The sequence below is a fragment of the Podarcis bocagei genome (genome assembly GCF_964188305.1).
Source record: "Podarcis bocagei genome assembly, chromosome: 1".
Classification (NCBI taxonomy): Eukaryota; Metazoa; Chordata; class Lepidosauria; order Squamata; family Lacertidae; genus Podarcis; species Podarcis bocagei.
In genome coordinates this window covers 110589645-110701612 of record NC_138125.1, presented here as the reverse complement: position 1 = coordinate 110701612, position 111968 = coordinate 110589645, and the positions used below count along the sequence as shown (strand labels likewise).

Here is a 111968-nt window from a genome sequence, read left to right as displayed (position 1 = left end):
GCACATGGCTCTTCCCTCTCCAGATAATCCTGGGAACTGTAGTTTCTTAAGCTCTGTGAGGAGTTTTATTTATTTATTTATTTATTTAATCAATTATTCATTCATTCAGTGCTTTTTTTCTGGGGGGATGCATACCCCTAAACATTTTGCGAATCTTTGTACTTCTGTCCATTTACTTTATTTTTCCCGATTTGAACTATAAAATGCTGATTTTTCTTGAGTCAAAATGAGAGTACCCCTAAACATTTTTTTTAGGAAAAAAGCACTGCATTCATTCATTCATTCATTTAATTTGCATACTGCTCTATACCAGCAGGTCACAGGGCGGTTTACAAGATAAAATCATAATATAAAAACACAAAATATATACCATAAAAACAACCCAATAATGCCCCCCAACACATTTTAAAAGGGCATTGGATGTCTGTCAATCAAAGGCTTCATTAAAGAGGAACATTTTTGCGTGGGACCTAAAGGAAACTACAGTTCCCAGGATTCCTTGGGGGAAAGCAATGTGCTTCAATTGTCAGACCATCAGTATTGTCAACATCAACTGGCAGCAGTTTTCCAGGGATGTCTCCCAGTTCTTCCATTAGATTGAACCTGGGATCTTCTGCATACAAGTATAAGCTTCACCGCTGGTCTATGGCCCCTCTCACCACCACACCCAATTTTATTGTCATGGCAGTGTCTTAGGCTGAGAGAGAGCGAATGGGCCTGGGCAGAACGGGTCGTCCTCTTATATACCTGCTGGGATTGACAAGGCATATGACCCTCACCTGAATCTCATAGCTCTCCTGTAGCTGTCTGTGATTAGTTATCATTAACTCTTGGGGGAAATAATTAACATCACACGTCATGTGTATGGAAGTTGCCGAACCAATTAACCAACTAGAAGGATTACTGTTAATAGCATCAGTTTTCCTATAACTTGATTTTGCTGGATAGCTTTGATGAACTGCAAAAGCATTTATAGTTTGCTTTCTGTTGCTGCCCTGGAACATTTCTTTATTAGTGCCACTTTGTTTTGTACAATTCCTTGCAAATGAAGGAAAACAACTTTTCTGCTTGTATATGTTGATAATATAATTTTGGTTACTGAAGACAAACAAGATTGTACAAAAGCAAGACTGGAGGCAGGCCTGGCCAGGACATAGGCATCCTGACTGTGACAAAGGTGACCTGTGTGCTTGCTTGCTTAACAGCTGTTGGGAACTTCAAGGTCCCTGTTCTCCCTTCTTATAGTCTTTGTACTGGACCTGGAGACTCCAATAGAGAGCATTCCATGTCAAGAAGGAGGACAAGTGGGCACTCTATCAAATGACAGAGTAGGAGTTACACGGAGCAGTATGCCTCACTCTCCCCAGACCTGCTCTCTTTTGGCCTGTATTTTGGAGCTTTATAATTTAGGAAGACTTTGGAAGAACTGGTTGACAAGTCTTATCAGTCGCTGATTTATGAGCAGATTTTATTTCCTGCTATTCTGTGCTTCTGCTTCACCAAGGTTTACACCGGCGTAATAGAGTTGGCCAGGATGCCAGAAGGGATACAATTTATGAGCTTTCCCCATTATCTGCACAGCAGGGGCTGTTCAGTCAACAGTGCAAAGGCTGAGCTCCTAAGGGGGCCCCTGCACCAGGGTAATCTAGATGGATTTTATTTATATCTATAAGATTTTGCAGACTTTGGCTGTGATCTGGGGCCCTACCAAACAAAAAACAAAAAAAAACAAGTTGCGCCCCACTGCTTCAAATTGGGCCCCACTAGCTAGCTCTGAGTCTCATAGTTGCTGGGCCTGTTGCCCTGCCCTTGCATGGGTTTGCAATTTGGGGAGAGGGGAGACTGCGGCACTGGGGAGAGGGTGGGCTGGTGAGGCCCCCTAGATTTAGAGGCCTTAGGCTTCAGCCTACTTAGCCTATACATACCATAAATCCGGCACTGGCTGGGTGTTGCTCATGCATGCAAGTTTTGTGCCATCACCGAAAAGCTGGGCCATATTCCCCATTTCAACAAAAAATCAGATATGCTTTTTCTTTAATAGGTTGAAGGGAGGGGATATATACCAGCATTTTGATGAGAGCATTGTGTGGACCCTGCACAAATCGGAGCAGTATCAAGTCCACAATAAGCTTCCCAAGTCTGATATGCTTAACTACTACTGCACAGTTTTGATCTCTTTACAGTAGGGATGGCAAACTTCTAGCTCTCCCATCACACCTGATCTGACCATACTGGCTGGGACTGTTGGAAGTTGGAGTCCAACATCTGGAGGGCCGCAGGTTCCCCATCCCTGCCCTGCAGGTTATGGATGGTATCCTAAAAACAATTTATCCAGGAGCAAATCCTGCTGAAATCACACATACAGACAGGTTGCATATGTTTACAATAGCAAACTCCACCAAGGACAGCAGAAACACAATTGTCTCTTAAGGATACAGCATTACTCAGGTCATTTCATGTGACCTTTTATTCCACATAATAAATTTTGTAGGGTTAAAAAAAAAGTGAAGCCTGTCTAAACATCAAAGCAACTTGCATTTTCCAGGCATATGCATCTGCAACTCATATGCATTGGTCACATGTAGTGATTTAGACCTGGATTTAATGCATTTCCTACCGAGAAATGCGGCACTTGTAAGGAAAGTGTTACTGTAGGTAAATCAACATACTGTCAGTGAAGATGTCTTTGGATGGAGGTTTCTTGCTTCACAAGGAACACATTTTGGTGAATGTGATCATTCAAGAACTTAATTTAGGAAATATAAAAGCAGCTGTGATGCAAACAAGAAAGTCTTAGTGTTGGAAAAAGCAAGTTTGTACCCAAGTTTTGCTAGTGTCATAAAGACTTTTCAGACTTCATGAAATGGAATGCCTACCATCATAGTATTAATGATATACCGTACTTTTCACTCTATAAGACGCACCAGACCATAAGACGCACCTAGTTTTTGGAGAAGGAAAACAAGAAAAAAATATTGTGAATCCCAGAAGCCAGAACAGCAAGAGGGATCGCTGCGCAGCGAAAGCAGCGATCCCTCTTGCTGTTCTGGCTTCAGGGATAGCTGCACAGCCTGCATTCGCTTCATAAGACGCACACACATTTCCCCTTACTTTTTAGGAGGGGAAAAGTGAGTCTTATAGAGCAAAAAATACGGTAAATATTTTTGCCTATCAACAAGTAGAACTTTCCTTTTTCCTCTTTCCAGAGCTGATCCCCCAAGCCTTTTATAGCATTTTTCTTTTCTTATGTAACTGCAAAATGTGCAGAAAGTTTATTAAGAATGTGGCGGACGGGAGGAACAGAATTAAATAATCTTGAATGTGTGACCTCAGTTTATGCCATTCATAACAAGGTGGATTGAGTTGCTTGCCTTTCATTACAAAATAGCCTGCTTTGTGTCCATTATATATGGATTGGATTGACTGGGAACCGAGCCAATATTTCCCTTTATTGAAGAGACAATTTGTAACTCACGCAATGCTATTACAGGATTCCAGCGTTTCACGAGGTAATCATTTTGATGCAACAGTTCCTTGCAGGTGCAAGAATCTGGACTCAAACAAGAGATTTCTTATTCAATTCAACTGCCAAAGCAGTTCCAAGCACATAAACGAGTGTGTGTGCTTCCCTGGACATGAATATTCAGGCCATCTTTCCCTCTTCTTTGCTTGCACCATCAAGAACACATTTCTCACAACATGAAGTAAAACAAGCTTTTAGGAAAATACTGCATCCCTTCCCCCTTCAGGCAACCAAATCTACAGAGCAATCCTGTATGTGTAGAATGGGACTAAGTCTCAGGTAAGACTAGGGCAATAGAATGATTTCATCCTGGCAAAAGTTCATACTTAACATTGGAGTGTTCAAATAACTATATTAACAACTATCACAGCAAAATGAAATGGAGGGAAAGTGAAATAAACAAATTCCAAGATAATGTGGAAGGTGAATCCCAGGTCTAAACTAGGTTCAAACTAATCCTTTAAGCTTTAATGTGAGCTGATAATATTTATCAGGACATACTAGGACAGAGACCCTGTTGAGGTCCCCATTTATGTGTTGGTTTTATGAAAACATACAATTTATATGCAGCTTAATATTATACAATCTCTAAGCAGTTTACACGAGATATACTAAATACAAAATAGGAATAAATACCAGGGGAGAAAATCAACATCTGTAAGGGGTGAACTACAATTTCCAGAATTTTGGGGGGAGGGAGCCATGTGTTTTAAATATGCTGTGGATGTGCCCAGATGAAAAAAGCATTTGAGAAATTAAGAGACAAAGCAGCGCTCTAAGGCTGGAAATGGCTGTCTTTGCGTAGGGATGGTAAGGTAGTGGGGGCTATTTCAATGAAGGGAGGACAGAAAATCCTCTGAAAAACACAAAACAAACTAACATATTACCATGTACTGCTTTTTTTTCCATACTTGATTTTACTTCCTTTTGCCAGCAGGGAAAAGGGATGGACTGGTGAAACTTCAGCAATCCTTGAATGCTTTGCATGACTAGTGTACCTCATGTATCTGGCTTTCAGACCTGCAGGTTTTGCAGGTGGTAGAGATGTCACCACACTACACCGCAGCCTCTAGGTGGTGACAGCACTGTCCAAAATCAGGATTAGTGTACTATAAACTGGACTGGACTTTAAAGGGCTTAGAGTTGGGTCTGATAAGCATCTATGGATGCCCAACAGTCAAAATAAAACCAATGTCCTTGGACTTTGCAAAATTCTATTCTACTTCCACACCTCATTTTGTGCTTGTTTCATACTACAGTATTTTTTCTTCTTCCTCGTGACAAATAATTTCTGAGTAAATAAAATAATTCCACATTTTAAGTTTGCATTTCGGCTGTCCCATCTTTAATTCTTAAACCTACTGCCCTTTTAATGCAACTGTATCATAACCAGCCCTTTTGACATATATTTTTTAGATTTGTAACCCAGTATGACATAATATTAAAAACCTTTTTATCAACCATTATTTAAAATGCCTTTAGAAATTTACCTTATTTTAATCTTAAATCTATTTTTATAGAGAACTCAGTATACAGTACTATCTGAATATTTTTTCCATGGTGCTTACTTTACAATATCGCTTCAGGGATTTTATGTAGTCATGAGGCATCTTCCTCCCCACCACCATCTTCAGAGCTGAGCCCAAAATATAGAATTTGTTTATGCGATCCATTTTCCCAAGTTATCAACACCTTAACTAGCTTCCATCTCTAATTTGTTTACATGTTCACAGATTTAATCAGAGGCCAAAGTGAGCTGGAAGTGAGGGGGAAGCCCTAGATAATTAGGTCTTCTCAACTCATCTCCATTTCATTTCAGTGTAAGTATCCATATAAACAATAACACAGTTGTGATTTCAATTGGAACAGTGGAAGTGGAATTAAGAATCCTCTGTAGTATGCAGTATCCCCCAAATCACCTGAAAACAGCAAATCTGCTTGGGATTTACTCATCACACAAACAGGGTTTGCTTCTCCCAGATAAAAAAGAATGAATTAAGGACCTCTGGTATTTCATATTGTTTCTATGTACACTATTCAGGGCAGCTTACAAACACTTTACAATCAAAACAAAAAATTCAATTAAAAATGTGATTCCTCTCTTGTATTTTTTTGTCTTTTTATTGAGTGCCTTGTTTTATACGATACTATGATTTTAAAATGTTGTGAGCCACCCTTAGTAGTGTGCAGATGCTTAGAAAGGTAGTATATATCACTCAGTTCTTTTTACATGAACAGGTTAATAAAATAAAGATAATCACATTGTGAAAACAGTGGCAGGAATTAAGATAAAAACGCATAATATGACGGGGTTCTGACCAGAATTTTGCACGTCCAAGATGCTTGGTTTCTGTTTTCTAGGGCTTTTCAGAGGTATAAGAATCCAACACAAAGAGAAGTTGCACAGGTTAATCCAAACTAAAAGAAGCTGTGTGGATAAATCAAATATGTATTCAGGGTGTTTTTCAGCCTCTGTTGTGGCATTCGGTCTTTTCTGATGTCAATTTGCTCTCATAAACAAAGAGTTAACAGCAGGTATGCGCATGGCAGAGGTACCTTTGAGTCTCAAATGAGTATTACATTCCTGAAGAAATAACCATTAAAATGCACTGTCTCTGCCCTGCAGGATTTTACAGAACTTGCATGAAATTTTAACACATATTAACAGACTCCACTGTATCTCATAACGTGTACATTCTGGAGATATATTTAACTGTGGCACCCAGACTTTAACTGAACGGCATAGTGAATGCACTGTGATTCGGTGATCACTCATCTCTATAAAACAGGATTGCTGCATGCTTGCCACGAGAGGGAGGAGAACATTAGAAATTTTGGCATAACCTAAATCAGATTTAACTATGACTTACAAAGCCATGTGTGCTGTGACCTGCAACATGCTTGAAAGCCTCAGTTTTTGCTGTCACAGGTAGACAGAAAACAAGAGCATTATGCCAAATAAATGTTTATCATCTTCAACCCTATATTACAGCAAGCACCTTACCCTCTGAAATAGCCTTTTGGAGTCACAGGCAGCTGCAGTCCATGAGCACACGTCTACTGCTGGTTTTATGAGTCATCAAACCCGACATGGGCCTCTCCAAAATCTCTTTCTAGTGGGCATTCATTACAGTTTGTGTTCGGTGTGTTCAGTGGTGTAGCATGGGTTGTCAGTGCCCGGGGCTGCACAGAGGGAGCTGGTGGGAGGGAGGGAAACAAATTGTAGGCATGCACAATCAATGGCCTAATGGCATCCATGTGACCCAGAACATTGCAGCCACAGAGATAAGAAAAGAAAAGTTGCTCCACTGTCTGGAGAGTTCACTTCCAGGTTCACGTGGAGAAACCATTTTCAACACAGCCCAGTGACGGAAGCACACACCTGTATTGAGGCAGCACCAGGTGTTGAAATTTTGCACCCCTACCAATTTTGTCTGCAGGGTGCAACCACCTGTGTGGCTCCTCTCCCATGCTATGTCATTGATTATGGTGCCAGGGCAATGATTCATAATTCAACTTTCAATACCGTTTGTTCCTGCAGAAGTTTCAGGATTGACAGCCCCTGCTTCATTTCCAGTTAGTATATGCTCTGTAACCTCTTGCTGAAATTCTGTTACTTTTTATGCCACAAATGTTTTGGGGAGGGTGGGTATATTGTCACGCTTTTCCTGTGCTGTGGTGCACAAGCCATAGCTGTCAACTTTCAGATTTGAAAATAAGGGATCAGTAGCCTCGAAAATAAGGGATCAGCAGCCTCACCTGTCCCAGGGACAGTCTACGGGATATCTAACAATCTGGGATAGCAGCGGGAAGCAGCGGGAAACGGCACTGGAATAAGGGAATTTCTCGCAAAAAAAAGGAAAGGTTGACAACTGTGGCACAAGCGCCTCTCCAAATGACAATATTGGGATTACATTGGGAGAGCTTCACTGAATAAGTAGTAAAGGGGAATGGTGTGTGGATGGTTCCGTCTAAACCACCACTCATACACAAGTGCCACATCAGTGACATGTTGCAGAATACACCTCAGAAAAATGCACAGTGGTGGGGTCCTTGGAAGCAAAAATGCTACATCTCCCCTGATGCTGATTTGAATTTAGCTTTGCTAAACCTGTAGATCCAGTACTGGCATTTTAGAATATAAAGTGACAACAGACTTTCACTGTTATTCTTAATGATATATCAAGTCATCGTATTGTTTTCTCATGAACGATACGAATATCGTAATATCATAATATAAATATCTATTCAGAACAAGAAAAGAGGGGAAACAAGAGAAATATTTACATTAGGAAGTACAGTGAATTAATTGCATATGTAAAACCAATATCCAAGTTGTTACTTCTGACAGATGGTATTTTATATTTTGATGTTAAATATATATATTCTTAATCATATATGTCAAGGAAAAGAGACCATATGTTGTTAAACACTTCCAAATCATCATTTATTACGAGGGGCCTCATTCTACTATGGTCGCATCCGGCATGACATATATTTGACATGCTGGATGAGACCATGGGGAGGTGAGGTTCTTGATTGCTCCTCATAATAAGTGGCAATCTGGAAGTGTCTAAAATACATCTACCCCATTTCTGCAATTATTGGTTAGTTTTCATTGTAAAGGTGCCACATAATTATTTTTCGTGTCTGACTTACGTCTCTAAAAACAGAAAGACCCATGAAGTGTTAATGGGGGAAGGACCAAGGGAAGTTTCACTGATGAGGCTAAGCATGTCTTCTAGGCTGAAGTCTCATGGTAGTTGTTGGTTTCTCAATATTAACGGTGAACGCGATAAAAGCAAATGCAGCTTGCGCAATTATAGCTGACTGGGAAGTGTTGCGCAACAAAACCTCTGGACTTTTTGCAGTCAGGAAGGTGAATGATGAAATGCACTGGGAAGTGTGGGGGAACCCTTGCTTTGGTGCAACGTCATCAAACAAATCAGAGTAAATGCTCATTAAATAGCCAATGCCATCTAATCCCCTGTAAGGAAATCAGGATCAATACTCAATAAACAGGTCATCTGGAAATGTGCTAAGTCTTGTGGCTAAAAACACCCTTTGTGACTCTTGTCAAAAACAAAATGTCATTTCAAAAAAAGGGGGGGTTGAATAGCTTCTCAGCCTTGTCATGCGATTATAGGCGGCAACCATTTCGCATGGGGTTTTTGTCCCTGGCCCCCATGTGCATTGGCAGAGTGCGCATAAGCTCACTCCACCTGCTCCGCCCCATTACCCCTCACCCCCATTACTCCCTGTTCTGCCCTCTTCTGGGTTCAAAAGGACCTGCGTGTCAGCATCAACTGGAAGCACCCAAAATTGCCACCTGTATAATAAATCTTCACAAATCGAACACAGGGATGGTAGTAACATCCATAAACATAGACATCCATGTATTCAGATGGTTATAAAAATTATCCCAACACGATTCTGTCGTTATAATATATGTGCACTCCAATATAGTGAAGTAGACTACAGTGGTACCTTGGGTTACATACGCTTCAGGTTACAGACTCCGCTAACCCAGAAATAGTGCTTCAGGTTAAGAACTTCGCTTCAGGATGAGAACAGAAATCGTGCTCCGGTGGCGCGGCAGCAGCAGGAGGCCCCATTAGTTAAAGTGGTGCTTCAGGTTAAGAACAGTTTCAGGTCAAGAACGGACCTCTGGAATGAATTAAGTACTTAACCCGAGGTACCACTGTAATTACAATAGGCTTTCACAACCTAGGACTATATATGTGTATAGACTACACAAGCAGGAACCCAAATCCACTGTGATTCCCATTGAACTGGAGAGTCTATACGCATACTAAGCCATATGTACATGGCCATCGCTTTCTGACATAGCACAGAATGCATGGAGGTTGGGAGTGGGATCAATGGTGTGCCACATCAGAGATGAGGGCAGCCTTGCTTCCCCATCCATGCTTTTGGGAGGGAGTGTATGAACATCCCTTTGTCACTCACCAAGTCAAAGGTAGGTCATATGTGGCAAACTCCTGCAGGGGCTTGAAAAATCTCCTGTTTTCCCCCTGCCTGATTGGATTTCTACAAACAAGAGTTTGTTAAGGTGGGAGGGGGGAACTATGTGGCTTGAGCACTATCCACGTGCTTGGTTCATCACGCAAGTAGACTGGTTACAAAACATTGAGGTGTCAACACTTTAATGACTACATCATGTTGACCCAGCAGTAGTATGGGAGAAACATCGTATGCCAGAAGGTCTGAAAGTTCCAGAGGATTTTTCAGGCTGTTCTCAGGGTTGTGTGGATGGTGTTTCAAAAACGAGGAATCAGGAAGCAGACCGTTGGAGGATAGGAGAATCAGTGGCTTCTAACCATCATGGCTATGTTCTACCTCCACTGCTGGATACAATATACTTCTGAATGGACCACTGGGCTGATCCAACAGGGATCTCCTTTTGCTTTTATGTTCCCATTGTGTGCCCCTGAAAGAAGTACAGTGGTACCTCGGGTTACAGACACTTCAGGTTACAGACGCTTCAGGTTACAGACTACGCTAACCCAGAAATAGTACCTCAGGTTAAGAACTTTGCTTCAAGATGAGAACAGAAATCGCACAGCAGCGGCATGGCAGCGGCGGGAGGCTCCATTAGCTAAAGTGGTGCTTCAGGTTAAGAATAGTTTCAGATTAAGAACGGACCTCCAGAACGAATTAAGTTCTTAACCCAAGGTACTACTGTATTTCACCTTAATTGTGTGTGCGTGGGGAAAGTCTTCAGTTTGTTCAGTAGTAAGGGAGGTGATCCGTACATGCACAGAAGTACTTTCATTTTTAAGAAAATTGAGAAGGGGCAAGGCATGTTTTGGGGTGGGGTTGCTTCTAAATGACCATGACTAAAGGAAGAGATATGGCCTACAAGACCAACAATACCTCTCTGCAGTTGATTTCCCCTCTCTCTTCCCCATTGGTGACAGGAAATGAAAACCAGGACAATATTCATGTGTATCACATTTTATATGATGTGAGAAGTGAATCAAGCTCCGTAAAGATGAATCAAATCAAGCCTTCTGCATCTATCTGACTGAAGGCGAAGTTTGTAGAACACTGGAGAAAATGGAATTGGAATTGGGAAGGTTGAAATCCTTCACACTGTCATATGCAAGGATGCTTCCATTTATTGTTTGTTATCTACTAATATAGAACTGAGAATGACTGGGAAGATATGCTCAAATGTTCTAAGAACAATTTGGTCCATGCAAGGGCGTCACTGGTGCGTGTTTCCAAAACACACTTCTGAAACACAAGAAATGTTGCAGCTACAAAATAAAGCTTGGTGACGTGAGTCTGAATTGTGAGAAGGCAGATAGACTAATTAGATGGAAGTTATAAATGACAATCAAATCAAAGCGATTCTTGCATATGGCACTGGAAGGAAGAGAGTAACAGTGAGCAACAACAGGCTTACTAATGCCTCATTTGGAAAACCAATGTACTATTCAGACTTCTTGTATCATGCTCTCCCCACAAGACTGGTGAAAACTAAACTCAATTGTTGATTCTTCATACTTACACTTCACACTGGCAGTATACCTTTGAATCCTTCCCAGCCTCTTATTAGGGTACATATGGACTAACATAGCAAGAATAGGGTAGGAAGCCAGTTGCAGCTCTTTGAGTTGGAATATACTGGGGACTGAAGTAGAAATGTGCTCTTCAGTTATCTTGAGGGGAATGGGCTATGCTCTGTAGTTTTCAATCCTGAGGTTTATTTTTCAAAAACAATTGGGATTTTCAAAGTGTCACAGGCTGAATCACGTTTACTCCCCCAAAATCTGTTTTTTTTGGGGGTGTGTGTGAATTTTTGGGATCAAATATTTTCCAGATGTGGCCCAAATGCATTTGTAATATTCTCCAAATGTTTGCACCCTATATTTGAAACCCAATGATGCATTACTTCAGTATTTGATTGTTGAACATTGCCTTGAAAAGCTGGCTAGTATGTTTCTACCTGCTTCCCACACTAATTTGTCTGTTGGGATCCCCTGTGCACCAGCCATGTGCTTATGCAATGTGCATGGCAGAGCATGTTCTGAGGTCTGCACCAAGTTCATGTGGGGCACTGTAAAACCTCAACACCACACCTTTTTTTGGGTGGCCACCACTTCCCCACAGAATGCCGAAATGGGGGTAAATATGGGGTGAGCTTTTGATGCCAATGGCATTGTGTGGATCCTGCCAGAAATGGCACACTTGAGTAGTACCCATCCCACAATAAATCCAATACTCATCTTAAAACACGTCTTGTCTCTATTAAGAACAGCAGACAACTTTCTCTGGGAATAATTTTTCTATTGTTTACAACCACGATATGCAGATGATCACACCAAAAGTTTATATCCTGGTGTTACATGCCATCTGCCATTCTCAAGGGTGAGGAAATGGCACTTTGAACTTTTGCAAAGTTTTCCAGATGGTACAGAGAAGATGTGCGCTACTACTATAATTCAAAATGCTGGTGATTACTTTTAAAGTCCTAAACAGTTTGGCTGGGTATGCGGAATGTATATAATTTGATCTCATCCTAGAAGTTATCATTCCAAAACAATACAAACTGTGTTCATCCATAAATAAGCATGTGTTTCATTTGAAACTAGCTCCATATTTGTATATAATATATGTGTTTATATATTAGGGTGTCCTAAATTCTATGAACCAGGCAGAGGGCCTTCTCAGTAGTCGCGCCCGCCCTGTGGAATGCCCTCCCATCAGATGTCAAGGAAATAAAGAACTATCTGACTTTCGGAAGACACCTGAAGGCAGCCCTGTTTATGGAAATTTTAAATGTTTGATGCTTTATTGTGTTTTTAATATTCTGTTGGGAGTTGCCCAGAGTGGCTGGGGAAACCCAGCCAGATGGGCGGGATATAATTTATTATTATTATTATTATTATTAACCTTATGTGAGAGGAAAAAGGCTTCCCCCTATAATAAACTATAGTAAGCTATAAATAGTAAATTACTTACCATATTCAAATTAATCTCTTCAACTGCTCTATGCAAATTATTTAATAAGATCTTCAGAGGGTCTTCAGGGATCTTATACCATGTGATCTTCTCAATGTAATAGAAGACAGTTTTGACATGCTAGCTACCACTTATTATACTCAAGAATGCTGCATTCTTGTACATGTTTGCTAATTATTGAATGACTTATTAGTTATTTTTCAGAGTCAGCTCACATAGGCATTATTTGATTTGTCATCAGTTGATTATTTGGTACTTGGTGACTCTTGCCTGAGCATGTGGATGTCACCATTGGAAAGTACGGAGATTTTGAGTTAAAGTTCTGTTTGTGTTTCACACATACAAGTCATCTCTTGATGCTGTTGTCTAGTGATGAACATTAGGAATGTGAACCCCATTGGCAAGTTCATTGCACACATGCTAGCTTGACGTTACTGCTTCATGCAATAACAGCTATTCCTAATGATACCATTCCCCATTTTTTACAAGGCTTTGTTGCTTATTTTTGACATAGCAGAACCATTCTTATGGGTCTTTTTGCCTGCCTGGAAAGAATAGCATTTCAAATTTGTCATGTGTCACTTAGACAAAGCTTAGGAATTTCATTGCAGCAAACCTATTATGTCACAGCATAAAAACCCAATAGGAAGCCTTTTGGAAATTTAACACTTATTGCAGCTTAAGTATTTTTCTTATGCCACAATAAATTTGTTAGACTTTAAAGACACCGGAAGAGGCAAATGGGGCTACCTCTCTGAGGTAGGTTAGAAGAGTTACTGTTACTCCAAAACTAGATAAAATTAAAGGGTAATTATAAAAGGTCCTATGATCAGCTTCAGATGCTGATTTTGCAGTCATTGATAGAATATTTTTTTCCATTGGTTGGAGCATAAAATAAGTAACAGTATGCAAATGATTGTTAAGCAGACCATCTGTGTCATTTACAAGACCATTAATTGCATGAAAACTAATGCTTCGTGCAGTACTAAGCTTTAAGATGAAGCTTCCCTCAGAAAGCAGCCTGTGAATAAATATCACAGCTAGAGCCTTCAAAATAATCCCAGACAATTTGGTGCTGTTGATAAACTGGAAGGGAACTGGTCACAAGGCAAGTCAGTGAAAGATATAGGAGCAGAAGACAGGTGGAAATATGGGACACTTGGGAAAGGGTCTATTAGGGTGATAGTAGCTGAGCAGGTTTGAATGGGAGAAAGTGGCCCTTCAGTTACTCAGGCCTCAAGGCAGGTAGAGCTTTAGAGGTTAAAACCAGCACCTTGAATTATGGCAGAAACATGTTCCTTGAAGTACATATGGATGCTCAAGATGCTGGTCTTAAAAGTTGTTTAGTAAATTGCTATTGGCAGACCTCTCAAACTGTGAGCTTGGCAGAAGACTCTAAGATAGTTTATATGCTGTGCCACCAGGCCAGGTGAGAGAGTTACCAGTACATCTATCACCCCATAATCTTGATGATGCCCAGTTCCATCTCTTTTTTCCATCTCATCCCAATGAAGCGGTAGATGCTCCCAATAGGGAGATGGACAGAGTAGGCACGAGCATTCAACTGCCTAACAGTGTCTACAGCACCCAGGATATCATAGCCACAGAGATAAGAAATGAAGAGTTGCACCATTGTCACTTCCCAGTTCTCATGGAGAAGCCATTTTCAATGGAGCCCAGTGACTCAAGCCAGCAGCTGTATTGAGACAGCACCAGGTGTTGAAATTTTGTGCCCCTAACAATTTTGTGGCAAGGGGCTACCACCCTCGTGGCCCTCCTCCCACTCTACTCCACTGGCCATGAAACTGGGGGGGGGGGTGTAGAAAAGAGTGATTGAAATGATCCTGAAGTTGGAGCAACTTTCCCATGGAGAAAGATTATGTCTTCATATTAGAAAAAAGGCGAACATGAGTTGGAGGGGGATGCATAGTATGGAGAAAGTATTTAAAAAGAGGTTTTTCTAGAGTCTGAGGCTGTCCAACATACCTGAACATTAGAACATGCAGGACAGACAAAAAGAATGGTTTCATCACAGTACATAGTGCATAGCTGAACTATGAATTTTGCTCTATATAGACAGCAGTGATGGTCATCCCCTGGGCGTTTGGTTGGCCACTATGGGAACAGAATTCCAGATGAAATGGCGCTTTGTTCTAATCCAACCAAGTTGTTCAAATGTTCTTATGATTCAAAGATGCCATATGTACTTTTGCTGCCTTTCCCCATTGCTGCCATACTTACCTAAACCGATTCACACATCCAGCCACCCATAGGGGTGGCCACCTAAAAAACACACATGCACAACGAGCCTGCTCTGTTTTGTGTGAAGTGGCTCCCTACATGTTCACGACACTTTCCACAACGCCCTGATTTATGGTGGTGCGATGAAACTGCATTGAAACTGCACGGGGAGCCACTGCGCACAAATGGCGTCCCATGGGCCGCAACTTCCTCCTGGGGGCCACCCAGGTGGGTGGTGGTAGCATCTGTGAATTAGGCCTCCCCATATTGAGGTCTGGGAAAGAAGCCGGTGGGAGGATGAGAAAGTGAGAAGGAAGGGTGCTTCTCTCTCAGATAGCCACATTCCTTTCATTATTGTGGAAAACTTGGGTACCGTTTGCTGGCAATATTTGCCTAGACTTTTTGCCTAGGCACCGTGCAAAACAATGTTTAGACCTTTCCATTTGAATTTATCACTTATTTCAACTCTGCCCCACGATTTCCTTTTTCCCTATGAATATTTTGTTTATTTTGCTTCACACTTTCTTTGTTCCACTCAGGAGTATGCCTACCGTGAATATTTCCACCGCCACTTTCAAATTAGATAAGCTGCTCATATCTGAGTGACCCAAGTGATATTACTTTTGCAAACGGAATAGGGCTCGCCACTTGTTTTGTTTTGCTGGAATAATAGCAATTGTACGCTTTTGTTCTTCTAAGGGGATGTGTTTCCATAGGAGAGGGACAAGAGCACATGTCTGGCATTCAGAAGGCTCCCTCAGACTCAGTCTTTGCCAGTTCTCAAGTTAAAAGGGTCAGATGGGAGAGAAAGTCCCTATTCTACCCAAGACCCTGAACATCAGTCAGATTTATTACCCCTCTTCACCAGTAGGTCTCAGGGCAGCTTGCAACAACTTTAAATGCAGAATTGAAAACATATTTCTTTCGCAAGAATAAATTGGATCCTGAAAACTCGCATCTCAGGTGCTAAAGGTCAGGGAACCACCAAGAGGGCACCCTCTGCTGATCTTAACACTTGGGAGGGTCTGTTGGGAAGGAGGTGGTCTCTCAGATATTTGGGCCTAAGTAGCTCAGGGCTGCAAATACCAACATGACTACCTTGAATTGGGTACAGAAATGAACTGTCAGCTACATCATGGGTAGGCAAACTAAGGCCCGGGGACCGGATCTGGCCCAATTGCCTTCTAAATCCGGCCCACAGACGGCCCGGGAATCAGCATGTTTTTACATGAGTAGAATGTGTCCTTTTATTTAAAATGCATCTCTGGGTTATTTGTGGGGCATAGGAATTTGTTCATTTCCCCCAAAAAATATAATCTGGCCCCCCACAAGGTCTGAGGGACAGTGGACCAGCCCCCTGCTGAAAAGGTTTGCTGACCCCTGAGCTAGATGAACAAATAGTCAGACCTTGTGTAAGGTTACACATACCAAAGAAAAACCTTCCAGTAGCACCTTAAAGACCAACTAAGTTAGTTCTTGGTATGAGCTTTCGTGTGCATGCACACTTCTTCAGATACCTCATGTGCATGCACACGAAAGCTCATACCAAGAACTAACTTAGTTGGTCTTTAAGGTGCTACTGGAAGGAATTTTTTTATTTTGACTATGGCAGACCAACATGGCTACCTATCTGTAACTGGAACCAAAGAAAAACCCAGCTGGATCAGGACAAATACCCATCTCGTCCAATTTTACATCCCTATAGGGGCCAACCAGATGCCTATGAGAAAACATGAGCACAACAGCACACTCCACACTTGTGTTCTCCAGAATCTGTTATTCAGAGGCGTACAGATTACATAGCTGTCGTGACTGTTAGGTGCTGGCCACTGACAGCCTTCTCCCCCGTGAATTTATCTGCTCCTATATGTGTTCCACCAAGCTGAAAATAGGTCACCAGAGACATGGGGTGGCCCACCAGGGGCTTGATATAGTTCTCCTCATTTTCCCTGCCTACAAACATGTGTTTGGCAAGCACCGTACCTTGCCAGGCTGGACTGAGTTCAGATTTGTGGGTCACAAGTTGTTCAGTGCTTCACCAGAGTTTCTTTTGTCAGGTGGCACTGTTGATACCAACTCACAGATGACAGATTTATCAAGAGTAACAGTTTTGCTGCTGCTGCAGACCAGAGAGGCCAGAATTAACCCGCTTGCTCTGCTGTGAAGCTTGCTGACTGACCTTGGGCTGAGAGCCTCTAACCTTCCGCACAGGGTTGTTGCAAGGACAAAATGATGATGGGGCATGAAGGCTGCCCTGAGGAAGCATTCTGTGGAGGAAAGCTGGGATAAAAAGTAGCAGCTAAATAAATATTAGCCAAGACAAAGGATTAAGTTAATTTATCGCTGAATATTATTGCAATGTTGGAGACAAATGGAATGGTTGTGGCTTTGACACTTTTTTTGTGAGGCGTTTTGCTCATTGCTCTTGAAAGGAAGACAAAAACATTCTAAATCTGATCCAGCAAGGCAATCTTTATGCAATTTACCACTCTCTCTTATTTTATTTTATTTTAAATGTTTTATTAAAGTTTTCTTGGTTTACAAAGGTATGTGCAGTGTCTCTTTTTTGAAGTTACATTTTCCATAGGTCAGTTTCATTTGTTGAGACATTAGGGTTACATTAGGAAGAAAACAGGTGGGGAAGAGGTGGAGGGGGCCATGGTGGGTGGGGGAGGCAATATTTCTATTTTCTTAATGTATGTGTGGGTTTTTGTGTCAGCATCATTTGTGCAGGTTCTCTTTGCTATTCGCTTGTGTTCCATTGGTGGTGAGAGAAATTGTGGTTGGCCTAGGGTGCGGTTGCTTGTTTGTGATTGGCTATGTTGAACTTTGTTTTCGTGTGTGAGTGGGGTGGGTGGGTGTTTTCGAATCAGGTTAGCCATATTGATTCATATGCTGTTGGTGGATTCTTGTCGTTGTCTTGTTGGGCTGCATATGTGATGAAGAGGAGCCATACCGCACTCTCTCTTATTTTCTAACTTATTTTAATCAGGGTCAAGTGCGGTTCTCTCACTTTAGTTACGGGCCTCTAAACAAACAAACAGGGTACTTGGAGTCCTGGGACTCGGCAAGCTATTTGGCCCTCTATGAGTGGATTAGGAATGTCCCGCTTTTCCTTAGGATGTCCCTATTTTCATTGGAGAAATGTGAGCTGCCTGAAGGCAATCCTGTATAGGGAAGGTTGTTTTTTAAAAAATGTTTAATGTGTTTTTTGTTGTTGTTGCAATTTTTTTATTGATTTTCTGAATTGTTACAAATTAAACCAAATTATTATAATTTAATACCTTTTTTAAAAAAACACCAGGTTTCCCGCTTCCGTTACAAACATATGTCTATTTCCTCCTGTTGTCCCCATTTCGTTTTTTCTTAAAATCCACTTAAAATCTTTGCTAGATGTAAACCATTCTTTTAGCCACCCAGTATGTCTTCTTTACAAACAGCACCATTTTTATAATGTTGGATGTTTTTATATATGTTGGAAGCTGCCCAGAGTGCTGGAGCAACTCAATAAGATGTGTGGGGTATAAATACAGTAGTAAAATTATCACTATGGAATGGGACGTCCCTATTTTCATCGGAGAAATGTTGGAGGATTGGCCCTCTCCAGGACCCGTCTCCTTGCTCCCTTGCCCACTGACCTCCTCCTCCTGTCTCCTGGGGCTCTGACAACACCTGCTCAAACCCTCTAGGAGTCGTCTGGTTCTAGCTCTTTGAGCTTTTCCCATCCCTCCTTCTGATCTTCCCACTCCTTCCAAGGCACTTCCACAGTAGTCACAGCAGCACATCCCACAGGCAATAATTTACCATATCACCTTCAAAACTGTTGCCTGTATCGGCTTACATAATAGTTCTGTCCAGTGCTTTTTAAATAGAAAAATAGGTACTGGTACCCTTGTTACAGTAAGTGCCACACTTTTCTCTTTTTTTAAAGGAGGTGTTGGTTCTGCATACCCTTGAGTACCCCCTGAGGAAGAAGAAGAAAAGCACTTGTTCTGTCCCTTGTGGCTTGGGAGAGCAATGGGGACACAACTGGAAACTAGCTAAGCTATCAACCTGCTCCTAGTATTATCAATTATCCCTGACATTAATGAGTACGCCAAATGTAGAAAAGAATCTGCAGGGAATGCAAGCCTGTATCAACCAGTGTCGATACTACAGAATTGTTTAAGGACCATAACAATATGGATTTCAGTATATTTAGGCTGAGCCATTCACGTGTGATGGAAAACAAGTGATTGCCTACAAAGGTTCACCCTAAGCTTGTTAGTCGTTCAAGTCGTTCAAAGCCCTCTTGATTGCTTTGCTGCTTCATGCTAACATGCTTCTGTTGCATTTATTATATGCACCTTGAAATTCATCTGGATTAAAAGCATCTGAAAAAGCTGTTGCTATTCAATGTTTGTACGAAGCTGCACGCATATCTATATATTCTCAGAACGTTAGTGGAAGATAAAACCATGCATATTCCTGTAGCAGAGCTGTTCATTGTATAATTTAGTTTTCCGGCTGAGTGTGAACTTACCGCAGGTGAAAATAAGATGATCCAGAACTGTCAGCACTGCTATACATGTAGGTGGTTCCATTATTATAATTTGTGAAACGCTCACAAGCTGTCTTTGTAAGGGTTTGTACATAGAATAATGTATTACGAAGAGGCAGTATGTTCTACCTTATAACGGCAGTTACACTTGTGCAGTCTGTAGAAACCATTGAACATGTCATAAATAATAATAATAAGTTATGCTGCAAAGAGGGTGGGAGGGGAGGCAATGAAAACAGGAAAGTTACACACAATCTGAGTGTTGAGAGGGCAAGATCTTGAAAGCACTCGCCTGTAAGTAATCCAGCGCAAATGATTTAGAAATACGGCCTTGTATTGAGGATGCAGTATTCAATTTTCAAGCTGCCTGCAGACAGCTTTGCATATATCAACATCCTCTATATCACATAATTATCGGATCATAGAGTTCCTGTAATTCAGACTAAGCCCATGTTTTTAGCCTTTTTGGAGCAATAGGGCAACAACAACAAAAAAGCCCACTGTGGAAATGGTTCATGGTCTTTATGTTCAGTGTGCCCCTAAAGGGCTTAATGGCTTCATTCAAGATGTGTCCCTTTATCAGGAAGCTCTTGAGCATTTCATGCTGCATTCTAGTGTGCCAGTAGCTTTGTGGTACATTGACGAGAAGCAAGTGATCACTAGGGATGTTGATGAGTCTGGTATTTCTGGGCTCTATAAAGGGAAGAAACACTCCAAGATCTACCGTTGGGAAGTACCTTTATTGGGAGTAATAACAATGTCACAAAAACATTGGAGTTCACCAGAACTCTTCAACAGCTAAGATGTTAAACAGAAAAGGGGGCAAGGAAACAAGGGGTTGGTTCCCCCCCCCAAGGCACATTAATTAGGAAGTCGTATGATGGAGTCAGCTTGTGGACTCAGTTCCAAAATGGTGATTGCAGGCTGAAAAAGGAAACAACCCCCTCCCCAGGCACTACCAATATCAGGTTACACACCTAGGATTATGCTATGGCCATTTCTCGTTTTTGAGAAATTAAAGTTTGGCTAGGATCCCAGGTTTTGGGACAGATAACCTGCATGTGACCAGATACTGTAGCACCTGCAGTACCTTTTCTAGTACTTTCGTAGCTTTGGTATGCCAGCTGCAGCCTTATCCGGAGAGAATAGACCTTGCTACAGTCATTTACTAACTAGTGACCTCCATGCTGTGCTACTGTAATGTCCTCTGCTTGGGGCTGGTGCAACTGGCTGCCAAGCTATTGGCTGGATCCGGGTAGTCAGAACATATTGCAGCAATATTGTACCATTTGCACTGGTTGTCAGTGCATTCCTGGGCCCAGTCAGAAGTGTTGGCTATTACTTTTAAGTCCTAAATGATTTTAGATCTGTTTACCTCTAGAACTGCCCTGACTCAGAACAATCTGCCTGTACCTAAAGATCTAATTGAGATGTTCCCCCTATTAAAAAGATTATTATGGTGGACATATAAAATAGAGCCTTTTCAGCAAGGTCTCTCCGGTTATGGAATCCAATTCCAAGTGAGATCAGATGAACTCCGTCCCCTGCTAACTCATAATTTCATCATGGCTTTTAATTTCATAATTTCATCATGGCTTTTGGAGGCTAATCTAGTTCATCGGATGCTAAACATGTTATTTTGATGGCATGCTGGCTTGTCTATTCCTGGGACAGAATGGGGTATTTTTAACTGCATTTACTGTTGGATTTTATATTTCTGTGTAGTTCTAAACTGCTTTGAGAGGAAACTTTGCCTAAAAAGTAATCTAAAACCCACCCACCTGGCCACCCACACACTTAATGCATAAGTAAGACAAAATATTATGGGAAGTTGCCCATCATCTAGTTTTTAGAGTTCCAAATGAGCTTCCCCTCCCCCTCCATCTTGCTCTGAGGGAAGGGGAGATCAGTCTTACAAAAGTGGTTTTGCCCCCCCCCTCCATAACTTGTTTTTTTCTTTTTCGTTTAAAGCTGACACCACCACCCCGCCCGCCCGCCCGCCCGCCCGTCCAAAAAATAACTTTCTGGCCATTTTTTGTACATTTCTCCTCCTGCTGCTATAAGCTATTCATGAGCAGCTGGAGAATTTCATTTTTCCCTTCGGAATATTCAGTGAAATGGCCTTCCCAGGTTTTCAAAACCTTCCATTAATTGTGGCCAAAGCTGTGGATCCAGCTTTAGCATTCTTTCATATTATTTTAATATTTATTATCAATGGGGTTGAGCTCTGCTTCTTCCCATCTTCCCCTCTTAGCTCATTGCATCCATCATTGACCAATACAAGCAACCAATAGAGTTTCAGTTAACATAAAGCGTGTCAGAATTTTCCTCAGAAGAGTGTTTTCTTAAAGGGGGAAAAACTGGTTGAGGAGTTTCACTTCTCCCATCCAAGAATATTGATCAGAATATCACCCCCCCCCCATGCTAGAACACACAAAGAAAGTAGAGAATTTTGGGAGGCCATTTTACTTTAGTCCTGATTTTATTATATCATTTTTAATACTTATTGTTTAAAGCTTATTGCTACTGAGGGGTGCCTGGGCCCATTCCTTTGAGGTTTTAAGTGAGTAATTAAGACACATCTTTTTTGGTGGGTGTTTCAAGGAGGAGGGATCTGACTGCAGCTGCTGCTGGTAATTGTAATTTTTGACGTATTTTTATCTGTTTGCCTTGTTGTAAACCTCCTTGTGGCTTATAGAAACTGAGGGTATATAAATCATCAAATAAAATAGATGAACAAAATATTAACATATATACTGCTTTGAGATGTTCACATAAAAAGTGATATGTAAATACCTTCAATCAATCAATCAATCAATCAATCAATCAATCAATGGTGTCAAGAATGGTGCACAATGGATTTTTTAAAATGAGTTTTCACTCATTTAAGTCCAAAGTTGCAATGTGAAGCAGGAGAGCCCAGACCTCAGTGATAATTAGGCCTAATCATCCTTGTTTATCCTTTACATTTTAACTGATTGTTTTATTTGTTGCCTCTTATTAAGCAATAGTAGTTAATATGGAAAGTGTTGCTGGTTGTATTAGTATTGTTGTTCTTATTGTTATTGTTATTATTAAAATAAGTAATAGTTTTGATCTGCTTATGATAGATGGGTAACATTATGGAGTGCCTATCATTCCAGCTGTAGATGCATTGTAAAGTATTGCAGACCAGCAGCAGTAAGGAATGTGTAATGATAGCATGACTGTTTGAACTGGAAATAAGGCTAAAACTAGGACTAACCAGTAGCTTCTAGATCAAAGAGCATGTAAACTGGATACCAGATCAAACCATTGGTTCATCGCACACAGTATTGTCTACGTTGTCTGGCAGCAAATCTCCAGGACTTCAGACCAGAGCAGTTGTGCATATTAAGTCCTGTCTGTTGTGGGGGCCCATAGTACCTTGAGGAAGACTCAAAGGAGGACAAGGTACAGGTTGCACTAGCCAGGGGACAACCCTTGGTATCTTATCCTATGCCCTCACTACTGGGGGTGGGGGGCGGCTAACCATATCATTGACCTCAGACAAGTGCCTAACAGCACCTCCATTTCCCTGACCCCAAAGAATTCAACAGATGCAGAATCAGGCAAGGGTGCTTTAAAAACCAGAGCCGGATCCTCCATGGTGGTGGAGCCTGCTACTAAAAAGCCATTATCAGTCAATGTAAGGTTTCTTGAGCTACTGCTGAGACAACATCTCTCTATAGCTCAGCAAGTAGGAACTATCCATGGTCCTGATATCTGCCTTTATTGTGGTGTGACTTGCTCTTGCCTTGCCTTGACCTGGCTTTGCTGGATACAACCTTCCCCAAAAGACTCTGTCTTACTGCTTCCAAGCCACATTGGAACAGAATACTGCCTCTCTAAAGCAGCCACATTCAGTTTATGTTGCATGTTCTCATAAACTGCATAGGATTAAAACACAGCATGCATATATTTATTACATTTATACCTGACTTTTCTTCTAAGGTGCTGAAGTTTCCTTTCTTCATTTTATCTTTCCAGCAATCTAGTGAGGTAGATTAGATGGAGAGAAAGTGACTGCTCTGAGCTCACTTCATGACTGAGTGAGGATTTAAATATCAGCTTCTCCAATTCTAGAAGGATATTTTAACTGCAATATCACACTCTAGACTAGATTACTTTAAAAGTTGACTGGATGGTATGAACTTAAAAGTTTTTGTCATAAGTAGAATTGTTCAGCTGAGTGCCCAGTGATCTACACAACATAATAAAACACTAGATCTTTGCTCTACATGGTAAGCCATGTTGGAACTTGTAGCAGGTGGGTATAAAAATCAGTTTGCTATTATGCTTGGCCAAGATGGACGGGGCTACCAAGCTTACGGGAAGGAGACATTGGCAGCTGATGATATTGGTAAAGAAACATCACCTTGGAGCACAGTATCAAGGAAACATGTTCTCCCTGTTCTTCATCCATGGAAATCTTCATGTTGGTGGCTACTTCCTGAGATGGTCCAAAGAAGGGATCTCACACATTCCCATGACCCTTGATGTCTCATAGCTCCTCCTCTGATGCAGAAGTGTCCAAGTCTAGGTTCCGAGCCATGGTAGTTACAAATAACAAGACTTCTCCTTGGCTTCCAATTGTTGGAATACTTTACCAGCACCAACTACCATTGTTATTTCACAAGGGCCTATGCTGATGAAGTGCGCATAGTGGTCTAATGTTGCTGCCAGATCCATGTCATGTTCAGAAACGAGTTCTACGAGATGGTGGCGACGATCTCGCTCCATGCTTGCAACTTGCGAACTTCAGACTAGTAAGATGGCTGGGAAAATGCAAAACTGAAAGCCAAGTGTTAGGAAGAGCACTCTGTGTTTCATAAGAAGATGGTGCTATCAATGCAACTGACAATAGGGAGCGTGGAGGCACATTTGAGTCGTCTCTCTCTTTCTCTCCTCACCCCCCCCCCATCCTCCAGTTCCAGACTTGAATTGTGAAGGAATGTCAGGAGCTTTCCAAGTTTCCGCTGCGTAGCAGCACAGCTTTTCGCCTCCTTTTGTTCTGCCCACTGTGCCCATTTTTAAATATTCAAACAAAGCTCCATAAACCGCTAGTTACACCATAATACCAGCTTGTGTTTACGTTTTCAGCTCTCCAGATCACGATCCCATTGAGTGCACATAGAGCGAGTGCTCGTGAGTATGCGCCCATTTACCATCAGGAGAAATCAGACTGTAAACACAAGCTGGTATTTTGGTGGGAGCGCACTAATATGGCGGCTGGGAGGGTCAGGAGTGAAAGGTCAATGATAGGTTCAGAAATTCCTTGCTTTTTTCAGGCTGAGTGATGCTGCTTGTGTAGTAGCTGTTATTTTTCACTCTCATCCAAATAGGAGACACTCAGCTGTTATAAAGCAACAAGGCCTAGTTAGCATGGTTTCTTTTAAGGCAACAGGAGAAGAATCTCCTAAGGCAACTGATAGGAACGTTATTGAAAATATGTCAAGCAAGACTGGATCTGAGATGAGGATTTAAAAAAAATAAGCAACACATTATGGGTTGGACTAGGCGGCCTTAAAAGTCTTGTTCACAAGTCAGAGAATGGCTGAACAAACTGATTATGAAGACTTACAAAAGAAAGAAAAAAGACCACATACCCTTTCACCACATGGGAAACCATTTTTGAAATCGGGTGAGTACAAAAGGCAGCTTCCAATGTGTGTGTCAAATGTCCCATCAGGTGGGAATAGGACCTCTAAAGGCGCTCTCTCGATTGCAGGCCATCTTCTTCCCCCTACTTCCTGTGAAAGACTTTCTTTTTATACTATTCCATTGGAGATATCTGAGCACAGCTTAAAAATAAGTCATTTGGAGAAAAAAGAAGCTACCAAATTAACTCTGTGGAAGCTATTTAAATCTTGAAGATTTGCGTTGAGCTCCTGTAAATCTAAATAAAACAATATAAAACATTTGATCTTGAAAAATGGAGAGCTAAGCTAACTGAGCTATGACGGCCCTGGTTAGATGTCTGTGAGAAGTTCCCAAAATAGCTTTCTTCATTTAGATAATCTTTTAATAGAATTACATCATTTCAGTCACAAAATGATCAAGAACAGTCTACTGTAGCCCACTAGCAGAAAACATCATTAAGGAACAAAGAAGTAATGAGCAAGTTGTATCTCATGAGCTAAATATATCTCACTGAGATAATGTTATCCCTTCCATGTATTTATATAAACAAGTCATATATGGGCAAAGATCACAAAGATCTTTGGGAAATATTTTGACACTGACGACTTGCAATATGTATTCCTTAAGTGTTGATGCTCTTGAAGCTGTAAGTAGGGTCTTCCTTGCCTTGATAATAAAGTTGATGTATCTCCAAGGAGAGAGACACAGGTACAAATTATCCATGTGATTGACTTCAATATACCAGGTGGGTTGAATAATTCTCCTTGACACTTAACAGTGTTTGCAACAATGATCATTTTCAGTGTGATTTAATAGCTTACTTCTTACCTGAAAAGATAATATTCCTGAGGACACCACGTTGTTTCTACATAAATGGCTTATGCTATTATAAATAAGGAGATGTAATGCAATTGCTACAAATTATATGACTGTTAACACTTATAATGAAACCAAAAAGGGTGGAAATTACTCAACTATCAAGTTATGTAATACCAAACTCAGGGTTTCTGTATGAATATTGTTTTAGGGCACCTATTGCAATTGCCTAGATAAGTATGATGTGTCAAATTGAAGACTACATTGAACAAATCAGTGGGAAATTTGTAGCTTGGCTAACTGGCAAAAAAAATAATTCACAGGCAGTAAGAAAAAGGGCAAAATCTGAGTTAAACATAGATTAAATGTCAGCTGTTGCTCTGTGAGTCCTTCCAATTGACTGAGCCCCTATGATGTCATAAAAGCCCGAAAGGTGGATATGAAGCTAGAAGTTTGTGGGGTGTCTGGCTAGAAATTAGTCTTGTTGGGTTCAGCAGGGCTTCCTCCCAGATAAATGGATTTAGGACTGCAGCTTTAGAGAATGAGGTGGTGGTACACCAGAGAATTATGGATCTGAGGACAAGAAACACAGGCAAAAGTGGGAAGCACGGTAGGTAGCCCAAAGAAGGTGTGGTGGAAAGGAAAGAATGGGTAGAGGAGATGGTAAGGATACAGATGTGTGTTTATTGGGAAGAAGTGTAAAGAAATGAGGAGGCCTGAATTTCCAGTATGATCCAATGTTCCATGAGTCTTCACATCAACCCCTGCTGGTTAGTGACATTTGTGGGGCAACTGGACATGGCTCTGTTCAGATGCATGCCTCAAAACATGTGCATGTGCTGTTGGTGAAAAGGGTGTAATAAAGTAATGATGGCATTATTTAGAATAAACTAATTAGAATGAAATGTGTCCATAAATGACATTAGGCTCCCACTTGTACCTTCTATTATGAAACATGCTCCTGAGAAACAGCCCCCTCCATGCTTTTTCTGTCCAAATTACAGCATTGCCTATACTGGATCTGGGATGGAACCCTTAGGCTTCCAGATGAGCTATTTACTGTGGAATCACCATGCCCCAATCACACACACACACACACCAGGATGTGGCAAATAATGCCATGATTCATATGTAATCCTCCTGCATCTCTTCATTACAGGACAGTTTTGTTCCTTGCTGACTGCTGATTTGTCCCTATCTATACATATACATGTACATATTCGCTGATTCTCTGTGCCTGAAGCAGTTTAGTCATGCTGGCCGCATAACCCAGAAAGCTGTCTGTGGACAAACGCCGGCTCCCTCAACCTGAAGCGAGATAAGGGCCGCACCCCACAGTCCAGTTTGACTAGACTTAACCATCCAGGGGTCCTTTACCTTATCCAAAAAATCAAGGCCATGCGGTTTCAAATCCACAATAAACTCCCATGTGAATGAGCCTATAATCACCCCAGATTCCTCCCAAACCAGAACACAAATGGTTGAAAGTATAAAAATCTATTTCTTTAAGGAATGTAACATTCAGGGCAAGTTGTCTTAATATTCAGAACTCTTTAGTGGTGGCTTCCTTATCTAAAGTAACTTTCTTAAGTTTCAGAACAGCTAGGCTCTTTCAAAGGTTCTAACTGTTCTCCCTGATCTCACTCTCCCTTGTCCCTTCCTGTCCCTGTGGCAGGCACAATTGCCACTCACTGTCCTTTTCCAACAGAGACTCTACCAGCCGTTCTCCCCAACTTTCCATTCCACTCCCCTAACGACAATGATTCTTCCACTAGCTCTTCTGTCACGCTCCCCTGATCCATATTTCAGAAGCATTCCGCCTATTACCACTTACAAAGATTTAAAAATCAAAGGAGGGCTTTCCAAAAGTGCACGCAGGTGACACTGCAGAACTAAGAAGAGCATCCCCATTGCGAAAGGGTTACGAACTCAGTGACAGAGCACGTGCAGGTTCAACCCTATGTGGGGGAGGGGCTCCCTGCCTGAAACCCTGGGAAACCACTGCCTTTCACTGCTAACAATATTCCTAGATTCAAAACCAGAGCTGAGAAGCTATAGGGCTTTTCAGAGTCACAGATGCAATGTGACTACACTAAATTTATTTCTTTGGTGACGTGAGAGACTCCAGCACATGCTGATCATTCATGTAATCAGATGTTCAAGTAAATGTGAATGTTATTCGCATGAGGTCATGAGATTTACATGGTGGGCACACAACAAGCTTGGCTAACACGTTCCATATGCCAGAGCAGCAAAACAGACAAAATGTGCAGGGACTTCTTATCCCTTACACATAAGATCATACCCTGATCTTATGTAGAATTAATTAAGAATGTTTATTTCCCCTTTTCATCTTGGTGGTGTCAGTGCACAGTCAGGCATGAATCTATTATCCCAAACCTCTTTTCCTACAGAATGTTAAACACTGCTTTGGATTTCCCAAATCTAATCCAGAAAATTATTGGCTTGTGTGCATCAGATTTAACAGGAATAACGGCTCATGGATTCCTCTAAGTTTTATTTCAGGATACTTGGAACAATTCCTGTAGCTAATCTTAAAAGAAGCACCATGTGAATGATCTTGAGTTTCCAGACATGCTTTATTTCCCTAGCTTCTTCTTCTTGTTGTTGTTGTTGTTGTTGCTGCTGCTATTGCTGTTTCTCAGTTATTTTCAGTTCTATGCAATGCTATTTTTCTAGAAAAAGAGGTGCTGGAGCTCAACATGAACTTCTCCCTTGTTCTCTTAGAATGGCAGTGGTGCCCACCTGGCTTACCTGAGATGTGCCAGAGCTAAGATCTGGTGGGCTCCAATTGGAAAAAAGAAAAGAAAAAAGCCCTGGGTCTATGTAACAGGTATTGAATTTTTTAAAAAAATAGATGTTGTGCTTCTGTATACTTTGGGACCCTCACCTTAAACCTCCCTCATGTGCTTGGATGGTATAGTTGTTGCTACCTAAGAAGGCATACTTGAATTTTTATACTTGTTTGCCTTCAGCTAAGTCCTACTCAGTGTAGAGTCATTGAAATGAATGAGCCTAAGTCAGTCATGTCCATTCATGGCAATGTCTGTAGTCTGAGTAGGATAAGTGTGGAATACCACCCACTGGATATTGCTATTATAATGCTGCCGCCAGCATAACAAGATGCTTTTCGTACTCCCTAACCACTTGAAGTAGCCGGAAGCACAGCCAGCGCTTCCTGCTATATATTGCTGAAAGCCGTGAAAGGTTATATTTTCTCAGTTGCACGTTATTCAAAACAACAGCCTCCGTGGCACTAGAAGGGAAGGGAAGCATGGGGATGTTTTTATGAATAAAATAAATAAAAATAAGGTGATCTTAAAAGCCATATGTTGGCGTGGTTATATTTTAGAATGTGTCCACTAACCAGGCATCTAGAGAGTGCATTATAATGCACATCGTGAATAATTGTAGAATTCATCAAGCTTCTCTCAATTGTAATTAAAGCATCTTTCCCCCCCTTCACCAGCGCTTTTTTCAGGGGGTACTGAAGGGTATGCAGTTACCAGCACCTCTTTTTTCGTTGTTAAAAAGTGTGGCACTTACTGTAACAACTTCATTTTGAGTACCGGCACCTATTTTTCTAGCAAAAAAAAGCACTGACTGTCACCATGCAAGGAAAGCTCACTGCAAGGAATCAAGTGAGCTGGAGAAAGATGCTAGAAAACTATTGCAGTAACAACAGTCAGGGCCACTTCTACCGTTGGGCAGAGTGGGATAACTGTCTCAGGCGTCAGATGCTGTTGACATTACCCATTTTATTAGTATTATTTTTTTAATATTCTGTTCATTTTGTAATTAGGATCCTCATTTGTTTTGCTAGTTATTCACTCAATTAGCATTCGTTTCATTATTCATTTCTTGCCTTTTTTATTACTCAAATTACTTTTCTTTCCTTTAGCAGTTTTTTCTCTCTCAGAGGCAGCAGCAAGACTAGCTTCTGTAGCTGTTCCTTGTGACTGTCAATCCTTCTCCCAGATTGCTCTAGAATGGTATTTTGGGTTTGTTTTTTTAAAGGGTGGCCACTGGAAATGGCCACAGATGAGACAGGTAAGCTTCCCAGACCCACCCAGCCTTGAATGATACAAATAAGGTATGTCACATTTGTTCTACTCTGCTTTTGTTTCAGAATGAGTGAAAATGGAAATGAAATGAGCCTGATTTGGTTCGATTTTAACTTCATTCCAAAATGAATGAATGAATGAATGACTGGGTGGACAATAGAGTGTAAGCGATATATGGAGTGCCTAGATTTAAGTGAATGATTGTGGGTTTGCACTAAGCGAATAGATGGGTTTGTTTACTGGCAATCTTTTCAGGTGAGTACACCAGCAAACATGGACAAGCTTCTCCCACAGTTAAAGATACCATGGCTCCAAAACCAGTTATGACCTCAACTCAAACATAAGAAGAAAATTCAGTTTGAGCTCTGGGCCAGTTTGAGTTCTCAGCCCTATAGGGACTGTTATAATAGAAATAAAGATAGGAAGATAGAAAAGATAAGAAAGAAAGAAAGAAAGAAAGAAAGAAAGAAGTTTGTTTGCTTGTTTCCTTACTCTGTATGTTACCACTCGATTGTGTCAATCTGCAGATGTGACACTGTTACTTGTGCCACATAGTACACGTTCTGCATTGGCCTTTTAGTGTGGCATCACCTACACGTTAGAACTCCTGGTCTGTTGCCATCAGGCAGGCATCTTTGCCATACTTTTCAAGTGCTTCCTTAAAACATTTTTGTTAAGGAAAGCCTATCCAGACATGCAGATGTTGACGTGTTTTAATCTTCTTTTTTTAGTCTATTGTTAACGTTAATTATATTTTAAATGTGTTTAACTGACTGTTTTATTGCTCATTTAAATAGTTCTTGTAAACTGCCTGGAGGGTTTAATAATAATAATAATAATAATAATAATAATAATAATAATAATAATAATTTGATAAATAAATTAATTATCGGCCCAGTATTGTGGAACACTTTCCCACTTTTTGCAGCAGTCTTCTTTAATAGTAATATTTAAATGTTTGCTGAAAACTTTTCTATGCTGCTAGGCTTATGCAGGAGATTATAGAAAAAAATATCTAACAGTTTGCAGGTGATCTGTGATATTTGTGTGTGTGTGTGTGTGTGTGTGTGTGTGTGTGTGTATCCAAATGATGACCCACTGGAATGGCCACAAATTATTTTGTGTTTTTATATTGGGATTTAATGTTGTGAAGCGCTTTGAGACCTGTGGGTATAGGACGGGTATAAGGCGGTATAATAATAATAATAATAATAATAATAATAATAATAATAATAATAATAATAATAATAATAATAATTTGATAAATAAATTAATTATCGGCCCAGTATTGTGGAACACTTTCCCACTTTTTGCAGCAGTCTTCTTTAATAGTAATATTTAAATGTTTGCTGAAAACTTTTCTATGCTGCTAGGCTTATGCAGGAGATTATAGAAAAAAATATCTAACAGTTTGCAGGTGATCTGTGATATTTGTGTGTGTGTGTGTGTGTGTGTGTGTGTGTATCCAAATGATGACCCACTGGAATGGCCACAAATTATTTTGTGTTTTTATATTGGGATTTAATGTTGTGAAGCGCTTTGAGACCTGTGGGTATAGGACGGGTATAAGGCGGTATAATAATAATAATAATAATAATAATAATAATAATAATAATAATAATAATAATAATAATAATACCAGGCTGCTGAAACCATTATCTGCCACTGGATGAGCATGCTGAGAAGATAATGGAGTTAACCCCTTACTTATTTTTGATAAGACGCTGCTCCTCCTTCCTGAAATCTGCTACTATTGCCGTTGCTTTGGAGTGGGGTGCATTCCTACTTCAAATTCCACTGCCCCTTCTCATGATCTGTGCTTCTGCTGAAAATCCAAAGTGTCATTCACTAGCATCAGGCTCTGGTTCCACATGGGGTAGATGACCAAAGGACAAAGGGGATGACTAGTGTGTAGGATGCATGCCAGTGGACTCAGCACTTGTTCTCACTGTCTAATGGGTGAATAGGATGCTGTCATTAGAACTCACAGTACCTCTTCCTCTATTTTTCAGCAGCCAGTCAGGGGCTATATGATAATTCGGTAGCACAGAGAGAAATTGTATATCATTCTAATTTCATGTAGGAAGCAAAAGCATTCAATACATCTTGTGTATGTACATTCTAGGAAAATGCATAAACAGAGAAGAAATTGGCTGGCTTAATTCTGAACAGGGGAGCCAAACTCTATAGACTTTTCACAGTGGTTCCATGTACCGAAATGAGCGTTTCAAGAAACAGAGCCAAATTGGAGTTTTCGTTCCCTGCGACTCTAGTTTAGAGAATAGAATCCCTCAATATGCTGTGCAATTTCAAATTCACAAATGTTTTCTTGTTACAATTTCACAGAACAATTTATTTGGATGCGGCTTAGCGGAAAGTGAGTGGGTGCAAATCAGGATGCAACCGTTGTTGTTTCCCTCCCCCCCCCTTTCACACTCGTACATGAATAAATGACTACAAAACAAAATGATTTTGTAGAAGCAACATCCTCAGTCTTTAATGGTTTCGTCTGCATTAAGCTAATCTGTCTAATCGTTGAGCCACAATTCAGCAGAGAAGTGAGCACATTTTAAAAACCCTGCATTTTGTCCCTGTGATCTACATTCTTTGATCAGCTTCTCTGCATTTCAAATATCTGTGAACACACCATCTCTCGAATCTAAAACTTGGGATGTAGCCTTATTTCATAGATCTGGGAAGCTGTGAGCCCACTCTTGCAGTACTGTGCAGATTGCTTTGGTGCTCTGTCTAGAGCTTATTACACTTCTAGCAAGAATGAGAAGCCCAGGCAGCGGTAGAAACTGTTCAAGGTCACATCCTCACCCCATACATTTGAGGCAATGGCTTCCTCCAATGAATCTGGGGAACTGTAGTTTGTTAAGTGTGCTGGGAATCGTAGTCCGTGGAGGTAAACTACAATTTTGGGGGGGGGAACTATGTGCTTTAAATTTATGATGTGACAAATGGAAAACAGCAGAATGTGTGATAAAAGGTAAAGGTAGAGGACCCCTGGATGGTTAAGTCCAGTCAAAGGCGACTATGGGGGCGTGGTGCTCATCTAGTTTTCAGACCGAGGGAGCCGGCGTTTGTCCACAGACAGCTTTCTAGATCATGTGGCCAGCATGACTAAACCACGTCTGGTGCAACAGAACACCGTGACAGAATCCAGAGTGCACGGAAATGCCGTTTACCTATTTATCTACTTGCACTGGCGTGCTTTCAAATTGCTAGGTGATAATGGAGAGCAAAGCATTGGGGGGGGAACCCCTCTTGTCCTGTGATGGCAGGTGTAGTATTTAAGAAACCAGTTTGATACAATAGCTCACCATTGAACAACCACCTACATTTAAACTGTATTTTCACAGAAGTGCCTTTGCTTGTGTGCATAGATAATAATGCTAGCAGGGGATGGCATCTTGTTTTCCTCTTATGTTCACTGAGGGGAAAGGCAGGCAGCAAGGCTCATGCATTGCAAGTGCCCTCCATGCATGATAAATTTATAAAACAGAAATTTTCAACCTTTTTGAGCCCACTAATCACTTGACCAACTATATTCTTTCTGCGGCTTGCCTGTGGGGGAATGCACTCCGAGCCTCAGAGGCCCAGTTATGTCACCCCTTGCTTGCAGAGCCGGCAGCCCCTCACCCCTTTTTGAACACCTTCCCTTGTGAAATGTTCCCTTAGCCTCCTCTCCCCTCTCCTTGGGGGGCCTCCGGGCAGCCCCAGAACCACCATTCGCTTGAGGAGCTTGTAGCCAAGGCCGTTACAAAAAAAAGCCAAGCTTTTGGGAGGCAGAGATGTGAAAGGGCATCAGAGGAGGGAGGGAGGGAGGGAGGGAGGGAGGGAGGGAGGGAGGGAAGGAAGGAAGGAAGGAAGGAAGGAAGGAAGGAAGGAAGGAAGGAAGGAAGGAAGGAAAGAGAGAGAGAGAGAGAGGGACATAGGCCAGTGTTGTCTGCACAACCCCTGACCATCATTCAAGGCACCCCAGAGTGCCACACCACACTGGTTGAAAGCCTCTGGTATAAATGTATTTTAATCTCACTTTTATCCCATCTATTCAAAATATTATTGGTTTTTATCTTGAGGCTGCCGTCCTGGATACGCTTCTTTGAGAGCAGATGCTACTGAACACTTCAGAGTAAACATGCATAGGACTGCAGTGTGAAATGCAACAACAAAATTACATAAAAGCAAGGTGTCATTAATGTGGGAGAAGAGGTAAAGATTTATGTGGGGAATATTCAGAGAGGGAAGAGTTGAATATCTTTAAATGTTATTTTCAGATCCCATTTTTAAAAATTTCTTGTGTGCTTTTGTTTTATTCAAGATGTGGTGGTTGTGTGCATTTGCACCATAAAATGGAAGGAAAAGGCGATTTAAAGAGAAAACATCTAGCTCCTCTCTGCTGCCTCATATTCTAAAATGGAGCTGGTGTGTTTGTCAAGCATCACTGGGGCTCAGTAACAAAATATGTATGCGATAAGGAGGACAGAATAAACTGCATTGTTAAAGAGCAATGGGTAAGGTCTCTGCAAACCAATATTAAACATTAGATGTTAGATATCCTAGGTGGACACCCTTTCCACATCAACTTCCCCCTGCTAAGGATATATGGAATATGCGCATCAATATGCCCCAAATGTTAGAGCACATCCTGTTCTCTACATTGTACCTATTTTGGATGCTAAATTGCCAGATTGATTTCTTTGGTACCAGTCTTATCACTGCGCTAAGAGTTTTAACATTTTGTAAGTTCTGGAAATGATAGCATTTGGGAACTAAATATGCATGACACCCTGAAAATAAATACTTCCGTTAAATATAAAATTGTGTTTTCTACGCTGCAAGAAAATGTCCATTAGGGAGGCAAGATTTTTTTTTTCCACAGTGGCAGCAATCCATAGAAGTGCTTTGCTCAGGCGCCATAACCCAGTGTAATATGCGTTATATGTCTCAATATACCTCCCCCTGTTGCACATATGTCATTTCAGGCAGGTCAAAGCTGAGCTACCAGCCAGCTTCATCACCCAGAATTGGCATCGGGATGTATCAAGCCTTTAGCCACCACCAGTTCCTATGGTGCAGGGCTATTAGCTCTCAGGTACAGTTTCCAGGTATGTTTAAATCCCACTCAGCCCTCTCTTTCCCCCCAGAAATTAACCATTATCTCGGGCTCCACGTCCCTTATTATCTTGCCTCCCTGAAAAGTTTTTCCTGAATGTAAATTACAGAGGGGTGAAATGTGTGAATGGGCAAATCATGTCTTCTCAAAAAAAGAAAAAGAAAAAAAATGAGGTGCAAGCTTTTTATCTCCTTGCAAAAATATAATGGCCAGGTCAGGTCAAGCCCCCTCCCAACCGGTGCCCCAGCCGGTGCCCTTTCACATTTAGCAGAAACTTCATATGTAGAAATGTAATGGACGAAGGCCTGCCTGGCATAGGTGCCAACTGCTTGGGGCCCTGGGTGCCTGAGCACCCACAAAGTTCCCCATGAAGGGGCCAGGCACCCACAAATTTCAGCACCAGGGCCATGCGTGTTGCATGGCACCCACAGTTGAGGGGTCAAGTTGGCACTCCTGCAGCCTGGCATAGGAAGTAAAGGGGGGGGACAGTTATCCTGCTTAATTTCTGCATGTGGAGCAGACTCTCTCTCTCTCTCTCTCTCTCTCTCTCTCTCTCTCTCTCTCTGTGTGTGTGTGTGTAAGTGGGCAGCTCCGGTGGGGAAGGGCTTGGCAAGTCCAGGCATGCCCCGTATCCTTTTTTGCCTCCTATGGTTATCCAGATGTGGCTGGACTCCAGCTCCCATCCTCCCAGACCATTGGCCATGCTGGCTAGGGGAGCCTATCAACATCTGGAGGATGTTGATCTAACATCTGCTGCTCTATTATGTGACCAGAGCAAGGAAAGGGGATGGGGTGGCAACGGCCAGTCAAGACGAGGAGCTTACTGGAAGCGCTCTTTGGGTCGTCAGGCAGCTATTGATGCTGCTGCTACAGCAGCGCCACGCAAAACTGACAAGCCCTTTCGCCTGTTCCTGGATGCGCGCAAAACGCGAGGAATAATCACAGTTAATCGTGTCTGCTCCGCTCCTTTGCTTGGGGGTCATCGGTGAGACAGTGGGTGGGTGATCGGGATGTGTTATTGGGCCGGGGGTCCTTGATGACATCTATATGAATGGATCTTCTTCCCCTCTCTCACATATACATTCCCTCCCCCGTTGTTTTCTTTTGCACAAAGACAAAGCGATGCTAAACTAAAGTAGAAGCTTCTCTTTTCTGGGAAAAACCCAAAGTGGCTGGGACTATTTCTACCCGGGCAAACTCGGCAGGACAACAAAGATCTCTCTCTCTCTCTCTCTCTCTCTCTCTCTCTCTCTCTCTCTCTCTCTCTCTCTCTCTCTCTCTCTTCGTGTGTGTGTGTGTGTGTGTGTGTGAGAGAGAGAGAGAGAGAGAGAGAGAGAGAGAGAGAGGGTGCTGGAGAAGAAAAATTCTCTCCAGTGGCTCATTAATTCTGCACCATTCTGATCAGAGCTTCGCTGGCACTGTTAAGGTTATTCATGTTCAGGTAGCTCCTTCCCCCCTCCCTTCTCCCTTCCCCTCCTCCCTTTGAAAAAAAAATAAATCTCTCTCTATCTTTCCTCTTCTCCCCCCCCCCCAAGCACCCCAGAATGTTATATTATTAATTGCCAATTTGCATATGTGTGCAGCTGCTGTTTTGGCATCCGATTAGCTTGCTGGAGGTATAGCGGAGCATTTGGCAGCTTTCCTCTTTGGAGGGGGGGAAAGGTGGGGGGAGGAAAGAGAGAGAGAGAGAAAGAAAACGAAGGAGACGGCCTCCCCTAACTACAGAACAGCTGATAGTCTATCAGCCATAGACCCTGACGGCGTGAATTACAATTACAGTACTTTTCACACTAAATCTGGGTGATAGCTACTTGGAAAGAAGTTTCATCTTTTTTTAAATAAAAAAACCCCCACAAACTGGAGAGGGGGAGAGAAAAAGAAATTACATGGTCATGCTGTGCTTTTAAAGGCGGTTTAGGTCACTTTTGTCTATTTAACACCTAATTCCGAGGAGTCCATAGGCATCTGGGAGATGTGAACGGCGCCTAACTATGATTTAGCTGTTTAGATGGGGGAGATCTGCCCCCACCCTCGCCCCTCCCGTTTATAAATCTACCTCAAATTACATTTATTAACAAGGCGACCAGGAAGTGTTAAAGTTGTTAGACGCTTCATTGATTAAACAATTTGTTTGGGGGGATTTTCAGTTGTCATCTCCAGAGTCATGGGAGTGGTTGTGGCTTGTTTTGTTTTATTATTAATAGCATTTAAAAAATGCAGTACTGGGGCCACTGTGAACAAATTCGCCATCGGATCCGGACATCTGAATGCAAGCGGGAGGCTTGAAATGGGGAGCATCCTGATTGGTGGTTTGGTCTCTTGGGTGGCCCAATCCTGTCCAAGTTCGTCTCCCACCGTGCACCGCTTGCCACAAACAATTGCGCTCAAGGCGGCTCACAATACCCAAAACATTCATACACGGTGTTAAGAAGTCCTTGGGAGCTGTGATTCAATCCAAAACATGCATATTTATTCATCCATATTTCTACTGTACTGGGTTCAATGGGTTTTGCTCCCATCGCAGCCTAAAAATGGGCCATGGCACTATTTATGAAGTCTCTCTGATTTCAATTGCTTGACTCTCCCACTGAAATCCCTCTACTCCGATTGGTGGGCTCATAGCCATTTAGGTTCAGTTCCCCCGCACAGCTACACAGACCAATGGGCAGTCTTGACTAACTCCCCTTATCTTGGGTTAATCTACCTCATGAGGGCGTTGTGAGCGTACGATAGGATGACCCCCCCACCACGTGTGTTAACATTTTCACCGAGAGCCTTGGAGAAAGGGCAGGATGCAATGTGGGTGGGTGGGGGAGATAAATCTACCCAATGTGGCAGCCAGGGAGCCAGGGAGAAATACACTGGTCTCATCAGCTCATGGTGGGCTGAAGCTAAGCGAGCTTGGGTTTGTGCCTGGATGGGCGACTGCCTGGAAACCTCATTTCCACGATGCAAGAATGGTCGGCCATAAGTTGTGGGGAGACACTGTACCTAAGCACATAAATGTATCATTCAGTAACCATGGTTAGGATCACGATGCGCGGTTTTGATTTAACGTACCGCATGAGACTCTTAATCTCAGGGCTGTGTTTTCGAGCCCCACTTTGGGCCAAAAGATTCCTGCGTTGGGCAAAAAGACTCCTTCATGGTCTCACTAGATGACCCTCCTGGTCCTTTCCAACTCTATGATTCTAGGTGTCTTGCCTACCTGCAGCTTGTTTCCTGTACTTGAAACTTTAAAAAGTACATTTAAAAAAGTAAGAGGGACAGTCCTATCCATGCACATTGAGCTCGGAGCGCCGTCTGCGTCCGTTTTTCTTCCAGGCTCCCATCCTAATCCTTGTGTTTAGGACCGCGGCCTCCTCAGTCCGAGGATTCCACTGCTTTAAATGAAAGTTCCAGGCTGCCAATGACTACTGGTCATGGATATATATATATATATATATATATATATATATATATATATATATATATATATATATATATATATATATACACACACACCCTCCAGCAACAGAGCTGTATGCTTCTGGCTGGGGAATCACAGGTGGAAAGCGAGCATTGTTACGCTCACGTTCATATTTACAGTCCATATATATTAATATTCCATATGCAAATAGTATTAAATAATCCAGTATTTAATATTCCATAATGCAAACAGAAGCCATCGAAGGGAGAACACACGTTGTCCATACACCCAGAGACACAAATGCACTATCTCATGCCTGAAATATACGGTTCTAGCTAGTCCTGGCTCAGCTAACCTAAGAGAAAATAGACTGTTTTCCCTTTTTTTTGAGCTGCTTGCATTATTAGATTTCTCACTCTCACAGATTATCCAAAAACTACCCATTGATTGATCGCCCGTAGAGCTGCATTTGGTGTAAAGAAAAACTTCACAGCTTTATTGGCTCCCAGGAGACAAAACAAACAGAACAAGATATTCTTATTAAATACAAACAATGCAACAAGCGAGGGAAACGTCCCATGGAAATCAGTTCAGCCAAGGCAGTCCAGCGCGCCGCAGCCCCAGCTGAGGATATACCCGGGAGGATGGCTCAAGTTTTGCGGCTGGCTCTCTCAGGCAAAAGTCCCTCTGGGATTTGCAATATTGTTCGCAGCATCTCTTCGGAGGGATCCCAGTCAGAGCTGAGGAAGATGCCATCGAAGAGAAGCCTGGAGACTGGCTTGGCGTTGCTGCTCGATTGCGCTCCAGTTCCACTACAAACCCGGATGGGGTTCCCGCCCCTATGCCACCCACAAAAAAATAATCAAACCCCACCCCCAAGCGCCCCCCACCACCATCTCGTCCCCTCCGCTCTTTTACAATCCTTCATTTTTTGTGGAATTGGCTTGCAGGCCTGGCTTCGGTTCGCGTTCCAGAAGCGTGAATAGCCGCGCAGCGCGATCCTATGCATGGCTACGTGGAAACCGAGGAGAGAGGGTATAGGATTGCAGCCTACCTGAGCCATGTGTTTTTGCCCCTAGGTAGAAGTGCATAGGATCGCGCCCTCTTGACAAATAAGTAAATAGGATGTTCAGGAATCTTCGCTCGAGGTTGCCCTGCGCTATTATTAAAGATGCGGAACTCTGCTTAGCATTTATTTAGTGCTGTATAGGAAGCCTAATGGCAGAGACGCTAGTTTGTTCTCTGCTGGAGTCTGTGGGGTGAAAAATATTCTTATTAAAGGGATGACCAGTTAATTTTTTTCTGCACATGGCGCTTTTGATAGGTAGTGTGTACAGAGGTAGGCCGTGTCAGGCCATTTTTTCTTGTGTCTAGAGTTCAGCGGAAGGGTTCATTTTGTAGCCCACCTTTCCTCCAAGAAGCTCAAGGCAGTCTACATGGTTTTTTCGCTCCCGGTTTTATGTACACAACATCCATGTGAGCAAGCGATTCCAAAATAAGCGCCCAAATAAGACCCAGTATCGACGTGCCGGTGATTTGAAGTCATAGTTGGGGGCTCTCTCCCAGGTACCCACCATCTGGGTTGAGGTGACCACCAAGAGGGTCTTCTCGGTTGTGGCCCCCTTTTCCTGATCTCCTTTGGCAGACAAATCTGCCTGGTGCCAGCGTAATTCTTATCCTTCCTTTATCATAAACTCTTTTAATATCCTGTTTTTGTTTGTCTAGCTTTTGTAAGCTGCCGTGGGAGTACCACCGAAGAGGCGCTGTATAAATATTTTAAATAAATGCGTATAGAATTGCAGCTTTGATATTGTGGCGGAGCGGGAGAGGAGACTGCGAGCCCAATCCAAAGCGCGCTTCCTAGAAAGACAGTCCCATTGAAACTCAGTGTGACTTACTTACCCTCGAGAAAACTCCCACGGGAGCCCGCTACACAAGCTACAGACTGTGTAATGTATTTTAAAACTGGGGACGCTATGAAACACGCACACTTAAATAAAACCCTGCCTGGTTCTGAAAGTGAAGTGTACTTTTGTTGAAATCACTTCAGTGCCTGATCTCCTATAGTAGATTCAGATCAATGGGAGTCAATCTGGAACAAAGGGAGTTTTGTTGTTGTTGTTTAGTCGTTTAGTCGTGTCCGACTCTTCGTGACCCCATGGACCAGAGCACGCCAGGCACTCCTGTCTTCCACTGCCTCCTGCAGTTTGGTCAAACTCATGTTCGTAGCTTCGAGAACACTAACCAATCATCTCATCCTCTGTTGTCCCCTTCTCCTTGTGCCCTCCATCTTTCCCAACATCAGGGTCTTTTCCGGGGAGTTTTCTCTTCTCATGAGGTGACCAAAGTACTGGAGCCTCAGCTTCAGGATCTGTCCTTCCAGTGAGCACTCAGGGCTGATTTCCTTAAGAATGGAGAGGTTTGATCTTCTTGCAGTCCATGGGACTCTCAAGAGTCTCCTCCAGCACCATAATTCAAAAGCATCAATTCTTCGGCGATCAGCCTTCTTGATGGTCCAGCTCTCACTTCCATACATCACTACTGGGAAAACCATAGCTTTAACTATACGGACCTTTGTTGGCAAGGTGATGTCTCTGCTTTTTAAGATGCTGTCTCGGTTTGTCATTGCAAGGGAGTTTTACCTGATGCGAAATGAGACAGAGTACATAGCAGATTGTCTTCTACTGAGTCAGATCTTTCGTCCAGTAATGTCTACATTGAATGGCAGCAGCTCTCCAGGAATTCAGATAGGGGGGCATTTCCAGCCCTACATTCAATCCTGCCAAGGATTAAACCTGGGATCTTTTGCGCACAAAGCAGATCCTATGGCCCTACCATACTCTACCCTACTTTTAGAGAATTTAAGGTAGGATGAGAAAAATTAGCAGAGGTCATTAAAATTCCTTTACTTGTCAAGAAATTTCGCCCCGTGGCGCAGTGTTTAAAATACGAAAGCAAGGTTAGGAGGACCATCATGAAATCCACACACCCATGGATCCCAATTCTTAGCCAATCATTCCTCGAAGACCTTAATTCAGGTCTGCAACAAAAAGTAAGGGCAGTAGGTCCACAACCCCGCCCACTTAATTCGAGTACAAATATTCAGGGGCGTACCTAGGGGTTGGTTAGGTTGGTCCCCGCCAGGACACAGGCCTAGGTGGGCGCAAAAATCTCGAAGAAAGACAGAGGGCCGGGGATTGCCAAGGGCGCAAGGGGGCCTAGGTACCCCTCTGCTAATGTGGGCATGTCCAGTATAATCGCTGAAGTCTCGAAATTACGACCAGAAGCTCCGTCTGTTTTACAGGCCGATCCTTGGCCAGCGTTCATGAGCTCACTTGCGTGAAAAGCAATTTCCGGTGCAGTGGTACCTCGGGTTACATACGCTTCAGGTTACAGACTCCGCTAACCCAGGAATAGTACCTCGGGTTAAGAACTTTGCTTCAGGATGAGAACAGAAATCGTGCTCCGGCAGCGCAGCAGCAGCAGGAGGCCCCATTAGCTAAAGTGGTGCTTCAGGTTAAGAACAGTTTCAGGTTAAGAACAGACCTCCGGAACGAATTAAGTACTTAACCCGAGGTACCATTGTATAGCCAATGTATACCCACCAAAGTAATCCTACACCTGCCTTCTCAGAAGTAAGCACCGTTCAGTTCAATAGGACTTACTCGTGGGAAAGTTTAGGATCGAGCTGGAGTTGAAACAAGGTTGATTCTCAGGCAATTTTGCTTAGGGTCGCCGTCTTGGGAACTCGGAAGAGTCTCTCTAATGGAAAAAAGGAAGGAGAAGTCAGGAATTTTAACGTCACCGTAAAGGTAAAGAAAGGGGAGTAGGGACGCCTGATTGACCCACTGTTGGTTTTTAGAATGGGCCCCTGGGCTTTTGCTTCTGCATTCACAGAGCGGAATCAGAGCACCACGCAGACCCGCTACCCGCCACCCAAGGTGCCCATCGCGTTTTGCCAACACGTCAACAGGAACCAAGTGGACTCAAGGTCAGGAAAAGGCAAGTCTGCATTTAGCTTCAGATCAATGCTGGAGGGACTTTCCCTTCTGTGGAATCTGTGAGCTTCCTCGTTTGGTCGTACAGACCAATATGGCCCATGGATACTGACCTGTAATACTGTTGCTACCCCCTTCCTACATCTCCCACTATTCCATCCAACACCGTATCCTTCCCTTAGGATGCAATCCTATTATAAACCGCATTGACTTGGTATAGCCAACCCCACTGAAATCAGGAGGACTTGCTTCCGAATAAACCCGCCTGGGTTCGGATTTCAGGACTGCAATCCTGTAGCGTCCTGAAGAGGAAGCCCCATTCAAGTCAGTGGGGACTTCCAAGCAAACAGTGTGACAGCCCAGAGGAGCGCGTTAAGGCCTTTTTTCAGCATTGATTTTTCCGTGCTTGCGCGTGTGCATGGGCGTAGCCGGGAGGGGAGCAGCTGCCCAATAAAGTAAATCAATTAAAAATACTTAACAAACTGAGGTTCTGCCCCCCTAACATGAATCCTGGCCCCCGCCACATAAATCCTGGCTACACCCATGGGCGTGTGTGACGGGAGAAGCCAGAGTCTCGTCCCTACTGATGCATCTCGGCTTAAACGCTGGTGGAGTTATCACTACAGTGAAGTGGAAATAGGTTTGTTTTGTTTTCCAGATCGACTCTACTCCGGTGTGCATGCGTCGGGCATCCTTCTGATTTTATCTCAAGCAGCTTCCATCGCGAGGGAATACAAAAAATCATTCTCGTTAAAGGCCCACAGAGAGACGTGTAACAACCTTTAAAAAAAAAAAAAGAGGGAAGTACAAAACAGTAATACAAACCCAACCACCGCCCCGTCGAGAAAATCCAGCCTTTTATTTGTCCAAAATCAAACGTCTAATTATATCCCCGTGTCTCCTTCCATGCATGCGTTCATATTTGTCATGCTAGCTGGTTTTGTAATGCCTCGGTGGGTAAACGGAAAAAGAACGTGCTTTGCGCTCTTTTTTACATCTACAAAAAAGCCTTTGATTAGGTCCTAAGATAGTCTATTCCACGCTTTGTTTCCTACGATGTAATAATTAGTTAAATGAGGGTGGCGGAGAGGAAGCGAGAGAAGCAGACCGTTTCTGGTACGAGTGTGCATTATTCGGAAAGGAGACGGCCCCTTTGACCAATTGTGTGTAGACTGACCTGGAAGTAAGCCCTATTAAAAACCATAGCGCTTACTTCGGAGTAAGCATGCATGCATTGGATCGCGCTGCCCGTGGCCTAGGTGTTTTTTTTTTGTATACAAAGGATGGAGGAGGCAACCTAGTCTTAGGTGATAAAACCTCTTGATCTTTTTGCCTATGGATAACGGTGGCTACCCGCGCAAACGTATGCATGTCTACTGAGTAAGCCCCATAGGTTCAATGGGATTTAGCCTCAGGGACGCTGGTATAGCATGACGGTCCTTTGGAAAGCATTCCCCGTCGTCCCCCCTCCAAAAAATAATGCCTCCCCCTGCGATTCTTGACAAAAATGCGCACAACCGAATCCGAGTCGATGGCGATAAAATTGGCGAAGTGATGTAAACTGGGCCAAGACAGGCCTGGCGCCGCTGGCTCTTCGCCACAATCCCAGTCTGGGAACCGGCAAGTCAAAAAACCGTAGCTAATAATTGCAGTCTGCAAACCGCAGCGCCGTGGACACATGGCTTAGCAAGAGCTCCTCGGGGAGTGGGGGGGAATTGCCGTTTCTGTGGGCTTGGCTGCTGAGCTCCCCCGTGGGCTTTCGCATCTTGTGGATGGCATGGCGCCCGAGGTTTCTTCCCAGTGCTCCCATGGAGCTTGGACTTGGCTTTTTACGCCCCCACCCTTCTGTCCTGAGTTATGCGTAGAGCATTTCCACAAGCTCGCAGGCTGGAATTGACAAGGGCTGCCAGGCGCGGGCGCGCGCTCGGAACGAAAAAAGGCAACCTGTTCGGGCCGGAACGGCGCGTCCTTCTATCCCGGAAGAAGCCCCCCCAGCCAGAGCCGGCTAAGCCCACCTCGACGCTGGCTGGGGGCAGATTTCCCTCTCCCCGGGAATTCTGCAGTAAGGGTGGCCTCAAAGGGAAACGTGGGGTTCAGTGTCTGCTTCGAACCGAGATACTGAAAAGCGCGTGTTAAATGGGCGCCTGAGCCTGCACCCACAAGAATTACGCTTCTCTCTCTCTCTCTCTCTCTCTCTCTCTCTCTCTCTCTCTCTCTCTCTCTCTCTCTCTCTCCATTCAGAAGTATTTCAGTTTAGCTAACGCTTCCAAAGAGATATACTGGTTTTTTTAAGCTCTCTCTAACAAATGCAGACGGTCGATATTTCGAGCTTTTTATATGCATAAAGTGTATACACGTGAAGAGGGAGATCTACTTGTTCTCAGGGCCTAGGGAATCCAAGAGATGTTTGAGCCGCTCAGTAATAGGTCTCCAAGTCTTCGGATCTGCGCAAGAAGTTCTAGCGTCACTCTCTTGCGCCCTCACCGATCCTAAACACGGAAAGAGCCTCCATTTCTCAATGGAACTTCCCAGCGAATATCTAGGCGTTGCATCGATACTAGTCGACTACGGTCCCTTTCTTCTTTCTCGAATTCTGCATTTGAAAGCCCAAGTTACTCTGTAAACAGACTTGCCTCAGGAGGGCTTCAACAAGTGGGATGGAGAGGCCACCGAAAAGGGTTTTGCTACCTTTTCTCCTGCGCCCAAGTTGGGTAACGGCGATGTAGCAGGCTGGTTTTGGGTAGGCAGGCCTGACTACATACCCCCAGGAGCAAGCATAGGCAAACTCGACCCTGCAGATCTTTTTGGCCTACAACTACCATGATCCCTAGCTACCAGGACCAGTGGTCAGGAATGATGGGAATTGTAGTATCAAAACATCTGGAGGGCCGAGTTTGCCTGGGATGGTGAGGTGGGACTTTTGCCCTGCGGCTGCTGTTGAATTCTCAACCTCCATCAGCCCCAGCCGGAATGGCCAATCGTCAGGAGTGGTGGGAGTTGGAGCGCCACAAGTCCACGGGGATCACAGTCCCCTCCCCAAGCCCCATCCTTGAGGAAATGTGGAGAAAAAGCCAATAGGAGGAGCTATCTCCAGCTCCGTTTCAGGGCAAGGGGCTACTCTAGAAACAAGGACTGATCTATTGGTTTCTGATGAGTTTCTTTCAGTGGGAACAAAATAAAATACGTTTTGATTCTCTTGCACACTTACAGCAGACTCCTGTGCTATGAATTCAGTGAAACCGAACCCCAGGTGCTTGTGTGTGTGCTGTACTATATAGCGCGCGCACTTCTTTGTCAGCCGTGCGCGCCTTTGCGGGCAGGGACCTCTTTGCCTTAGCGCGTAGCCAAGATGCAGACGCGATACCAAGCCCCCACCAGCAGAGAAGAACCCTTAGGCTAACCTGTTGAGAAGGAAATCATGATCGCTAAGCCGGCTCTCGGGCTGCCTGTTGCAGCTGCGTTGGCCCTAGACGGGGCGAACGGTTTTCTCCAAACACCTATGATAAACACAACCGGTGCCAGCTTCGGAGTCCATGATCTCGATACCGTCCTGAGCTGTTCCCTCCTTCCAATTATGGCTTTCGTGACTAATTAGCGCGCGTGGTTCTCTAGCCGTACGTGCGCCTACCGATGGCACCTGAGGCAATTTATCAATTAGACGGCAACTAAAGACATTCCTGACGGATCGGAGGTTAAGGATGACACAAAAGAAGGCGCTGCGCTGTCGAGGCCGCTCAGATGGGCAGCTGGAAACTTCTGCGGGCCTAATCCGGTCGAGATCCTTATTAACACGGGACTGCTATGTTAATATCTCCCAAGAGTTGGTCCATTTCACAGGATCGCTGACAAAAACAGAACAGAGCTTCGCGCTTAGGAAAGCGAAGCGAGATAAATACTTGCTTTTGTTTTTGGGGAGATCATGGGGGATCCTTGGCCGGCAAATGGAGGGTATCTCTTTATATCACACGTTCCTGTTGTCTTGCAGCTGGAATTCTTCCCAGGATCATGAAAGGTGTAGAGTCCTGTTTAGAAGCAAGACACTTTAATAAAATGCGATTTTCCCCTCTAAGGAAGATCCAGACACTGCGAAGCATTTTCACGACGTCTTGGTTTGAGTGGGAAAGATTTCAGCACGTGTTTAAGGCTGCAGACCTATGGACGATTATTCGGTACCGGATCCCTCTGAACTCAGTAGGGCTTATTTCTTAGTGAACATATATAGGATCGGCCATGCACTTTCCTATGCAAACCAGTGGGATTATAACAGTGTCTGCTTTCTTCCGCTGGCAAAGTCAGGCTCAATGGAGCTAAGTAACAGTTTCCAGACAGCAGGTCGCTGGAGTGGTGCTTTTCTTATCGCAAGAAAAGCACCTTAAAGACCAAGATATGTATAGTGGCATAAGCTTTCGTGGGCCACAGACTACATGTGTGCCTATGATTGTTGTCTTATAAGCGTTTAGCTCTGGTTGGATAGTGTCCTCCAGTGTCTCTCCCCCCCCCACCTTTTTTTTAGCCAAAGCATTTTGGAATGCCATTGATATTTGTGGCCTCCAATAGATTTCTGTGTTTTTCAAAACCTTGCAATCAACTTCTTGAAAAAAAGCAATTTATTTATGGTTGTCAGAAGCGGCCTTCTAGTGTTCGGTTGTTATTTTGGCTCTTGGTCTCATCTGTCCCTCTCAGTTTCAGGTCACTGTGAAGGTGCTGTTGTTTTTTAAAGACTTAGAGTAGCAGCCAACGTCAGTCATACTCCAAGCAGACCCATTGAAATCAATGCACTGGGGTTACTCAAGTTTACTAACTTCAGTTGGTCTACTAACATTGGATTACAGCCTTAACTCCTAACCCTCCTTCCGTCTTGCACCCGGGACCTGTAGCAAAACCGGATAGGACCCACAGAGACGATTGAGAAGATCCAAACTTGTCTAGAGTGGCAAAAGAAGTCGTTGTCGGTAGAAACACACACACACGTTCCTTTCTCTTCGCCAATAAATGCCACATCTGACAACTGAGAAAACGCTACTTAAAAACAAAACAAAAACTACTTAGGATTTCTTTTCCTAAATGGCTTTTTCTTCGAAAGAGAGGCGGATTTAAATCGGTTTCCAATACGTGAGGACAAGCCAGTTAAACAGCAGCAGCAGCAGCAACTGATTTTCCAAAGGCAATACCCGGAGGCATCTCAAGCCACCAAGCAAACAAAACGTGTCCTTAATTTTATTGCACGGTGGGGTGAAAAGGCTGCTTCCTTTCTCCTTCAGTAGAGTAATGCCCATGAGGGGAGAGAGAAAAGGTGACAACCAAGCATTTATATATATGCATACACATACACGCACATACAGATCAAGTCACCTTGGAGAGCTCATATGGGAAGAAGCAGCGCCACCGCCTCCTCAGCCATATGGCCAGGGATCTTCCCCGGGGAGCAAGCGTCAAGTCACCTTTCAGTCCGTATGTGCAAATAATTGCGGGGATCGATCGACTAGGAGGAGGCCCGGATTCATTCGCCGCTCTCTCCGCCTCTCCTGGTCAAGGAGAGACAGCGATGCAGCTGCGCTGCCTCGTGCTCAGATTCAGTACTAGGGAAAGCAAAGGTTGAGATATCTCCACATCACATTACTAGGGCAAAGAGAAGGGGACTGGACGCAGAGCATGTAAACATATGTACAATCTTTCTCTCCTCTTTTTCTTCCTGTAACCTTCCAGTCGCAAAGCTACAGACTCCGGAAAGTCCTCACCATCTACAGAACTCTCGTGAGTCTCTCCTAAACATTATTGCGCCTAAAGAGGCCGAGGATAACCATGGAAAATCCGACAGGGAAGATCAGCTTTGGAAAGAACAGTAAAGGCGATGGAGTTAGTAGCAGGAGAGGGGATTTGCAGCGAGGAATGGATGAGATTTATTAGCGAAGGGAGAAAATAAAGGATCCTGCAAACCCTACGTAGTATGACGCTGGTTTGGAGGTGGGTTTTTTGGTTTTTTTGCGAGGTTGGGGAGAGGAACGTGGCTCATTTTGTGGCATTCCTGGTGATCTGGTCCACACGCACCCTTTAACCTCTCAGGGCGTGGGCTGGGGGGGGGGATCCTCCCTTCTCTGCCTTGTTAATGCGTGGATATATAATCATTTAGCTCAAACTGTTTCTTATCCAGCATCAATATGTTGTTCCCTTCACATGAAACTCACACGCGCAGTTTGTGTAAATCTGTAATAAATAATATTTTAATGTTAAAGGGAAGTGTATAGTAATCAAAATCTTTAGGGGCAGGATGGAATGGAAACTGAGAAGGCTTTGACAGTAAACAATCCAGCGCTCATTCCTCTGCCTCATACGACTAATAAGAGACTCCGGGTGCTTCACGACACTACATTTTTTAGGAAGTGGTTTGACAACAAAAGCAGCAGCGACGAAATCCCGGAGGAGAAGCAGGTAGGGTAACGAGGCCAGGTGGTCAAAGCTGGAACAGGTAAGGTGTAGCTGCTGACTTGGTGGAGCCCAAAGTAGGATCTGCAGACAAGCGTGGCATTTATTGTTCTCTTCCTGGTCATCTGCTGTGTGTGGAATCCTGATAAGGCAGCCCAATATATTTTGCTGCCTGAGGACAAATAGCAAATTGTGCCCTGCCACCTTCAAGTCAAGTTACATGGTAACCACGTCTGGTCAAGTTATTTAGATACCTGAGGCAGAAAATCTTACAAGTTCCTCTACCCCACCCACATGTGACACACACTTTCTCCTGTTGACTTCCAGAAACCTTGCACCAGGTCTGCAGGACGTCTGATTTGCTTCTGGAAAGCTACTAGTTACTTGCAGGTTGGCATCCTACATGGCTTACTCTTCTGGTGCATTGAAAGCAACCATTGACCACACTTCATTATGGCTGTGATATAACCAATGAAGCAAACCATGCATATTGCATTGTAAAAGAGAATGGAACATGTGCAAAATGTTGCAGTGTGAAATGTTCCTGTTCAGAACTCTGGTCTTTCAGGCATACTCTTCTCTATCATACACCTTTCCATTCCTGCTCTCTCCCAACTTTTTATCCCCATCCCAACAGTCAGCGTTCCTTGGCCACTGAATATACTGATGTCATCATCAGGACACCTTTTTGTGTGTGGTGGGGACACACTTGGGCTTCATCACCAAATATTTTTCTTCTTGTGCAAAGCTTGGGGATGCCAGTCTGCTGATACCTCCCCCTTTGGCATGGTGCCTTTGGGGCAACTTAAACAACAACACTCACCTTTGTGTATGAGAAATAAGAGGGAATTGTGGTTTCCTAAGTGTCACTAAGGGCTGCACCTTCCAGCTACTTACACTAGATTTGGGGCTTTAAAATTTTACACTGGAAACCAGTTTGTAATTTCTGAAGGGAGGCTAAAGAAACATTGCATCCTCTTACGTTGAAGGCATGATCTCAGTTGCAAACTTTGAGGATGGACAATGGCTAGTCAGTGGTAAGAGAAAGGCACTTATTATTATTAGGTAGGGAATAGAGGTTCCTAGGTCAAAAGAAATGGAGAAATAAAAACAAGCATGCTTTATTTTTAATTATTATAATATTTATTTATATCCTGCCTTTCCCCCAGAAACGGGAGTCAATACTAACAAAAGTCAAATGACTAGAAGCTCTCAATGATGGGTTGCAAGTCCAAGTATTTCCACTCTTTGGTTAAAAGTGGGTCACTAAGTGGTTTAATAAGTAGTCTGAGCAGCAACATCTACAAGGGATTAGTAACCCATTGGGACAAGGCTGTTGTTTCTTTGGAGACTCCTTTAGAAATACCCTATTTTTTTACTCATTCTACTTCAATAAAGTGATGTAGCCCAATTCTGCTGAAACCTAACTTGGAGCAAAAATGAACTTTTACAGTGCAACCTTATATACCTTTACTCCGAAGTAAGTCCTAATAAGTTCAATGGGCATTATTCCCAAGTATCCATAGAATTTAACTTTTAAGAAGGATAAAAGGGTCACACACACACATATAGCTTGAACTTCTAAGCTGTTGGCTTTTTAAATTGCCCTAGGCTGAAATGCGTATGAAATAGTGCTGCTAATTATATTTGTATTGTATTTTAAACTGAGATATTTATTTAACCCACTTTGAAGGCGTGTCCGCTGTCTGAAAAGCAGGATAGAAGGACTGTCCACCAGCAGGAAAGCAGGAGAGAAATTGTTATTAATAACAATAACAATAATAGCCCTAAACGTGCTTGTTTGAACTTCCAAATAGGACTTCCAAATAAACACCCATAGGTTTAGACATGCAGAGCAATGCATGCAGGTCGACTCAGACACCAGTCCCCCAGGTAAGTCTGCACAGGATCTCAGCACAAGTCCCAAACAAGGCCAGAGGCCATATAAAGAAGCAGGCTATATTTAGAAGGCCCCCGCAATTCCTGTGCAGAGTTGATGGACAGCACTCCAAGTTTCGAAACCACAGGTTCTACAATGGCCTGTGTGCATAGCAGCCAACTCCTAGGAACCGAGATCCCTTCGCCCGCCCCCCTAAAATATTTGGGCCTCCACAAAGTTGATGAGCGTTGTCATTCAAATAATGTGTGCGCGCCACGTCTTATGATCTATTATGTGGGCTGGGGATGACCTGTCACCTGCCCCTTCTCCCATATTTTATTCAAGTTGGAACCCCTGGTTCTGGGTGTGCTTGTGTGTCTGCAGGTCCAAGTTCTACAATGAAAGCCCGTCGGATCAAGGCCGATCTAGTGAAGGGATCGCCTCCCCCCCCCCAATGTCAAGGAGCCTTCCTTCCTTCCTTCCCCCCGCAGCAAAGAAAGAAAGAAAGAACAGGGGAAACACGGAGCGCCAGCCGGTGGCACGCCGGCCTAATTGGCCCGCGCAAGATCACAGCCACGGCCGCTCTCGCTCGGCGCCCCCCTCCCGCCCGTGTAATTAGGGGGTGGGATTATTAAAGGCAGCGGGAGATTCCCCCCCCCCCACACCGCATGGCTTTATGGAGGGGAGTCAGGATTGCGCCCTCGATTCGTGGAAACGAGCGTGCGCGCCTGTGCGCTGGGGTGTGCAAAGCGGGAGAAGGTTTGCTGGGGGGGGGGGGATGAAGGCAGCGTTTGCGACGAGCTTTTCCCTCTGTGGCGCCGGGGAAGAAGAAGGGGAAGGCGGGATCACGGCGAGCCGAGGGAGGGAAAGGCAGGCAGGCAGGCAAGCAGGAAGGAGGCCGTCCTGATTAGCATGCAGCAGCGCTCGCAAGCCCGGCTCCATTGTTTTAACACCTCCCCTCTCCTCCGCGCCAATCTGTCACCGTTCAGCAGGCGAACGCGGCTGCCTCGAACGCGGCTGCCTCAAATGAGACGGATAATTAGCTGCCCCGCACGAATGGCGCACTCTTCTCACCCCTGATTGCTATCACCTTCTTGCTCCTGGCAGTTTTGACACCTCGTAATCAGCCTGCTGCTTTTCCCTCTTTTCTTTCCCTATTTCTGATTCCGTCCCCCCACCCCACCCCCGTTTCCCTTCAGGTTCCCCCTCCCCTTTTCTTCTTTTTTTAAATAAAAATAAAAATAAAAAAGTAAAATAAATGCAACGCCAGTTGCCATTTGGATTGAGCCTCCTCTGCTGAGTTAACCTTGCATGAATCGTAAGGAAAGAGGAGGGGAAGAGGATGTCGGAGGGCGACAAAAGCGCTTCTCCGGGGCGCGCGCGTATTTTGAGGTGCCGCGGGCAGTTGTGTCGCTCGGCTGCTTGTGCCTGGTAGCCTCGGCGGCTTGGGTAGCGGAGCAGGTTTTTGTGGTGTCGTGGTGGTGGTGATTGTGGCGACCCCCACCCTACGCCCCCTGCTCAGCTTCCCTCTCCATGTTCTGGGGGTCGAAAGAGAAAGGCTTGGGCCTGTGCGCGCCGAAGGAGAGACAGAGAGAGACCTTTCCGCAGCGCGCCCCCTTTAGTCGACAGAGCGGCGCTACAAGCGGGGAGAGAAAGGCGCGCGCCCGTGCCTCCGCGCGCCCCTGCACCAAACCCCTGGCAAATGTCAAATGGCTGATTTAATCTAATCTAAAATTTATTGGCGGGCTCCGAAGGCGAAGGGGGAAAAAGAAGCCCAAGCTGAGTGTGGCAATAAACAGACTGCAGAGGGAACCTCCAGAAAAGGACAGAGCTGAGACCTCAAATTAATGTACTAAATTTCCCTTCGAAGATCGCACCCCCTCGATGAACTAGTGGAATCTGTCACAAGTGTGTTTCCCTCGCTCCTCTAACGAGCGGTGACAGTCTAATTACTGGAGCTACAAGCAGCTGGCGAGGTAGCCAGAGAGAGGGAGAGAAAAGGTGTGTGTGTGTGAGAGAGAGAGAGCTCACACATGCAATAAATACATATATGCTAAAGGAAAAACTTGTGCACGGAGCAGCCACGGTTGTGGGAACCTCACCTCAGCACCAGTCTTTCCTCTCCCACTGATGGGATGCCTAAGTCAGCTCTGGGAGGCTCAAATCCACTGGCACCTAAGTGTGCTTTGTGGGTCCAACTATGGTTAAAAAGATGCACCTGTCTCTTGTAAGGTGTGGGGAGCAAAGAGAAGGAAGACCAGCACCTTTGAGAAGGTGGAAGAAAGCAGGGACAAAATGTCTTTCTTGGCTCTGCCGCCCCCACTCTGCTTTCGTCCACTACTTGAAGAAATAATTTGTATCCCTGTTGGGCTCAGTCCTCTTTTTAGGAATATTAGTGTTTCCTACTGCCTGCGCTTCCCCTGGTGAGCATAATAAAGCAGATGTCCCCGCTGGCAGCAGTAGCAGAAATAGTCATTCACCCTCAAAAAGTTGGGTTAGACTGGAGGGTGCTCAGGGTGCAAATTTACTTGCCTACCAGCACCTAATCGGAGCAATGTATCCAGTTTCCCCAGGCATTTGGGTAATGCCAATGATTGAATCCCCCCCATCTACTTATGTTCTTAATTATGCTTACGTATTTTTATTACTGTACTTTACTTTCTGCTATAAATTTCTAAGCGACTTTTTATCGTGAGAAGCGATTCATAAATTTAAATATGCAGCATTCTACAAAGATGTGAAATTTGCATTGTATGGAATTTTGTATAAGCTAAACTCCTTAAGATGAAGTACGTAGCTGCTGTACCCTCATAGCATCTGACTTTAAGATGCCTAAGCTTACTTATTCTTTGCTTGCTTGTTAGATCCACTACTAAGTTGAGTGGCTGAAAGGGAGACGGCAGAGCATACTGTGAGGCACAGATTCAACTAATGCAGTGTGCTGGTGGAAGTCTGCAAAAGGGTTCCTGCTAGAAGTGCAATGGGTCTTCCCCCCTCCAAATCTGCTGCAGTGGGGAGAACCCTCCAGAACACATGTGTGTGTGTGTGGGGGGGAAGGAACCATTCTTTGCAGCATGGAGAAATATGCTGACAGAAAGATCAGAAGAGCACAATGCTGACTTCCTCTTAAATATAAATTAAGTCAACTGCTTTGCAGTCCTTCCTTGATCTTTCATACACTGGACTGCTGGTGTATCTTAAGAGTTGGAAGATGAAAAAGGAATGTGAAAGCTTCTAAAAACTGATATGCAACCAAGTGTTTCACCCCTAACAGAAAAGCTCCAGTACAGAGCTTCAGCTAGTCAGCCTTGCAGGACACTATCTAAGCCAGCCTTTCTCAACCTGTGGGTCCCCAGATGTTGTTGAACTACAACTCCCATTACCCCTAGCTAGCAAGGCCAGAGCTCAGGGATGATGGGAGTTGTAGTCCAACAACATCTGGGGACCCACAGGTTGAGAACCGCTGGTAGGGAACCTGTGACCCTCCCTCCAATTGTTAAAATACAATTTCCACCAGCTAAGGGAACTAGGCAAGCAGATGGAATAGGAGTCCCAACAGGAAGGCCACAGATTCCCCTCCCTACACTTAAGATGTAAGGGGGCCAAGCAAGCAAGCTCATTCCAGCCCATTTTCATTTTTTTCTACCTAACTCTCAGTGTTTGTAGTACCTTACTGGCCTGTTTCTATTTGTTTTCTTGTTTTGGAAGGGGAATCCCCCCCTTTAATACTGTGTTTTTGAAAAACATTTTTTTTTTTTTGTATTTCTGGGGATTCTGCTACCCCACTTGTTTAAGCCAGCACTGTTCCTTCATGTAGAGAGATGTGCCAGCTCACAGGAAATATGTGTAGAGAGAAACCTAGGCAATGCAAAATACATGACTTAAAAAAAAAAAATCCCAGTTAGCCCTTTATTATACTGCCATCACATCTTACTACTTTTAACTTCAAGATGAAGGCCCTTTTTCAAGAAATGCGGTTTGTTCTCTTTCCAGAGTACACCCTGAAGAGCACAATTCATAAGCAAGCCTACAGAAAAGTCTCAGAACGTGTTATGTCATACATGGATTTTTAAAAGGCTTGGCCTGGTAGTTTTATCGGAGTAAGACCAAACACACATTCTGGGTCACACCAGAGCCAAAACCCTGCACAATGCAGTTTATTTTAGCACAAAGGCAGTTAACAGTTTTTCAGAAACAGATGAGAGGCCGTAACCAAAGTTGTACAAAAATGTCTATATATCCAAATGCGTTTAAATTATGCAAGACATCCGGGTTCTCTCCATCCTTTCGATTTGCAAAATTGGGACTTTTATGTAAATAGTAGACATTTGGGAAAAGTGAAGAAGTTTAGATATTAACAGCATATACAGACAGTTTTTAAACTCCTAACTATATAAAATTATTACATCTGAACAAAAAACAACAACAAACCAGTCCAAGATTATCACGTTGCAAACATAATCAGCTTGTTGAAAAATATTATACTGGTGGTGGGGGGGGGGGGCTTGAAGTGTCTCAGGTAAAGCCTGATGGCTATAAAACGCTGAGAATTAACAACTTATTTCACCTCTAAAATGGGAATGTTTTGTTTTTCAAAAAAAACTCACCACAAACCTCCCCATGCAATACCCCAATAAAGCTAAATGTTTGTGTACTCATTATATATTATTAAAGCCTTTTACAATGTTCATCTCAGCCCCATTTAGCTGGTGAGACATGTTTTTTGACGCAAACAGATTGTCTTCATCCAGGGCAATCTATTGTCCTGACATTAACTATTGCCAGATCATTGACAAACCTAGTCCAACATTGCCTCTTCTGTCTGGCAGAAGATGTTCTCTGCTCTATTGCTGGCTTACGGCTCCTCCCTGCAACTCCTGGGCCCTTCATCTACTGACAACTCTCGAGGCCTCAGGTCCTCCCCACTGCCCACCAACACCAAGACTGGCAGCCATTTCTGCCTGCTCAATTGGCAGGAATTAAGGCATGCTTCCAGCTTCCTAAAGCTGGGAGAGGGGGATGAGGAAGGAGGAAAGGTAATGGTGAGGAAAGTGCAAAAGAGCTGCCTGGGAAATTGTGAAGGATGGACCTAGGATCCCTATCTTCCCTCAAGATGCTTGGGAAGGTAAGTACAGGAACACAGGAAGCTGCCTTATATCAAGCCATACCACACTCAGTACTGTTTGTACTGGCTAGTAGTTATTTGCCACGTTTTTCAGCCCTATCAGGAAATGCCAGGGATTGACAGTGGGGTCTTCTGCATGCCAATAATATGCTCTACTATCGCGCTACCACTTTTCTCCACAAAATTAACATTTATTGCAAGCAAATGCTATTATCCTCTACTGATACTTATCAACTATATCGGATAGGGGAACGGGGAAATCCACACAGAAACAGTTTCCCTGTGTGAAACTGCCTTCTCCACACCCAAAATTAAAGAGCTTGCTTACACATCATCGCAAAGTCAGTGACCTGGCTTATGCAGTTTACAAATCACAGGGTGAATTCGTTTCAGTTTAGGCACCATCTTCTTCCCTTTGCAACAGGGACTTTTTGTTTTTTTGAGATTGGGAGAGAAGACACACAAACACTGATTGTGCGAGTCCAATATTTATGCGGTAAACACGACACCATAGGTCAGTTTGAATATTCTATGGTAGCCTTAAACGATGGAATTTATGTTTCAGGAACAGGAATCCTCATTCCCAGAGGCAGGTTTGTTACTATAGCAGTGATATAATTTAAGTGAGATCACCTATGTGAGACCACTCACCAATCCTGAAAAAGGACAAAGCGAAACAGCAAAGCCCTGCTCTAGCTAACTTTTTATTCTGTTCCAAACAGCCTCCTAGGAAATTGCTTGATGGCCACTAGTCACGGTTAATGTCTTTACTAAAGGCACTGATCCATTTATGTGTAGCACTGGCACACTTAGGACCAGTAGCTAAGAAGGATGGGCCACTGGGCCACTAACACTAACTGCAAATGAGCCAGCCCATATGGCAAATGCATTTCTATGTGATAGGATCAGCACAGAGTAAGAACACAATTAAGGGTGCAATTCTAAACCAGGTGGAAAGTGAAGCTCCACTCTGACTAATTCATCTTCCCAAAGCCCCCCTCCCCCTTACAAACCTGGTGCACAGGGTGGGAGAGCTGAATTGCTCTGAAAGCACTGCATCACATCTGTTTCTAGCTGGAGTTCAGTACTGTATCATTCACGATGGCAAAAGTAAATATTTGTTTTGATGATCAAAAAGATCCCAGTGAATAAAAGTGAAAGCAAAGGCACAATGGTGTTATAGTTACCAAGTCAAGTCCTTCTTTCCCCCCTCGACCAGATAGTCGCAATCTTCAGTTCTTCCCAACCCCTGTTCTCAGGAAGATATGCCTTTGTTGGTGGCATTGCAGTTATTTTCCTTTTACGCATTTGAAATTGGCTTAAATCGTATTAACATAGCTCCGGGTTGGTTCTGATATAGATGTTGCGCAAAGCTCTGGAATTACGATGAGCAGTTGGGCTGGAATCAAAGTACAGCAACACCTGGTTTCAACAACAGCAGCAGCAACAACAAAAATCTGTACTCCGGTGACACTAGGACTTCAAGTTGAAGTGTGAATTCAGATGCCTCAGAAAGTCCTCTGATGTACTAGATGGCGGAAAAACTTTCTGACAGAATTCACATATTCCAGTCTGATCAAGTTCTGAGTCTGCAGAAGGAAGTGCCAATACATCATTGTCTTGAGTGTGATATGGCTCCCAGAGCGGCTGTAAGAAGCAGAGGGTAGAAAAAGAAGAGTTATGAACGCAAATATTTCACCAGCTAGGGATGTTGCTGCTAGGTAGATCTAAATATGCGGCCTCAAATGAATACTCCTAGAATGAAATCTTGCCAATATTTTCATCAGCTAAAACATATATTCTTGATAATTCTGGATTGATAAATGTATATACTATACTTTCCTATTTCAATGCATGTTTATATCAGGGCACTGATATTCAAATTACATGAGAATTACGACTGAAGTGGTACCCCCATTTTAAAAATAAACACCAAGAAAATAGATCTTACCAATCACTTTGATCATGTAACTTATGAGGGCATACAAGCAACTTGGATTTGGAGCTGGAACAAGAAACTCGGGCTCAGAAGGCTTTTAAAAATAAAATGTATATAATTTATGTATCTAATGTGTGAAAGTGTGCCTATGTACATGTGAGTGTGAGCATAGCAAGCCTCTATGTCATTCATATGTACCAGTATCTCAAAAATTCTGAAGCAAAGTGGTTTATTTTTTTAAAAAAAGGGGGGAGGAACACTCACAATTTCTCTGAATAATTTTTTTGTCTAAACAATATTTAATACTGGCCACAACGCCTTAGCAGATTTCTGTTGTGGCCTTTTTTCTTTTTACTCCGGTCAGTCATCAATCCACAAAGAACACAGGCTAATTAGGTGTAATTACATCAAGTTCTAACAAACAGTCTACTTTTCTGTTGGTGTAAATTGCTTCGGAAACCTGTCTAGGCACTGACGCGTGTTTTAAATATCACTGCGGAAGTGTGCTTTTAATTACTTATTTGCAACTCCACCTTGATTTAAACTGGCAGTTTTAATAACTGTAATAGGAGTCATGACTAGATGGCCACAATATGCATGCTGTATTTGAAATATTTGATCAAATTCACACCAGCTGGAGGGCCTTAGCTTGCAAGTATTTTACTCATTGAGTTTTGAGCTTGATTTAGGCAGGCTCTACTTAAGGGTTCTTGCCTAACACACATTTATTCAGGATTTTTATTATTTTATTGTAGATGGCATTCAGCTGCTACTGTAATTTTTATTTTGGATCTCTGCTGGTAACCCCACCCAATAAAAGTATGGCTACGAATATTTGCAAGAATGTTATTGATAGAAGTGTGAACCAATTAATTATCTGCCTTTTAACTGACTGAAGTTGTGGTAACATGAGAATTGATTGGATTAATCAATGCTGGTGCTTATTTTTAAGATACTGAAGAAAGCATGCACTTAAAAACATGGCTTTCAGTTTGTGAGCGCTTGCAATCCTAAAGATGAATTATAGCTCAAAATAAATTAAACTATGCAACCTTCCCCCTGCCAAATAACACTCATGCAAATGTTGAAGTGTTGTGTTGAACTGGAGCTACATGCACACATTTACATGGATGAAAATGCTCTTAATGTTTGTGTGTCTCAAAATCAGGAGCCCTGCTTGCTAGACTAGCTCCCCAGACGACACAGAATGAAGGGATGAATCAAAATCCTAATCCTTCAATTCAGTCTCTACTCCTGTTTTCAGTATTACAGTTTTCAATCCAGGTGTTTAAGAAACTGCTATATACTAAGGAAGCAGGCTCAAGTTTTTATATTTAGTGTCTGCAAGGAAGAGCTAAATTTATTACATCAGCTGAGAGCCACAGCTCTAATGACTTACGGTTGCCAATTACACTGCATTTAAGTTTCCTCTCCTCGTTGTTATTTGTTAACACATGTACTAAATGCATGACAGAAAGCTCTTGTCTACAGGAGGGGTGGGAGAGAATATCAGACAAGTAAGATGGCACTATCAGGATGTCAGCAATGGTGAATAGTATAGAACAAGGACTTATGTGCTTTCAATGTGTCTTCAACCTGGCCATTTTTTACCATGCAAACAGGATGGTGGGCTGACTCAAGCTGTCTTTGTGTGAAAGTGAAGCCATGTTCTCCACCAGGAATTGCTGTCACTGTCTTACAAAGTACATTTCAAATCAGACCCTGCAAAGGTTTTCAGGCCAGCTCTACAGTTCGTATGGGCAAGCATGAGGCTATCATCGCAGCTCTCTCAGTAACGGGGACAGAGCCCTTTTAACATGCCTTATGAATTGGGACCCTTATTTTCAGCAAGTATTTTGTGACTCCATTTTTCACATTTTCCCTACTGCCGCTAAAAAGAAGGGGGGGGGGGGCTAAGCACACATTTTCAAATGATGGAAACTTTATGCAACTTATTGTTAACTGGACTCAAAGTGATGAGATTTTGCATCTGTTAAAAAAAAATCACCCTTAAACTAAAAAGGTACGAAAACATTGAGGAAGCAACAAGAAAGGTAACAAAATGTTTAGCAAATCTATGCAGCTGTCAATTTATAAGATTTTAAAGGAACGGTGGCTTTTATTTGCCTAGGTGATTAGAGAAAATGCACAACTTTAATCAAAGACCTTCCTGTATACAACGAACAAATATCGGAAGTATTTTCTGTCACCAGTTGTCTCTCCAAATGCAGACACATAAAATATCAAGGCTTCCTGGCTACTACTAAATTACAGCACAGGCCACTTATATTTTAAAATGTAAGCTTTTCCTTATTTTTCAAGTATATGAATTTTTATAGTCTCACGCCCTGCACATTCTGACAGTTCAACACCAATTCTTATGCACTTTTAAAGCTGCATGCTTCTCTATCAACTTGCAATCACATACCAGCTGTTTCACATGCTTTAATATACAATGCAGAGTGCCATCTACTGAGAAATGAATAGTTAAAAAAACAAGCAGGAGACATGATGGAGAAAAAGAGGAAGAAGAACGAACAGATGATTTACAAACCACAGGAATCTCAGTGGTAACAGAAGAAATAGTTTCATTTGCTTTGATTCAGCCCAACTCAGAATTTGGTGCGGTAAAGACAAAAGCAAAAACTATCCAGGCATCAAATAATTCAAATGCAAAATCTAGACCCCTAATATAGGATGAAAAAGGAAACTAGTATGAATATATAATAAATAGTGCATTACCAAACTGCAGGTCATCATTATTATTTTAGGATGTAATAGACTGAAGGCACACTCAGGAATTTGGGCATATGTGTCTAAAATTAAGAGTGCTACAATGAACTTGGGAAAAAAGTAAGAGGTGTAGCTCATTAAATCTTCAATAATTTGTAGCGAGGATCCATTACTCATAAAAGTGGTGACTGTAATTCATGACTACATTAACACTACGCAGTGTGATCAATATGCCTCTTAAAACCTGCGCACGCTTGCACTTTAATTCATCTGCTTTCAACAGGGTTAGTCGATTTAGATGACAGTAACGCCACGGTAAGTATGTTAAACAGATCACAGCAGAGTTTTTAAGAGGTATTTGCAAAAAATGACGGGCATGCTTATCAGTTTTAATATGGATCATTTCAGATCAAACTATATCCTCTCATTCTGTGACTGCCGAAAATGGCAGATCATCATCAAATAAGTTCACATGGGTTTAAACCAGATGTAGCACATGGGTTTAAACCTGCCAAGTTCCAAGAGGTTAACTCCCTATAAGTGTGTATAGGATTTCAGCCTAAAATAAACCAAAGGAGGTCCAATCTGCCACTAGCAACAGATCTTGAGAGGCCACCTCCCTTTTTCTTAAACATTGGAGAGGCAGCGCCATGAGAGAGGAGAGAAAGAAAATAAGAAAATTGGGGGTAGGGGGAGAAGCAGCCCGCAGTGAGGGGTGGAAAGAAAGGAGCAGACAAAAGGATGGGAGAATGGCAAGTAGCCAAATAACTTTTTTTAGTGAGGTTTGAGGAAGCCAAACTGGAGTCACTTCCGAATTGAAGCCATACATGTTGCCTGCTCACAAAACTGCCTAATGTGGAAGGATTACATGCACACAAAAATTCAGCAGGAAGCTAAAATAAATGAACATTGGTTTTGTACATATGAAGCAGGAACAGTTATCAACTTAGAACTGACCCTGGAACACAGAAAAGTGCATGCACGTGTCTTTCATCAGCTTCTCGCTCCATATTAAAAAAGCGGTTGTGCGATATGTGCAGGGGCTTTTGAAAAATAATAATCCTCTGTGCACATAATCCAGAGCAGACTCCCAAAACATGGATGAGAAGAAGCAGTGTGCAATGGTTAGAGCGACAGGTTATGGCCTGAGAAGACACTGAGTTCAAGCCCCCATTCAGCCTTGACTCTCGGTCACTTTCTCAGCCTAAGCTACCACAATGGGTTAGGAACATAGGAATCAGGCTCCTACTAGATCAGACTATTTGTCCAAATAGCCCTGTACTGTCCACTCAGACTGGCAGCAGCAGTTTGCCAGGCAGAGATGTGTCTTTCCCATCACTTTCTTTTAATGGGAGGTGCCAGGGACTAAATCTGCAAACTCCTGCATGCACTGAGCTATGAGATGATAAAAGGGGTGGGAGAAAAACATATAGGCACAAATAGAGAAAAGGCAGAATAAAAATGTAATAAAGAAACAAACAAAAAGAGCTTCCCTGTTTTCTACAATTCCAGAGATGACTATGCACACGCACCTACAATGTGCACACAGAAATGCCTGGAAGAAAACCTGCACTGACTGGAAGAGAGGTGTGTACAACAGACTGCCTGTGTGGGCATTTGGCCTGGGGTCTAGATACAAGAAATGAGCTTAAATATACTCTTCAGTCATTCAAATATCCCTAGCTAGAAGGCCCAAAAAGATTAACTTGCAGCCTAGTTTCAAAGCATGCTGCATCAGCAGATGGAAGGCTTAGAATAGGGAATACCGGCTGCTGGTCTAAACACAATATCACAAATTATGACATTACAGTGGTGGCACAATGATATCAGGCCGTTGTGCTAATGCAAACGTTTTGAATCAGAGCAGTGGGCAGATGGGAAAAGAAATGTTGCACCGGGTATGCATTAGGTTGAGCAAGTTCAGCTACCTGCTCAGTTTTACAGCTTTACAGAATCATCACATCATACGTAAACACAAAAGGAAATAGAAAACAGCAGATACCTGCTGAGGGACTCCAACAGGGCTCTTGTTATCTTCTAAAGACGGAAGTTTTATTTCAGGGATATCTTCATCTGGAAAGGCAGTGGCTCCAAAGTTGTATGCATAAGGCACTTGAAAACACAGAGGGTTGTCCAAAGGACTCTGTACGAGTGCGTTTGTGTGGGCGGCTGATGATTTGGCTGGCAGGTTATGTGCGGCTGAAGTGCTTGAGTCAGCGCCATGGCCCTCAAACATGTTGCGCTTCACCTCGCTGTAGCTCATGTCCTGGTCTCCAAGGTCCCTATGAAACGGCTGATCTGGAAGCATGTTCTCAGTCATCACAAGACAGGGGATTCCTGGAGCATCTGGGGTGCTCTCCAAGAAAGCAGCATCGTTGTCTATGGGCGGGAACTTGACATTAAACTGAGAAAGGGACTCCACAGAGTTTTCTTCCTCATCCTGCCCCATCCCGCTTGGAGTGGTGGATGGGAAGTGTGGGGCACCTCTGTTTAGATCCTTTTTAACCCAAGGATTACAGAGGTCATCTGCTTGTTCATCAGTGCACTGGATAGGCGTGGAGAATGGAATTTCTGTAAAGACAGGTGAAAAGGAAATGATTAAACAGTACCTAAGTCTCTGGTTTAAAGCAAGTAACTTCAACTGCCTGACAAATTTAATTTCCCCAAAGACCAGCAAGGTCAATTTATCAGTTTGACACACCACAGACTGATACTGTGACTCCTCCATGCCATCCCATTGACTCCCCTATACAAGAATAAAATTTGCCAGAACTCTTGTTTGGGGCCAAAATTTCAAGCCCCACAATTGCCCTTGTGCCTTGCCATCCCCAACGCTCTCCACTAACAAGATTTATATACCGCTTAACCAACAAAACTTCTAAGCAGTTTCCCTAAAATGTTAAGATTTAAATATTAGATATACTATATTTCATTTCCATAAACTATTAGATAATATTAGATGTTTAAAAACAAGTTAGGCTAAAACTTTTCAAAATAAAATCCATTCGCCAGACTTGTTTTTCAGGGGTGGTGGTGGCTGGGTCTCTCTCACTACTTAAGATAGAATATAATGATGATATTTATATTCCATGCTATACAGAAAGCATTTTCTAGACACTATGAATAACTCTACCTATTATTGTGATTTCATTTTGGCAAGAATTGGGTTGCGTCACAGATAATTTGTCTCTAGCTGAGGAATGACAGGTGACTGGATTGGTGTGTGTGTGTGTGTGTGTGTGTGTGTGTGTGTGTGTTCTTAAGAAACTGTGGCTTATGCAACCATTTCAATACACGCCTAGTGTCTAGCCATGCACATCCATTTGCCACAAGGTGCCTTCAGTCCACTTTTGGCAAGCTACAAAAAAAGCAACTTAAATGCAGGCTAACTGTGGCGCACCAAAAAGGCAAACCCGAACTGAACTGATCCCTCGAGTGAGCGGTACATGGCTATCACCAGCTCAACACATGCTGGCCTCCTCCTATGGATGCTGCGCAATGAAGTTAGCTGTAAATGCCAGTACTAGAAATTAGGTGCAGTTACTGTTAGATGGCAAAAGTGTGGTATACAAGGTTTTGAGCAGCAACAAAACCAGTGGATTAGATCAAAGATGCTCCCCAGAAGCCTCTAACCAGTCGTTGTTGGGAGTGCTGGTGTTGGTCTCTTATGAGAAGGGTTGAAAAATGTTTATAAAATAAAGACATTAAACAGAATTAGGCTGCAATCCAATACCCAGTTACCTGGGAGCAAGCCTCACCGAACTCAGTGGGGATTCATTCTAAGCAGACATGCCTAGCACTGCATGCCTTCATCTCCAAAACAAAATGCATTAATTCAAAGTGCACGCAATGAGCTCAGAGAATTGCTGCACAAGCCCTGCCGAAATCAGTTTACATTACAGACAGGTGCTCCGCTTTCCTGCTTCAACAGAAATTGAGCATCTAAGGTTGTGCGGCAAACCGCAGCGAGGCATACACAAAGCAGATATTAAAATGCACTCCGATAGGTATCTGCATCCTCGCCTTTCCACACAACAGGCCAAAAACCTGCCGAATAAATTCCGATCTATATTTTTGCTCCTAGCCAGATAACTAAAGGCAGCGTCACTGATCATGTTGTTATCGAACGGAGGTGATCTCTGTACGACAGATAGGTGTGTGGGAGAGAGAAAACAGGGGCAGCCTTCACTGGCGAAGGGAAGAAAGAGCGTTCACTGTGTTGCAAGCAGATAGGTCAAGAAAAACAAGGCAACCGGCAAACCGGCAGCTTCTCAAGACATGCACTTGCAGCAAAATGAACAGTCACATCACACTGCACAAGTGACGTGTGTGTGTGTGTGCGCTCTCTCTTTTTCTATCAGACACACACACATTTCTTTTTATATTTCGGTCACCAGGGTTATTGCAATGTAGGACCATTTCATCAATTATAGAGCGCCACACAGAAGTCAGGGTAAGTCCCGGGTAGCGCTGGAAAGCGCATGCATCATATACATCACATTCCAAAAATGAAGCATGTTTTCCCCCCAACTGAAACAGCTGAATCACAGTAAGAGCTGCAGTAAAGCGATACCAGTTACAGGTTCTCTCCGTAGTTTAAATTTACTCAGCTGGTCCGTCTGTGCTTTAGCTAGTGCGCGTATGTGATGAAATTCTTCCTTCATGCCCCAGAAAACAGCCTCAAGTTCGTCCCTTCCAAAAATATAATAAATAAAAATGCATTATTTCAGATATAAAGCACCACGTTCTGTTCCACTCTTTTGTCTTTATCAAGCCTAACCCTGGGAAATTTTGGCACCCGCTATACCTGAAAGCCAGACTCAGGGAATGGAAAGAGACGTGATGTACGAGATCTGCGACCTGATATTGCAGCGTTGTTGTTTTTTATAGAAAAACAATAATCTGTAAAGCAGCCAGCGTGTGTGTTGCCGTCTCCCATTTTGACTGCATTTAACCATTTCCCCCTGCACAGTCTCCTCGATCTAAATGGCTGCTATGAACCCCTCTGGGGAAAACAAACATATAGGCATGGCATAGGTACTGCACTCATCTTTTTTTCTCTCTCTCTTTTTCCAATAGGCCTTAAATACCAGGGACTGGGAGCCAGTTTATACTAGGGAAGCGGTGCAGATAGATGTGTGCTAAAATCGCAAGCACCGTTGCTCTGATTAAAACAACAACAACAACACCACAGAGTGCTCCAAGAACGGCTGTGTGCACCTTTCACAAAGCAGTCTCTGCCATGGATGGAGACAGGCAAACCCTGAGCAGGGCTGCTGTGGTACATAGCACAAGAGGCCCTAGTAGGGCAGGTAGTGGCAGACTTTGCCCATTTCCCCTCCATAGTGATAGAAGCTCTGCATTGGGGAGCTCCAGCTCAGCTCCCGAGTCCCTCCTTGTTTCAGGGCTAGAATGCCCAGGTGAAAACAGGTTCATGAACACTAAAGGGGGCAAGCAAGGGCACAGGGAGCCAGCCACTTGATCTTCCATCCTGACTTCACATTCAGGGGACAGAGAAAGGGATGAGGGCCGTGCTGAGGCACAGGGTGCAGCCACTCCTTTGACCAAACCTGCCGATGCTCAAAAGTGGCTCTAGATACCTTTTTTCAATATTTAGCAGTGGCAAGGGAGAATAGGAGCGCTCCTGACTTTTTAAAAATCAGAGAACAAGGGTAAACATGAGATGACTACTAATAAGAAAACAGGTTCCTTAAATAAATAAATAAAAAATAAGGGGGGGGGATAAGTGTGATGTACCTTTCACAAGCAGCTGTACCGAAGGCCCCCGGAGATAATTCCTGCCTAGATGAAGCATGTTTTCCATTCCTTGCCTTTTAAAAAAGATCGTAAGTATAAACAAAGGAAGAAGCTTGCATTTATAACAGCCTAACAAAATGAATCAACACATTAAACAGGCGCGTACAGTAGCAGCTTAACAATGGCACTAGCCTTCCCCTCCCCTTTTAATATAAAAAAGTAAAATGCAATCGTTCTAAATAATGACTTGGAAAATGTCTTAGATGGAAATTGAACATGTCCACATCCTCATTTACATGAAGGCACCAGAAGATTCCCAAAGTATTTGGGTGGATGTTGAGATGAGTGGAAGATGCTATATACACTGATACAGAGCTTACACAGAGGACATAGTTAATCTGCAGCTCCAACAGTTAATTCTCTGAGCTTCATTTCCTTTTCATTAGAAGATTTTGTCATTATTCACCCCCCTTTTTATGGAATATTTTTGCTTCAATGTTTTCTGGTATTTGATCCAATCCTCTTCAAACAAATGATAAAACTGGGACAGAGAGCCACATATTCTACGCATCAAATCATAGCCATATATATATATAGAGAGAGAGAGAGAGAGCCAGAAAACTATCAGCAGAGACTCTACTACATACCTTCAATAAGCTGGGCCAGGGCTGAGACCGTGTGTTTTATCATGCATGAAGAGAAGTTATTATATTTGACTACCACCTTGTGGGTTAGCACAGTATTACATGGGCGTTTTATTCAAAAGCCTGAAACTGAAGTCGTTACGATAATCCGTCTTTTATATGGCTTTCAGAAACTTTGAAAGGTTGTCTGGCAAAATGAAGCTAACGTATTTGTCTCTGAAGCACAAACACAAAAGGCAAGGCTGAATGTGCACTGGCTTTCGAAAACCATACTCCGCAACAGGTAGAAAAGCATTTGAAAAACGACTGCTTCCAAATTATATGCAAAAAGGAGGGAATAGAGCATGTGCATAATACACATGCGCCAAAGAGCCCAACTACATGGCCTAATCCTCATTCTACAAGGATCATCTGCATGAACAATTTCCATATGCATACAGTGTTATTTATAGGCAGAGATTTGGGTCTCCCTCCCCTTGATAATCTTACCTCTTTCTCGTTTCTTGGTCCTGGCATGGAATTTTGTGCCTCACTTATTTCTTTCAGCTGTTTCTTCAGAAGCCGTATTTCATCTTCTTTGATGGCGATAATAGATTCAAATTTCTTTTCTTTCAAATTGCTTTCCTCTTCGGTTTCTTTTAACTTTACACTCTCACTGTCCAATTGTTCCTGAAACAGAAAGAAGCACATACAGCACAGTTGGCTAATTTCTCTGTCTTTGAGGAACGCCGTGGCAGAATAGACTACTGCAGGCAAAATTAAGTCTTGGCAATCTGTGAAAAAGGCAAATTCCACGTCAGGGATCATTAGGGAAAGGATCGAAAACAAAAGCTGCCAAAATCGCTAACACCTTTGTGCCAGATGTATAGTCCCACCCAGTACAGTACTTGGAATCTGGCATACAGTTCTGGCTGGTGCACTTCCAAAAGGATATTGCAGATCTGGGAAAGGTTCAGAAAGGGGAAAATGATCAGGAGGTTAAAGCAGCTCCCCTATGAGGAAAGGTTACAATATTTGGGAATTCAAAGTATGGGGGTCAGGGGGGAGAAAGGCAAGTGAGGTGTATAAATTTATTTATTTAGTTTGACTTACATGCTGCTTGCTTGTAAAGAACCTCAAAGTGGTTTACAAAAGCATATCGTTTCTATGGGAAATTTCCAACCAGTGTGGTCTTGTAGCTATTTCGAATTCAGGCCAGTTTCAGCTTACCTTACTTCCCTGTAGATGTTACACATGGGTGAAAACAGCACCCACCTCAGACATATAATTAGTTGTCGTACTCAAAACACAGCCTGATCCTACACACTCGGATCCCCTTGGCATTTTAGTAAATTTCCATCTCGTGTGGTGGAGGAAAATACTCTTTCCCGATAGATACCCTCCAAAAGCAAAAAATCTTAAATATTTACTGGAGCAAGGGGACGGGACTTCTGAATCGAAGAAGTCTAAAAAATAAATACTATGGAGAAAGTAAGACAAAGAGAAGTCTTTCTGTCTCTTTCATAATACAAGAACAAGGAGGCCATCCAACAGAGGTGAACGCTGGGAGATTTAGGACAGACAAAATGTGCTTCCTCATAGAATCCTTTTGTTTAAATAACTGTATTGTTGCAGATGCCTTTGTCACTTTGTGTGTGAAACACACAATTGAGCTATGGAATTTGCTATCATGATGGCCACCTATTTAAGATGCCTTTAAAACAGGATTCGACAAATTTGTGTATGATAAGGCTCTCTTTGAGGTTCAGCATGCCTCTGAATACTAGTTCCTGTGGAGCCACAATGGGAGAAGGGTGAATGCGTTTAGGGGCTTCCTATAGACACCTGGTTGGCTACCGTAGCAAATGAGATGCTGGACTAGAATGGTCTTCAGTCTGATCAAGCTGGTCCTTTCTTTACATATCCTTAAAATGAATTCAGCCTGTACGCACTACCCCATCAGGTTAGGCTGAAATAATTAATAACCATTTATGGCAGCATGAAGTCACATCTCATTGTGGACAATTATTCAAAACAATGGTGCGTTATTTTGAATACTGAAAATAGTCACCACAGCGGCGTGCATATTAGTGCCTATAAATGTGGGAAATGTTGTCTCATTCCATTTATACACTCTGCTCACTAATATTTAATTAGTTTTAGGATGTGCTGGAATCAAGATAAAGTACATTTAAAGAAGGTGACAATAGTCTTCAAGGGTTGTAATTTCTGGAACAGTTGGAATGTAGCTATTTAGCACTTAATGACTTAGGATTTTTGCAAGACTCAAGCTATAAAACTTCAAAAGGGGAGAAATTAAGGCTTTTAAAAAGTCGGCTCCTGCAATGTTATACCATTAATTTTCTATATAGGATGACATTCTATACAAAAAGCGGGGGGGGGGGGGAGACTCAGCAAGGAGTTGGGAAGAGAAAAACCATGAAGTTATAGCAGCAGCAAAATTGTCTTTTTTAAAAAAGGCTGAATTTTCCAGCTCTCAAGGGTGTATGACATTTGTCAGTTTTTTGTTTTGTTTTTTACAAAAGGGAAACAGAACCATAATTCACTCAGCATGTGTGTGTAAACTCAATTTTGGTTTTTTTGCAGGCTAAGTGGGAAAGAAAGGCACATGCAAGGCATAGTCAGAAACGAGGAAATAAACAGCGCCCTAGATTTTTAAAAATGACACAAAATCAGGGAGCTGATGGAAACTTGAGAGGCGTTGCGCTCCCTTAGGGTTTTGTCTGTTTATACAACGACAACTAAAATATCTGAGATAAATTTGCTACTGCTCAAACTCTGAAAAATAATAAAACAATATTATCAAAGTAAGCAACGCCCTTCACCAGACACTTATATTTGGTTAAAATAAAAAGGTTAATCTGACCGTAATGGCCCTTGATCCAGAGTGTGTTATTTGGCCAACCCGCTTACAGCTCAGCCCACAATGCTGATAAGTCCCTCCACTGAGAGCTGAGGGAAAGATTCCTTGCAGGAGTTTTGCCTCTCAGTCACACCACGCTAAATACCATCCTTTTGTTATTGCTGCACTCCATGCCAATGGCAAAAATAACAGAAGCCTCATGAGAGATTTGCTCTTTAAGTGTAAGGCAGGACCAAACATAAAGGTTCTTGCAAGCAAGAGAAAAAGAGGGCTAGCAAATGTTCTTACAGCACCCCCCCTCTGCCTCACAAACTCCTTTTCGTTTTGTGACTTCTACTGGGCTGAGGGGCCAATTCAAACACTTCACAGAAATGAAGGCCGCCAGCGTGTCTACCCAGTGTTAGGATGGCACCTGAGGCAGGAAAAGCGACTCCACGGAGCCAGCCAAGCTTGGCACATCCCACACCCCACTCCAGGAGAAAAGGACCTTGCTGAGAAATACTGTACTTTTCTGCGTATAAGACAAGGTTTTTTCATGTTAAAATAATGTGGAAAAAATTGGGGTCGTCGTATACATGGGTAGTGCAGAGGAGGGGGGACAAGGGATTGTTTGCTACCGCGACCAGGAGATTGAAAGCGGTGATAGTGCGGGTGATTGGTGGCTGCGGCAATGGCTGCTGCTGAGGCAATTGTGTGGGTGGCTGATGGCGAGCGATGGCTGATGGCGAGCGGTCAGATGATTGGTGTCTTCTGGGTCGCATGCTATCGGAAGTGTTGGTCAGGCGGGTCAAGAACTCTGGGCAATCCTCCCCCCCCCCCAAGCTCAACAACTCTGGACAATCTCTCCTCATTTTCTTAATTCTGAGTCTCCAAAAATAGGGGGAGTCTTATACACGGGGGCGTGTTATACAAGGGAAAATACGGTAGCTAAACCCTGCCCTTGCACCCAGAGCCCCACTGCCCCAGGCCATTGCTTCTCGGGCCTGTTGCTCCATGCACAGCCCTGGCAGTCAGAACGGGTCTGGTGCTCAGCCAATTCTAACAGCGACAAAACAAAACAAAAGCGTACTCTCAACAGGAAGCCTCGGCAATCTCATCTCTCTCTCTCGGTGCCATCTCTCTGACAAGTGTAGCTGTTTCTAAACACCTGTTGGCTGCATTCACAATTTATATTTTAGGTGCGCTCTTTAAAAACGCAATGTGCGAAGTAATCCTAAGGCAATTACCTTCAATGACTCAGTGTCAGACGGAAAGAAACTCAGTAAGGTTACTTGGGACAGACTTGGTTTGATGCAATAGATGAAAGGGGCTTTTCTCTACAGTCCCCTGTGGCTGCCCTCTTCCTCCCAGAGGTTTGATCACCCAAGCAATTTTCAGCTGGAGGTCTAGAAGTGTGGCATCAAAGCACCACCCGTGTTCCATTAATGTGAGCACAGTCGGACCTTGGTTGTTGAACGCCTTGGCACTTGGATGTTTTGCCTCCCAAACGCCGCAAACCCAGAAGTAAGTGCTCCAGTTTACGAACGTTTTTGGAAGCCGAACATCTGTTTCGCTTGTTGTCATTGTTTCCGGGACAAATCAGCCAATCATAAGCCGCGCCTTGGTTTGCATCTGTTGAACAACCAAGTTATGACTGTACTGAGATGTTACAAGATCACAATTCCATCTCCAAAATGTGGTGTAGTGGTTAAGAGCAGTAGTCTCGTAATCTGGTGAACCGGGTTCGCGTCTTCGCTCCTCCACATGCAGCTGCTGGGTGACCTTGGGCCAGTCACACTTCTCTGAAGTCTCTCAGCCCCACTCACCTCACAGAGCGTTTGTTGTGGGGGAAGAAGGGAAAGGAGAATGTTAGCCGCTTTGAGACTCCTTCGGGCAGTGATAAAGCAGGAATATCAAATCCAAACTCTTCTTCTTCTCTTCAAAGAGCCTTTGGCCATCGTGGCAAATTGTAGTCCGACCAGGCAGACTTAAACGGATTGCTCTAAGGCAGGCATGTCCAACCGGTCAATTGCGACCTACTGGTCGATTGTAGGATTTTCCTGGTCAATCCTGGTTGATCTTGGGATCCTTAGCGATCACCAGGCTGCGCCCCCCCCCCCAGCTTAACAACTCTGTTCTCTCCTAAAAAAAGCTGGGCAATGACAATGGGTAGATCACTGCCAGTTTTATTATACCGGGAGTAGATTGCAGTCTCCAGATAGGTAGATGTGCCTGCTCTAAGACATGCCTTATGCGGCAACTCTTCCTATCTCAGTTCAGGTTTTATGGGCTACCATGTGATGGAGGTGGGCAGCAACTCCTTCTGGATTCAAGTCATTGTAACTCCAGTTTTATCAACCATATTTAGCAAGAAAGCTGTGACCATGTTAACCTTTCTCACCCCCTGTAATGGGAATTGGGGTTGCTTGTGCGTAAACTGCAAATTGCTCCAAGCTGGTCGTATAGCTAAACCTTTCCTGGTTTGACAGCCCTTACAACGCGACTGTCTTAGTCACTGGCAGAATCTGTGAGTGGGCGTCTCCTAAACTTCCTCCAACATAGAAATTCTTTGACGCCAAGTCTCCTCCTAGATTCTCTGCGCGGAAGCCTTCTGCGCAGCGTGGGCGTGCCAAGCGGAGGTCCTGTGCTCTCTCCGCTGATTTCACTGGAAGAGTCTCGGAGCCTCCCCTCCGCAGTACTCTCAGCCTCCCCTTTCTCCCTGGTGTCCCCTGGATTTCCTTCCCCAGCGGAAGCTCTCTCTCTCTCCTTGCTAGTTCCCTCCCCTGCATCATTGGAGCGTCTTACCTCTCCTCTTGCCTCTGATGGCAGTTCCCTGACACCCTCATTAAACTTCATTGAATTGTTTTCATTATACATATAAAAACCCCAAAAATCTAAATAAAACCAAAACCAAAAAAAAAAAAAGAGAAAATGCAAAGTCTGCTATCAAAGGTAGAACTTAATCCTTGTCTCCTACTATTAGTCTTTGAAAGCTTTTGTGAAATTGAAAATGGACACCAAGACTGGATTCAGACATGGATCTAGCAACTAAGCACCATTTTCCGAATATTGGATTGTGTGGGCCCATGTGTAGTCCTCTTGATGCATACAAAGTAAGGTGGATGCACATATCTTCCATCCTTGTCTTCCATCCTTTCTACCTTTTCTAAACTGGGTGCACAGATATCCATATTTAAGCCTGTACAGATGTCACACCGTGTGTGTGACCAGGGGGTGAACACGTGACCCTTCCAACATATTTATAGTATCGCTGATTTGTAACTGTGTAAAAGACTGAAGAACAGTCTCAAAGATAAGCAAACAAAAACAGAATCAGAAGTGAAAGGAAGATTTTGGCACTGGAGTGTTCAAACATTATGCCTTGCAACCCAATCTTAGCACAACAGGTCTTAATTTTAAAAAAACAACACATTGGAAATAAGAACTTCACTTCCTGATCTGGTGTCATAAGAGAATTGTGTGTGTAAGGGGAAAAGGGGGGGGGGGATGAACTAGCTATAGTAAGTCAAGTCAATAAAAATTTAGCAGGTAGCACTGAAAAGCAAGAAATGAGTACCCAGTGAGAACAAAAAAAGACAGAATGCTGGCTATAGGACACACTGCCACAGAGAGAGAGTGTGAGGAACTGTAAATATCACTGGTACCTCTGTTTACGAACAGTCTTGTTTACGAACAATTCTGTTTACAAACTCTGCAAAACCGGAAGTAGTGTTCCAGTTTGCGAACTTTACCTTGGTCTACGAACGGAAGCCGAACGGTGGAAGGGCACCAGTGGCAGGAGGCCTCATTAGGGAAAGCGCGCCTTGGTTTAAGAACGGATTTGGCTTAAGAACGGACTTCAGGAACGGATTTAGTTCGTAAACCGAGGTACCACTGTATATGCGTTCATGAATAGACTTTGCATTTTCACAGAGCATTCTATGCACGTCCAAAACCAGTTGACAGCTTGCCATTTGAAATAGTGCAACTATGTAGGCAACTATTAAAGAACTATGTTGCTCCCCGCTGTTACCCACGTAATTACTCTGTTCTCAACTCATATTGCTGGCTATTCAAAGGTTTTTAGGAGGGCAAACTGATAACTAGACTTCATAGCAGAGTGAGTCAAATGACGAGTGTCTTCAGCAAAACAAGGGTAAGAAAAATACACTTGTGAAAAATCTCGTGGGTGGGGTGCTTACCTTATCTTTGGGGTGACAGAGGGGTGTTTGTGAGCATCTTCTCTTTCATTCTACATCATCTCACTAACGGCCTGCATTCTGAAGTCTCCCCAGCTTCCCAAGTGTCAATTAAAGCTCAAGAAATGTTCCCGTGGGACTTTTTCAAACGTGGAAGTGCGGGCAGCCATGGAGGCTGCAGCACATTGGAGAAATGTTTATGGGAAAGAACAATGCACGCACACAACCCCTTGGCCAGCTCAAAATGACAAGCTCAGCTGAAAACCACCTCAAATTCCAAAGAAATTTCCAAGTGCCCAGAGAAGGCAAAGAGAACTGGAAGCCTTTTCTGCAGAAGAAAACCTCGTTCCAGTTCCCTCCATTGCCAATTCTGCATTATCTGTAGCAACAAGATTTCTCATCTGCTGAACAAGCTGGAGACTTCAATGCCATTCAGATACGTAAAAAGAACACTGGAAAGAGTCACAGAACCAGATCATCAACTCTTTCACGTTGGTATAACTTGGGCAACTTCACCGTAAGCGCAGAAATTTACCAGGCTTAATCGATGATAAAGGAACAATAACAGGCACAAATGTGGATGTTGCAATAAGTCCCCCATCCTGACATGACTGCAAGGAGGTTGGAAGTTTTCACTTCCTTTTTAATTAACCATAGTTTGTGTGCCATCCGTACCCTAAGCTGTGCGATCTGTCGAAGCAAGCTCATGGTTTGAAGTTGGCTTGTTTCTAACAAACCATAATTATGATTCATCACAGTTTGTCTAGTTCAAATGTGCTTATCATGCCATTATTATTTTTATTTTAGAATTATCTTGTGAAAAGCATCCTACCTTTAAAAGCTTCTCTCTTTGCATTGCCAACTGCAGCTTTTCATACAGCTGATCAGCATTCAAGTTTAGTAACGTACCATTTCTTCTGGTTTCGCTGTCTTCTGGTAGGTGGTCATGCACATATGAAAAAAACCCAAACATAATGGTATATCATACATGGCGTTTCACACATGGCATACAATAGGGAATCAAATAATGCAACTTCCACAAAATCAGGTTGGGATTGTTTTCGGTACACGCAGATAATCTCTCTATAGGAAAATTAGTGCACACTAACATTTGAAGTACAGTGCAGTTTCCTCCTTAGATAGACAAGGCAGCAGTTTTGAGACTTGAGCATGCTTAACACAGTATAGCACTGCAATCTTCTTAAAATGATGCCTTCTAGGAACTGAAGAATGCCATGTGATATAAGTATTTATTTTCAACCTGCTCCTCTTAAAACTATTCAAACCCTTCATCCCCCATTCCTTTTTTCCTATGGAATGCTTTTTCTTTCTTTTTTCTCTCCCTCTTTATTATTTAGCTTTTTATACTCCCATTTTCTCTTTTCATACAACTGCCCACTCCTCTCTCCCTTATAGCTTCCTTCTCCAGAAGCAGGACTTTGCCAGGACACTCCAAGGAATGGTTCCAGAAGCAGGTGCTTGAAGGTATGAAGTGACCTAGACATTGTTCTCCTCGGCCCTTCACTACTGAGTAATCACAATCAGCAACCATTCACTGGCCCCTTAGTCCAGATACATGATAAAAAAAAGCAGTTTGTGTTGGGGAAACCCAGTGGATTGTGGTGGTGTAGATAGATAGATAGATAGATAGATAGATAGATAGATAGACAGATGATAGATAGATAGATAGACAGATGATAGATAGATGATAGATAGATAGATGATAGATAGATAGATAGATAGATAGATAGATAGATAGATAGATAGATGATAGATAGATGATAGATAGATAGATAGATAGATAGATAGATAGATAGATAGATAGATAGATATAGATTTGAAAATTACCTACCTTTGTTGCAGCTCAAAGAAGCCAACTGTGAGTTGAGTTTTGTGACAGTGCTTGTAAGAAATACAATTTGGTTTTGTTGTTCACATATCTGCTTTTCATAGCTGTCTGTCTGTAAAGATAATTTAATTCGAAGTAGTCATTTTGTTACGACAACAGGCTAACACAGGGAAGTACAACACCTGGCTTTGTCACAGCAGCTATGCCTTTAAAAAAGTTATCACCTGTGCTATTGCTCTGGCTCTCCCTCTGTAGAAATTCCTATTTCCCTCCCTCTGCCTCTTTATTTATTTACTGCATTTTCATCCTTTCTTCAAGGACAGGCATATAGGATTTCATTCCACCAACATGTTCTCCTCACCACAACCCAGCGACGTAGGCCAACAGATATAGACTGGCCCAGGTTCACCCAGAGAGGCTCGTGGGCTGAATGCAGGCCTGTCTTCACAATTATCCAGCTCTAGTTTAGAGGTTAAGCCCTGTGCCATCACAGGGGTGTACTGTGATGCCAAGTTATTGCCAAGTAAAAAGTCTGCCCTCTTGCATGATCAAAAATATTTGCTTGGGACATAGGAAGTTTGTCTTACACTGAATTAGACCATTGGTCCATATAGCTCCGTATTTAACTACACTGATTGGTAGTGGCTCTCCAGGATTCCTGACTGAGTTATCTCCCAGCTCTACTTTGAATTAAATGCCCCAGCCCCAGCCCTTCTCCAAAAGCTGGATAATGGAAACCCCATGATTTATTTAGCCACTTTCATTCTTCAGAGGGGGAGAAAAATACCCTTTCAAGCCCCCAATACACCCAAGAGTCTCCCTACAGCCTGATTCAAAATAAAGCACCAAACAGCTGTTGCTTCACCAACCCATTAAAAAGCCAAAGAGGTCAGCATTTTCCAGCAGCCAAGGAGACCTCAGGAAACAGAAGAAGAAGAAAAAGTCACCAAGACCCAAATTGAAAATGTACAACAGCAATGTCTTGTCAACACTTCTGTACAGAGCACAGGCATGACAGCTAAAACAGACAGAAGAGAAGATGCTTTTGACAGCCAGCGTGCACAAATAATTCTTTTAGAGTCAGATGGCAGCAACAAGTTACCGACTAGAAGATATACTTGACAACCAAACATCCCTCTACACCCAGCGCCATCTGGCTGAGATGACTCCGGCTTCTATACATGACACAGTTCCAATCGTCAAAGAGTAGCAAAACAAGCAGCCAATCAGCTACTTGCGGAATCAGCTATTGGCCACAAGCTGGAGGGTATGCCAACACAGAATCGAGAACATGGAGTAAAGGTGTGTGTGTGTGTGTGTGTGTGTGTGTGTTGGGGGAGAGAATAAGAATCAGAGCAAAGTCAACTTGTGTGTGTCATCTGAATTCCAAGTTTTCAATGGTTTGTTCCATAGTGTTTATGGTTCTGTACCCAATTTCGGAGGCCAATTGCCAAAGAAGCAGACTCCCTGCTTTGAGAATAAACCTGGTAAGACTGTGTTGAGTAAGCAGGCCAACAAACAGGATTTTTTATGGTGGGGCTGTGAATCATTATAGAATAACCAGAACATTAAAAAAAAGGTGGCCAAATAGATTTAAGGTTATTCACTTGTATTGGTGAAAAAAGTGGGATACTGAGGCAAACTTTTATCCCTTTTATCTCCATGAGGAGAAGAGATCAATTTTAAGGGGTTTTTTTAAAAATAAAATAAAAAGGAATACAACCCTATCCCATTTTTTGAAAAATGAAAACTGAAAATTTAGGGGGGGGTGTGAACTATCCTGGCAGGGGACAGCTACCCACGGGCCTCACTCCAAGACTCCAACACTGTGAGTAAGCAGAGTTTGTACAAAACTAAACAGGGAAGCTTGCGTAAATTGGGAGGAAAGTGTCAGCACTCTTCTCCATTTAAGCCATCAAGTGATGAAGATCGCAAATGTGCTTTAACTACTGCAAGCACTTAGCCTTCAAGGCAAAGGAGACCTAGGTTCAAGTCCATGCTGGGTGACCTTGGGCCAGTCACTACCTCGCAGGGTCAAACAGGGAGAGACACAACACTACAGTGGTGCCCCGCAAGACGAATGCCTCGCAAGACGGAAAACCCGCTAGACGAAAGGGTTTTCTGTTTTGGAGGTGCTTCGCAAAACGAATTTCCTATGGGCTTGCTTCGCATGACGAAAATGCCTTGCAAGTTCCTGCGGGGTTCCCCCCCCCTTTTCCCAAGCCGCTAAGCTGCTTATCAGCTGCTCCTAAGCCGCTTAACAGCTGATCCGCTAAGCCGCTTATCAGCTGATCCGCTAAGCCGCTTATCAGCTGATCCGCTAAGCCGCTAAACCGCTAATAGCGCTAAACCGCAAGACGAAGAGACTCGCGGAACGGATTATTTTCGTCTTGCGAGGCACCACTGTATCCTCCTGCCTGCCCTTAGGCCATTCACCAGCCTAGTGATGGGAAGGAGGGTGTAAATGAAAGCTGTTAAATGTGCTATAAATGTTAACTTTGAAAGTTGCAAAGCAAAACAACGACAGCCACATTTCAAGGGGAAGTCTGTGAGCACACTCCATGTGTTCTCAACTCCCACCAGTCCTAGTCAGCATGGCCAATGGTTAGGGAGATGAGAATTCGAGTTCAGCAACATCTGGAGGGCCACAGGTCCCCAACCTTGTTTTAAGGGAACAAATATGTGTAGAGGACGGACTGAAGATCTGATTTCCCTTAGTACAAGGGTGGGGAACCTCAGGTCCGGAGACCAAATGCAGCCTCTCAATTGGCTCTCAGAATTCTCCCCAGGGCCACAGCCCTCTCTGACCCTGTTTCACCCCCCGCCCAAGTGACTTTGTCTGGCTGGAATGTGTCTTGGGATGATGCCTCTCAACTGCCGGGAGAGGATGGAGAGGCCGTACATAGAAGCTAGCCTATTGGACGAAGGTAAATTGTTGCATTTGCTGCTCCGCCCACTTTAGCCTCTGGCCCCACCCACCACTGGCACACATTGAGGGGAAGGTTGCCCAGAAGGGAATGCGCGTCCCCATCCCTGCCTTAGCAGGCTCAGCCAATCGGAGCTCAGCCAATCCCAGAAGCGGCAAGAGTTGCTATCTCCTCAAGCATGACACTCTCTGCTTCTGGTGCAGCAAGCAGTCACACAGTCCACTGCTGTAGTTCTCAGCCATTTCAAGTCCTTAGGTTTTTCAATCTAAGTGCCAGGCCGATTCATCTCTGAGGATTCCTGGAAGGGACGCAGAGCATTAGTGCCGTGCGTTTTGAAAATGCTTGCTGGGGTTGTTACAAAAGGCTTGCCAGTACATTCCTCCTCTTGTCGTCTTAATTATTCAGACAGGGTCTAAAAGTGCAGTCAGTTCCAAGCACCCAGAAGCCACAAATGGCTTCCTAGCCCAAAGTGCCTTACATGAAGGCAGTCTGGGGGGAAAAGAAAGCTGGCTCTTTTTAACAATAAATGCTGGTGCTTTTTAAAAGCTTTTAAAATTCTGAATTTTATCAGAAAACGCTGTTTCTGATAGTTAGGAAGAGCTGGTCTGGCTTTTGGTTTAAGTAAGAATTTTTCAAGCCGCTTGGAATTTGGGGTTGCCGGCTGGTTAACTACCCAACAGCACAATCCAGCCAGAGTAAATCTTATTACTGGAGAAATTAAGCCCATGCTTAGCTGCCCCCCATGGAAACAAATGGGGTTAATTCACAACCCTTGGCATGGCATCCAAGCAATTTTTCTCTTTTGAAATAACGCACCAGCTATATTTAACATGAAAGTGGGGAAGTTCCAAACGACTGCTTCTTTTCGCACTTCCTCTTGCAAAAAGGAGGGACCCTATTTTACTTTGCTTCCGGCCAGGCACTGCCTGCTTTGGGGAGGGCAACCAGAGAAGCAGTATCTATAATATGCATTTCAAGGCCTCTCCACAGTTAAAAGCTGGTAACAACCTGCACCCCAGACAGCTGCAAAAACCTCCGTTTTATGGACAAGGGTAAACAAGCCGCTTGGCACAATTTCACACCTGCAAGGAGCAGATCACCCCAGATAATTAACAGAATTTCCCTGGCGTTATCCAACTGTGTTGACCATTCCTCTTTGTGTGTGAAATCGGGAGTCGACTTCTCTTTGGGAGCCATCAGAAACATAATCTTAGCCTGTAGCGCTAGATATAAAACAGCCACGTACCTTTTGCTTCAGCTCTTTCACAGCGGAGTCTCTATCCATGCACGCCTGTCTGAAGGCTTCGTACGCCTTATTGAGCTGCTCTGCAATATTCTTATCCATGCTTCCTTCCAGCAGTGTCTCATCACTGAAGAAGTTACAAATGCAGCAGACCTGGCTGCGTTACTGAAAAAGGAAAGGAAAGCATTGGTTGCCTACACTGCAGTTTGGCCCAGGGCAAGGAGGACTTTCCCTCAAGCTACCCCAACACTCAGCTGTGACCCAATGTACACTTGGAACGCAGCATTAAGTCCTCCAGTGTCCACGATACTTTCTCCACAAATATAGAGAGACTCCAACACAACAGTCATCGGTAAAAGCTACTACTAGGTTGCACCAGTTATTGACCAAAACTTTGCAGTTTGCCGTAGCCACAGACTATTGCTAGCTGCGAAACCAAATCCAATTATCTTTCCTCAGATCTAATACCAAACAAACAAGAACAGCTTCCAGAACATAATTAATTAAATGTGACAAATTTCTAATTTAAACAGAGTCAACTTTGGCACTAGCAGGCTTCTGCTCCCCCCCTCCACTTTCTATTTATCATCTAAGGCAAACCATTATGATTATTTAAGGAACCTTTACCAATTTCTACAAGCTACAGAAGCTCGGATCCTTCGGAGGCAGACACATTCCCTTCTGCTGAGACTGCATTTTTTCCCCCAATTAAAAACAGGTTACTAAAAATAAGGATTTCTGCTAGTCGAAGAGATTTAGGCTGCGATTCCAGGCAAGTTTACCTGGAAGTAAGCCCTGCTGAGCTCAGTGAGACTTATTTCTGAGTAGGCCTCAGTAGCGGCTGGTGTGAGAGGGCAGAGTCGCCTTTCCAACACTAGCATCTCTATGGAGGGGCAGAGTTGGCAGTGAGGTCAGGGGCTGTGTGGGCACACTTGCAAAGTCAGTCTGGAGCACCTACCCACCCCAGTCTCACTAATGCCCGTCCCCAGCCTGGTCCTGATAAGCTGCAATGATTCCAGTGCTAGGTGGGCGGCTCTGACCTACCACACAAGCTGCTAAGGGTAGACATGCTTGGAACTGGATGTCTGCTCCGCCATCTTGCCATCTTTTAACTACCTTTTCTTTTCTTAAAATAAATAAATAAATCCCCATCTGCACTATACATATAAAGCAGTGCTATACCACCTTAAACAGCTTTCCCCCAAAGAATCCTGGGAAATGAAGTTTGTCCAGGCAACTGAGAGTTGTTAGGAGACCCCTATTCTTCTCACAGAGCTACAATTCCCAGAGGGGTTTAACAATCTCCCTAGGGAACTCTGAGGGGAATAACCTAACAAGCTACCGTTCCCAGGATTATTTGGGGGAAGCCATGACTGTTAAAAGGGGTATGACGCTGCTTAAAATGTACTGTGCAGATGGAGCCAAAGAAAGACAAGTTCAGAATGAAGTCAAGGCTACACTATTAACTGGGAGTATATTCCGCTGGCAAATATATTCCCTGGCAAATAGATGGAGAAGAAATGGAGGCAGTGAGAGATTTTACTTTCTTGGGCTCCATGATCACTGCAGATGGTGATAGCAGCCAAGAAATTAAAAGACGCCTGCTTCTTGGGAGAAAAGCAATGACAAACCTAGACAGTATCTTAAAAAGTAGAGACATCACCTTGCCAACAAAGGTCCGTATAGTAAAAGCTATGGTTTTCCTAGTAGTGATGTATGGAAGTGAGAGCTGGACCATAAAGAAGGCTGATCGCTGAAGAATTGATGCTTTTGAATTATGGTGCTGGAGGAGACTCTTGAGAGTCCCATGGACTGCAAGAAGATCAAACCTCTCCATTCTTAAGGAAATCAGCCCTGAGTGCTCACTGGAAGGACAGATCGTGAAGCTGAGGCTCCAATACTTTGGCCACCTCATGAGAAGAGAAGACTCCCTGGAAAAGACCCTGATGTTGGGAAAGATGGAAGGCACAAGGAGAAGGGGACAACAGAGGACGAGATGGTTGGATAGTGTTCTCGGAGCTACCAGCATGAGTTTGACCAAACTGCGGGAGGCAGTGGAAGACCTGGCGTGCCTGGCGTGCTCTGGTCCATGGGGTCACGAAGAGTCGGACACGACTAAATGACTGAACAACAACAATATTCCACTGAACTCCGTGTGACTTATTTTTGAGTAGGCATCTATAGGATTGCCCTGTAAATGCTCTGCGTAGCAAGCAGATTATTTCATATGCAATTAACCTATTAGTATTTTAAAAGGTTTAGAAATGGCTTGCAATCAGGGTTCATGGGCCATATAAGACCTGCCTCCAGGCAATGAATTATTTTACAAAAAAATAACCAAACCCAGAAACACCCCCTGCCATTTAAACCAAAATAATTTTTCTTATGTACAAGATGGCAAATGACTACTCAAATCTTGTGGACCTGTAAATCTTGCAGACTTCCTTGCCTGGCTGGAGTTGATATGTGTATCTCATAACTAAAAGCCTAGCTTAGGAAATTGGCCAGGGATAAAACCTCCCTTAAGCTGTTCTTGGCGAAGTGAGCTTCTGTTGCTGAAGGGAGACAGAGGACAAGTCAGTTTCGCTCTTCCTGAGGAGCACGTGCCAGTTAAATGCAAGGAACCAGCCAAACAAACAAACACCCACACAGGCAGAGTGATATTTCCTCAACTCTAAAGCTGCCTGCCCTAGAAGGTGAAGATGGGGGTTAGGTTGGATTGGATATTATCTCTGAAAATTATGTTGGGTCTCCTCTTGTGTGAAGCTATACATATATTAAACAAAACATCTACAGTGGTACCTCGGGTTAAGTACTTAATTCGTTCCGGAGGTTCTTTTTTAACCTGAAACTGTTCTTAACCTGAAGCACCACTTTAGCTAATGGGGCCTCCAGCTGCCGCCGCGCCACCACAGCACGATTTCTGTTCTCATCCTAAAGCAAAGTTCTTAACCTGAGGTACTATTTCTGGGTTAGCGGAGTGTGTAACCTGAAGTGTATGTAACCTGAGGTACCACTGTACAGTAAAAAAAAAAAATCCATTATAATGAGACAGGTATACTGTAACTGCCTACCCGACATGATAAAATAAACCACATGCCCACACGTACATCTGAACAACAAAAGTAAAACACCCCAAAGTCAGGCCATTTTTACTGTCCAAATGCCTGGCAGAATAAAAACACATTTGCCTGGCACCAGACAGAAACAAAGTCTGTGCCAGGCAAGACTTCCTGGTGAGGTCGTTCCAAGTCTGGCATGGGGGCAAAGGCTGAGGTTAGCAAACATTATTATAGCATCCTACCTTTCCTACCAAGGAACTCGGGGCAACTCAGCCACATTAGTAAAGCAAGAGGGGGAATGAGATAGAACCCGATGTTGGCAAGAATGTTAACCACTCCCTCCTCTGCCATGTGTTTGTGGATTTAGCATGAAGGGAGATGATGGTCAGAAGCTCTTCTTCCTATCAATGCCAAATATGCAGCCTTGGCACGATCCTAGGATCCAGTTGCTGGTGCGATTGTCCAAACACATCCCAAGTGACTTGTCAAAAGTCAACTAGCAATTTGCACGGAGACCTGCTGAATTACTTCAGCCCAATTCTACCACACTACTCTGGGTACCACACCCAGGGCAGACCGTGTTAATCTTACAGCACCACTACCCCTGGATTGAGGAAGGCATGCTTCATTTTATCTTGCTACCGTTCTCTCCTGATGCTCTAGCAGCCAGTTTCCACACTCTGGTCAGATTTCGCAGCTTGGAATCATAGAACTGTAGAGATAGAAGGGACCCCAAGGGTCATCTATTTCAACCCCCTGCAATGCAGGGACCTGACCAGGCAATGTTTGAGGGCAGCTATTTGTTTCACATATGTGGCCATTGTTGTCCTGGTGCTTTTTTCCGGCAAACTCTGAGCATTCAAGTAAGGCAGAATCCGAATGCTTAGACTACTGTGTCCATGTTTGTTGCCTTTAACACAGGGGTGAGAGCTCATCCTCTCCTAACACAAATGCAGAGCAAGGCATGGCATACAGGTTACTCAGGTAAGGAAGGTTACAAAACCGCCTAGGCTTGAGACAGAATTACAGTGGTACCTCGGGTTAAGAACTTAATTCATTCTGGAAGTCCCTTCTTAACCTGAAACTGTTCTTAACCTGAAGCACCACTTTAGCTAATGGGGCCTCCCACTGCCGGAGCACGATTTCTGTTCTCATCGTGAAGCAAAGTTCTTAACTCGAGGTACTATTTCTGGGTTAGCAGAGTCTGTAACCTGAAGCGTCTGTAACCCGAGGTACCACTGTAATGCTCTGCCTCCATCACTGAACACCAAGAGTTTTGACGTTAATACATGCCCTGAAAGCACGCTCTTCCAACGAAAGATTTAAAAATTTCAGAAGAAAGAGAAAACACCATTCTTTACTCATCACTCAAGTCACTACATATTGTTTCTCCCTGAAAGCTTCTGCACACAAAACAGTGGCGATGTCCCAAGACGTTTTGATGTCTGGAGTTCAAAAATACAAACAGGGCCCCCTTGGTGGTGAGAACATCACCATATCAGGTAGGACCAGCCTTGCTCATTCCTAGCATTCTTTCCGTATTATTAGAAAGTTAAATTTTAGGAAATCCTTTGGGAGTGTGTGGGGGGGGGGAGAGAATCCTCAATCCCCCCCCACTGCTGCTCCTGAGCAACGGAGGATATGGTTTTGTCCACTACAGGTGGGCTTAGAACTTTAGCCCTACCTCAGGTGTTCTAATAAAGTTTTGATGAAGCACATGGGCGGGGGGCGCTGTGAGGACAACCCGGCTAACTCATCTTTATATACTCTAACTATATTTTCTTCATGTTTTGGAACCATGATTTTCCACAGTTCTTAAGTGCACAGGGACCCTAGGGAGGAAGGTGATGAAAACAAAGACAGGAGTGGGCGGGGCTAGAGTTCTCATTCCTATACTCCACACCCACCTCGTGCATTTAGTCGACACATTAGAACACCCAACTGGAGCTTTCCTTTACAGTGGTACCTCAGGTTACAGACGCTTCAGGTTACAGACTTTGCTAACCCAGAAATATTACCTTGGGTTAAGAACTTTGCTTCAGGATGAGAACAGAAATCGCGCGGCAGCAGCAGGAGGCCCCATTAGCTAAAGTGATACCTCAGGTTAAGAACAGTTTCAGGTTAAGAACGGACCTCCGGAACGAATTAAGTTCTTAACCCGAGGTTCTTTCTTTCTTTCTGGAAGTGAACAGTTTGGGTCAGCTCTATACATGTAAAAAGCATAATTTCAAAATCTCAAGTATCTTGATAAGTGTGCTGTGTTGTTTGCATACTTACATAATATACTTTGAAGCTTACTTTTTCAACTTTTCTGCAATTACACTGAAGATGCCTATGCACTGTTTAGCAAACTGTTGCAAGTTATGTCTTGCAGATTTTTTTAAAAAAATAAAACCAAGTGTCATGATTGGCTACAGTGAAGTTTACAACCTGCTTTTCCAACCTCACTTACAGAAAACAGAGAAACCAGTGGGTGGCCCAAATGCATGCATCTAATGTCTGGATTGAAAAACAATATTTTTTTGTTGACTTATTCCAAGGACAGCATTCAGTGGGATAGTCAACCTCAGGACGATCCTTAACGTTCTTTTAAAAACATTTTCTAAAACTCTGTTAGGGTTAGAGATGTTTCTGAGATGGACTGTGTTGCAAGACATTAGATTTCTTGCAACACAAGGAAATACAAACAAAGCTTTAGGCAGACAAGTCTGCATTTCTTAAAGCATCAAATTGATACAGACCATTTGCAAACGCTCTGGCAGGAATAGCAAAAGTGATCTTGAACCATGTCATCTTCTCTCAGTGAAGTTTTTTCATAGTTCCCCTGGAATTAAGCTTTTGGTCCTGCAAGAAAGAAGTGCCATAGGTTCAGATTCTCCATAGGAAGCTGCCTTACATGGAGTCAGGAATGGGGTTTGGATGAGGATGCCGGTCTCTTCCAGAACAGAGTACCACCACTGGGACAATGGGCCTGTTTCTCTCTCCACTCTGGCTGGAGGCCCCTGTCAGGAGGAAAGTCACTGTCAGCAGGTCTCTCCGCCAATGGCACCAAGTGGGACGCCACAGAACAACTTTAATACCCCCATCCCACCCCCTGAGAGACACAATCCTCAGGCCACTTAGCTATGCCAACCTGGAGAAAGTTTAGAGAAGTGGAAGAACTGCCTCACCCACCACCACAACCACCTTCTGCCCTGGCCAGCAACGGTGGATCTTGCCACGTCACTCCTCCCCAGTCCCATGTTAGGACTGCTCTGTAAACGTGCACAGGGTTGCAGCCCGAGAGAGCAAACCTGTGCCTGTCTCCTCTAAGTCAACCCCACTGTTTTGCTCCCTGGAATGTGCATTTAGGATTGAAATCCTGTCAGCTGAATACAGAAGTTCAAGCTTGATCTTCTATTTACAACTTTCCATCAACATCACTGTAAATGTTTCCATAGCATGTTTTTCCTGTCCTCAGCTGGTGAAAAAACAAACAAAAAGCCCCTCCAATATAGAGTGAGGCATGCAGCCCCACTGATTTCAATAGGACTTAACCCCAAACTACTCTGCACAGGCTGCATCCTTAGGGAGACTCCGGACACCGGAGCTTCTGAGAAGAATGGAAACGTTAAAGAGACCCATGCTGCTGTTTTTGTACCTCACTGCGGAAAATGAGGCCTACTACATCTCACTACAGTCAACCTCACCCCCTTGCCAAAGCAAGACCGTGTAGCCATCAGCAATCCAGGTCAGTGGGATACATCAAAAAGTGGACATAGGGAAAAAAGAGAAAGCAATGATTGAAGCATGCCAACCCACTCAATATAAGGGAAGAAAAGCACTTCTAATCTGATCTTAATTATAGTGACCAGTTAGCCCCCAAACTAAATCAGGGGTAGACAGAAGGTAGAATTTATCTACTAAATAATCTCTGGGTGATAAGCAAGGACTGATGACCTCAAGTTGTTCACAACTTGGAAAAAAAAAGTTTCCTTCTTTCACACCTTAAACTATGTACAGTGGTACCTCGGGTTAAGAACTTAATTAGTTCTGGAGGTCCGTTCTTAACCTGAAACTGTTCTTAACCTGAAGCACCACTTTAGCTAATGGGGCCTCCCGCTGCTGCTGCACCGCTGGAGCACGATTTCTGTTCTCATCCTGAAGCAAAGTTCTTAACCCGAGGTAATATAACTGGGTTAGCAGAGTCTGTAACCTGAAGCGTATATAACCTGAAGTGTATGTAACCCGAGGTACCACTGTATTTAATATTTTAGGTTACTTACTCCATTTATGTCACATCTTTCCTTCAAGGAACTCACGGTGGTGTACACACTTCTCCTCCTCCCCATTTCATCCTCACAACACCCCTGTGAGGTAGGGTTAGGTTGAAAGGTAGCAACTGGCCCAAGATCACCTAGAGAGCTTTGTGGGCGAGTCATGAAACCTGGCCTTCCAGGTCCCAACCGGACAGAGTTGGGGACTACAATGCAGACAGCAGACCCCCCCACTTGTCAATCATTACCATGACATCAGGGGAGCCAACTTCAAATGAAAGATACTCAGGACGAATTCAGAATTCTTTCATTCTAAGTGTTTGTCTTTCGTCTTGTCAGTGGACCTGTCCACTTTTACAGTCTTCCACTCCGGATTCTAGTTCCAGTTGTGAGCGATAAGGTGAAGGAGAAAGGGGGATGGGAGGCACACTTGATGTCATCTGAGCTCACAAGAGATGAACGTGATTTTCTCACAGGGCTTTTGCACAAAACAGCCTCGAAAACAACCAACAGGAAGCTTTCCCTGTCCCTTGCCCTTCTGTTCCTGTGAAGGGCACACACACATTTAAACACCCAATTCCTTTTCTCTTACTTAAGGGGCCAACCCAGAACCCACCCAGTCCTTTCTTGTTCCAGGTGCAGCTGGCTCTGGACAGAAACGGCCACCTAAACGCCTCCCTATCCCTCTGTTTGCATGTGTGTGTTTTCTTCCTCCCTAGGCACTTCCGCCCTTCTAAGGAAATGCATGAGCGACAGACGCACTGAAAGTAGCCCTTCAAACTTCTTCAGGCCGAGTTAGTGAGCAGAAAGACGCCGGGAAGTTTTTATTTGGGAGGGGGTGGCGCGCGGAGAAGAAAAATCAACACTAGTTAGGCGGCATTCCCATGCACACTGAGTTTGGGAGCAGATCCCTCCGACTAAATCCAGGCTTACGAAAAGAAAAGGGGAAAGAGAAGTAAACAAGTTTATGATCGCGCCGTTTTGAGAAACACACGCCAGCTTTTCTGAGATGCGGCTGAGCACCACACTTTTTTTGCTGCGGAAATGCTCGCAGAGGGTTAAAGGAGGGCAAGGGATAACTACAAAAAGAAGGTGAAGTATCTAGCAATAGCTGGTAACAGAGAGGAGAAGGGCGATCGCCCTCGTTTGCTTAGCCTGGGATACAGCGGGCTACTTACAAAGGCAAGGAAACTCACGGATTTCGCAGCCACCTCCGCTCTGCTCGCCTCTCCAAGCGCCCGGGCGCAAAGCGGCGGCCCTGACGCGCAACCCAGGAACCACAATCCACTTCCTGCTGCCTTCCGCGGGCCATGTGACTGGGCGCGTAAAATTGCGCGCGGCGCCTCCGAGAGCGCCTTGCCCAAGCGGGGTCAGCGGGGTGAGGTCCCAGAGCCGGTCCCCGCCCGTCTAGGGCCGCCTCCTCTCCCCCCTTTCCACGGGCCAGATCCCCCGCTGCTGCTGCCTTCGCCCAAGAAAAAGAAGAGGGCGACTGCCTGGCTGCTCCTGGCCGCAGTCCGCACACCGCTGGCTGCTTTCCAGTCCTTTCCCTGCGTCTCCTCCCTTCTAGCTAAGTTCGTCGGACCCGATCCAAGCCCGCCTGGAAAGCGTGAAGGCGAAAGCGCCTTGTTTGCCCCCTTGCTCTTGAGTCAGGGGTGGATGCAGCCCAGGCGCTTCGTCCTTGGCTGTTGGCCCTGCTGGCCGGGGCAGATGGGAGTCTGAGTTCAATGACATCTGGAAGGTCCAGGTGTCTGGAAGTTCCCCTGCAGTGCTGTGCAGAGGAGAGCCTCCTAGTCTCAGTCCTAACTGATGCACCGTCCAATGGGGAACAGAGAAGAAGAAAAAAGAAGGGAGATGTGGGTTGGGGAACCAACATTTGGAAGCCACACATACCCACCCTTGCTATGTAGTGCAGAGATGTAATTATGCCCTGGTGGGATTTGAAACGGGGTTACTTGCTTGCTTCCTGCTCAGTTTTTGCTCCCCGCACCATCCTTGCAACTGTTTGACCAGCCAGATGAGTCTTGATTTGCCTCATTGCAACAGAGAGCTCATCAGAGCTCATACGGCCCAGTGACACTACTGCACTAGACTTCAGCAGGTGGGTTGGGACCCATTACTGGGCTACATCGTAATCCAAAATGGGTTGGAACATTAGCACTACCAACAGATGGTTTTTAAAAATTAATTAATGGGTTCCCAAATGCATGCACAATCCGCCATAATTGGCATAGTTTTTCTAGTTGTTTGAGAAAAGTTTTAAGACATTTCCTTCTTGGTGTCTTGACAGTAGCACATGGTGCTTTCTGTATAGTGGTACCTCGGGTTAAGAACTTAATTCGTTCTGGAGGTCCGGTCTTAACCTGAAACTGTTCTTAACCTGAGGTACCACTTTAGCTAATGGGGCCTCCTGTTGCAACCACGCCGCCGGAGCACGATTTCTGTTCTCATCCTGAAGTAAAGTTCTTAACCCGAGGTACTATTTCTGGGTTAGCGGCATCTGTAACCTGAAGCGTCTGTAACCCGAGGTACCACTGTATATATATAAAAAAATACATTTGGGATGAAATTCATTAATAGCCCATCCTCTATCCACATTTTCAAACACTAGATGGCCCACATCAAGTGGATAAATGTCTCCTACCCCACAAAAACTCTTCTGTCTAATAATGGTAACATCATCCATCTTACGTGAAGCAAAAATAAAATAATGTCCAACATTCTATCTAGTAAAATCCAGGTCCTAATCTAAACATTCATAATTCAGATACAGAGGTTTAGGCATGTATCAAGATCAATGGGAGTCCAAGGTACAGTGCAGCTTTAACTAGGTGGCATCCATAGTCAACTTACAGTATTTTTCCGTCTATAAGATGCCCCCATGTATAAGACACCCCCTATTTTGGGGGATTCAGATTTAAGAAAATTGGGGGGAGATGGCCCCATGTATAAGATGCCCCCTAATTTTTGACATTTTTTAGGAAAAAAACCTAGTCTTATACACGGAAAAATATGGTACATGTTGACTTAAAAGTAAGTACCAAAGCAGTGGGTTTGTTTCAGGTGAAGTATGCATAGGAGTACAGTCTTACTTTAGTATGATGAATGTGAGTAAAGTGATGATTTTTTGCACTCATCTGTACCTGTACCTGTCCACCACGGTAGTTATATAACAAAAATGGCTGGAATGGTATAATTTAGGCCCTTATGATGCCAGATGATCGACAGGTTGGTGTTTCTGCCTAGCTGTCAAAATTAGCCCATAGGAGATAAAGATCCGGTGCTCTGGGCCAAAAAGGCTCCCCAATCCCAGCTGTAAGTGGTAGGACAAATCTCTAACTTGCTTCTTCCCACCAACGATTGAGCATAATCCATTGGCAAGGTCTCTTGTGCCAGCCCCCTTGTAACAATTGGGAGTAGTGCAATAAATCTGACAGTGCTTCCTGATGGGTTGTGCCTAGTATAATGTTACATCTGCATTAAAAGATCAGTATTATTATAGATGTTCTCCTAGTACTAAATCACTGTAAAATATCATTACTAATCCTAGTCCAGGGATGTGCTGTTATTATGGGATGGGTTGTACTTCTCCATGACTGTTAAAATGTATGTGTTTTTAAAAAATGTTTCTTGAACGTAAGCAATTTATAGGACAGTTGTGCACACGTCAAGTACAGTGTTAGTGAGACCTCAACCACCAACCACCTTAATTTTCCAGGGGTATCTCTATGTATAAATTATCATGTGAAAGTTTTATGTACATTTGTGTCACGGGCCTGGTCCTCTAGTTTTTTAAGTACCTAGCAAGACCCCTGTGCTCTAGTACTAAACTACCATAAGGCATCACCATAAAAACAGCACACAAATCATGTCCACAGTGTTATGCATGATTGTACCAGAATTGTGATGACTGAGCAGAACACATATATAAGTCTCAGTGCTAGAGGATGAGTAAAATTTGATTCCAATGGAGACCCACAGGAAGTTCATATTAGGAGGAGAAGGGATATATCCAATCTTAACAAAAACAATTATAACTTGTTTAAAGCAGAGAATGGATTTACCGAGGCAACCTATTGAATTTTAACATGCTATATTTGTGAGGCTGCTGTCAATGCACAGCCCCAGTTGTGTTTACTGAAAAGTAAATCCACTAAGTTCAATGGGACTTCCTTCCTAGTCAAATGTGTATAAGACTGCAACTTCATTTTCGTAGCCTATGGGTGGGCACAAAGGTTAAGAATCAAAACACGAGCCCAACTTTAATTACTTTAACAGAAGCACCAGATCAGTTAAAATTAATATTAGAATTATAGATCCCATGCCCTTTCTTCAAAATAGTGACTTGATACAAGGCAGCATACTGCTAACTTCACACTGTATATTTCAGCAGCACCAAACAGTCTTTGTTTATGGGTTATATACAAAGAAATATTTTGGTTACCTTGCACGTAATCTCTTGATGAACCTTTTAATTTTGCCTCCGTTCCTAATAATAACAAAGTAGATAATGTTCACAGAATCGGAAAGCTTTCTCCCCAGGAACTTAAGAAAAGTACAACTCAGGCAGTGTCCTGTTTAGTTTATGACTGACGTTAGATGGGAACTTCCACTGAGAAATCCCCTACTTGAGAACTTCCTTGTATGTAGCCACAGACAGCCAATCATTATGAAACATGTTCTCTCTAAATGAGAATTTAAAGTGAAAACAAGCTGTAAGTAGACGACTCTAGACCAGGAAAGAATCTCATGCACTTCAGAAAGGCCACACATAACAGCAGTGCAGTAGTACAGAGGAATTACCCCACCCCCTAAATATATGTATTATCAAAGTAATCACAATGCTCTCCAAATCAGACAACAGGGCAAATAATAATTATATATTAAGGTCAGATTCACATATTACATGTTAAAACCTGCAAGTACTTGTAGACGACATTTTGTGTGCTTAAAAAAATGGAATATATGATACTAAAAACCTCGATGCAAACTTTATTTCTTCAGTGCTATGTTTGCCAAGGGTTCGTTCACACATGCAAGTCTTCATTTGATGTTACAGCCAGCAAGTGATGAACATGAATGTGTGAATTACATTTCGTGGGAAATGGCACCTTTCCTTTAGCACATGTAAGACGGTGAAGGTGTTCTAAATTAACATAGTGAGAATAGCTCAGTTGGATATCCTGTATAGCTCAGTTGGTTAGTGTGTGGTGCTGATAGCGCCAAGGTTGCAAGTTTGAGCCCTGAATGGCAGAAGTTTTCAGCCTTTTTGAGTCCACAGCTCCCTTGACCAACGACATTCTTTCTGTGGCACCTTGTGGGGCTGAGGAGCCCAGTTATGTCACCCTTTGCCTGCAGAGCTGGCAGCCTCTCGCCTTTTTTTGAACACCCTCCCTTGTGGAGTGTTCCCTTGGCCTCCTCTCCTCTCCCTTCTCCTTGGGAGTCCTCTGGGCAGCCGCTGCTGCTGCCCTTGGTCTCTGAACTCCCCCACACCTCCTCACACTGCCCCATAGGGACATAGGATGTGTCTGTCAATTCCCAACAGCAAGGGCTGGTAGACTGGCTGGCTGGGCTTTTTCGCCTGCTTGCTTACTCTTAGGCCGCATCAGCTCCTGCAACCGGCACCCCTGGCCAGCCCCAGAGGCACCACTCGCCTGGGGAGCTTGTAGCCAGGGCTGCTGCAACAAACAGTCGTGCAAGCCTTGGCGAGGCAGAGATGTGAGAGGGCATCAGAGGGAGGGAGGGAAGGAAAGGAAGAGGGACATAGGCCAGGGTGCCATGACACACTGGTTGAAAACCACTGCCATATGGGACAGCTGCATGTTGCTGCCTTGCAGGGGGTTGGACTAGATGATCCTCAGGGTCCCTTCCAACTCTACAATTCTATGGTATCTCAGGGTGGGGGAAAAGAGACTGTAAATGAAAACAAAGTCCACACTTTGCATTTTTTCTTTTTTACCAACCCTTCAATCTGAGCACCTGGACGCAACTCCCAAATTGGTCAGTTCAGATATATAGTGCATTTTGATTTGTTAGACATTCTTGGTGGCATTTCAAAGTCAGACAATGCTCCTGCTCTTTATATTGTTGGGTATAGAAGGAGTCTTCCTTTGGAATTGTTTAAACATGTAAAATCTGTTTCTTTGAGATTTTTGAGTGGTTACTGCTTTTTTCTGTCTATTTGATTGCAACCGGATCATCGGGCCTACTGGCAATTGTTTAAATTGGCAGGCAGCCCAACATTGCAATTCTTTTGAAGATTTAGGGTTTGGAAAATAGCAAGTGTTTGGCTCTTCAGTGGTGGGTCTCCAGGATATGGTAATTTTCACCTTGCCTCTCCTGTCTCCTCTGCCGAAGATGTTTTCGCACATTAAAAGCCTCTCTTGCATGATTTGTGCATTTAAATGTCCATGTGGAGGAAAGCCATTTAAAAATCTAATATGCATCCTGGACAATATAGACTTCAAATTTACATTACAGTTATGGGAAATGCAAAAGCCATTTAAACCTCCTCTGTGTTTTGTTTTTGTTTTTTAAAGTGGGGGTGGGGAACCAGTAATAAGGTGGAGCACACTTTGAATAAGCCCTATATTGCTTCTAGAAGGTACTAATGCTTGGCCCTTTCCAGGGCACAGAAGATGCCTTATATGTTACCATGGTTCAGAATTAGTCCCTGGAAGAAATCACCAAGACACCACTTTTAGCTGACAATGGAGATTGCAGTACACACATTATTTGAATGCACACATCATTTGAATGGTTATATACTGTACTGTTTTGTCAGCCAAATATATATACTGGCAACCCAAGCAGATGGCTGGGCTATAAATGTTGATATGGTGATGGTGATGATTAGTACAGTGGTACCTTGGTTTCCTTGGGAGAAAAGCAATGACAAACCTAGACAGCATCTTAAAAAGCAGGACATCACCTTGCCAACAAAGGTCCTTATAGTGAAAGCTATGGTTTTCCCATTAGTGATGTATGGAAGTGAGAGCTGGACCATAAAGAAGGCTGATCGTCAAAGAATTGATGCTTTTGAATTATAGTGCTGGAGGAGACTCTTGAGAGTCCCATGGACTGCAAGAAGATCAAACCTCTCCATTCTTAAGGAAATCAGCCCTGAGTGCTCACTGGAAGGACAGATCCTGAAGTTGAGGCTCCAAGACTTTGGCCACCTCATGAGAAGAGAAGACTCCCTGGAAAAGACCCTGATGTTGGGAAAGATGGAGGGCACAAGGAGAAGGGGATGACAGAGGACGAGATGGTTGGACAGTGTTCTCAAAGCTACCAGCATGAGTTTGACCAAACTGCGGGAGGCAGTGGAAGACAGGAGTGCCTGGCATGCTCTGGTCCATGGGGTCACGAAGAGTCAGACACGACTAAACAATGACGACCTTAGTTTACGAACTCAATCCGTTCTGGAAGTCTGTTCTTAAACCAAAGCGTTCTTAAACCAAGGTGTGCTTTCCCACAGCAGCAGAAGCGGAACATGTTCTGCTTCCAAGGCAAAGTTCACAAACCAAAACACCTACTTCCGGGTTTGCAGCGTTCTTAATCCAAGTTGTTCATAAACTACCGTAAGGTGTTCTTAAACCAAGGTACCACTGTAGTATGCCCCAATAGGATGCCCCAATTTTCATTGGAGAAATGTTGGAGGGATGAGATTCTGCTGGTGGCTAACAACATGTCTAAAACAATAATATCATAAAATCATGGGCTAATCTAAAACAAATGAAAATATAATTGATTGGCGAAGAAGTCATGTTGCAGTGTGTTGGTGTAGAGCCTTGCTGATTTTTTTAAAGGCCTAAATGAGTCCTCACATGTAGAACGCTAGGGGATTAAAAAAAATCATGGGTATGGGTATGAACAGTGCTGGCTCCAAGATTTTAGGGGCCCTCAGGCATGGCACCCTCAGTATCGCCACTTTACCTGGAAGCTCTGTTGGGAAAATTTGTTGTTTCTGAACTACAATAGCATAGCTGGGTACATGGCAACCCACGGTGGAAATGAATTTCCTGTTTGGAGATTTTGCAAAAAAAGAAAGGGGAAAAAAGAGAGCAAAAGCTCAACAACTTTTGTGTCTGGATTTTCACATATTTTTATGAAATATGGCAACCCAACCAAAACTACTCTGTCCCCTGCCACAGATAGGATGCAAGAAAAATGCATTTCAGGTTTATTGTGTGCTGATGAAATGCAACAGCCCTTTAACAGATGCTAAATTGTTCATCTGGAAGGCTTTAAGAGCTTTTTGGTGGGACAAGTATTGTGCAGCTGCTTATGAGTAGCATTCTTTAGTAGCTGTCTTCTACAGTATATCTAAGCAGGCTATAGACAAAGTTATCTAGAACATGACCCCATCCTTGCCAGAAGTAGCTTCTGAAGACTAACCTACTTACCTGGAGGGTAGACAGTGCCAATCCCCATAAGGATGTACCCGTTTTCATTGGTAAATGTGTAACAATGGGGCTGATGAGTTACATTAGCAGAAGCCCATACTGTACAAGGATGTCCATTAGCACAACAGCAGTCATGCAGGCCAGATGAGATTCTGAACTGTAAAAATTGTTACAATGGCAAATGCAGTATAATAAATAGAGATTTCACTATATAAATAAAGGTGTCTCGCTGATTCAACTATGGATTATTCATAAACATGAGAACCCTGCCCAAGGTAATTTGTTTTTTTACATACAGTATTTGCATAAAGGTCTGCAAAAGAGGAAGAATTGTGAACATGCCTCAACACATTTGTTGAGTAAATGTCTTCTTTGTTTAAGGAGTTTGAGTGTGTTTTGTTTGGTGCTAGGCAGCCAGTTGCTTAGCCATCCATAGATCTTCAAAATATATTCTAGATAAATGCTATGCAGAAATTTCACTAGGCTTAGTGACTTTCACACAGCTGCACAGTTTGGGGGGGGGGAGCGGTGGCGGAGAATAGAGAATAGAGAGTTTCTTCACAAACAGCCTTCCAGTCAGCTCAGTTTCATCATCATAAAAAGTTAATCACTTAATTTCTCAAGCAGTCATCATGCAATTTCCATATTTCATTCCTAGACTAAGTGAGGAGAAAACAACAATCAGTGGAATTAGGGATTTCCTATAATTACTTGATTCTGGACAGAAGGTTTTGCAAGTGAGAAGCAAGTGTGCTTCATACTCTCAGCAGCAGAGAGCTGCCACGGCTTTGAAATTGCAAACCATACCAGCTGCAGCTCTCTAGGGCAAATACTGTAAAATCAGCTGTGATTTGTGTCACCGCAGTTGTGGGAAGGGCAATTGTGGTGGATGTGCTCTAAAGTCTTTTACCTTCCATGACTTATGCAAAAAAATGATAAACGTAGTCATGATCTAGATCCATTGCTTTCAAGTTATGTTCACAGCTACAAGTCCTAACTTGTGTGTCTCTTGCAACCCTTGGGGTGAAGGGAGTACAGTATTTTGTGTCATGAGAATACTCTTGCCTGCCCCAACTCTTGGGATTGATGACTGTGTTGTTTTATATATGCAGCTGTCTTTTCTTAATAATTTTATTATTGCATATTTTACTTGCTTGTAAATCACTCTGTGACTTTTTAGTGGGAAGTGGTATAGGCCCTACATATTTAATAAACCTACTCTAATAAACCTAGCTTAAGCACCCAAGATATTACAAAGCTAGCAGATATCAGAGTGTCACTGTTTTGTTACACGATTGCTTATGGCATGATAATTTTGCAGCACGATCATTTATGTTTTATGATCTTTTAAGATTTCACAACAGTTCGAAATTGTGACTGTCCTAATTGGGATCTTTGGCTTTCAGTGGTGAATAATTCCATCATTGCATGGGTCAGCTGCAAGGAACTGGGACTGTGCTGACCCCCAGTGACAGAACCAGGTTTGCTAGGATCCACACAGGTTGTAGAATCCAAAAGAAGGAATGAGCCACAAAACAATGAGCTGCTTGCTACCTATTTCTTGCAGTTATTTCCCCGTCCCCATTTCCGGTTTAAACCAGACATAGGGGAAGATGCCATCTGGGCAAGCCCTTCGCAAAGGAAAATCACACACACACACACACACACACACACACACACACACACACACGTTTGCCTGGCACAAGTTCAATATCTTTTCCTCGCCAGCTGTTAAAGTCATTTTCATATCTCTTGCTGCTTTCTTCCAAGTGAAAACACACCTGTTCTTCTAACACAGTACTCATTTTCTGTTGGCTGCCTACATGCAAGAGATGCAAGAGCATCTTTATGTGAGGCGCACAGAACGGATCATCTGATTTTCTTATTTTTCTTATTCAAAAGAGCTAGGAAATGAAATGAGAAGAATGGAAAAGGAAGGAGGGTGTATCCGCTGTAGCTTGTATTCTTCAGAGACTGGAGGCTCACACACTGACAGCAGATAAGAATGAATGCTCCCTTATTACTGCTGCGCCAAACATTTCCCCTGTGTTCCCTCCCGCCGCTGCCCACCTCAAGCATTCTTCAACAATTTATGAGAAAAGAAATTGCATCTGAAAATTATGAATGAGGAGATAAAATTTCAGAAAAATTCTTATAGGTGCAGGGCTTTTGTTGGGCTTACCTTTCTTTCAAGGTGGTCCAGGGTAATAATAATAATAATAATAATAATAATAATAATAATAATAATAATAATAATTATTATTATTATTAATACCCCGCCCATCTAGCTGAGTTTCCCCAGCCACTCTGGGTGGCTTTCAACAGAATATTAAAATACAATAATCTATTAAACATTAAAAGCTTCCCTAAACAGGGCTGTCTTCAGATGTGTTTGTGATGCCATTTATTTTGCTCCACAAATCATCTCTTTGGTGGTCTGTCAGCGCCAGTCGTCTGCACTTCCTAATAATAATAATTACAACAACAACAACAACAACACTTTTATTATTTATACCCTGCCCATCTGGCTGGGTTTCCCTTGACTGGCGTAGTGGGGGGGCAGCTGTCCCCCCCAAAATCAATTCAAATCAATGCAAATCTGAGGTTCTGCCCCCCCAACAAAAACCCTAGCTATTCCCACGCTTAAAAGCAAAACCAGTGAAAACATCAGTTCCAGGCACACAGTAGCCTGGTTTTCCTCCACCTCAAATAAAAGCTCAGGGGAAGTCAACCTGAGGTAATTTCTCCCAGAGGACTTTATTCAGATCAGGAAGTGCAGGCAGCTGGGAAAGCTGCACAGTGCTGAAGAAATGTTTGACAGAAACACACGCAGAGTTCTTACACAGCCACATCACAACAATAAGTTAAATCCCAACCCTGATCACACCCCGCAGCCCCAAATCTAAAGTGAAGAAGAGGCGGAAAAACTGAAGTTTCTTTCACAGTGGAAGAACATTTTTTTGAGAAATTGGAGGACAGGTTCAGGCCCAGAACAATATATACCTCGAGAAATCAGTAGCCGTTTGAAATGGTTTCAGAAACTTTCAATTTCTGGAAAGGTCTAAATGGGAAAACATGAATTAAGGTATCGAGTAAATTTCTCCATTTTTGTCAGTAGTCAACTGAGTTACATTCCTTAATGCAATCATTCCGCTTGGAGGCATACTTTCCTCCTGTGCCCTGGAAACAAACCTTATCAGGTGTAAACAGGGCCACATTCACAGAGGGACCTCTCCCATAATAACCTAGACCTTTTCCCCAAACTATTTTAAAAAATCTTTATTACATATGCCTATTACAAAAAAATACCATAGGCTTAATAAATTATAGATTTAAAATATAACAAATACTGAAGTTCTTAGAATGTATAAATATATAATGGGGTGTATAAGGCTGGCAAGCGTCATTCCTCAAAAGTTAAACCTTTCACCAGAAATGATTAACATTCAGTTTGTAAATACAACCAATTTATAAAGTCATATAATCTACTCTTTGCCTTGAAATTTTTAATTCTCTTTAGTATGTTGAATTACTAGATACCATTTCTCAATAGCTTCTTTAAAATGTTGAATAATATTTAGTTGTTCCAATAGCTTTCCCTGAATTCTTGTGGATATATAAGCTAGCCCTTGTTCTTGTGGATACATGGGAGGGGAGAATGCAAGAATTATCTGTCTATTTTCACACTGTGTGTGTGTGTGTGTGTGTGTGTGTGTGTGTGTGTGTGTGTGAGAGAGAGAGAGAGTCTTCTCCTGCCTTCCAGTATTCTAGCCTATGCACAGGCTAGGCACATTAATGCAATTTTAAATTTAAAAAACTGTAAAAGTACTTAATACAATTAAGTGTTTGCAATCCTATGCATATTCAGAGGCACACTACTTCCACCAGTGAAGGCACAATATAGCCAGTGCTTTTTTCTAAAAAAATGTCTAGGGGTACTCTCAGTTCCCTACTTATATTGAAATACTGCCCCTCAATGAGGCCAAACTTAGATTCACAAAATGTGTAGGGGTCTGGGTACCCTCGTGTCCTACCAGGAAAAAAAGCACTGAATAAAGCCATCATGGCTACTAGACACTGATATCCACAAATGCCAAGAATTTATCTAATCTTCCTTTAAAAGCATCCAAGTTTATTCATTTATGTATTATAGAAATATTTATATACCTTTAGGCCATTAAAAAAATATCACAGCTGTTTATAGAAATAAAACATAAAGCCATAATAAAAACCATTAAATAGTTAAAGACACACCGCAATAAACTGTTTTGGAAGGATGTCTTCTCAATTGCTAACATAGGTCTGGCAAACAGGTAAAACAACCAGAGATGCTCCTGCAGTTGATCTCAGTGTCTGAGCTGGGATATAAGGGTTCAGAAGATAACTAAGGTGCCCTGGAGCTAAGTTGTTCAGGACTTTGTAAATTAATACTATAACAAGATTTATTAATACAAGTTGGTGGCCTTCTCTACTTCTTGTGTCAGGTCCTCTGAAAAGATTTCCTCCAATAGGGGAATGTCCGTTAAGGCCAGTTTGGAAAGGTCTGGTCCGCCATCTTGATTCACAATGGTGTCCAATAGTATCCAAATATAGATGAAAATATGTCCTTTCATATCAGGAACCATCATGCCCAATTTGGTTATGATATCTTTAGAGGTGTGCAAATGCATAGTGAACAGAATGACAAACAACGTTCCAAAATAGATAGTAGACAGGAGTAGCTGTAGTATTTTTATTTAAAAAAAGCTATCAGTGCAATATTAATTCATCTTTCACCCTGTAAAATGAGAAAACTCAGAACGGAAATGCAGCAATTACTGCCAAAGCCTCGCTCGCATTTCACTGTATTGCTATGAAACAACAGGGGATTTGATTACTCAGCCTTCTATCTGTGTGTAGATGTTTGGGAATATTTCTTCATTTAGACCTTTATGAGCATTTTTATAGAAATGGGCAAAATAATGGAAAGAGGTGGTGGTGGTGAGTGAAGCACCAATGAGGTCACAGTACTTCTTTAGAGGGTTGAGCTTGGGTTCGAACAGGGTTGGGTAACCTGTGGATTACCGGTAATTTCAAAAGCCCTCTTCAAGCAGTCAAATTGGACTTTTGGCAGGAGCAAACTGTCTCTCTCCTGGCAGCCCACTGGGTGGAAGGAAGAGGACCGGATTTAGGTTTGATGAGGCCCTAAGCTACTGAAGGTAATGGGGCCCTTTATATGTCTAGCTGTCATTTGTCAACAACAAATTGTCGCTGTTTTTTGTGTTGTGCTATATGGTAAATTATGGACCTAATAGGTATCTAAAGCCATTTGCACATAACAAAATATGTATTTTATCAAAGTAATTGTTGAATTGAAATACAATTAAGAAGAAGTATATTAATAGTGAAATACAATTAAGAATTCTTTGGGGGCTCCCAAGAGAGTGGGGCCCTAAGCTATAGCTTGTTTTAAAAGGTAAAGGACCCCTGACTGTTAAATCCAGTCACGAACGACTCTGGGGTTGCGGCACTCATCTCTCTTTACTGGCTGAGGGAACTGACATTTGTCCGCAGACAGTTTTTCTGGGTCATGTGGCCAGCATGACTAAGCTGCTTCTGGTGAAACCAGAGCAGGGCACTGAAACGCCGTTTACCTTCCCGCCGGGGCGGTACCTATTTATCTACTTGCACTTTGATGTGCTTTCAAACTGCTAGGTTGGCAGGAGCAGGGACCGAGCAACGGAAGCTCACCCCGTCGCGGGGATTTGAACAGCTAACCTTCCAATCGGTAAGCCCTAGGCTCAGTGGTTTAGACCACAGCGCCAACCCGCGTCCCCCTATAGTTTGTTTAGCTTATATGTAAATCCGGCACTGGGGTGAAGGGGGGAAGAGAGAGACACAACAGGAGAGAAAGCGGGCATCAGAAAGAGAGAAAAGGGGTGTCAAAAGGAGAGAGAAGGGTGGACCAGATTGTCTGACCTCTGTCTTCAGTCTCACCAGCATGCCAGCATGCACAGCTTTTGAGGAATCTACCTAGTTGACACACAAAGCACTGACTAGGACAGGGCTGGGAACAGGAGACGCCTGGATTCAGTCTTTCCCCAAACTGGAAATTGGCTTTCCCAAAGATGACTGCACCAAACTCTTAGCTCTTCATGCAGTTCAGCATGCTGGATGGAATGCTTTAACTCATGCAGCAGTTTTCCCCACAAATAGAACCCCATCCAGGAAGTGGATCTGTGACCAGAAGTCTGCATCTTTCTGCATATGCCTCTTCCAGGCAGGTTGCAAGCTCCTGCTGCTTCTCCTTACCTAATTTTGTGTCGTATGTAATTGAACTCTTTCCATAGCTTTTGATTATTCTAGCAGTTTGATGACCTCTTTCCGATATATCACAAGTGCCTACATTATAATTGTTTGGATATTTTTATTTTGGTGGTGTGTGTCCCCCCCCTCCTATTTTATTCGAGTCTTTTTTAAAAAGTTCCAATCTGTATTCCGCCCATCTGGTTAGTCCAGCACTCTTCTTAATTAGTAAAATGCCATCCTGTCAGATTCGCTCCTGCCAGGAAAGTCATTCAGTTACCAGATCACTTCTTCACCTCCATCATATATCTGAACATTTTAAAACTGAGATGCATCACATTCTTCTCTAGTGGGGGGGGGGGGCGGAGGGAGAGAAGGGAAATCAGGGCAGCAATGCTAATTAAGAAGAATTTTGCATTAGCCTTGACTATGAAACAGTCCTTGGATTGTATACCCAGAAGTGTAATAAAACGCATACCTGTGTTCCATTTCAATTAACCTTAATTTATTTAAGAACAACAACAAAAACATCAACAGAAATAACTTATTTCTCACTCCCCCACCCTCTATTATCTATTCTCATCCCAGGCAGGCTGTACAATATTTAATGCATATTGCAAAGAAATGATCTTCACAATAGCTGGGGAATATCCAAGGAAATAAAAACACCATTATAGGTCCTTTCATTATTATTATTATTATTATTATTATTATTATTATTATTATTATTATTATTATTATTATTCTTTTAGCTTGTTCTTCCCTTCAGGAGCCATGTAAAGAGAACATGTTGGCTATTAAATCAGAAGCCTTATGTTGAATGTATCAGTTATATTACAAAAACATAATTATTTTGCTTCCATCTCCCAATTATACCAAATAGAATGCCAACCATTTTCAAATTACTGGATGAGAGAAGTTTATTTATTCATCAGCTGAAGAAATAAAACTTCAGCCAGTCAAACAGCGCAGCATATTGGAAAAACAAAACATTATTTCTAAAAAAGTGTCTATTTTATAATAAAACGATAACACCATGGCAAACATATGGGGGCATATGGGGGACATTTGATTGGTCTGTAAACAATTCGCACGGAGAAGGAAGCCATGCATCAAATAAGAATGAATTGGGACTCCTGTTCACCAACACTCGCCTTTCCTATATAACAGTCAGTGTTGGTGATTTTCAACACCATTTTTAAAGCCGTTTTAGAAGACCCATAATATTGGGACATACAAAATCAATTATCACTTGGAGGCAGGGGTGGGGAATGTTATCTTCAGTGGCCAGTGAATAAACATCCCTAGGCTTTAGCTGAAAGACATAATAAAAACCACACATTTAAAACCCTGTCAAACTTGATACTAATACATAGCATAGTTTAGGAATGGCAGTAAATCCATATTTCTGTCCGTACATTAATTTCTGGATGACAGAGTGCAGCATGAATTATCCTACTGTGGGGCCTCAGAGAAGATCTGCAATTTGCCTGCTTAGGATCGTTAGAAGAATTCTGCTGGATCAGGTCGAAGATCCATCTCATCCAGAATCTTCTTCTCATGGTGACCAGCCAGATTCCTATGGGGAGCCTGCTAGCAGGACACTGTCCCCCTCTGCAGTTTCCAGCAGTTGGTTTTCAAAAGCATACTACCTCTTACATCACTACCATGTCCCCCTCTTACTTGCCTCTTTTCTAAAGTAAAAAGCCCTTCCTCGTAGGGGAGTTGCTTTTTTAGCCTCTCTTTGATGTTGGTCTCCCCACCTTGCTACAGATGCTCTCAACACACTTGATACTAGGTCATGGCCTGCCTGGTACCACCTCTTACAATATGATGGCTTTTGTTTCTAGTGAGAGAAACTGCACTACAGCAGCAGCATGTGGACTGACGGACAGGCACCATCTCCTTCTAGGCTTTGACCAAGCACTAGCCCTTTGAAACTTGGCTTCCCAGTTTGCCAAGAGGATTGATTTTGTGAATCATCCCCCTGCTCCTCCACAACATTAACATCCTGCTTCTTATAGTCATCAGTGCACCGGCACAGTCTGTTGAACCAGTGCCAGATATCTCGGAGCAACCAGAAATACAGGTGCTTCTGAAGGATGAGTGTGTGATTTATGAACATTTTTTGTGTGCGCATGTGTATGCTGAGGTGGTGGAAATATTGTACTTCCTACCAGCGGCAAAAGCGAAAAGGACCAGATAAGTGTGGCACGCCAGCAAAATATCTCATCAATGTTTATTTCTGAGCTTAGAGGATCTGCCTAACTTTGCAGGTGTTTCCAGAAGCATCCACGTTGTCCATTTTCTTCATGATGGCCCCTTGGTGTGAGTGTCTCTTTCCTGAAGAGGCCGAAGGGATAAGACCTGCTGTTTCAGTTAACATGCTATGAGACACTGGGCACAATACCAAGCAATGCTCAACTTGAGCCACAAGTACCGTATGGCAAGGATGTAACAGCTGAAAAACATTGCTATGAAAACATACTGGTCTATATTTCATCATCTTTTCGGACAGCACATTTCCTGCTCAGATGCTTAGGCCTCATTAAGGCACGCATGTCTGGAGAATAAAATCTGCATCAGAGCATTTTTTAATAGAACAGCACTTGACTTTAGAAAACTGTGTTATAAAGGAGAAAAACTCATTTGTTCTAATGGTGTTATTCATGACACAAGTGTGGATTCAAATCTTCCATCGCAAGTTGCAAAAGATCTTCTATAAATTACCAATGTGATACCTTATTGCAGGCCTGAATAACTGGTCAAATTGAATGCAACCCTTGTGTGTATAACCACCTATGGCCAATTTGTGGAATAATTATATAGTCACTAGGTGGCACTGGACTTAGTTATATCTGAGTGGAGTCAGGAGTTTTCTATTTCTCTTCTGGTCTTGCTTTAAGAGAGACAATAAAGTTCTTGACTAGCTTCCAGACTGGTGTGCTCCTGTAAAAGCCTTCCATGGCAACCAGTAACCTCCTGTTTCTGCTGTCTGTGACTAAAAATCAAGGATGTTATCAGGCCTCAGGACATGACTGGTGGGCAACATTCACCTGGGTGGGTCAGAAGTCATGCAGGATTTGCCTTACTGGCTAGTGGGAAATGAACAGCAAATCCTCCAGCTCACTGACATGAAGGTGGAAATGGTGGATGTAGTTGTTTCACTGGGCTCTTATCTGCTGAGCAGTACCCTGCTCCCAGTGCTATTTTTCTAGAAAACGAGGTACCAGAACTCACCACAAATGCTTTCCTTGTTCTCTTATACAGTAATGGCAATGGCACCCACCTGAGAGGTGCTGGAATCGAGTTCCGGTGAATTTTGCCTGCTCCCAAAATGAATTTTGTTTGTTTGTTTTGAAGATGTGTAGACACCAGTCTTATTGACCCCTGATATTTGCTGCCCAATGACACCCCAAATTTGTGGGGTGCTGCTCTGTAGATGACCATGTATACATACTGATAGTTGGGTCAGGGTCGTTGTTGTTTTTATTGTTATTTCATTTGTTCCTTGCCTTATACCAAATGGTCTCAAGATGCCTTAGAACTCCACTTAAAACACACACACACACACACACACACACACACACACAATTTCAGGACAAAGATGACCCAGAAGATCAAAAACCCAATAAGCAGCCAGCACCAAAAGTGATCAAACCCTAGTTCTCAGGATAGGACACCCACCTCCCCCAGCACCAAAAGTCAAGAGCAGCGTGACTAGGCTCTCCTTCCCTGAAGTTTTTGTCTATCTTCAAAGTCCTTTGTGGACCAGAAACAGAAACATATTAGAGGTTGATTAGGAATCCCTTAAGAATGACTGGTGGAGAAATGAGCAGCAGAAGCTCATGCATAGGGAGCATGCTCTCAGGCAAAACTCCCAAGCTAAGTGTGAGCAGGCAGTGGAGGAAGGGAGAGCCTTTTTGTCCAAAGTAGACGCTTGCCGTGCTGTGTCGGCACAGAAGCCTCTAGCAGCCTGTACCAGCTTGTACGAATGTCACTGGCCTGCGCTGTACCTCCTCGCTCTCATTCTGTTCTTCCTTGCCCTCAGTTGTTCACTTTCCTGTCTCCGGCTGGACCCAAATGGAGAATCATCTTTTAAAAGCACCGAAACTGCCAAGATTCACCGAATCAAACTGGTCCTGTAATACAGACCTGTCTATTTTAGGAAAAGTTTAATTAGAACAAGCATGCCTTCCAGATGAATATAAAGCGTTGGGGATAGCGCTACACCCATAGCTATAGCTCCTCTCCCCCATATGCCAGCTTGGTAGTGGGTGATCCTGGTATAATTATTGCAAGAACTATTTTTTCCAGCTCTCCTGGCTGTTGTTAACACGTGTAGCAGCAAAGGGGGGGGGGGAGAGCACAGAGCTAACATTAGACAATAGAAAGTCTTTGCGAACAATGAGTCAATTACTTCTAAAGAACAGGCACACTGGGGGCGAGGGAAAGCAGGGGGCATTCTGAAACTTCAGATGGTTCAGAAAATAGCCGTCAGGTTATTGACTGCGATTGGCTCTTTTGTATATATCTCAGCCTCACCAGTTAAAGCATCTTCACTTGGTTTCCAGCTTGTGCTGGATGGCATAAATTGAAGCACTGGTTCACCTGTCCATCTTTTAAGTTCACCACCACAAACCCTTTTAGGTGCACCTTTTCTTTCAGGGGATAGTTGAGTGCTGAGCAGATAGGGTCTTTTCTGGGGTGGTGCCTGGGTTATGAAACACCCTCTTCAGAGATACTTGCCCACATATGCTACTGAGTTTTAGGCACCAGGTCAAAACCTTTTCGTATATTCTTGGTTTTAATGAGCAACAATTCTTTCTTTTTTATTGTTGCTGCTATTGTTTTATTGGTGGCATTTTATGGCTGCTTGTGTTTTGCTGTCATTGTTCTTTGTTTACATTATTGTTGGAATCTGTTTTGGGGCAGTTTAAGAAATGCTGACCCTGTCTCCCTTTCTCCTTTGTTTTCCCTCTGTGTAATTTTAGACCTTGGGACAAAGATCTGTCTTCTTCTATGCTGTAATGTGTGACCTAATTAAAAGGCTTGTTGCGGGGCTTGTTGCTGTTGGCCTCCATCTGTCTCAAGAGACAATGGAGTGTGCCTCCACAGCGCCAAAGTGACCTCCCCAGGGCACAAGCCAGGCAAGTGTGTATGGAGGTCCTGGGCTGCCCAGACGAGAAGACCCCACTGATGTGGTCCAAAGGAAAGCAGAGCAATATGTCTGGTACCAGCATGGCTGCAGAAGTTGTTGGAAGGAGGGGTACAAGATGCCATCCAACCGCCTTAGGGACTCTGCTCCAGATTTGTGTAGGGTTTACTCCTGAGCCTTGTGGGGATAGGCAGTTAATAATAATTTGAAATAAGATTTCAAAATCAATAGGTCCCTCTGCCCAAGAAGCAAGAAACCAAGTTTATTCCTTTCTTTAGAAACGAAAAGATTACCAAGACTTTCTTTAACCTGAGATTTATGCATGCTTTCTGGAAATTGCTTTCATGCAATATGCTATCCATGGCATTCCAACCCCTTTCTTTTGTTTTTAGTACTGGAGGTTTTTAGAATACACACACCATTGCTCAGTGCAGAGCAACCTGTTGATATTGTTGGAGGTCTTCATACGTTGTTCGACTACAGTCCCCATCATCCCTGACCATTGGCCATGTTGGCTGGGGCTGATGGGAATTGAAGTCCAGCAATGTCTGGAGGGGCTAAGGTTCCTCACCCCTGGTTCAGTGAATCAGCATCTGCTTAGTAATAGTGACATAAAGAAGTTAAAAAGAAATTGCAGCAATGGGAAGATTTGAAGTGCTGTGAGACACAAAAGATATTTTGGGACATCTGTTGAATTTTCATCATCTTCTTTTCCATCCTTTTTTATCTTAGCCAGAGACTGTAAACTGTATGATTCATTAGATATATAGACATCTGGCTTTACTGTATATTTTGGTATGCTTGAAGGCAGTATAGAAAGTTTAAATTTCAATCTATTAAAAAAAACCCCAAAAACCGGAGCACCTTGAACAGAACATTACAGATGGTGTTGCTGATAATATCAAATTGAGGTTCTTATGTTTGCATAAATATCAGAAGCAGCTCAATGGGTTTATGTGCTAATTCCCATATGGACGGACCCTGTCCATTTGCAGAACAAATTAGGAGTTATAGATAGTGCCAGGCTGGGTATCAGCTTAGGTATCACACTTAAACAGACAGATTTCTTCCTTTATCTCTCTCTCCTGCTCTCACACACATATACACAGGCTGCATCAAAATTAATCAGATCATTACTCATTCAAGTCATAATTACTTATATCCCCATCAGGGACATTGTTAGGGGGTAGCCCTGGAGACCAGAGACTCAGATCTTTCATTCCTGCTCCTGAATCTTCCGCCCCTTTTCCTCCCTTTTTCTAAACTTATAACTTTCTTACATGGCGTCAGTTCACGGCACAGCGCCATGACAGTGAGGCCCGAGCCAACCAAGCTAGTTCATTAGGGCAAATGGGGCACTGCCCCACCAACCTCAGTCCATCCTCACCAGCCTCTACCTGTCTTCTTACTTACAACCAGTCAGGTGGTTGCTCTGCCTGTCATTGGCTCTGGCTCCACCTCCTTTTGGATCTCTCTGCCTTCTGCCCTTCCAGCCCCAAGGGGCACCAGCCTCCATGGTCAGCCACCCTCTGTGATATCCATACATATAGATTGGCACATGCAAACATTATGCAAATGTCTGCCATGGGTCTATGCCCTGAGTTTTGTATGCCCCTGATCCTCAAGGTCAGTGTAACCATCTGCTGCTTATATTACCATATCTATTCCATACTATTATTTTAATCATTTGATTAACCTGAAAATATTACTGCTTACATTAAGCACTGGTGTACAAAAGGCAAGTATCCATCACCTTAAAAATCAGGGTTGCGGCTGCTTTTCTTTCAAAAGGCCAATTTTACCAGGTCAAACCAATGGGTCAGCCAGCAAACCCAACAGACTGTCTCTGAGAAGGGCCAGTGCTTGAATCTTTAGTGTATTCCTGTTGCTGGACTATGACTCCCCTGAACCATAACAATTGGACATGCTCTTTGGGGCTGCTGAAAGTTTTAATACAAGAACATAAGGGCTGGCAGTTGCCACCATTTTGGCTACCCTTGAAATATATTATCTACATCAGGCTAAAGTGTTGCAGTGGAAAACTGACAAGGATCACAGAATGACTCTATCATGCATTGTGCTTCATCGCTGTGAATTGTGGGCACATAGTGGTGAACTTCATACTTCTTCTCAGGGCATTTTTCAGCCGGAAGTTGCTGGAAATGAGTTCTGGCACCTCTCAGGTGGGCACCATTGCCATTATAAGACAACAAGGTGAGTTCCGACACCTCTTTATCTAGAAAAATAGCACTGCTTCTTCTACATTTTGATTTGTTTTACACCAATATTCCTTCTTGGTACCTTTTTTTTTGTTTTGTTCTTAGACTCTTGTGGTAGAGTGCCAAGCTCTGCATGATCAGCCAGTTGCAATCCAACAGGCCGTATGGGCTTCCAGCTGCACAGAGGTATTTTGAGTGGTACTTCCCTGCTACTGTTTATTTTGCTTTCCTTCCAAATATTGAATGGTGTGGTAGATTTATTTACTAAACAATGACAATTTTCAAATTGTCTAAAGAAAAGTATATTCTGGTTTCCTAACTACAGCAGTGTCAAGCCAGAACCCTTCAGCACTTTGCGCTGACTAAAGGAGATTAAACTCGTTACTCAGTTCTGATGCTGCCGCCAAAAGGAGCACTGCCTTTGCAGACCCTCCAAGTGTCCCTATTTTCCAGGGACGTCCCTGATTTAGAGAAGCCATCCCGGTTTCTGATTTGATCCTGGGATGTCCCACTTTTCCTTAGGATGCCCTTATTTTCTTTGGAGAAATGTTGGAAAGTATGGAAGAAGAAGAAGAAGAGTTTGGATTTGATGTCCTGCTTTATCACTACCTGAAGGAGTCTCAAAGCAGCTAACATTCTCCTTTCCCTTCCTCCCCCACAACAAACACTCTGTGAGGTGAGTGGGGCTGAGAGACTTCAGAGAAGTGTGACTAGCCCAAGGTCACCCAGCAGCTGCATGTGGAGGAGCGGGGAAGTGAACCCGGTTCACCAGATTACCAGTCATCACTCTTAACCACTACACCACACATGGAACTATGTGATCCCCGAGCTAAAGAGATAATTAACTATACAACCTTTAGAAGACATCTGAAGGCAGCCCTGTATAGGGAAGTTTTTAAAATGTTGGAAGGTATGGTAGGAAATCTTTTGAGCAACATTCCTCTTCAACCAGGTCTTGGGCTGATCAATATTCTACAGACTTTTAAATGTTTCTGTGGGAAGGGGGGCATTATTGTTTTGCTGTTTTGTTTTAATTATTTACTTGTTTTTCTACGGTATTTTATTCTGTGAACCTTCCTGAGATTTACTGATGAAGGGTGGTACTGTATATAAATCTACTATAAATAAATAAATAAATAAATAAATAAATAAATAGCTAGATAAATCACTTTGTCATATCACTTTAACAGTCATGGAGTATCCTGGAACTGTGGTTTGCTAAGGATCCTGGGAATTGCAGAGTCGGTACCCTTAACAAGCTTAACTTTCCAAGACTCTTTGGGGAAAGATGTGACTGTTAAAACAGCAGGAGTGCTTTAAATGTATGGTGCAGAAGTGACTCTGCAACTCTCTGCAGGCCACTTTGACAGGTGGCTTGGGCCACACCCACCTGCCAGTCATGTAACTGCATGTGAGGTCAGGTGGCTGAAGCTTCAGAGTGTAGCTGTAAAGAAGATTCTTCATCTAAGCTGCAGATTTTTTTAACTTCTCCCACTTGAATTTCCATGTTACATGATGTCAGTGGGTGTGGTTTATCCAAATCCTAACTATGCGCATGGGCTCAGGGTTTCCTACCACTGGTGTAATGGCTGCCAATGTCATAAAGGCAATGATAACTTTCTAAAGCAGTGACATTCACTTTTGAAGCGAAAGGTAACCTATGGCCCTTGGACATAAGTATCCCCAGGTTCCAGATTTCTTTAAAAAGAACAAGAGAGAGAAATTTCGTGAGATATAATGCGCAATGTACAGACACCATTATTCTCATTTTTTCTGACTAGCCTACAGTGTTTCATTTTGGTCCCCACGAGCCCCCCTGGAAAGGTTCCTGCAGGTACCCATGCCTTAGGATGAGTTTGTACTCCAGTTCCCATCATCCCTGACCATTGACCCTGCTGGCTGGGTCTCATGGAAGCTGGAATCTGATAACATATAGAGCGTTACAGGTTCATCACTCCCATGCCCTAGTAGGTGGAAGAATTTGTGGCCTTGTCACCTAAACAAAAGATTTCCCCAAACGCAGCATGTTACCCTGCCCTCAGCTCTCTCACCACACTTTTTCTTGCCCTGCTGGCAAAGCAGTACAAATAGGGAAGATGGACAAGTAGCCTTGTAGAAAAGACTGGCCCAGAGCTATCTGATCAAGAATGATTCTGGTACACCAACTGAAACAATGCCACAAGGATATGAATGTCCCCCAGACAGCCAAAATGTTTTTATTAGCTTAAAGAGGAGTCCCCTGTGCCACTTGGGAAGCAGTTCTAGGATGTGTTGTGGTAAATGCTCCACTGGAAGTACATAGAGGAAAAGCACACAAGTGCAGAAACCATATTTTGATTCCACTTCTAGCTTACAGTAGGAAAAAATAGTGGTTGGATAGCACTAGGTAAGTAAAGGTAAAGGGACCCCTGACCATTAGGTCCAGTTGTGACCGACTCTGGGGTTGCAGCGCTCATCTCGCTTTACTGGCCGAGGGAGCCGGCATACAGCTTCCGGATCATGTGGCCAGCATGACTAAGCCGCTTCTGGCGAACCAGAGCAGCGCACGGAAACACCGTTTACCTTTCCGCCGGAGCGGTACCTATTTATCTACTTGCACTGGTATGCTTTCGAACTGCTAGGTTGGCAGAAGCAGGGACT

The 111968-nt window shown here is 43.3% G+C and overlaps 1 protein-coding gene and 1 long non-coding RNA gene across 18 annotated transcripts; one reads left to right on the top strand and one right to left on the bottom strand.

The window, feature by feature from the left end:
- Positions 1-26210: 26210 nt before the first annotated feature.
- LOC308589704 lies at positions 26211-49387 on the top strand. Of its 12 annotated transcripts, none has more exons than XR_014009427.1 (5): positions 26211-26542; positions 28521-28626; positions 29923-30020; positions 32204-32415; positions 34185-34370. It is a non-coding gene; the product is annotated as an uncharacterized lncRNA (long non-coding RNA). The 12 variants fall into 12 exon arrangements; XR_014009429.1 differs by having other exon boundaries at positions 29923-30112; XR_014009430.1 differs by having other exon boundaries at positions 29923-30112; positions 31983-32415.
- Positions 49388-54805: 5418 nt separating this feature from the next.
- On the bottom strand, positions 54806-91845 carry TANK (TRAF family member associated NFKB activator). 6 transcript variants are annotated; one of them, XM_081206886.1, is made up of 10 exons: positions 91706-91845; positions 85750-85852; positions 79950-80111; positions 75780-75888; positions 74760-74860; positions 67376-67555; positions 66243-66316; positions 65059-65177; positions 62488-63056; positions 54806-57460 (listed from the first exon to the last, which is right to left on the bottom strand). In XM_081206886.1, the coding sequence occupies exons 3-10, from the start codon at positions 80046-80048 to the stop codon at positions 57287-57289; spliced, it is 1425 nt and encodes a 474-aa protein (XP_081063012.1). In that variant the 5' UTR covers positions 80049-80111; positions 85750-85852; positions 91706-91845; the 3' UTR covers positions 54806-57286. The 6 variants fall into 6 exon arrangements, with proteins under 6 accessions (XP_081063012.1, XP_081063015.1, XP_081063010.1 ...); XM_081206889.1 differs by lacking the exon at positions 91706-91845 and adding an exon at positions 88443-88598 and having other exon boundaries at positions 65092-65177; XM_081206884.1 differs by lacking the exon at positions 91706-91845 and adding an exon at positions 88443-88591.
- Positions 91846-111968: the final 20123 nt, after the last annotated feature.

Coding starts and splice junctions, on each gene's coding strand:
- TANK (XM_081206886.1), bottom strand. CDS start 80,048: ATGGATAAGAATATTGCAGAGCAGCTCAATAAGGCGTACGAAGCCTTC. Junction 75,889..79,949: donor TGAAAGAGCTGAAGCAAAAG/GTACGTGGCTGT, acceptor TTATCTTTACAG/ACAGACAGCTATGAAAAGCA. Junction 57,461..62,487: donor CTGTTGGAGTCCCTCAGCAG/GTATCTGCTGTT, acceptor TGCTTCTTACAG/CCGCTCTGGGAGCCATATCA.